This window comes from Scylla paramamosain, chromosome 32, assembly GCF_035594125.1.
Source record: "Scylla paramamosain isolate STU-SP2022 chromosome 32, ASM3559412v1, whole genome shotgun sequence".
NCBI classification, from domain to species: domain Eukaryota; kingdom Metazoa; phylum Arthropoda; class Malacostraca; order Decapoda; family Portunidae; genus Scylla; species Scylla paramamosain.
In genome coordinates, this window is record NC_087182.1 from 8,500,808 (window position 1) to 8,626,254 (window position 125,447).

Genomic DNA, 125,447 nt, shown 5'->3' on the forward strand with positions numbered 1-125,447 from the left:
CAGCACCTCGTTCCACGGGTGTTGTGTCACCCAGTGCCCAGACTCCCTCATGTCTGAGTCAGGCATAGGGCGGTGGGTCCTGGTGACAGCCGACCGGGGGGTCGAGGTGGTGGGTGTGGGTGTCCACAGTATGGAGAGGTGGGTGCTCCATCTCATAGGAGGCAGCGGCTTGGTGGACGAGTACTGCTGGCTTAGGTCTGTCAATATAAGGTCGAGGATGGCTTGCTGGTGTGTGGGGAAGTCCACAACCTGGGTGGGGTGTAGCTGGTGTAGTATATCGCTGATATCTAATATGTTAAAGTCCCCACAGATGACCAGCTTGGCAACAGGATACCTCACCCTTAGGTCTTCAGCAGTGTCAATGATGTGAATGGCGAGTAAGAGTGCTGTGGTGGCTTGTGGGGGGTGGTACACTACGCACACTATGATGTAGGCTGTGTTGATGGGATGGCAGGGAGGCGTAACTCTCACCCACAGGGCCTCTACTACGGCAGGAATATTGACCGGGAGGTGTGAGGGGCTGAGGGCAGAGCTGCAGAAAACGGCCCCTCCCCCCCTCCCCTGCGTCCTGTCCTGAGGTGATGGTAGAGCTGGTAGTCCTGCATCGTGCACACCTCAGGGGGGAAGACTTTACCACACACGCGGCACTTCAAAGTGTTTGTATTCCCTCTTCACCCTTCGGTCTTCTCTGGGACTGGAAGTCACTACCTTGATGGGACGCACCACACTTTTACCTTCTCTGGATTCGCGGTTTTGAAATAGTTTCAAGGTCTTAAGGCACTGTATCATGTTGGGCGACGAGTAACTGGATCCTCGCCTATGGCGCAGGAGGTAGTTGCGTTCGTACATTTGCAGTGAAGCACACATTACTCGTATGCTTTATGTATCGACACGCACTTGCTAAATGTGTTCACAAGTACAACAATCCCACTAGGGCGAGTTTAAAACTAAAAACTAAAATTTGAAAACAGAAAAAAAATACTGAGGACACTATCAATAGGGGTCGGGGAAGGCCAACATGCTGGCCGAGGCTGCTCAAGAGCGCCAAAGGCCATACGTCATTCCCATGTGAGGTCAAGACGGTGTGTGAGGTTAAGTGTGGTTAGTCGAGTTTTGGTGAGGTTAGGTGAGGTTACTTGAGTTAAACTGTTGTTAAGTAAGGTTATGTGGTTAGGTCAGGTTAGGTAAGGTTTTATGAGGTTAGGTGAGGTTAGGTGTTGTTAGGTGAGGTTACATTTGGTTAGTTGTAGATAGGAGTGGTTACCTGAGGTTAGGTGAGGTTAGATGATTTTAGGTATGGTTAGGTGAGGTTAGGTGAGGTTAGGTAATGTTAGGTGGAATTAGATGAGGTTATATGAGGTTAGATAATATTAGGTAAGATTAGATAATGTTAGGTGAGGTTTGCTGAGGTTAGGTGTAGTTAAGTGTGATTAGGTGAGGCTAGATGAGATTAGTGTGGTTAGGTGAGGTTAAAGACCTATGTTTAGGTTAGGTGAAGTAAGGAGAGGTTAGGTGAAGTTTAGGTGTTGTTAGGTAAGGTTAGGTGAGATTAGATTTGGTTAGGTGAGGTTAGGTGAGGTTACATGTGGTTAGGTGTGGTTATGTGTGGTTAGGTGAGGATAGGTGAGTTTAGGTGAGGTTAAGTGTAATCAGGTGAGGTTTTCTGACTTAGGTGATGTTATCTGAGATTTAGTGAGATTAATTGTGCCTAGGTGAGGTTAGGTGTTGTTATGAGAGTTTGGTAAGATTACATGAGATTAGATGTGCTTAGGTGAGTTTAGGTGAGGTTAAGTATGCTTAGGTAAGGTTAGGTGAGGTTATGAATGCTTAATTAAGGTTGAATGAGGTTAGGTGTGCTTAAGTGAGTTTAGGTGAAGTTACATATGGTTACGTGTAGTTATATGTATGTATATGAGGTTAGGTGAGGTTCGTTGTGGTTAAGTGACTTAGATGAGGTTAGGTGAGGTTTAGTGAGGTTATTAATGCTTAGGTGAAGTTAGGTGTTGTTATGAGATGTTAGGTAAGGTTAGGTGAGGCAAGGTGTGGTTAGGTGAGGTTAGATGAGGTTAGATGAGATTAGGTGTGGTTAAGTGTGGTTAAGAGAGGTTAGGTAAGGTTATGTGTGATTATGTATGGTTAAGAGAGATTAGGTAAAGTTAGCTGTAGTTTAGTAAGATTAGCTGTGGTTTAGAGGTGTAAGATGATGTTAGGTGATATTAGGTGAGGCTAGGTGACATTAGTTTTGGATAGGTGTTCTTAGGTGAAGTTAGGTGAAGTTCTGTGGAGTTATGTGAAGTTTTGTGAGGTTACGTTGAGTTAAGTGCGCTAATGTGAGTTTAGTTTAGGTGAGGTTAGATGAGGTTAGATGTGCTTAGGTGAGGTTAGGTGAGGTTAGGAGTGCTTTTGTGAGGTGAGGTGAGGTTAGGTGTGCTTAAGTGAGTTTATGTGAGTTTACATGCGGATACGTGAAGTTATGTGTATGTAGGTGAGGCTAGTTAATGTTCAGTGTGGTTAGATAAGGTTACGTGAGGTTACATGAGTTTAGGTTTGCTTAAGGGAGATTAAGAGAGGTTAGATGAGGTAAGGTGTGGTTAGGAAAGGTTAAATGATTCTAAGAGAGGTTATGTGCGGTTTGGTATGGTTATATAAGGTTAGGTGAGGTTCGGTGTGGTTACGTGAGGGTAGATATGGTTAGTTTTCCTTAGGATAGGTTAGGTGAGATTATGTGAGGTTAGATAATTAGGATAGGTTAGGTGAGGCTTAGTGTGATTGAGTATATGTAGTGATAGGTGAAAAAAGGTGTGTTTAGGTGAGGCTAGGTGTGTATAGATGAGGATATGTGAGATTAGGTGAGGTTAAGTAAGGATAGGTGAGGTTAGGTTAAGTTTTTGTGATGTTACTTAAGGTTATGTGGTGTTAGATAAGATTTGGTTATCTTTGCTGAGGTTAGATAATTGTTAGCTGAGATTAGGTGAGATTACGTATAGTCAGGCGTGGTTAGGTGAGGTTATATAAGACTAGTTAAAGTCAGGTGAAGTTAGGTAAGGTTAGGTGATGCTACATGAGGTTAATTGTGGTTAAGTGAGGTTAGGTGAGATTAGGTGTGAATTGATGATGTTAGGTTAGGTTAGGTGAGGTTAGGCAAGATTGGGAGAGGTTAGCTGAGGTTAGGTGCTTATGTAAGGTTAGGTGTAGTTGGGCTCCTCCGATCACAATCTCATATCTTTATCTTGTCCTATCGCTCCAATACGTCCTCATGATTCCCCTTAGCAAAGGTGCCTCTGGCGTTTTGCCTCTGCTAGTTGGGGGACTTGAGCAAGTATTTTGCTGATTTTCCTTGGAATGACTACTGCTTCTGTGTCAGAGACCCGTCTTTGTGTGCTGAGTGCATAACAGAGGTAATAGTGTCTGGCATGGAGGCGTACATTCCTCACTCTTTTTCTCGTCCTAAACCTTCTAAACATTGGTTTAACACAGCTTGTTCTCGTGCTATACATGATAGAGAGGTGGCCCACAAAGGGTACTGAAGCCTTCCATCACCAGAATCTCATGCACTTTATATTTCTGACCGAAACTATGCCAAGTCTGTTCTCCAACTAGCCAAAAAGTCCTTCATTAACAGAAAATGTCAAAACCTTTCAAGATCTAACTCCCCTCGTGACTTCTGGCATCTAGCCCAAAATATCTCCAATAAATTTGCTTCTTCTTCTTTCCCTCCTCTATTTCAACCAGATGGCACCACTGCTATCACATCTATTTCTAAAGCTGAACTCTTCGCACAAACCTTTGCTAAAAACTCTACCTTGGACGATTCTGGGCTTGTTCCTCCCTCTCCTACACCCTCTGACTACTTCATGCCACCTATTAAAATTCTTCGCAATGATGTGTTACATACTACATTCAACCTGTTCCTAAAAAGGGTGACTGTTCTAATCCCTCAAACTACCGTCCTATTGCTTTAATTTCCTGCCTATCTAAACTTTTTGAATCTATCCTCAACAGGAAGATTCTTAAACATCTATCACTTCACAACCTTCTATCTGATCGCCAGTATGGGTTCCGCCAAGGCTGCTCTACTGGTGATCTTCTGGCTTTCCTTACTGAGTCTTGGTCATCCTCTTTTAGAGATTTTGGTGAAACTTTTGCTCTTGCCTTAGACATATCAAAAGCTTTTGATACAGTCTGGCACAAAGCTTTGATTTCCAAGCTACACTCCTACGGTTTCTATCCTTCTCTCTGTAACTTCATCTCATGTTTCCTTTCTGACCGTTATATTGTTCCTGTGGTAGATGGTCACTGTTCTTCTCCTAAATCTATTAACAGTGGTGTTCCTCAGGGTTCTGTCCTGTCACCCACTCTCTTCTTATTATTCATTAATGATCTTCTAAAGCAAACTTCTTGTCCTATCCACTCCTACGCTGATGATACCACCCTGCACTTTTCCAAGTCTTTTCATAAACGTCCAACACTTCAGGAGGTAAACATATCACGCAGGGAAGCCACAGAACGCTTGACTTCTGATCTTTCTAAAACTTCTGATTGGGGCAGAGCAAACTTGGTATTGTTCAGAGCCTCAAAAACTCAATTCCTCCATCTATCAACTCGACACAACCTTCCAGACAACTATCCCCTCTTCTTCAATAACACTGAACTGTTCCCCTCTTCTACACTGAACAACCTTGGTCTGTCCTTTACTTATAATCTGAACTGAAAACTTCACATCTCATCTCTAGCTAAAACAGCTTCGGTGAAGTTTGTGTTCTGAGACGTCTCCGCCAGTTTTTCTTACCCCCCAGATGCTAACTCTGCACAAGGGCATTATCCGTCCATGTATGGAGTATGCTTCACATGTCTCGGGGGGTTCCACTCATACTGCTCTTCTAGACAGGGTGGAATCAAAACCTTTTCATCTCATCAACTCCTCTCCTCTAACTGACTGTCTTCAGCCTTTCTCTCACCGCCGCAATATTGCATATCTAGCTGTCTTCTACCGCTATTTTCATGCTAATTGCTCTTCTGATTTTGCTATCTGCATGCCTCCCCTCCTCCAGCGGCCTCGCTGCACAGGACTTTCTTCTTTCTCTCACCCCTATTCTGTTCACCTTTCTAATGCAAGAGTTAACCAGTATTCTCAATCATTCATCTCTTTCTCTGGTAAACTCTGGAACTCCCTGCCTGCTTCTGTATTTCCACCTTCCTATGACTTGAATTCCTTCAAGAGGGAGGTTTCAAGACACTTATTCATCAATTTTTTACCACTGCTTTGACCCTTTTATGGGAGTGGCATTTCAGAAGGCATATTTCTTTATTGGATTTTTGTTACCCTTGGCCAGTCTCCTTCCTACAAAAAAAAAAAAAAGTGAGGTAATGTTAGGTTAGGTGTTGCTAGGTGTGGTTAGGTGATTTTAGAATTGTCTCAAAAAATGTTGATACCGTGTATCTCACTCAAACTTATTTCATAGGTGGTGTTATACATATTGAAAATTAGATCTTAGACCGCGAATGTTGCAGAAATTAATGAAAAAAAAGTTGAAGGGGGTGTCAAAACACTTAGGGTCGTCGACAGAAAGTTAGTTCGACCTGGAGACATTTATGATCCCCTCCCCAGATGGGGAATCCGAGGCTGGTGTAAGACTCGCCATGATTGATAATTTTGAACATTTTTGAGTGAAGGGTGTGTGTGTTATTAGGTGCTTATAGTATTCTGTGGAGGAAGAGAGTTGTCTTTAGAGGACAGAGGCAACGACTGCTCCCTTGTGTTGTGAGACTCAAAGGGAAGCGTTCAATGAGGTCACAGTTGGTTTAATGAAAAGTTCACAGCATCCCCTGAACAGTGCTTTAGACTCACTGGGAGTAATTATTGTTTCGGCAGGTGTCTACCGCCTCCTCCTGTAACCTAACCTAACCTAACCTAAGTCACCCAACCTTACCTAACCTAACTTAACATTACCTAAGCTCATGTAACCTCACCTAACCACACCTAAACTCACCTAACATCACCTAACCTTACCTAACCTTACCTACTTACTCACCTAATCACAGCTAACTTTTTTCTAAGTCAAACTAACATCACTTATTCATACCTAACAACACATAACTTCACCTATCCTCAGCTAATATCATCTAACCACACATAGCATTACCCAACCTCACATAACTTCACCTAACCTTACAAAACCTCACCTACTCTCAATTTTCCTCACTTAACTACACCAAACTTCACCTAACATCACTTAACCACACCAAACTTCATCTGACCTCACCTAACCTTCCCTATCCTCAACTAACTTCCCTTAACCACACATAACCTCACCTAATCTCCCTTATCCTCACCTTATCAAATCTAACCTTATTTAGCCTCATTTAACTTCATCTAACCACACCTAACCTTAACTAATCTCTCCTAACTACACTTAACCACGCCTAAAGTTACCTAACCACAAGTAACATCACCATTATGTATTGATGAAACCCAAAAACCGAGTTTGAATAAGAAGCACGGTATTGCCATTTTGGAAGATGTTTTGAAACCTGAAAACCGAGTTTCAACGAGAAACAGCGTATAGCAATTTTTAGCGATGTCTAATAAACCCAAAAAAACAAGTTTGAATGAGAAACAGGGTACCGTTTTTTTTTTTTTGGGGGGGGGGAGATGCTTATGAAATCCGAAAACAAAGGATGAATGAGAAACAGGTTATCGTTATTTTGGGAGATGCTTATGAAATCTGAAATCCGAGTTTGAATAAGAAACATACTATCGCCATTTTGGTAGATACTAATAAAACCCAAAAAAACAAGTTTGAATAAGAAACAGTTTCGATATTAGATGGAGTACTTGTGAAATCCGGACACTAAGTCTGAATGAGAAACAACGTATCGCAATTTTGGGAGAAACCCGAAAATCAAGATTGAATGAGAAACAGGGTATTGCCATTTTCAGAGATACTGATAAAACCCATGAACCCCCCAGATAAACAGTTTCAATGAGAAACAGGGTATAGCAAAATTTGGGAGACATTTATGAAAACTGAAAACCGAGTTTCAATAAAAAAAAAAAAAATTGGGCCACCTTTTTGGGAGATAATGATAAAAACTCGAAAACCGAGTCTCAATGAGAAACATGGTATCAATATTTTAAGTGATGCTTTTGAATCCCGAGAATCGAATTTAAATGAGAAACATGGTATCGCAATTTTGATAGATAATTATAAAAGCCGAAAACCAAGTTTGAATGAGAAACATGGTATAGCTATTTTGGGAAATACTTATCAAACCCAAAAGATGAGAGTGAATGAAAAAAGTAGTATCGCCATTTTAGGATATACAGACGAAACCTAAAAACTGACTTTGAATAAGAAACTGGGTATCGCTATTTTGTGAGATATTGATAAAACCTATGAACCCGAAAACTGAGTTAGAAAGAAAAACATAATATTGTAATTTTTGGAGATACCAATGAAATCTAAAAGCCGATTTTGAATGAGAAAAAGGGGATCGCCATTTTTAGATATTATAAAACCCGAAAACCGAGGTTGAATGAGATACAGGCTATCGCCAGTTTGGGAGATGCTTATGAAACCCAAAAATTGTGTTTGAATGAAAAACATGGTATCACCATTTTGTGAGATTCTCATGAAATACAGGGACCAAGTTTGAAAGAGAAACAGGGCATCACAATTTTGAGACAAACATATGACACCCAAAAACTGAGTTTGGATGATAAACAGGATATCACCATTTTGTGAGATACCTATGAAACCTGAAAACTGAGTTTTTTTTTTTTATGTAGGAAGGATACTGGCCAAGGGCAACACAAATCTAATAAAAAAAATGCCCACTGAAATGCCAGTCCCATAAAAGGGTCAAAGCAGTGGTCAAAAATTGGTGGATAAGTGTCTTGAAACCTCCCTCTTGAAGGAATTCAAGTCATAGAAAGGTGGAAATAAAGAAGCAGGCAGGGAGTTCCAGAGTTTACCAGAGAAAGGGATGAATGATTGAGAATACTGGTTAACTCTTGCGTTAGAGAGGCGGACAGAATAGGGGTGAGAGAAAGAAGAAAGTCTTGTGCAGCGAGGCCGCGGAAGAAGGGGAGGCATGCAGTTAGCAAGATCAGAAGAGCAGTTGGCATGAAAATAGCGGTAGAAGACAGCTAGATATGCAACATTGCGGCGGTAAGAGAGGGGCTGAAGACAGTCAGTTAGAGGAGAGGAGTTGATAAGACGAAAAGCTTTTGATTCCACCCTGTCTAGAAAAGCAGTATGAGTGGAACACCCCCAGACATGTGAAGCATACTCCATACATGGACGGATACGGCCCTTGTACAGAGTTATCAGCTGGGCGGGTGAGAAAAACTGGCGGAGACATCTCAGAACACTTAACTTCATAGAAGCTGTTTTAGCTAGAGATGAGATGTGAAGTTTCCAGTTCAGATTATAAGTAAAGGACAGACCGAGGATGTTCAGCGTAGAAGAGGAGGACAGTTGAGTGTCATTGAAGAAGAGGGGATAGTTGTCTGGAAGGTTGTGTCGAGTTGATAGATTGAGGAATTGAGTTTTTGAGGCATTGAACAATACCAAGTTTGCTCTGCCCCAATCAGAAATTTTAGAAAGATCAGAAGTCAGGCGTTCTGTGGCTTCCCTGCGTGATATGTTTACCTCCTGAAGGGTTGGACGTCTATGAAAAGACGTGGAAAAGTGCAGTGTGGTATCATCAGCATAGGAGTGGATAGGACAAGAAGCTTAATTTAGAAGATCATTAATGAATAATAAAAAAGAGAGTGGGTGACAGGACAGAACCCTGAGGAACACCACTGTTAATAGATTTAGGAGAAGAACAGTGACCATCTACCACAGCAGCAATAGAACGGTCAGAAAGGAAACTTGAGATGAAGTTACAGAGAGAAGGATAGAAACCGTAGAAGGGTAGTTTGGAAATCAAAGCTTTGTGCCAGACTCTATCAAAGGCTTTTGATATGTCCAAGGCAACAGCAAAAGTTTCACCAAAGTCTCCAAAAGAGGATGACCAAGACTCAGTAAGGAAAGCCAGAAGATCACCAGTAGAGCGGCCTTGACGGAACCCATACTGGCGATCGGATAGAAGATTGTGAAGTGATAGATGTTTAAGAATCTTCCTGTTGAGGATAGATTCAAAAACTTTAGATAAGCAGGAAATTAAAGCAATAGGACGGTAGTTTGAGGGATTAGAGCGGTCACCCTTTTTAGGAACAGGTTGAATGTAGGCAAACTTCCAGCAAGAAGGAAAGGTAGATGTTAACAGACAGAGCTGAAAGAGTTTGACTAGGCAAGGTGCAAGCACGGAGGCACAGTTTCGGAGAACAATAGGAGGGACCCCATCAGGTCCATAAGCCTTCCGAGGGTTTAGGCCAGCGAGGGCATGGAAAACATCATTGCGAAGAATTTAATACGTGGCATGAAGTAGTCAGAGGCTGGAGGAGAGGGAGGAACAAGCCCAGAATCGTCCAAGGTAGAGTTTTTAGCAAAGGTTTGAGCAAAGAGTTCAGCTTTAGAAATAGATGTGATAGCAGTGGTGCCATCTGGTTGAAGTAGAGGAGGGAAAGAAGAAGCAAAGTTATTGGAGATATTTTTGGCTAGATGCCAGAAATCACGAGGGGAGTTAGATCTTGAAAGGTTTTGACATTTTCTGTTAATGAAGGAGTTTTTGGCTAGTTGGAGAACAGACTTGGCATGGTTCCGGACAGAAATATAAAGTGTATGAGATTCTGGTGATGGAAGGCTTAAGTACCTTTTGTGGGCCACCTCTCTATCATGTATAGCACGAGAACAAGCTGTGTTAAACCAAGGTTTAGAAGGTTTAGGATGAGAAAAAGAGTGAGGAATGTACGCCTCCATGCCAGACACAATCACTTCTGTTATGCGCTCAGCACACAAAGACGGGTCTCTGACACGGAAGCAGTAGTCATTCCAAGGAAAATCAGCAAAATACCTCCTCAGGTCCCCCCAACTAGCAGAGGCAATACGCCAAAAGCACCTTCGCTTAGGGGGATCCTGAGAAGGGATTTGAGTGATAGGACAAGATAAAGATATGAGATTGTGATCGGAGGAGCCCAACGGAGAAGAAAGGGTGACAGCATAAGCAGAAGGATTAGAGGTCAGGAAAAGGTCAAGAATGTTGGGCGTATCTCCAAGACGGTCAGGAATACGAGTAGGGTGTTGCACCAATTGCTCTAGGTCATGGAGGATAGCAAAGTTGTAGTTCACCAGGATGGTCAATGAAGGGAGAGGAAAGCCAAAGCTGCTGGTGAACATTGAAGTCTCCAAGAATGGAGATCTCTGCAAAAGGGAAGAGGGTCAGAATGTGCTCCACTTTGGAAGTTAAGTAGTCAAAGAATTTCTTATAGTCAGAAGAGTTAGGAGAGAGTTATACAGCACAGATAAATTTATTATGAAAATGACTCTGTAGTCGTAGCCAGATGGTGGAAAACTCGGAAGATTCAAGAGCGTGGGCACGAGAGCAGGTTAAGTCATTGCGCACATTAACGCAGCATCCAGCTTTGGATCGAAAATGAGGATAGAGAAAGTAGGAGGGAACAGAAAAGGGGCTACTGTCAGTTGCCTCAGACACCTGAGTTTCAGTGAGGAAAAGAAGATGAGGTTTAGAAGAGGAGAGGTGGTGTTCTACAGATTGAAAATTAGATCTTAGACCGCGAATGTTGCAAAAGTTAATGAAGAAAAAGTTGATGGAGGTGTCAAGACACTTAGGGTCGTCGACGGAAAGGCAGTCCGACCTGGGGACATTTATGGTCCCCTCCCCAGATGGGGACTCCGAGGCTGGTGTAGGAGTCGCCATGAGTTTAAGATTTTTGAGTGAAGGGTGTGTGTGTTATTAGGTGCTTGTAGTTTCGTGTGGAGGAAGAGAGATGTCTTTAGAGGGCAGGCTGTGACTGCCCCCTTGTGTTGTAAGACACAAAGGGAAATGTTCAGTGAGGTCACAGCTGGGTTTAATGATAAGTTCACAGCACCCCCTGGACAGTGCTTTAGACCTCACTGGGAGTAATTATCGTTTCGGCAGGTGTCTACTTCCTCCTCCTTAAGTTTGGAGTTTGGATGAGAAACAGTGTATCACCATTTTGGGAGATACTAGTGAAACCCGAAAATTGAGTCTGAATGAGAATCAGGGTATTTCCATTTTGGGTGATACATAAACTTATGAAACTCGAGTCCCTAAAAACATTTTCTTTTATTTTTTTTTATAATGAAGAGTGTATCGCCATTTTGGGAGATACTCGTGAAATCCGAAAACTGAGTTTGAATGAGAAACAAGTTTTCGCTATTTTGGGAGTATTTGATGAAACAATGAACCTGTAAACTGAGTGTCAATTAAAAATAGTTTCGTAATTTTGAGAGGTACTTATAAAAACATGCAAAAATACCCTGTAGGAGAAACAAGATATCTCTATTTTGGGAGACAATGATAAAACACGAAAAGCAAGTTTGAATGAGAAAGTGGGTATCGTCTTTTTAGGAGATATTTATAAAACACTAAAATCCGAATTTGAATGAGAAACAGTGTATTGATATTTAGGGTGATGCTTATGAAACACATGAACCCGAAAAAACAAGTTTAAATATGAAAATGCGTATCGCCATTTATAGAAATACTTATGAAACCCCAAAAAACGAGTTTTAATGAGAAACTAGATATCGCCATTTTGAGAGATACTGATGAAACTCATGAACTCGAAAACCGAGTTTGAATGAGAAACAGTGAAACGCCATTTTAGATGAATATGAAACCCGAAAACCGAGTTTGAATGAGAAACAGGGTATTGCTACTTTAGGAAATAATGTGGAGAAAAATAAAAAAAACCGAGTTTGAATGAGAAACAGTATATCTCCATTTTGTTAAATGCTTATGACACATTAAAACCGACTTTGAATGGTGAACAGGGTATCGCCACTTAAGGAGACGCTTAAGAAAACCAAAAACCGAGTTTGAATGAGAAAAATGGTATCGCCTTATTATGAGATACTTCTAAAAAAACGAAAAACCGAGTTTGAATGCGAAACAGGTTATTGCCATTTTTGGACATAATGATCAAATTTGAAAACCGGGATTGAAAGGTGAACTACCCTACAACTTTGCTATCCTCCATGACCTAGAGCAATTGGTGCAACACCCTATTCGTATTCCTGACCGTCTTGGAGATACGCCCAACATTGTTGACCTTTTCCTGACGTCTAATCATTCTGCTTATGCTGTCACCCTTTCTTCTTCGTTGGGCTCCTCCGATCACAATCTCATATCTTTATCTTGTCCTATCACTCCAATCCCTCCTCAGGATCACCCTAAGCGAAGGTGCCTCTGGCGTTTTGCCTCTGCTAGTTGGGGGAACCTAAGAAGGTATTTTGCTGATTTTCCTTGGAATGACTACTGCTTCCGTGTCAGAGACCCGTCTTTCTGTGCTAAGCGCATAACAGAGGTGATAGTGTTTGGCATGGAGGCATACATTCCTCACTCTTTTTCTCGTCCTAAACCTTCTAAACCTTGGTTTAACACAGCTTGTTCTCGTGCTATACATGATAGAGAGGTGGCCCACAAAAGGTACTTAAGCCTTCCATCACCAGAATCTCATGCACTTTATATTTCTGCCCGGAACCATGCCAAGTCTGTTCTCCAACTAGCCAAAAACTCCTTTATTAACAGAAAATGTCAAAACTTTTCAAGATCTAACTCCCCTCGTGATTTCTGGCATCTAGACAAAAATATCTCCAATAACTTTGCTTCTTCTTTCCCTCCTCTATTTCAACCAATATGGCACCACTGCTATCACATCTATTTCTAAAACTGAACTCTTCGCTCAAACCTTTGCTAAAAACTCTACCTTGGACGATTCTGGGCTTGTTCCTCCCTCTCCTCCACCCTCTGACTACTTCATGCTAACTATTAAAATTCTTCGTAATGATGTTTTCCATGCCCTTGCTGGCTTAAACCTTCGGAAGGCTTATGGACCTGATGGGGTCCCTCCTATTCTTCTCCGAAACTGCCTCTGTGCTTGCACCTTGCCTAGTCAAACTCTTTCAGCTCTGTCTGTCAACATCTACCTTTCTTTCTTGCCGGAAGTTTACTTATATTCAGCCTGTTCCTAAAAAGGGTGACTGTTCTAATCCCTCAAACTACCTTCCTATTGCTTTAATTTGCTGCTTATCAAAAGTTTTATTTTAATCTATCCTGAACAGGAAGATTCTTAAACATCTGTCACTTCACAACCTTCTATCTGATCGCCATTATGTCTTCCATCAAGGCCGCTCTACTGGTGATCTTCTGGCTTTCTTTACTGAGTCTTGGTCATCCTCTTTTAGAGATTTTGGTGAAACTTTTGCTGTTGCCTTGGAGATATAAAATTATTTTCATAGAGTCTTGCACAAAGCTTTGATTTCCAAACTACCCACCTACGGCTTCTATCCTTCTCTCTGTAACTTCATCTCAAGTTTCCGTTCTGACCGTTGTATTGCTGCTGTTGTAGACACAGGTACAATACCAAAACACATTGAACAATACCAAACTTGGTATTGTTCAATGCGTCAAAAACTCAATTTCCCCAGCTATCAACTCAATACAACCTTCCAGACCACTATCCCCTTTTATTCAAAGACACTCAACTGACCCCCTCTTCTACAATAAAGATCCTCGGTCTGTTCTTTACTTATAATCTAAACTAACTACACCTCACCTCACTTAACCACTTCTAACCTCACATAATTTCACCTAAAAGCACCTAATCATACCTAACATCGTTTAACCTCACCCAGTCTATCCTAATATCACCTCACCACGCATAACCACTTTTCATAACCTCACATAACTTCACTTAACCATACCTAACTTCAACTAACTTCACCTAACTTAAGCTAACTTCAGCTTACCTCACCTGACATTACCTAACCTCAATCTTACCTATCCTCACATAATCATGCTTAATCTCACCTAACTTCATCTAACGAAGCCTGACCTCATGAAGCCTCACCTATCCTCACCTAACCATACCTGACCTCATATAACCTCACCAAATCTCACCTAATCTCACGTAACATCTCTTAACCTCACCTAACATCACCTAACGTAACCATTTTTTTTTTTTTTATGTAGGAAGGACAGTGGCCAAGGGCAACAAAAAAAAAAAAAGCCCACTGAAATGCCAGTCCCATAAAAGAGTCAAAGTAGTAGTCAAAAATTAATGAATAAGTGTCTTAAAACCTCCTTCTTGAAGGTATTCAAGTCATAGCAAGGTGGAAATACAGATGCAGGCAGGGAGTTCCAGATTTTACCAGAAAAAGGGATAAATGATTGTGAATACTGGTTCACTCCTGCGTTAGAGAGGTGGACAGAATAAGAGTGAGAGAAAAAAGAAAGTATTGTGCAGCGAGGCCGCGGGAGGAGGGGAGGCATGCAGTTAGCAAGATCAGAAGAACAGTTAGCATGAAAATAGCGGTAGAAGACAGCTAGAGATGCAACATTGTGGCAGTGAGAGAGAGGCTGAAGATAGTTAGAGGAGAGGAGTTGATGAGACGAAAAGCTTTTGATTCCAGCCTTTCTAGAAGAGCAGTATGAGTGGAACACCCCCAGACATGTTAAGCATGCTCTATACATGGACGGATAAGGACCTTGTACAAAGTTAACAGCTGGGGGGAGGGGCGGATGAGAAAAAAAAAAAAAAAAAACTGGCGGAGACGTCTCAGAACTCCTAACTTCATAGAAGCTGTTTTAGCTTGAGATGAGATGTGAAGTTTCCAGTTCAGATTATAAGTAAAGGACAGACCAAGGATGTTCTGTTTAGAAGAGGGGGAGAGTTGAGTGTCATTGAAGAAGAGGGGATAGTTGTCTGGAAGGTTGTGTCGAGTTGATAGATGGAGGAATTGAGTTTTTGAGGCATTGAACAATACCAAGTTTGCTTTGCCCCAATCAGAAATTTTAGAAAGATCAGAAGTCAAGCGTTCTGTGGCTTCCCTGCGTGAAATGTTGAACTCCTGAGGTTAGGTGTTATTAGCTAAGGTGAAGAGGTTATGAGAGGTTAGATGAGGTTAAGTGTGGTTAGGTGAGGTTAGGTGACGTTAAGTGAAGTTAGATTTCATTATGTGAGGTTAGATAAGATTCGGTGGGGTTAGGTGATTTTAGATGAGGTTATTTGTGTTTAGGTAAACTTATATGTGGTTAACCGAGGTTAGAAAAGTTTAGGTGATGTTAGGTGAGGTTATGTGTGGATAAGTGTAGTTAAGAGAGGTTAAGTTAGGTTAAGTGAGGTTAGTTGAGATAAAGTGTTGTTACTAGAAATTAGATTATTTTAGGTGAGCTTATGTGTGGTTATTTGAGTTTATATGAGGTTAGGTGTGGTTAGGTGAGGTTTGTTGAGATTAGGTGAGGTTAAGTGAGGCTAAGTGTGGATAGGTTTAGTGAGTTTAAGTGTGGTAAGTTTAAGTGAGATTAGGTGATTGTGGGAGATATTTGATTAGGATAAGTGACGTAAGGTGAGGTTATGTGAGGATAGATGTTTTAGGTCTGGTAAGGTAAGATTACGTAAGGATAGGTGAAATTGGTTGTGTTTATGTTAGGTTAGATGTGCTTAAGTGAGGTTAGATAAGGTTAGTTTTGATTAGTTGAGATTAAATGAGGTTGAATGCGCTTAGGTGAGATAAAGCAAAGTTAGGTGAGGTCAGGTGAGGTTAGATGAGGTTAAGTGAGGTTAGGTGTGCTTAGAGGAGATTAAATGAGGTTAGCTGAAGTCAGGTGTGTTTAGGTGAGGTTAGGTGATTTAAAGTGAGGTTAAGTTTGCTTAGGTGAGGTTATGTGAGATTACAACACTTTAAGCTAGGTTAAGTAAAGATAGGTTAGGTCAGGTGTGATTAGGTCTAAATAGGTGAGGTTATGACTTGTGAGTTTAAATGAAGTTAGGTGTGGTTAGGGAAAGACAGCTGAGTTTAGATAAGGTTAGGTGTGGTTAGATGAGATTACGTGTGGTTTGTTGTGGTTAGGAAAGGTTAGGTGAGATTAGGTGAATTTAGGCGCAGTTAGATGAGGTTAGGTGAAGTTAGGTGTGTTTAGAAGGGGAATATGTGAATTTAGGTGAGATTAGTTGAGGTTATGTCTGATTAGGTGAGGTTATGTGTGGTTAACTAATTTTAAGTGATATTAGGTATAGTATCATGAGTATGATATTTTTGAAATTATGCTTCTTGTAAGACTTGATCCCCATGCATGTAGTTCGTCATTTGCTCGTTCGCAGGCGTGGAAGCGTCCTTGTCATGGCTGTCAGGCAGACCTGAGCCAGTCCTGCCGCTCTATACCCCGTGGATGGTTCATCCTACTACTGTTTTATGTCATGTGACTACGTCTCTTGAACGCTTGGATTTGGTGGAGCAAGGTTACCAGTGTGTGGGGCCAGTGCAAGTGATCTCAGGACTGCTTTGGGCTCCATATGACCAGTGATGTATGTATCATTTATACTACTATGTTTTCACGTTGTATTTTACTGTGGGGTTACAGAGTTACGCGGTGTTGGGTGAGATAGTGTTATGATGAATATTCAGTATTGGTGTTACTTGTTTAGCTTTGATAATAGCGCAGGTTTTTATTGTTCTGTGAATTTATGACGTGATTCAGGTTACGCTGCATGGTAACTGTCCGAGTGGTGACAAGTGTGCATATTTGAGACGGCTGTCCAGCACTGCTTAGGACAAAAGTGGTGTAGACTCATTGAATTATGTATACCTTTCAGCATTATGTTTCTTTCCGTATAATGATTATTATTTACATACATGTGCATGGTGAAAATAGATCACGGATTTGGTACAACATTTTCGCTTTTTTCTCTGGTATATATTACCACTATCAGCATTGGGGCCATGTTTTGTGGTGTATTTGTATCATTAACAATGTGAGTTTATTGATTTATTGTACTGGCCAGGATTACATTGTCAGTATCAATTATCTTATTGTGATATATTTATCAGGTTGAAATTAAACATTTGACGGTGCTCAGCCAGGCTACTTTTGTCCTACAAGGAATGGTTAGGCGATAATAGGTGAGATTAGGTAAGGTTAGGTGAGCACAATACTTGAGGTTACATGACGTTATGTGAGGTTAGGTGAAGTTAGGTGAGGTTAGCTGTGATTAAGTGACGTTTTGTGAGGTTAAGTGGGGTTAAGAGAGGTTAGATGAGTTTAGTTGTTAAAAGGTGAGGTTGGTTGGGGTTAGGTCAAGTTATGGGAGTTTAGGTGAGGTTATGAAAAATTAGGTGAGGTTAGGTGAGGTTAGGTGTGGTTAGGAGAGGTTTCGTGAGGCTAGGCAAGGTGAGGTTAGGTGTGATTAAGTGATGTTAGAAGAGGTTAGGTAAGGTTAGATGTTGTTACTTGAAGTTAGGTGAGGTTAGGTTAGGTTAGGAGTGGATAGGTGAGTTAAGGTGAGGTTAGGTTTGGTTATGTGAAGTTAGATAAGTTTAGGAGAGTTTAAGTGAGATTAAATAAGATTAGGAGACATTATTTGAGGTTAGGTGTGGTCAGGTCAGGCTAGGTGAGGTTAGGTGTTATTAGGTGAGCTGAGGTAAAGTTAGGTTAAGTTAAGTTAGTTTAGGTTCGGTCAGGTTAAGTGAGGTTTAGGTGAGGTTAGCTGAGGTTAGGTGAGGTTAGGTGAGGTTACATAAGTTTAGGCAAAGTCTTACATATGGTTAGGTATGGTTAGGAGTGGTTAGGTGAGGTTAGGTAAAATTAAGTGAGGTTAAGTGAAGTTATCTGAGGTTAGGTGAGGTTAGTTGAGGTTAGGTATGGTTAGGTGAGGTTAGGTGAAGTTAAGTGTAGTTAGGTGTGATTATGTGAGTTTAGGTTTTATTAGGTGAATTTAGGCGATTTAGGTGAAGTTACATTAGGTTAGGTGACATTAAGAGAGTTAGGTTAGGTAGGTGAGATAATGTGGGGTTAAGCGAGGTTAGTTGAGGTTAGGTGAGGTTATGTGTGGTTAGGTGTTGTTAGGAAACGTTATGTAAGTTTAGGTGAGGATGTCTCTGTTTTTGGTGTAGTTAGGTGAGGTTAGGTGTGGTTTGGTGTGGTTAGGAGAGTTCAGGTGATGTTAATTAAGGTCATGTTTCGTTAAGGGAAGTTAGGTTAGGTTATGTGTGGATAGATCTCGTTAAGCGTGTTTAGGAGAGGTTAGGTAAGGTTAAGTGAGGTTAGGTGGGGTTATGATAGGTTAGGTTATGTTAGGTGTGCTTAGGTGAGGTTAAGTGAGGTTAGGTGTGCATAACTGAGGTTAGGTAAGGGTATGAGAGGTTAGATGAAGTTGGGGGTGCTTAGATGAGTTTAGGTGAGGTTAGTTAAGGTTAAGTGTGCTTAGGTGAGGTTAAATGAGGTTAGATGTGCTTAGATGAGGTTAGGTGAGGTTATATGATGTCAGATGTGGTTAGTTGGAGTTGTTTAGATGAGGTTAGGTGAAGTTAGTTAAAATTATGTGTGGTTAGGCGGGGTTAGGGGAAGTTAGGTGTGCTCTTGGAAGGTTAGGTGAATTTAGGTGTGCTTATGTGTGGTTAGGTGAGGTTAGATGAGGTTAGATAACGCTTGGTGTAGTTAGGTGTTATTACTCGTATATTAGGTTAGGTGTGTTACGAGAGGTTAAATGATATTAGGGAAGGTTAGGTGAGGTTAGATATGTTTAAATGATGGTTAGATGAGGCTATCTGTGGGTAGGTGAATTTAGCTTAGGTTAGTTTAATTTTAGGTTCGGTAATATTAAGTGAGGTTAGGAGAAATTAGCTGACATTAGGTGAGGTTACATTATGTTAGATGACATTTTGTATGGTTAGTTGATGTTAGGTGTGGCTAGTTATGCTTTTGTGTTGTTAGATTAGGTTACGTGAAGTTAGGTTAGGTTAGGTGACGGTAGGTGAAAACAAGTTAGGTTAGTTGAGGTTAGATGTAGTTAGGAGAGGTTAGATGAGATTAGCTTTTGTGAGGTCTCATTAAGTGAAGTTATGTGTGATTAAGTGCGATTAGGTGAGTTTTGTCAGGCGACGTTAGGTTAGCTGAGGTTTGCATTAGGTTAGCTGAGGTGTGGTTAGATGTTATGAGACGAGGTTTGACATGCTTATATGAGATTAGGTGACGCTAGGAGAGTTTAGGTGAGGTTTCGTGAGGTTAGGTGTGGTTAGGAGTGGTTAAGAGAGATTAGGTGAGGTTATATGAGGTTAGGTGTGTTTAGGAGTGTTTATGCGAGGTTGGTTGAGGTCAGGTTGGGTTGAGTGAGGTTAGGTGAAGTTAGGTATAGATATGTGTAGTTAGTTGTGGTTAGGAGAGGTTAGGTGAGAATTGGTGAGTTTAGGTGAGGTTAGGTGAGTTTAGGTAAAGTTAAGTGAGATAAGAAGAGGTTAGACCAGGCTTATTGAGATGTTAAGAGATGTTAGGTGAGCATAGGTGAGGTTAGGTGAAGGTTTTTATATGGATAGGTATGGTTAGGTGAGTTTAGGTGAGATTAGGTGAGGTTCGTTGATGGTATGTGTGCTTAAGAGAGGTTAAGTTAGGGTAGGTGTTGTTAGCTGAGGTTAGGTGTCCATAAATAAGGTTTTTTGAGTTTAGTTCAGATTAAGTGTTCTTAGGTGTTGTTAGATGAAGTTAGATGTGCTTAGGTAAAGTTAGGTAAGATAATATGAGGTTAGGTGGGGTTAGGTTAGTTTAGGTGTGGTTAGGTGAGGTTAAGATAGGTTTGGTGGGCTAGGAAAAATTAGGAACGATTTAGGAAGGTTAGGTGTGCTTAGCTGTGGTTAGATGAGGGTAGGTGTGCTAAGATGAAGTTAGGTTAGGTTAAAACAGGTTAGATGAGATTATGTGAGGTTATGTAATGCTATGTGTGGTTAGGTTTTGTTAGGCAAGGTTAGTTGTGGTTAGGTGTGTTTAGTAGTACTTAAGAGAGGTTAGGTGAGATTAGATGTTTTTAGGTAAGGTTAAGTAAGGTTAAGTGAGGTTAGTTGTAGTTAGGTGAGGTTATTTGTCGTTGAGAGAAGTTACATGAGAAAAAGAGAAGTTCGGCGTGGTTAGGTGAGATTACTTGAGCTTAGCTAAGTTTAGGTAAGGTTGTGTAAGGTTAACTGAGGTTAAGTGATGATAGGTGAAGTTAGGCAAGGTTAAGTTTCATTAAGAGAAGTTAAGTGAGGTTAAGCATGGTTAGGTTTAGTTAGGTGTGGTTAAGAGAGGTTAGGTGAGGTTATTTGAGCTTAGCTGTGGTTAGGTGAAGTTAAGTAAGGTAAGGTGTGGTTGAGTGAGTTTAGGTGAGATTTGTTGTGCTCACAAGACATTAGGTGAAGTTAGAAAAGATTTTAGAGGTCTTTTCTGAGGTTAGTTGAGGTTATGACAGGTTATGTTAGGTTAGGTTAGGTTAGGTTAGGTAAGGATATGTGAGGTTAATTGTGATTAGTTGAGATTTTGTGAGGTTAGGTGTTGTTAGGAAAGGTTTGTTGAGGTTCGGTGAGGTTTAATGAGGTTAAGTGTTGTTAGTTAAGGTTAGGTGATGTTAGGTTAGGTTAGGTGTGGTTATGTTAGTATAGGTAAGGATTGGTGATTTTAGGTGAGGTTAGGTGAAGATAAGTAAGATTAATTGAGGGTAGGTGATATTAGCTAGCAGTACGTAAGGTTATGTATTGTTAGGTTATGTTAGATATGGTTAGATAATATTAGCAAGAGTTACGTGAAATTATGTGAGGTAAGATCTTAGGTATGGTTAGGTGAGGTTAAGTTAGGTTATGTGAGTTTACATGTGGTTAGGTATGGTTAGATGATGTTAGTTGAGGTTAGATGCGATCAGGTGTGATTAGGTGAGGCTAGGTGACTTAAGAGAGATTATGTGAGGTTAGATGAGCTTAGGAGAGGCTAGGTAAGGTTATATTAGGTTTGGTATAGGTGAGTTATAGGTGAGGTTAGGTGGGCTTATGTGATGTTAGCTGATGTTAACTTGGATGTGGTTAGGTGTGGTTAGATGTGGTCAATTGTGGTTAGGTGAGGTTGCATGTGGTTAGGTTTGGTCAGATGATATTAGGTGAGGATAGGTTCGGTTAGTTTAGATTATGTAAGGTTAGGCCACTTAGGTGAGATTAAGTGCGGTTATGTGAGGTTAAGACAGGTTAGGCAAGGCTAGCTGTGGTTATGTAAGGTTAGGTGAGGTTAGGTGAGGTTAGGTGAAGTTAGGTATGCATAAATTAAGTGAGGTTATAGAGGTTATGAGGTGTTAAATTAGGTTAAATTGGTTAGGTGTGGTTAGGAGAGATTAGGTGAGGTTAGGTAAGATTAAGTGTGGTTTGATGTGGTTAGGTGAGGTTACATGTGGTTAGGTTTGGTTAGATGAGGGTAGGTTATGCTAGGTGACGTTATTTGTGATTATTTGAGGTTATGTGTTAAGGTGAAGGTAGGAGAGACTAGGTGAGGTTAGGTGCGGTTAGGTGTTGTTAGGTGATGTGACGTTAAGTGAGGTTACATATGGTTAGATGAGGTTATATTAAGGTTCGCTGAGGTTAGGTGAGGTTAGGTGTGGTTTTGTGTTTTTAGGTGAGATTAAGTGACGTTAACTGAGATTACAAAAGGCTATGTGGGATTAGGTATGGATAGATATAGTTGGGAAAGATTAGATGAGGTTAGGTGTGATTAAGTTAGATTAGGGAATATTAGGTGTGTTTAGGATAGTTTAGGTGAAGTTAAGTGAGGTTAGGTGTGGTAAGTAAGGTTAGATAAAAAGTAGGGGAGGTTAAATGAGATAAGGATGGAGAGGTGTGGTCATGAGAGTTTAGGAGAGGTTAGGTGTGGTTAGGTGAGGTTAGATGAGTTTTGGTGAGGTTAAGTGATGTTAGCTGAGTTTATGTGGGGTTAGGTGAGTTGGTTGTATTTAAGTGTGGTTAGATGAGGTTAAGTGTGCTAAGGTTAGTGATGTTAGGTGTTATTAAGTGAGTATATGTGAGGTTAGGAAGGTTTAGGTGAGGTTAAATAAGGTTTTGAATGTTCAGGAGAGTTTAGATTAGGTGTGGTTAGGTGTGATTATGTGAGGTTAGGTTTATTTAGGTGTAATGAAGTGAGATTAGTGGATGTTAGGTGAGGTTAGGTGAGGTTAGGTGATGTTAGGTCTGCTCAGAGATTTAAATGAGGTTAGTTGTATTTAGTTGTGCTTGGGTGAGCTTAATTAATTTTAGGAGAGGTTAGGTGTGCTTAATAAGGTTAAGACAGGTTTTGCTTGGTTAGGTGAGGTTATGTGAGGTTAGGCGTTGTAAGGTGAAGTTAGGTGAGGCCAGGTGTTGTTAGGTGTGGTTAGTTGTGCTTAGGAAAGGTTAAGTGAGCATATGTGAGTTTAGGTATTGGTAGGTGGGGTTAGGTGTGGTTATTTGTTTTTAGGAGAGGGTAAGTGAAGTTAAATGTTATTAGGTGAGGTTAAGTGAGGTTAGATGTGGTTAGTTGAACATATGTGAAGTTAGGTAAGATTAGGTGATATTAGGTGTGTTTAGGAAAGGTTACCTCAAGTTAGCTATAGTTAGTGAGGATAAGAGATGAAGAGAAGTGTGGTTAAGAGATGTTATGGAAGGTTAGTGAAGTTAGTTTAGATGAATTTAGATTAGGTGAGGTTAGGTAAAGTTAGTTGATATTAGGTGAGGTTAGGTGATGTTAGGTATAGTTATGGTTAGGTGAAGTTAGGTAAGGTTAGGTGTGGTTAGATTAGGTTAGAATAGGATATTTCATGTTAGGTGAGCTTATATGAGATTGGGTGATTTTATGTGAGGTTAGGTATATTTAGATAAGGATAGATGAGATTAGATGAGGTTAAGTGAGGTTAGCTGTGGTTAGGTGATGTTAGGTAAGGTTATGAGTGGTTAGTTGAGGATAGTTGAAGTTAGATGAAGTTTTGTAAGGTTAGATGAGGTTAAATCGGGTAAGGTTAGGTTAGGTGAACTTTAAAGATTTTAGGTAACGTTGGGGAAGGTTAGGTGAGGTTAAGTGATGTTAGGTCTGGTTAGGTAAGGTTATGTGATGTTAGATTTTGTAATATGTGTAAAGGTTAGGTGAGGTTAAGTGAGGTCAGGTGAGTTTAGGTGTTGTTAGGTGTTGTTAGATTAGGTTAGGTGTTGGTAGTTAAGGTTAAGTGAGTATAATTAAGGTTAGGTGAGGTAAGGTTAGGTTTGGTGAGGTCATTTTATGTTACATGTGGTCAGGTGAGGTTAGGTAAGGATAAGTGAGGTTATGTGATGTTAACTGTGGTTAAGTGAGGTTAGGTGATGTTAGGTGTGGATAGGTGATGTTAGATGTGGATAGGTGAGGTTAGGTAACTTTAGGTTAGGTGTGGTTAGGTGAAGTTACTTTTTCTTAGGTGTTGTTAAATTTGGTTAGCTGAAGTCAGGTGTTAGGTATGGTTAAGTGAGGCTATAATAGGTTAGGTGATGTAAGGTGAATTGGGTGAGGTTAGGGAAGGTTAGCTGAGGTTAGGAGAGGTTAGTGGAGACTGGTGTGGTTAGGCGAAATTAGGTGAGGTTAGATGTGGTCAGATGTCATTAGGTGAGGTTGAGTGTAGTGTGATTAGGTGAGATTAGGAACTTATGTGAAGTGAATTTAAGTTAGGTGAGGTCTGGAGACGATAAACGAGTGTAGGTGTGGTTAGGTGAATTTGGCTGACGTTAGTTAATGTTAGTTTATGTTAGGTGAGGCTAAGTGTGGTTAAGTAAGGTTAGGTGAGGTTTGGTGTAGTTTGGTGTAGGTGAGGTTAGGTGAGGTTAAGTTAGATTATGTAAAGGTAGGTCTTGTTAGGTGAGGATAGGTGTGGTTAGGTGAGTTTACATGTGATTAGGTGTGGTTAGATGTGGCTAGGTCAGGATAGGTGTGTTTCTGTGGGGTTTGGTGTGATCAGAGTTTAGGTGACTTAGGTGATGTTAGGTGTGGTTAGGTGAGACATTTCTACTTAGGTGAGATTAGGTGTTGTTAGAAGAGGTTAGGTAAAGTTATTTGAGGTTAGATGTAGTCAAGTGAGGTTATGTAAGGTTAGTTGTCCTTAGGTATGTTTAAGTGATGTTAGGTAAGGTTATTTGTGAGTGTGTGTTGTCAGGAGAGGTTATATAAGCTTAGCTGTGGTTAAGTGAGATTAGCTTAGGTTAGGAAACATAAGGTGATGTCAGATGAGGTTAAGTGAGGCTAGGTGAGGTTAGCTGTGGAAAGGTGTGGTTAGGTGAGGTTATTTGAAGGTCAGTGAGGTTAGGTGATCTTACTTGAGGTTACATTAGGTTAGATGTGCTAATGTGAGGTTAGATGAGGTTAAGTGTGCTTAAGTTAGTTTAGGTGATGTTAGGTGAAGTTAGGTGAGGTTAGGTGTGCTAAAGTGTGGTTTGGTGAGGTTAGGTGATATGAGGTGTGCTTAAGTGAGACTAGTTGATATTCGGTGATGATCGGTGGGTTTAGGCAAGGTTAGGTGATGTTAGTTTGTTTAAGGAAGGTTAGGGAAGGCTAGATGAGGTTTGGTGTCATTAAGAAAGATTACATAAGGCTATGTGAGGTTATGTGTGGTTAGGATTGGTATGTGAGGCTAGGTGTGGCTACTTGAGGAAAGTTTTTTTTTAGTTGTGGTTAGCAGAGGTTAGATGAGATTATGTGAGGTTACATAATTTTTTTGGTTTGGTGAGGTAAGGTGTCAGTATATAAGGATAGTTGAGGTTAGGTGGGATTAAATTAGGTTAGCTGAGGTTACCTGAGTTTAGTTGATTTTAGGTGAGGTTAGGTGATGTTAGGTATGCTTAAGTGAGGTCAGGTGTTGATAGGTCAAGTTATAATATGTTAGGTAAAGTTAGGTGAGGGAAAGTAAGGTTTTGTGAGGCTATGTGATGTTAAATGTCGTTAAATGAGATTAGGTGTAGATAGGTGAGGTTAGACAAGGTTAGTTGAAGTTAGGTGATGTTATGGGAGGTAAGGTATTTTTAGGTGATGTTAAGTGTGGTTAGGTGTGGTTATTTGTGATTAGATGAGGTTAGATGAGTTTAGGTGTCATTAGGTGAAGTTAGGGACTTAGGTGATGCCAGGTTAAGTTAAGTGAGGTTAGTATATTTTATATGAGGTTAAATGTGGTTACGTGACATTAATCGAGGTTATTTGTGTCTAGTTGATGTTAGGTGTGCTTAGGTTGAAATTGGGTGATGTTAAGTGAGGTTAGAAGAGGTTAGGTGAGGTTAGGTGTGGTTAGCTATGTATAAGAGAGGTTAAGTGGGGTTATAGGAGGTTAGGTGTGGTTAGGTTTGGTTAGTTGATGTTAGGTGTGGTTTGGAGTAGTTAGCTGAGGTTAGGTGAGGTTAGACGTGGTTAGGAGATGTTGGGTGAGGTTAGGTGATGTTAGGTGAGCTTAGTAGTTCTTAGGTTAAGTGAGGTTAGTTGTGTTTAGGTGAGGTTAGGTGAGGTTCAGTGTGGTTAGGTAAGATTATGTGACACATAATTATGTATGTTTAGTTGGTGATAGGTAAAGTTAGGTGAGGTTCAGTGTGGTTAGGCAAGGTTATGTGACCTTATGTATGGTTAGTTGATGATAGGTGAGGTTAGGTGTTGTTAGATAAGGTTAGGTGAGTAAGTTAATTAAGTTAGGTTAAGTAAAGGTTAGATGAGGATAGCTGAGGTGAGGTCAGGTTTGGTGGTGTTGGCTATAGTTAGGTGAGGTTTTCCGGGGTTAAAGTAAGGTTAGGTGTGGTTAGGGTAGGTTACATTAGTTTAGGTGAGGTTATGTGAAGTTAGGTGAGGTTAGGTATGGTTAGGTAAGGTTAGTTGAGGTTATGTGAGGTTAGATGTGATTAAATGAAGTTATTATGAATATGTGAGGTTAGGAGAGGTTATGTGAGGTTAGATGAGGTTGTGTGAGGTTAGGTGTGATTAGGTGAGGATATGTTAGATTAGGTAAGGTTAGGTGATGTTCCATGTGCTTAGGTGAGATTAAGTTAGATTATGAGTGGTTAGTTGTGGATAGTTGAAGTTAGATGAGGTTAGGTATGGTTAGGTAAAGTTAAGAGAGGTTAAGTAAGGGAAGATGAGGTTAAGTGAGGTTAGATGATATTACCTGATGTTAGGGTAGGTAAGGTGAGGGTAGGTCATGTTATGTCAGGTTACTTAGGTTAGAAGAGGTTAGGTGAGGTTAAGTGTGGTTTCGTGATATTAGATGATGTTAGGTGTGGTTAGTAAGGTTAGGTAAAGTTAGGTGAATTAGGTGATGTTACATGAGGTTAGGAGAGGGTAAGAAAGGTTAGGTAAGGTTAGGTGTTGTTAAGTGAGGTTAGAGTTATGTGAATTTAGGTGAGGTTAGGTGAAATAAGATGTGCTTAGGTGAGATTTGGTGAGGTTAGGAGAGGCTTGGTAAGGTTAGGTGAGGTTAGATGTGGTTAATAGAGGTTAGGTGAGGTTAGGTGAGGTTAAGTGTATTTAGGTGTTGTTAGTTGAGAATATGTGTGTTTAGTTGAGGTTAGGTGAGGTTACATGTAGTTAGGTGAAGATAGGTGAAGTTAAATGATGTAAGGGAAAGTTAGGAGAGGTTATGTGAGATTAGGTGTAGTTAGGAGAGTTTAGGTGAGGTTAAGTAAGTTTAGTTGAGGTTAGGTGAGATTAAGTTTGATTAATTGAAGTTAGGTGAGGTTAGGTGTGGTTAGGTGTTGTTAACATAGATTAGGTGAGGTTAGGTAAAGTTAAGTGAGGCTAGGAGAGGTTAGGTGTGGTTAGGTGTGATTAAATTTGGTTAAGTTTGGTTATGTGAGGATTGTTGAGGAGGTAAACATTTCACGCAGGGAAGCCACAGAACGCTTGACTTCTGGTCTTTCTAAAATTTCTGATTGGGGCAGAGCAATCTTGGTATTGTTCAATGCCTCAAAAACTCAATTCCTCCATCTATACACTCGACATAACCTTCCAGACAACTATCTCCTCTTCTTCAATGACACTCAACTGTCCCCATCTTCTACAATGAACATCCTCGGTCTGTCCTTTACTTATAATCTGAACTGCACATCTCATCTCTACCTAAAACAGCTTCTATGAAGTTAGGTGTTCTGAGACGTCTCCGCCAGTTTTTCTCACCCACCCCCCAGCTGCTAACTCTGTACAAGGGCCTTATCCGTCCATGTATTGAGTATGCTTCACATGTCTGGTGGGGGTTCCACTCATACTGCTCTTCTAGACGGGGTGAATCAAAAGCTTTTCGTCTCATCGACTCCTCTCCTCTAACTGACTGTATTCAGCCTCTCTCTCACCGCCGCAATATTGCATCTCTAGCTGTCTTCCACTGGTATTTTCATGCTAACTGCTCTTCTGATCTCGCTAACTGCATACCTCTCCTTCTCCCGCGGCCTCGCTGCACAAGACTTTCTTCTTTCTCTCACCCCTATTCTGTCCACCTCTGTAACGCAAGAGTTAACCAGTATTCTCAATCATTTATCCCTTTCTCTGGTAAACTCTGGAACTCCCTGCCTGCTTCTGTATTTCCACCTTCCTATGACTTGAATTCCTTCAAGAGGGAGGTTTCAAGACACTTATTCATCAATTTTTGAGTACTGCTTTGACCCTTTTATGGGACTGGCATTTCAGTGGGCATTTTTTTTTTATTGATTTTTGTTGCCCTTGGCCAGTGTTCTTCCTACATAAAAAAAAAAGATGTTGAATTAACTAATGTTACGTGAATTAGGTGAGGTTAGTGGAGGTTAGGTGTTCTTAGGAGAGGTTAAGTAAGGTTAGGAGACGTTTGGTAAGGTTTTATGACGTTTTGTGTGGTTAAGTGTGGTTAGGAGAGGCTAGGTGAAGTTTGAGAATGTTATTTATGGATAGTTGTGGTTAGTTGATGTTGGGTAATGTTAGGTGTGATTATGTGTTGTTAGGAGAGGTTAGGTGAGATTAGGTGTGAAGTTAGCTGAGGTTAAGGGATGGTAGGTAATGGTAATTGAAGTTGGGTTAGGTTACGTGTTGTGAGGTTAAAAAATATTATCTGAGGTTAGGAGACGTTAGGAGAGGTTAGGTTAGGCTAATTGAGGTTAGGTGTGGATTGGTGTTTTTTAGGTAAGGTTAGGTTATGTTCAGTAGGTTTGGTTATGTGAGGTTAGGTTACTGGTGCCTCACCTGACTCAAGTGGTTTCCAAAAGACAGAAATTAATGGCTCACTAATAACCTCTTTGCATTTCTTAAGTACTCTAGAACACATTTCACCTGGTTCTGGTGTATTGAACTTTTTTATCCAATCTATCTCCTGTTCCACTATCTCTTTAATTATGGTAATATATGTCAGCTTCTTATTCTCATCTGCTCTAAACATCTGTTCACTATTCGGCATATCCTGTATGTTTTCCGGGTTAAAGACAGTTAAAAAATACTCATTCCAAATTTTACTAATCTCTCTCAGAACTAACCACCTCGTCATCTGCTGCCTTTAATGGACCTATAGTATTCTTATTCATCGTCCTGTATACCTGATAAAATCTCTTGGAGTCTGTTTCCGCCAGGAGGCTATCTTTAATTCATATTTGCCCTTAGCTTTCCCCATTAACCTCTTGACTGTTCTACGTTAGGTTAGGTTACGTGAGGTATGGTGAGGTTAAGTGTGGATAGGTGTTTGTTGTGGAAAGGTTAGGTTATGTGAGGTTAGGTGAGGTGAGTCTATGTGTAGTTAGGAGACATTAGGTGAGGTTGGATGAGGTTAGGTTTGGTTAGGTGTGATTAGGTGATGTTAGGAGAATTATGTGTGTTTAGGTGAGGTTAAGTGAGGTCAGGTGTAATTATGTGAGGTTACATGAGGTTACGTTATGTTATGAGAGGTTAGGTGAAGTTCGTGAGGTTATGTAAGGTTAAGAGCGTTAGGCGACTTTACTTCAGGTTATGTAGATTAGGTGATTGTTAGAGGTTAGGTTGTTGTTAGAAGAAGTTATGAAAAGTTAGGTGACGTTAGGTGAGGTTCGGTGATGTTATGTGAGGTTAGGTATTGTTAGGTGAGGATATATGAGATTAGGTGAGGTTAGGAGAGGTTAGGTGTGGTTAGGTGAGGTTATGTAATATTATTGTGGTTAGTTGAGGATAGTTGAAGTTAGTTGAGGTTAGGTAAGGTTGAGTGAGGTTAGATAAGGTTAAGTAATGTTAGGTGATATTTGTTGAGGTTAGAAGAGGTTAGGTGAGGTTCAGAGTGTTTAGGTGAGGTTAAACGAGACATTGTTTCTAATTCAAACTTATTTTTCGGATTTCATCTGTATCTCCCAAAATGGTGATACCCTGTTTCTTATCCAAACTAAGTTTTAGGGGTTCATAAGTATCTCCCAAAATGATGATACCTTGTTTCTCATTCAAACTCAGTTCACGAGTTTCATATGTATTTCCCAAAATGGTTAAACCCTGGGTTTTTCATTCAAACCTGCTTTTTGGGTTTCATCATTATCTCCCAAAGTGGCGATACCCTGTTTATTATTCAAACTCGGTTTTCGAGTTTCATCAATATCTCCCAAAATTATTTTATTATTTATTGACGTGTCATATCCCGTAGGACGTCGGCAACCATGGTTTGCCACTGCTCCCTGTCTCTAGTTGCTAGTATCAGCTGAGCTGCAGACATTCCTCCTCCAGTCACTCGCACCAGTCCATCCATGTACTTCTGTCTTGGTCTTCCTAGTGGTCTCTTGCCTTCTATTTTACAAGTTAGAAATAGATGTTCCAGTCCCTCTCTTCTCATAACATGGCCCAGGAAGTGCATCTGTCTACTCCTAACTGTACTCATCAACTCTCTTCCAACACCCACCCCTTGCAACACTTCTTCATTTGTTCTTCTTTCTGTCCAAGATATCTTAAGCATCCTCCTCCAGAACCACATCTCAGCTGCTTGCAGTCTTGTTCATCTGCCTTTCTCATTGTCCAGGACTCACAGCCATACAACAAAACCGACCATATAAAACATTTCACAAACCTTTTACTTAAGAACATAAGAACATAAGAAATAAGGAAGCTGCAAGAAGCGACCAGGCTTACACATGGCAGTCCCTGTATGAAACACACCTACCTGTTTCCATCTGTTATCCCCATCCATAAACTTGTCTAATCTTCTCTTAAAGCTCTCTAGTGTCCTAGCACTAACTACATGATTACTGAGTCCGTTCCACTCATCTACCACTCTATTTGAGAACCAATTTTTTCCTATCTCCTTCCTAAACCTAAATTTTTCAAGCTTGAACCCGTTATTTCTTGTTCTACCCTGGTTGCTGATCCTAAGAATTTTGCTTACATCTCCCTTGTTATAACCCTTATACCACTTAAAGACTTCTATCAGGTCCCCTCTTAACCTACGTCTCTCTAGAGAATGTAAATTTAACCGCTTCAACCTCGCTTCGTAAGGAATACTCCTCATCCCCTGTATCCTTTTAGTCATCCTCCTCTTTACTGATTCTAATAGACCTATATCTTTCCTGTAATGTGGGGACCAGAACTGCACAGCGTAGTCTAGATGAGGTCTGACCAGCGCCAAGTATAACTTTAATATTACTTCCGGCCTTCTACTTTTAACACTCCTAAAAATGAATCCTAGTACCCTATTTGCCTTGTTTCTGGCTTCTATGCATTGTTTCCCTAGACGGAGTTCAGAGCTAACTATAACTCCTAAATCTTTCTCGTACCCTGTACCTACCAGAGTTTGGGTGTTTAATGTGTACCTATTGTGTGGGTTTCCTCTACCTACGCTAAGCACTTTGCATTTATTGATATTAAATTGCATTTGCCATCTATCCGTCCATTCATTCATTCTATCTAAGTCTGTCTGCAAGGCGATGGCATCCGCTTCTGACCTAATTAATCTACCTATCTTTGTGTCATCCGCAAATTTACTAATATCGTTACTAATTCCACTATCCAAGTCATTGATATATATTAGAAATAATAATGGCCCTAATACTGATCTCTGTGGCACCCCACTAATGACATGACCCCACTCGGATTTCGAGCCGTTTATTAGCACTCTCTGTCGCCTGTTACCAAGCCATGACCCTATCCAACCTAACACCTTCCCATCTATCCCGTGCGCCCTAACCTTTCTCAGGAGCCTTTGATGGGGCACCTTCTCGAATGCTTTACTAAAGTCCAGATATAAGATATCATAACTATCACCATTATCTACTGCCTCGTACACCTTATTGTAAAAAACAAGTTTGTCAGGCAAGACTTCCCCTTCGTGAAGGCATGCTGTGACTGATTTATCAAGTTATGTTTGTCTAAATGTTCCCTAATGTTCCTCGCTATTATTGACTCTAACATTTTACCTACAACTGAAGTTAAACTGACAGGTCTATAATTAGACGCTAAAGTTTTATCTCCTTTCTTAAAGATGGGTACTACATTAGCCTCCCTCCACATTACTGCTACCTCACCCGACTCCAGTGATTTCCTAAAGACAGAAACTAACGGCTCACTAATAATCTTTTTACATTCCTTAAGTACTCTGGGATATATTTCATCAGGTACTGGTGACTTGAACTGTTTTTGCCTATCTATCTCCTGTTCCACTATCTCCCTAGTTATGGAAATATCTGTCAGCTTCTCATTCTCATCTGCTCTAAACATCTGTTCACTATCTGGCATATCCTGCATGTTTTCCTGGGTGAAGACAGTAAAAAAATAATCATTCAGAAGTTTACTTATCTCCTCCCCAGAACTAACCAGCTCCCCATCTGCTGCCTTTAATTGGCCTACAGTATCCTTATTCTTCGTCCTGTATACCTGATAAAATCCCTTAGGGTCCGTCTTCGCCTGGCTGGCTACCTTTAATTCATAATTGTCCTTAGCTTTTCTCGTTAACTTCCTGACTGTTCTAACTAATTCATTATATTGTGTCCTTAAAACTTCTTCACCTGCCCTTAATCTCTTATATATACTTCTCTTACGCCCTATATAATGCTTTAACCTAGCAGTCATCTAATTAGGGTCATTTTTTTTGTGATCTTATTGTTCTATATGGGATATTTGCTAACTGACCTGTACAGGCAGGCAGCCAGGCGGGCCGAGGATGTACTGAACATTTACTAACACTTAGATTGTTGATGGATGTTGCCAGAAGAAAGAAATTTAAATTATTTATAACGTTTGTCGATTTTAGACGAGCCTATGATTGTGTCCCTAGGATTGATTTATTTACATGTCTGAAGCAAATGGGATGTGGGGTGATAATGCTGTTAGCGTTAGCTGGTATGTACAAGTATACTAACAGTATTATAGGAACTGCATTAATTGCCACTAGTGTGGGTGTGTGGCAGGGTTCCCCTACATCCTGTGTGCTTTTTAGTATATATGTCAATGTAATGATTCAAATGATCAAACAAAGATGTCCTTTAGACGGCTTTCTGTCATGGTTGCACATATTAGTGATGATGGACGACACTATATTATTGTCAACAACTAGAGAAGGAATGATAAGGAAAATAGAGATTCTACATGATTTTTGTAGCTCACACGGTATGGTGGTTAATAATGACAAAACAAAATTTATGGTGGTAAATGGTAATACTGAAGATAAAGAAATGATATTGTGTCAGGATATGCGAGTAAGTTACTGTACTAGCTATATATATTTAGGTAGTCCCTTCACTGATGACGGATTAGCCTCAACAGCTGTGAAGCTTCATGTAAACAAAAAGATGTGTCATGTTTTAAAATTTATATCTTTTATCAATAGAAATAATGGTGTACCATTTTATATTAAGAGAAAAGTTTTTGATGCTTGTGTTACTACTTCGGTGCTATATGGATGCGAATCGTGGCTCAGCTGTGACTTAAAACCTATAGAGATACTATACAAATGGTGCATAAAGGAATTATTAGGTGTGAAAATAACTACTAATAATGACATTTGTATGGTGGAATTAGGTTTACCCTCACTTAAAGCGCTTGTTAAGGAAAAAACAAAGGAAATATTTTCATAAAGTGTGGACAGAAAGAAACGATATAGTTGATGACCCGTTGATGCACGTACTGAGGTTAGTGTTAAATTACAACGATCAAGTGTCTAGGTATATCACAGATATGACTATAAATGATTTTAACGATGTGGAAGATGCCAAGCACAGAATGAGACTTAATATTAGGAATTCGTTGTCAAATAGGTTTACCTTTTATAAGCAAATTAACCCGAATCTAATAGTACATGATATATACACAAGAAGTACTAGAGTGAACGAGATAGAGCGTGTGTCATGGACAAGACTTCGTCTCAGTGCTCATTCCCTGGCGGTAGAAACAGGTCGCTGGAACCGTCGGGGACGTGGTCGCCTTCCCATGGAGGAGAGGCTGTGTCCCTGCGGCCTCGTGCAGACCGAGACACATGTCATCGAGACTTGTCCCTTGTCTTTGACCTTTAGATTAACATATAATGTCACAACTGTTCATCAATTGTTGGTAGACAGAACTGATTATGATAATGTGTTTTATAGTGCATAAATTATTAGCGTTGTTTAAGTGATAAAGTTATGTATGCATCTCCAAGTCTTAAGATGTTACCCCCGTAGTGTGATGTTTGCTGGATTCCTGCCCCATCTTTAAGGATTATTTTATGTGTTTTACTTATTTTTACTATTGCATTTGTGTTTTAAATGTGTTATAAAAGTTTTAATGTATATCATTCGCATAGTGCTATTAAGAGAAGTTACTGTATTTTGGACCAGAACTGTATGTATTTTAAATTGTATAATTTATTTATTTTTTTTCCTGTGGTCAATAAACTATCTGAATCTGAATCTGAATCTGAATCTATGAACTTTATCTACGAAATATTTATACAATTCATCTACATTTACTTCACCTAATCCCCTCATCTCGTCCCCTACCATCCTCTCCACTCCCTCATCTACTCGCCCATCTACTTGTACCCATTGATACTTTAACATTCGTCACCAAGTTTTTAATCTTGCCAAATGCCTTCTTTGCAAGTACTATTCTCTTCTTTATATTCATCTCACATTTCCCATCACATGTGATCGTGCCTCCCAGATAATTAAAGTTGTCTGTTTGTTTGAGGGGTTCTGCATCAAGTAATATATTTATTTGTTGCGGTTGCTCCTCTTTCGATACTACCATCACTTCCGTTTTCTTTTTGTTAATTGTTAGGCCTCTCTCTCTCTTTGCTTGATCTATTTAGTGTGTTAACCAAGTCTTGCAGTTTGTCTTCGGATTCCACCAGCAGCACCGTATCGTCTGCATATCTTATGTTGTTGATGTTGGTGCCTCCCACTTTTACTCCCTCCATATCTCTTAAATCCCTCATTATAATTTCACTGTAGTAGTTGAAGAGATCAGGGGACATGGCATCACATGCATGGCGCACATGATGCATGGCATCACAGCATGGCTTCACGAAGGGGAAGTCTTGCCTGACAAACTTGTTAAGTTTTTACAGAAAGGTGTACGAGGCAGTAGATAATGGTGATAGTTATGATATCTTATATCTGGACTTTAGTAAAGCATTCGACAAGGTGCCCCATCAAAGCTCCTGAGAAAGGTTAGGGCGCACGGGATAGATGGGAAGGTGTTAGGTTGGATAGGGTCATGGCTTGGTAACAGGCGACAGAGAGTGCTAATAAACGGCTCGAAATCCGAGTGGGGTCATGTCATTAGTGGGGTGCCACAGGGATCAGTATTAGGGCCATTATTATTTCTAATATATATCAATGACTTGGATAGTGGAATTAGCAGCGATGTTAGTAAATTTGCGGATGACACAAAGATAGGTAGATTAATTAGGTCAGAAGCGGATGCCATCGCCTTGCAGACAGACTTAGATAGAATGAATGAATGGACGGATAGATGGCAAATGCAATTTAATATCAATAAATGCAAAGTGCTTAGCGTAGGTAGAGGAAACCCACACAATAGGTATACATTAAACACCCAAACTCTGGTAGGTACAGGGTACGAGAAAGATTTAGGAGTTATAGTTAGCTCTGAACTCCGTCTAGGGAAACAATGCATAGAAGCCAGAAACAAGGCAAATAGGGTACTAGGATTCATTTTTAGGAGTGTTAAAAGTAGAAGGCCGGAAGTAATATTAAAGTTATACTTGGCGCTGGTCAGACCTCATCTAGACTACGCTGTGCAGTTCTGGTCCCCACATTACAGGAAAGATATAGGTCTATTAGAATCAGTACAGAGGAGAATGACTAAAAGGATACAGGGGATGAGGAGTATTCCTTACGAAGCGAGGTTGAAGCGGTTAAATTTACATTCTCTAGAGAGACGTAGGTTAAGAGGGGACCTGATAGAAGTCTTTAAGTGGTATAAGGGTTATAACAAGGGAGATGTAAGCAAAATTCTTAGGATCAGCAACCAGGGTAGAACAAGAAATAACGGATTCAAGCTTGAAAAATTTAGGTTTAGGAAGGAGATAGGAAAAAATTGGTTCTCAAATAGAGTGGTAGATGAGTGGAACGGACTCAGTAATCATGTAGTTAGTGCTAGGACACTAGAGAGCTTTAAGAGAAGATTAGACAAGTTTATGGATGGGGATAACAGATGGAAATAGGTAGGAGTGTTTCATACAGGGACTGCCACGTGTAAGCCTGGTCGCTTCTTGCAGCTTCCCTTATTTCTTATGTTCATGTTCTTATGACATCACACATCCCTGCCTCACGCCTCTCTTTATGCTCTGCGTCTCCGACTCTTTATCCCCTACTCGCACTGCTGCTTCTTGGTTCCAATATAAGTTATGTATTACTCGAAGATCTTTACCATCTATTTCCAACTCTTCCACCATTCTCATAAGGTCTACATGTTTAACACGGTCGAACGCTTTCTCATAATCTACAAAAAACAAACATAAAGATCTTTCTTCACTTCTATTAATCTTTCCATCAACATCCTCAGAATGAAGATCGCATTCCTCGTACCTTTCTCTTTGATGAAACCACACTGTTCATTTCCAATCTGAGGGAGTATTTTATTCCTCATTCTAACTAGAACCACTCGTAAAATTATTTTTGTTACCTGACTCATGATACTAATTGTGCGATGTTTATTGCACTCCAGAGTTCCCGGTATCTTGGGCAAAGTATTAAAAGTTGATTTATACATCTGTGCTACTCTCTCCCTCTCCTCATATATTTTCCTAGAAATATCAGTTAACAGGTCTAACCCATATTCATCCAATGCTTCCAACATCTCCCCCGCTATCCCATCATCTCCTGTTGCCTTTCCTTTTTCCTTTTCTTTAAGGCTTCCCGCACTTCTGCCTTCATTATCGGTGAACCCTCCCCATTGTTGTTCACATCAAGGGTTCCTGACCTATCGCCATTGAATAATTCACCAATGTACATAAGAACATAAGAAATAAGGGAAGCTGCAAGAAACGACCAGGCTTACACGTGGCAGTCCCTGTATGAAATATACCTACCTATTTCCATCTATTATCCCCATCCATAAACTTGTCTAATCTTCTCTTAAAGCTCTCTAGTGTCCTAGCACTAACAACATGATTACTGAGTCCGTTCCACTCATCTACCACTCTATTTGAGAACCAATTTTTTCCTATCTCCTTCCTAAACCTAAATTTTTCAAGCTTGAATCCGTTATTTCTTGTTCTACCCTGGTTGCTGATCCTAAGAATTTTGCTTACATCCCCCTTGTTATAACCCTTATACCACTTAAGGACTTCTATCAGATCCCCTCTTAATCTACGTCTCTCCAAAGAATGTAAATGTACTCTGTCCACCTTTCCAAAATTTCATCTGATTCCATCAAAACTGTTCCATCCCTCTTTTTTTTTTTTTATTCCAGTGCTAGTTGTTGTTTTCTTTTTGTATGTTATCTCCTTCACTTTTCATACATCAGCTGTTGGTCCCTTTTACCCAGTTCTTCTATCTCTTCGCAGTTGTCGTTCATCCACATTTCCTTTACCTCAATATATTTTCGATGAATTTGTCTGTTTAGTACATTATACTGTTCCTCATTTCGTCCTTTAAGCTGTCTTCTTTCATCCATCATGTCAAAAATCTCCTCTGTCATCCAAGGTTTCCTTGCTCTTCTCTCTCTCTCTCTCTCTCTGGGATTAAATTGTTTCCCTCTTTGATAGCATTTTCTAAATTATTCCATTTTTGTTCTGCCGTCTGTTCTCCTGTGCATTTATGTTTCAGCTGTTCATACTTGTTTCGTACTTTTAATGGATACTGATTCCTTACTGCCTCCGTTTTTAACAGTTGCAGGTGTCGTCTTGGTTTCCTTTCATTAATCCTTATCTTCTTAGGTTTTACCTGTACAGTAGCCACCACTGGTACGTAGTCACTATTGCAATCAGCTCCTAGGTACGTCTTAATTTGTTGGATTGAATTTTTAAATCTCTCGTTTATTGTTATATAATCTATCTGGTTTCTAACTCTGTCACTAGGACTTTTCCATGTCCAGAGATATCTTGGATGATGCCTGAACCACGTGTATGCAATTACTTGTTCATTCTCTAAACACCAGTCGACAAACCTATCACCTCTCTAATTTCTTTGTTCCAATCCATGTAGACCTACAATGTTCCCCGTTCTTCCTAGTCCAACTTTACCATTAAGGTCACCCATCATTATTATAACCTCATGTTCTTTGCATTGTTCTCTTGCTTGATTTACTTCGGAATAGAATTGGTCTACTTCCTCCTCGTCATGTTCAGATGTGGGTGCATATACTTGTATAATGCAAATGTTGAAAGGGACACCTTTTAAGCGCACCACAATAACTCTGTCTGAGCCCAGTATCCAATTAGACATTTTTTCATCATTTTATCTAGCATCACCCCTACCCCTCTCTCAGCTGTCTGACCTCCAAAGTAAATAAAACTTCCTCCTGTCCGTGTCTCAACACATCCAACTCTTGGCCATCTCACTTCACTGAGACCCAATACATTCACATTCAACCTCCCCATCTCATTCTCCAGATTCTCTTTTCTTCCTGTTTTATACATTGTTCTAATGTTCCAAGTAGCGATCCTCATTTTACTTCTTTTCGGCTTCTTTGGTACAGTAGCTTGATGACGCTCGACTGTCGCCTGTACCGCGTGGCTGTTTCAAGCAGGCGAGATATCCACACCATTCTCAATAGCTTGGGTTCCATTAACGCCGTTGTGGTGTATTCTTCTTTTTGACATATCCATGGTTTTTCTTGGAAATTATACATGGTGAAGTCTCCAGTTTTCTTCCATGCCATGGGTAATAAGCCATGGACCTAGCTTTTGCCTCAAAAGTCTTACCTTACTAGGCAGCAGGTGGTTTGGAGTCAGAGTTTACCTTCTCCTAGCCTTTGCCTTAAGAGGCACACCCTACAAGGCAGCAGGGACAGGGGCTACCACTCCGGGTCAGAGTGGACTTGGGAGTAATGACGATTAAAGGGTAGCTCCATTTTCCCTACAACTCTGAGAGTCCCCAATCAGAGCCTCACCACCGGATGCAGTTTATAGTCTCCCAAACTGTCGATGCCTTATTTCTTATTCAAATTTTTATTTTTATTTTTTTTTGGGGGGGGAGGGATTTCATTTGTATATCCCAAAATGGCGATACCATTTATTTATTTATTTATTTTTTCTACTCAAACTCGGTTTTCGGGTTTCATAAACATCTCCTAAAAGAGCGATATCATGTTTCTCCTTCAAACTCACTTTTCGGGTTTTATCAATATTTCCCAAAATTGCAATACCCTGTTTCTAATTCAAACTCTTTTTTTTTTCAGGTTTCATCAGTATCTCCCAAAATGTTGATATCCTGTTTGTCATTCAGTCTCGGTTTTCGGGTTTCATCAGTATCTTCTGATAAGGCGATTCTCTGTTTCTCATTGAAACTCAGATTTCGGGATTCATCAGTACCTCCGAAAATGGTGATACTCTGTTTCTCTTTCAAATTCGGCTTTCGGGTTACATAAGCATCTCAAAAAATTGTGATACCCTGCTTGTCATTTCATCTCGGCCTTAGACTTTCATAAGCATCTCTCAGAAAGTCGATACCTTGTTTTTAATTCAAACTCGGTTTTCAGATTCATGAGATTCATCAGTATCTCCTAAAATGGCGATACCTAATTTCACATTCGAATTTGGTTTTGGGTTTCATCAGTATCTCTATCCATCAGTATCTTATTCAAACTCGGTTATCAGGCTTCTTTAGGATCTACCAAAATGACTATACCCTGTTTCTCATTTTAACTCAGTTTTCAGGTTTCATAAGTATCTCCCAGAATGGCTATACCAAGTTTCTCATTCAAACTCGTTTTTCGAGTTTTATAATTATATCCCAGAATAGCGATACCATGTTTCTTTTTCAAACTCGGTTTTCAGGCTTCAGAAGTATAACTAAAAATCGTGATACATTTTTTCTTATTTAATCTCGGTTTTAAGATTTCATCAGTATCTACCAAAATGGCGATACCCTCTTTTTCACTGAAACTCGGTTTTTAGGTTTCATAAGTATCTCCCATAAAGGTGATAATCTATTTCTCATTCAAACTCGGTTTTCAGGTTCATGGGTATCAAAAGTATCTCCCAAAAAGTCGATTTCCTATTTATCATTTAAACTCGGTTTTCGTGTTTAATAAGCATCTCCCAAAATGGTGATACCGCTTCTTATTCAAACTCTCTTCATGGGGTTCATAAGTATCTCTTAAAATGGCGATACCCTGTTTTTCATTCAAACTCGTTTTTAGGGTTTATGGGTTTCATTAGTATCTCCAAAAATGGCGATACCCTGTTTCTCATTTAAATTCGGTTATCGGATTTCATAAGTATCTCTTAAAATGGCAATACCCTGTTTCTCATTCTAATTCGGTTTTCGGGTTTATGGGTTTCATCAGTATCTTCATAAGCATCTCCCAGAATGGCATACACAATAACACAATAACACATAACACAGACACCACTCTATAAAGTATTGACACAACAACAAATTAAAAAAAAAATATCGGCACCCAAAAACAGGCAAATCTGTACAGACATTCGCACCAAAGAACAAAACAAAACAATCAACAAATATCAAATAACAGAATAATCAACATAAAATCCAAAAAATAATGAAAATAAGGAATAAGGAGTCTGCAAAAAAAATCGACATTCAAAAGCCAAAAACAAGACCAAAACTCACAAAACTGGCATAAAAAAAAATCAATTAAAAATAGAATGACCCCCCCAAAAAAAAGACCTAAACAAAACGCAAACAACAACAAATAAGGAAAATAGCAAAATGACAATACAGCGGCGACCAAGATGAAGATCCTGGTCTTTCCCAAACAAACAAAGTATGTATGTGGACACAAGAGCTAGATAGAGACTAGGAGATATAGAAACAGACTGGGTAAAGAGTCAGAGGGGGATGTTGGGCAAGGCTGTTTTTTGTCACCAACCCTTTTTAGCTTGTACACAGAGGAGTTAGCACCCAGAATGAGAAGAATAAATGTGGGGGTGAGTGTGGGGAATGTTAAGATGTGTGTGCTTTTTTTATCCAGATGATGTAGTGGTTATGACTGAATCGGCAGATGAGCTTCAAAGTTTGTTTGATGTTGTAGATGGGTATGGAAGGGACTTTGGTGTGAGATTTAGCAGTGAGAGAAGCAAGGACATGATTGTGAATAAGTTACAGGATGAGAGAAATTAAGTTTGGAGACCGACAGGGAATGAGCTGCAACAGACAGATGATTACAAGTAGCTGTGTGCGTGGATGAGTCCGAATGGCTGTATGAAGGTAAGTAATGAAAAGATGAGCATTCTGGACGGGTGGATGGGTCGTCTAGGAAGTGCAGCAAGGATGAGAGCGAGTAAAAATGACGCGCTACGAGAAGTTAGGAAGAGCGTGGCTGTTCCGAGCATTGTGTATGTTATGGATGTGATTGTGTGGAATGAGAATGTACTGATAAATTTAAAAGTAAGACAGAGTACAGTAGCAAGAATGGCACTGAATGCACCAAGGTATGCTGCGGTAGAGGCTTTGAGATAGAAAATGGGAAGGAGTACTTTTAGAGAGAGTCATGCAAAAGCAGCCTTGAGGTACAAAGGTAGATTAGAGCGAATGGATGATGAGAGACTAGTGAGAAAAGGTGTTTCTGTGGAATGTTAGGAACACCAGGTGGAGGAAGAAGTGTGTTAAGATGTTAGTAAAGAGTAGCATGGAAACTAGCTGGGCTTTTCAGCGGTTTGAAGGGAGGCATGTTGAGATTGACTGGAGTATGATTGTCAGAAATGAGAGGGCTTAGTATGGGATGTAAGAAAGTGGAAAAGTGAGAGTAGTGAAGTATATGGGATTGAGTGAAATGAAGAGTAAGATGGAACAAAAGAGTACTTAGGAGTGGTATAGAGAGAAAGAGGCCACAATGTATGAAAAGTGGTATGAGGGAAGCCTGAGTGGTGATCATCTCATCCGAGCGAGGGCGCAGTGTATGGTTGTGAACGTAAGGAGTTACAGATGGTCCGAGTCCCATAGCAAAGTGTGCCATGGGAGAGGATGTGACAGTGGAGAAGATGGTGCTGAACTGTGTAAAGTATGCCACAGACAGATATGAGATGATGCAAGTGGTGCTGAGTGAAATGGGGCATGCTAGAGTAGAGAAGACAAGAAGGGAATAGATGGTGTTGCTGCTGGGACTGTGTGGGAGACAATGAAAGGATGATTGAGGCTGTGGAAGAGTTCCTGGAGAACAAGTAACGCTCTAGATATGGGAACCAGTGTTGTGATTGATGCTGTATGACTCTACATGCCGTTTTATGTTTATCGTTCATTGTTTTACCCACAGGAGTGCCGATGTAAAGGACTGGCTTGTAAGAAATCCTGAGCCTCCTGTAAGATCAAGACCAAGATCAAGATAGGGCCTTCCGTAGGTCCGCTTTCTGAAGCACAGAGTCAACATGTCTCCTCTAATTTAAAACGTAAGCTCTGTGTGGCGTACTTCCTAGAACTGCACAAGGGACTTTTCATCTCTTTTAGGGTCCCTTCTATTTCTTCATTGCCATGATACACTGGCAGCACTGCCAGAGTCCATCTCTGTCTAAGCACCTCCTCCCTTGTCTGGTGTGGTCTGCCACCACCACGCTAGTTCACCTGTGACTCCCACAACTGCCTCTCTAAGAGTGTGCCTCTGTGTCGCTCACATCTACAGCACCTCACGCTGAAGCATTCCCTCGCCTCTCCCCTCTACACAAGCTAGTACTGTGCAGCCTTTCTGCACCGCACTTCCACTACATTCACAAGGATCTGCTTCAAGTAAGACGGGTTTTCAAGGAGGTTTTGACGCTTCTAGTGACAGATTAACTTTTTTTTTTTTTACATTATTTACAGGAGAAACACTGTAAAAATCCAGCCAATCGCTAACAGAGTTGGTGAGGGCAGAGGCTTTCACAATACTGGCACTGTCATTGCTTCAACTAACTGTCTACTGCCCCAGTCATATTCTCCTCTGCTGTCTTCCTCACCATCTTGCTGCCTCACCTATGTCATTCTTCATCAAGTCTAGTTTCTCCTTTCTTTTGCACCGTTCCTTATCTTTCCTGCAAGGCAAATTTCCGTCAATACTAAGTGTCTTTTTTAACCCAGCTCTGCTATCCTGCGGTGCTTCTATCACTTATGTACTTAATACACAGAGGGGTAGCTCAAACATTGCTACGACGTAAATCCCTTTGCTCCTCCTCTCACAAAATTTTACGTTTGACTAATTTCATTATGTTGTTATTCATCAGCCACCTAAACAAGCGGTGCAACCATTACATTTGTCACTCCTATGGCTTTGCAATTATCTAGATCCTCCCTGCTTTTTTTTTTTTCCAGTTCTGAAGCACATCCCTTTTTTTCTGTTCCCTCAACAATGACACTAATGCCTGACAGTTTTAAGCGCAGTGCATCCCATCAGTGGCATTGGTGCAGTCACCCCTTCCATCAACGCAGTCTTCGAGGAGATCGACGCAGAGTGACGGTAACTAAAGCAAACTTACAAAGTCTTGTTCACATTTTTTTTTTTAATATTGCATTTTTCTATTGCATTTAATCGTGGCACGCCTCAGGATGGAGTGCACCCTCCCTGCACATATGCTGCCATGCATAGCCGGCTCCTCCTCTCCATGAAGCACCTCCTGCACCGCTGGCCTCTCCATCGACGACTTCTTCCATACATTAGGTTAACAATAACAATTTTAGTTATAATTATAATATTATTGACAATAATATTATTATTAATATAAATATTGATGGAAATAAAGAAAGTAATGATTATAGGTAATAAGAATGATAATTAAAATGACATTAATGAAAATTAAATCAATTATTATGTTGGTAATAATAATAATAATAATAATAATAATAATAATAATAATAATAATAATAATAATAATAATAATATGTTGGCGTGGTATCCGGGAGGGTGGTGAAGCCTAGTGGAGCAAGGGTGGAGGTGATGTGTGATGAGTGGAGTTTGCTTACTTTGTGCATCCGTGTTTTTTTTTTTTTTTTTTCTTTCTTTCTTTTTTTTTGTTTTTTTTTGTTCTGGAGTTTGCATCAAGTTTAGGTATACAGAACTACCAGTGCTAATATATATATATATATATATATATATATATATATATATATATATATATATATATATATATATATATATATATATATATATATATATATATATATATATATATATATATATATATATATATATATATATATATATATATATATATATATATATATATATATATATATATATATATATATATATATATATATATATATATATATATATATATATATATATATATATATATATATATATATATATATATATATATACTCGTATATATATATATATATATATATATATATATATATATATATATATATATATATATATATATATATATATATATATATATATATATATATATATATATATATATATATATATATATATATATATATATATATATATATATATATATATATATATATATATATATCTGGTTTACTACTGCACTTAGTGAGGAATGGTGACATGGGCTTGCGAGGGTTATATATGCAAATGCATGCTTTCACTATATTTAAACATAAGTGCATATTTGTCACTTTCTTTTCTTTAACACGACATATTTTTTGAGTTCTTATGTGTTTATGATGGGTATTCTACACACGTAATAGTATTCTTAATCATAATTTCTTGTAATTGTCATAGTGAGCAATTTAAAACAGGTTTTGAGCAGGATTAGGGTGCACACTTCGTAAGTGTTAGTTGTACACTCAGTTTATACGGTGTAAGGAAGTGTATTGGTACCTTATACACCAAAAAAATTGTCTGCCTGTTTTCTTTCCATGTTCTATAAATAGCACATTACCACTTACAGTTAATGTAAGGAATGTACCGGTGGTTTTCTGTCTTGTTAAGGATTATGTTGGTACAGTGCTTCATAGAAAAGTGCCACTCAGCCACAACTTTTATGTAAAAGCAAGTCTTTGTACGAGTAGTTATTACACCACTGTGCAAAACTTATGTCATTTCCCTGTAGATTTTCTTCGTATTTTATTCCAGTATACTCAACCCCACGGGTGATTTCTTTAATTGATTTACAGGCCTCACGTACACTTTCTTTTTTTTTCTTTCTCCCATGTCACACATCTGGTACACTTTGCTGCGGGACTCAGACCAACTGTAATTCCTTGCCTTCACATTCATACACTGTGCACTCACTCGGAAAAGAAGATCACCAATCAGGCTTCCCTCATACCTCTTTTCATACACTGGGGCCTCTTTCTCTCTATACCACTCCAAAATACTCTTTTGTTGCATCTCATTCTTTCATTCATTCAATCCCACCTGCTTCACCACTCTATCTCACTTCCACTTTATCTCATTCCATTCTAAACCCGTCCTATTCCTGACAATCATATTCCAGTCATTCTCAACATGCCTCCCCTCAAACCACTAAAAAGCCCAACAAGTTTTCTCTTTTTCTTTTCAACGTTTTACATTTCTACCATTCACATTGTTCATTTATGTATGTGATTCGTCCACAGGCGTGGTGCTTGATACAGAAACCAGTCAGAGGGTAGGGGCACTTTGAAGGCAAAGCACAAGTGGTAAGCAATTTCAAAGGTAAATAGTCAATTAGTAGTATTACCTAGTTATGTGAGCCAATGTCCATAACTTTGTGTGAGTTCGTGCGTACGTGCGTCCGTGCGTAATAATAGTAGTAATAGTAATAATACTATTGTTACGAAGGCATATCGAGTGATCTCTGAAGCCCTGGGGTCATGAGGAAGCCCGTGTGAGTGTAATAATAATAATAATATTAATAATAATAATGATAATAATAATAATAATAATAATAATAAACGGATTATAATTTAGGCAGTTAACAAACTGACAATGTACAGTGTGTGTGTGTGTGTGTGTGTGTGTGTGTGTGTGTGTGTGGAATAATACAGTAATTGTTGTACGGTACCGTCTGATTGTAGTTCTATGAGTGTGTGAAGGAGAAATTGAGTTGGTTACTTGGGAGTAAAGTTCGAGGTGCGAGTGCCTGTCGCTTGTGCCTACCTGTGTGTGTAGTGACTGTATTGCACGGGAACTTTTGCCTTTGCCGTATGATACATGGACACACGGAAAGGAGTGTTTCCCTCTCTCTGCTCTGTGTGATTGTTCTGAGAGTGACTGGGTGAAGCAGCGCCGCAGCAGCCGTGCGAGTGCCTGTCGCTTGTGCCTGCCTGTGTGTGTAGTGACTGTATTGCACGGGAACTTTTGCCTTTGCCGTATGATACATGGACACACGGAAAGGAGTGTTTCCCTCTCTCTGCTCTGTGTGATTGTTCTGAGAGTGACTGGGTGAAGCAGCGCCGCAGCAGCCGTGCCCAGCTGCCCGGGTGAAGTCCTCCTCCCCGACGCTCGTGTTTCCCATCTTGCAGCGTGTGAGGCGCCCCATGCCTGCTGTGAGGGTTCGTTTCAATATACGAGTAATTTGTTTTTTCCTGTAAGCGCGTCTTTGCTCATTGCAAACATTTCCCTGTGGCAGATAGTGAGAGAGTCCCAGTGTGTACCAGCCTTGTGTTTGTGCGTCTTTTATTGCTTTGTTGAAGCTTGCAGTACGTGTTTGCATTGCCTTCACGTGTAGTCAGGTGAAGAATCTTGCTGTACTTACCAGGCTTGTGTTTCTGCAGCAGAGATTTCAGGAAGTCTATGTTTTTCGCTTTATTGTTAAAATTTTATAAGATTTGTTATATCAATAATAAAGAATTGATAAGGGAATCTTTATTTTCACTTGTTTACTGTGGTGAAATTGTTTATCAACACGAATTTTTTTTTTTTTCCAGGATGGATATAAACCAGCCTCCAGCCATTCAGCCTCCAGCCACTCAGCCAGCCAGCCAGCCTCTATCCAGTCAGCCAGCCAGCCAGCCAGCCTCGAGCCAACCAGCCAGCCATCAACCCAGCCAGCCACCTATCCAGCCTCAAAGTGTCACGTAGCCTCACGTGACATGAAGACACTATTTGGAATTGCTGTTGGGGAAAGTAGCTGGAGCAGAGATGCGTATGCTTGTCTGATGTGTGCGTGTGTGTGTGTGTGTGTGTGTGTGTGTGTGTGTGTGTGTGTGTGTGTGTGTGTGTGTGTGTGTGTGTGTGTGTGTGTGTGTGTGTAATTATAATAATAATAATAATAATAAACGGTTTATTCTTTAGGCAGTCAACAAACTGAAAATGTACATTGGGGGTGGGGAAATACTTGACATTAATCCTAAAGGTAAGTCAAATCTAGAAGGGACTATTGATTGATGGCTCGCACCATGGTGGGAATCGCACTGAGTCTGTACCGGTCCATACGTGGCGCCTTTAGGGGCGTTATCTTATTGTGGTGTCTGGTGGCACGGGTAGGGCGAGGCGCGTCAGGCGGCAGCATGTTTCTGAGACGTGGATGATTCAGAAGTCCCCTTCCAAACTTCTCCAGAGCCTCACGGTACCTGGTGGATAGTCTGGACAGCCTCAGGGTGTTCAGGGCTTCTTCATAGGTGGTGTTTGCAGGGCCAAGGATGACCCTGCACGCCCTTTTCTGCACACTCTCCAACTGTAGCTGTTGAGTTTGTGTGAGGGAGGAGGACCACGCTGGGGAGGCGTACATGAGTTTGTGGAGGATGAAAGTAAGATACACCCCCCTTAACTCATCTGTCGGCGTCCCCAGCGACCTGAGTCTGCGCAGCATGTACAGCCTGTAGGTAGCTGATCTTATGGTGCTGGCGACATGCTGCTTCCAGGTCAGCTGGTCGTCCACCGTGACTCCGAGGAGCTTGGCACATCGGACCACCTGGAGGGGGTGAGGGCCCACTGAGAGCTGGGGAGGGGGCACTGGTACAGAGGAGGTACAGAAATGCATCACCACAGTTTTGTTGTGGTTGATGGTCATCCTGCTCTCCTCCGTCCACGTCTGCAGCCGCTCCAGGATCGCTTGCAGTGGCGAGTAGTCCGGGTTCTTGGTGGAAACTGGGACGCCCACGGTGCAGTCGTCCACATACTTCCAGCGATGGGGGGTGTCAGTGAGGGCGTCGTTAATGAGGAGGAGGAAGCATAAAGGACCCATCTTGGTCCCCTGGTGGACCCCACAAGTCAGCTGTTGGAAAGTAGAGACAGAGCCCTGATAGCGAACGGCCTGACGCCTCCCTGTGAGGAAGTCGACTAGCCACGCTATCAGGTTAGGAGGGAGACCCAGACTCACTGCCTTGCTGATGACAACAGTGTGATCAACAAGATCAAAAGCCTTTTTGAAGTCCACAAAAGCAACAGCTAGAGAGGTGTTTCGCTTGTCCAGGTGGCTGTGGATGAATTCAAGGAAGCTGGTCAGGTAATGGGAGGTGGAGGTGGCTTTAATATTTCCAAACTGTCTGATATCCACGGTATTACAGATTTTGGTGTAGGCCCAGTCATATACAAAATCTTCACAAATAAGGCTAGGGATGGGGGTGATAGAGACTGGCCTGAGGTCATTGAGTGACTGTGGACTGGAGGTTTTGGGGATGGGGGTGACGTAAGATGTCTTCCAGTCCTCGGGGCAAGAGTGTTGGGAGAGTGAAGTGTTTATTATTGAGCATAGCGGTGTTGCTAGCTCTACAGCAAATTCCTTGTAAATTTTTATAGGAAGGTCAGTGGGTGTGGTGGATCTTGGTTTGAATTTGAGTACTCTCTTAAAAACATCCACCGCCTGGACACTGGGGGGATGAGAGGGGGCCGGAAGATAGGCAGGAAGCAGAGTGGTGTGGAGGGGAGGAAAGGTTTGACAGATAGCAGCAAAGTGATCGTTCATCTCCTGAGCCGCGAGAGTAGCAGGAAGGTGTGAGGTGCAAGGAAGAGACGAAGTGTGCTTTTGTAGGCCACACAAAGCTTTGATCTAAGCGTACCACTGTCTGTTGTTGGTCAGCTTGAGGTGGTGTATCTTGTCTGGTGTGTGTGTGTGTGTGTGTGTGTGTGCGTGAGTGACTCGCTCTCCTCATGTTTGTCACACATCCGAGGATCACACACTTGTTCAGCGATGCCACGCATTTTGTTGTCTGAAGTGTTAAAACATAACTAATGATTCATACAGCTGATAAGTAACTTGCTGGTGATATATAAGCTCTTTCATTGTGAACACAGATTCCACGTGACTGCCGCGTGAGGAGACGAGTCTGGTACGCACGCCCACGCCCACCGCTCTCCTCTCTGCCGCCTGACCGGCGCAGGAACGAGCCACTCAGCCCCTCTTGCCGGCTCCCACATGCATTATCATTATTAAGACTCGGAATATTTTTGTATTCGTGACATAAAAGACCATGTTTTTTTTTTTTTTTTGTACTTACGCTCAATAAATGACTAAGATTGCTTGTAATTCGCAAGTATTTATTTTATCTAATTCCTTCTAAGACAGCGCCATCAAAATGTGACTGATTGTAAAATCATTGCACAAGATGTACAGAGTCGGTGAGGTGAGAGAGGAGTGTGTTGAAAGACAATGGAAATATAAATGAAATAAAAAAAATGATAAGTGAATAAATTAAAAGAAATAGAAACAGAGAAAACTAAAATTTTCATTTTTACTTTGTCATAATTAAACAAACAAATATAAAAGCACAAAACAGAAAAATAAGATACATAGGTAGATTTAAGCAATCTTCAATAAACTTAATGAGACACACACAGCGATAAATGCAAAGAAATCCACGGAATCTGAAGATAAGGGACCAAAGGGAAAAGGGATAAGGGAAAAAAAATGATATGGTGATGAATAAGTAAATAAACGTAACAGACGAAGTAATGAGGAGATGTAACAGAATAATGTGTATTAAACAAGATAAATACATGAATATCACACAGGGAATAACGAATGACTTCATACAAGGGAAATAAACAACAAAACAGATAAACAGAATAACAGGGTGCACGTATAGAATAAGATGAATAGATGAATAACACACAGGAAATAATGAATAACTTCATACAAGGATAGAAAAAAAAAAAAGTCACCCGGGAGAAAGGAACATCCATTAATATCTCTGCTGCTCAGCCTGGCTGGTGAGGAACTCATCAAAAACCCTGAACATATCTAGAATGCGTGGGATAACAAACATCAACTCACAAACGACTCATACCAACACGAGGAATAAGAGATAAATGAAAAACAAACCCACAAACAACAAAATAATTGGCTTCATCGCAAAGCTACGAAACATCAAAAAATTCAAGTTAAGCACAAAATTCTAGCCAACAGCAGGCCATAAGTGCGGGTGTTCCTCGTGCTAGGGAGGGGAGGGACACAGGGCTGGAATGGGAGGGGCGGCTACTACATTATAGGGGGGGGGGTGTTACTCTCCCGTTCATAGATACAATGGTGTCCATTCCTAACTTTCACGGTGTTGAAATGAATTATTTCCGCTTGTTTTTCGTTAATGTTTCTTGAGACGAATTGAACTAATTTGTTTGTAAATTAGGTAAATATTTTAAGCTTAATCCCTTAAAATTTTATGTTTAAAATCGAGCTTGAAATGCGTAATTACTCTTAAAACTTCGGCAATATTGGCTTATAAGTGAGAATAAGACGCGTGGCAATCTTGATTGGTTGGCGAAGGGTTCAAATGCCTGAACTCTGGCCAATAGCAAGCCAACAGTAGCTCATAAGATAGGGTGTTGTGTTCGTTATCAGTAGGCGTGTCTGGGGGGTGAGAAGCAAGACTATTGTACTATCTATTTAAGTAATTAGACTATTAATGACGAGTGTGGAGTTTTTGTTTTTAGCATTTGTTGGCAAATTAGGCGGTTTTAGAGGAAAATGTTTAGGTTTTGAATGTTTTTTTTTCTCATGTCTTATGGTTAAATATTATTATTTTTTTTTCTAGAAGTATTGTTATAGATTAATTAGTTTTATTTTGGAGCATGTGTTTGCTTACGTATTTCCGCTTCTATTAGATAACTATCGTACATCTGTTGAATTAAGCCTTTTTCTCGTATATTTTCACAAGTCTTAATTTAGTTATTTTTATCTACTGTTTCCTATGTGTTTAGTTAAGTATTATTGCTTCTTTATCTCAAATATCGTACACTATCTAATAATTATCGTGCATCTGTTGACTTGTCTCGTATATTTTTCGCTAGCATTGTTTTAGTTTAATTCTTTGCTATATGTGTTTCGTTAAGTATTGTGAATGGGGAATAAAATAAGTGTAGGGTATAATGAAAGCTTTATTTCCTTTACAAATACGATAAAGATAGCGAAAATGTATAATAAGGCACAAATAAAGGCGGTAACGCTTTCATGCCCACCGTAACACCTAGCTTCTTTCATGAACAGACCCAATTGCTACATTTCAGGCTTAAGGCTCCATTTTGTAAAGTGACAACACAAGGTAAATGAACAAGAAACACGTTATTGCCTTTACAATAAAAGTAAAAAAAGGAGTAGGTCATAAATAAAGCCTTAATTATGTCTTCCTCGTCACTCGTAATTCCCTTTAATCTCATATGCCATGTCTTGTTACAGGTAGCAGGCGGATTAGTGCAAGAGGAGTAGAAGAAACTTTTTATTGCCTTTAGAATGAAGGTGTAAGCTTGAATGAAGGATAAATGAAGTCTTGTGTGTTCCTTGTCACTAATCTAGTGATTCCCTTTTATCTCATCTGTTTGCTCGTATGCTGTTACAAATAACTTCTTCTTCTTCTTCTTCTTCTTCTTCTTCTTCTTCTTCTTCTTGTTCTTCTTCTTGTGTTGTTACGGCTACCCTTTGTTCTGTTTTAACTATGAATGGTTCTCGTGTCTCTCTCTGTGTGTGTGTGTGTGTGTGTGTGTGTGTGTGTGTGTTCGTATGTTAGTTTGGTGAACGAGCTATTTACGTACTAACTGACTGAAGGTAACATATCGTTAATGTTATTTTCCTTAGCATTCCAGTATTTCTGGAGCGATGGTTTACAGAGGCAGGGCTGTGGTCTGGCGTGATGTCAGGCTGGAGGAGAAATGGCAAAGATGCGTGAGGTAGCGACGTTGGGACAGAACGATGAGAGCACTCACCACGTCTGTCTGACCTTACCAAAGCAAAAACAGCCACTCCACCGGGGAGTCGTGCAGCTCTGTATGCTAAATCCTCTTTAGTATACTTATATAAGAAGACTGCGTTTTATTACCGCCTTCTCCTTTCCCATACCTGCCTCAACTGGACTAGTTCCCCAATAGTCACCACCTACGCGATTGGGTGCAATGCCTAGTATAGTTTATAAGATCCTTTTGAAATTCTTGCTCTCTTTACGAAACAGTCATAACACCAGTTACATACACTTAAGGGTCATCAGTCTGTATCTCTCATCCACAGACAAGGATATATTACAACAACTATTTCCAGAAGCTGGGAAAGAATCGCCAGCTTCGTTCCCGGGAAGAACAGTTGCAATAAGCGGCAAACACCAGGAGAGTGGAGGACCTCTCACTGCCACACAAAGTACTTGCCTCCGGAAAAGGCGAGGAGTCACGTCTAAATATATACACTAAGTGCCTTGCAGGGAAGTACACTCACAGGCAGATTAATGGAGACCCCTGAAAGCTATATGTATAGACATGGGCGTACTGCGGTAAGTGACTCAAATAACCCTTGAAGCAACTGGCCCACTAGCTGTAAACCCCTTCCCCGTCTCCTCCAGGTAGTACGGGCTTGTCTGTACGTCTGCCTTTAGTAAAGCGTGGACTGTGACCGAATAGAACGTGAGAACACTGCTTAGAGCCACGTCTCAGGCGATGACACACGCCAGAGGCGAGGGGGAAGAACAGGGAGACACCCCACCCAACCCTACCGACTCACTCACTCACTTCTAGTTGCCAAAATAAAAAGAAAAAAATACTCTAAGGAAAATTATTCTGCTACGACCACAATTTTCGGCCGCTTCTCACAGCTGCTGCAATTCGACTACCTCGCCTGAACTGCCTCCCAAGTGATTCAGTGCAGGGCTCAAATTCGGGTGTCCAGGGATCCTCGTAACTCCTGCACTCTTTTCACAACTGGTTTTAATGCCAAGTCACACTAATGAGATCACCAATCTCTTTTACCAACCCACATACAAGGAAGTAATACAACATCTACAACAAACTCCACCCGCTGGGTAAGAATCGCCATCCACGTCTAGGGAAAAAAAAAAAAAAAAACACCATAACGAGCAACGACACATATATGGTCGAGGTACAAAACCCCGCTGCACTGTCCCCCTCGTATCGAGTCCTCCCACTGTCTAACGGCGTATTATAGCAGCCCATTCGCCCGTAATAGCTAAGTATTGTCTATCGTCTGTGGTGAAGCAACACGCACAAAACAAATGATGTCATGTATTGAAATTAGCCTCCTTTATACGAAACTATAAAAATGTGCCATTCATTATGAAGCGCAGTCTTTCCGGCGCGGCACTTTTGTCTTCACTGGTACGGCTGCGAAGCGTGGGTGGGTGCTGATGTCAAGCCGTTGATTAAAGTTTATAACTGGGCTATGAAAGAGGTGCAAGGGATGAGAAAAAACAACTTCTAATTTTGTGTGTTACGCTGAGCTGGTGTACCCTTCCTCACCTCATCCACACACCACATTACCCACACTCTCCACTCACTCACCCACCCATTCAACTACCCATTTACCCATCCATCTTCCCATTCACTCAACCATCCACACAAACTTCCACACACAAACTATCCACTTATCCATGCACCTACACATCCACAAACACATCCACATCCCGATTACCAACCTACCCATCCACCTACCCAATCACTCACCCATCCACACGCATCCGCACACCAATTCACCCAGCCACACATCCAAATACCCACTCACTCATCTACCTACCCAGTGTGTGTGTGTGTGTGTGTGTGTGTGTGTGTGTACCGCTACCTACCCTGCTGACGTTTGTGTATTTTCAAGGTGTTTTGGGGAGGATAGGGATGTTGTTATTGCTGTTGTTGCTGTTGTCTGAGGGTGTTTTTGCCATGTTGTTCTGTTTTCTGGGTGTTTATGGGACGGTGTTTCTGATTTTTTGGGCTATGTTTTGTCACAAATTATATAGATGCCCAAGCTGGCTTCACTGCAAATTTAGGCGTTGCAGAAATCGTCTATCTGGCGCTGTAATGTTTCATCAGTGACCAACAAATCAAAGCTATATGTATTATCTTTGCCGCTAATCATTGGTTTTAGTCATCAGTGGCTGAAATGGATAAGGCCAGCCTTTAAAAAGTGGTGACTGAAAAACCGTGTCGGCAGCATCTTGAAGCTTTTGTTTCGATGTCATGTAATCTTATTTAATTTATGGATGTGTGGGTGCGTGTTTACATATGTGTGGGCGTGTGTATAGGTATATGTATACGTACAGGAATGTGCGAATGTTTGCGTGCACGTGTAGTTTTAATTGGGTGTGTGTGGGCGTGTATTTCCTTACGTAGGCGAGTGTGGAAGCAGGTATGGTTTTATGTGGGCGTGTGTTTGGATGTATCGATACGTATATGCGTGTATGAATGCCTGTGAGTGCGTGTGGGTGTGTGGACTTGGGTGGACGTGCATTTCCTTGTGTGGCTGTCTGCTGAAGTATGTATGGCTTTATGTAGGCGTGTGTATGGATGTATGGTTCCGTACGGGCGTATAAGAATGGCTGTGGATACTGCATGCGTGCGTATATGGACGTGTGTTGGCGTGTGGTGAAACATGCATGGTGTGTGGGCGAATAAGGCTGAGATAAATATAAGGGTACCTGCGACCAGTGATGGTCGTCATGGCAATGCGGGACGCCAAGGACGCCATGACGGGAAACACACCATCTCCGAAAACATTTCGTGGGAATTTGTATCAAAAAGGATCGCCAGCCTGGAATCCAGGCAAAGTAAAAATGTGTAGAAGAAGCTGAAGAAAGAGAAAAACAGGGATCATAAAACTGAGGATGTGAAATAAGAGGTATGGACACTCAGGGAAGAAACGACATCGCCACAACGTTGTCATGGATGCGTGGCGAGCGCAGTTTTCCCAGGAGGACCACGTAAGGAAAAGAGCTGAAAACCTTGTCAAAAAACATCTGCGGTTTCAAGACTAAACTGGAGAAGAGCTAATTTCAGAGTCTGCTCCCAAAATATGACGCCATCAATATCAATGAGGTTCAAGACCGGCCACAGCATGTCCTTCCCTGGGAGCGTGAGTCACCGCAGCGAGGCAGCAGGCAGGTCACCGCAGTGAAGAGGTGCCGTGCTGCTGTGCTGCTCATCACAAACCCTCTTGCAGAATTCATGGAGTGTGTTGACATGAGGTTGCGCATGGCCATGAAGCAGGGAAGAGTGTATCCGCGGTAACCCGCGGCTCACGAACATATGCCTGGCCCCCTACATTATCGCCAACATCATGTGTGACTGTGCTGCATGTTATCCTGCATCATGTGTGAGGTGCATTGTTGTGTAATAACCGATAATATGCAGAGGTTAAGACACTGACAGTACTCGTAATGCACAGGTTGTAGGTGAAGTAATGGTGCTGTACGTTATACTGAATCAGGAATGTTAATAGTGGGATTTCAGTGAGTAGTAGATGATATAAACTACGTGACAAATTAGTATTACTCTTGATATCAACCCTTTCACTACTACATAACTATTTTCCCGTATCCAACCATCAGTTTTTAGACACTTATGTGCTACAGACTCAACTTGTCCTGTAGCTAAATTAATTCTCTCTCTCTCTCTCTCTCTCTCTCTCTCTCTCTCTCTCTCTCTCTCTCTCTCTCTCTCTCTCTCTCTCTCTCTCTCTCTCTCTCTCTCTCTCTCTTCTGTATCCATGCAAACATTTTTTTCACACCGGTTTCAAAGTTAACAAAGGAAGATTGTAGCAGTGAAAGGATTAGGTAATGTACTCGTACTGTAATACGCTATCCAGAAGCAAGAATACGTATGGTGCAGCTATGTAAGCATTAGTCCATCAAAACAGTTATAGTATGTGATGCAATGATGCTGGAGGTTATCGTGAATATATTGTATGTATCATCATTAGTATTTCATCTGAGTACAGTGCATCTATTGTTGTACTGTAAAGGACTGTTTCATGCTTATGTGAGTGTCCTTATATTGAATAAAATCGTTTTCTGGTATGAATGTAATCTCCAGCCTACCTACCTTCTCTATACCACTTACTCAACCAGTTCCTCCCTTAATGCCTCGTGTAACAGTCCTCTCATAACCATATTACACCCTCAGCATCCCAAATAGCCATCACTTTACTGAGAGTTTCCTCGTTTACATGCATGAGTGAGAAGCAAAGTTCCTGCGTGGTTTTGTTGCTTGCAAACGTCACTATAGTTAGTTAGTGTGTGTGTGTGTGTGTGTGTGTGTGTGTGTGTGTGTGTGTGTGTGTGTGTGTGTGTGTGTGTGTGTGTGTGTGTGTGTGTGTGTGTGTGTGTGTGTGTGTGTGTGTGTGTGTGTGTGTGTGTGTGTGTGTGTGTGTCAGTGTGTGTGTATGCCTCTAGGATCTATTTATAAAACCAAAAGAGGGATTGGATCTGAGAGCGAGTCATCATCAGCCTCTCCAGTTTCCTCGTCGTGTCCCTTCCTGACTTAGGCGGCGAAAGTCTTTGGTAGCCTCGCCCCTGGGTCTTATCACCGAACGAATGGGGGACTAATTCTCAGAGGGCGGCATCATTAGCCTCTCCACTTTCCTGCCTTTCTGTTGTTTCTTTTTAGTGAGTTTGCCCGTGGGTCTCATTAAACCCTCACTGTGCTGCACTCCCTGTTAACATTCACAGCACTGAAAGACTGTCTGCATGGACACATAGATACGAAATGAGAGACTAAGAGGTCAAGTTTTGTATTTTCAAGCTATAGAGTTATTTAATACACTAGCATAAGTATGAGCGTCAAAACGTAAATAATTGGGGAGAAGATGCTCTGAAGGAAAAGGATTAAGAAAATGGTGAAGAAAGGAAGGAAATTTCGAGATCATTATCACTGGCCAGTCTAACTACCTCTCTGCCTTTCACTGCTCCCATTCTGTCCTCACGTGTAGTCCTTGCCGAGCTTCCCACTGGCCTTCATTAACAAACTGGTGGCGAGAATACCTATTCAGAGGATGATCCTCATTACCCAGCCTCACCCCTTCTCTCTCTCTCCCTCTCTCTCTCTCTCTCTCTCTCTCTCTCTCTCCATCTCTCTCTCTCTCTCTCTCTCTCTCTCTCTCTCTCTCTCTCTCTCTCTCTCTCTCTCTCTCTCTCTCTCTCTCTCTCTCTCTCTTTCTCCATGCCTTTCTCCCTTCGTCTTGTGTTTTGCGTCTTCTCTCCCTCTCCTTTGTCCACTAAACGACTAAAGCCAAGAAAACTTTGTCAGGAAAGCTACATTGCTGGTTTTTGTCCCTTCAATGTTAGTAACAGTTCACTGCGTGCCTGCGGCGTAAGTAGGATGGTTCTTGAGTGTGTGTGTTGCCTGTGTTCCCAGTGGATGGTAGGGTACGTTCTTGTGTGTATTGTACTGCTAAATCTCCCAATGGTCTATCAATAATTGTTCAGCTATGAAAGTTGCTGCAATGCTCATTCATCAGATACACTAATGACAAGTCCACACGCGGGAGTATTAGTGTATGTTTAAATTTCGCCATCATATCTGTAAATTTGATCACAGAGCACTGTCCGTACACTTGTATATCTGAAAGCCCTTTGGATTCCTATTTGCGTTTTTTTTTTTTTACACTATCAGCTCGTAATGCTGCGTCCTGAGGCGTGGTGGCGTGAAGGGCGGCGGCGGCACGAGGTAATTTCACGGCAGGTATTGGCTGTTATCGAGTTTCCACTGAGCGTCCCTTGCTGGTGGCTTGTTTTCGATGTGACTGTTTGCCTTTGCTTGTGTTTCAGCCTGAAGTGAACCAGTGATGTGATGAAAACCTTCCACTCTTTAACTAACGCTGCTTTCATTCTTCTATACTTTTTTTTATACGTGTCTTTGTTGTATCAACTTTCAGAGCTCTCTCCATGGAGTGAAGACACCAACACTGACCAGCCGCCAGTCACCAGCCTCGACAAACTCCTTATCTTTCTTCCATCACGGAAACTACCCATAATTTTTTCCACCTTTAAAAATTTTCCATCTGACCTGCATCGCCAAAAAAAAATTCCCAATTAATCTTCTACCGTCAACAGTTTACCATCACCGATTTTCTCCGGCATCCAAAACCCCGGCATTTCTTGGCACTGGTCTTCACACTGTCCACACACTTCAGGCGCCCTTCCCTCCATGCCCGCCTGACTACTCTGTCACATGTAAATATAAGGTGCATTGATAAACAAGTTACATTTAAGGTCGTAATCTCGAATCGTGATGAATAACCATGAAAGGTCGCTTGTTGCTCGCCGTTTCCTATTAGCAAGAGATTAAGAGATTCGGTAAAAATAATGCAGAACTTTTCCAATCTGAAACAGGTGTCCCAGGGGAGGCGGAGAACAGACTCTCGTTTTCTTTACCTGCCGTGCTGGAGCGGGAGGCAGGCGGGCATCACTCCTCGAGGGATGAAAGGACACGTCTCTGTTAACATGTCAAATTCTAGAGTGTAAGTGACGTGAGGAAATGAAACGACTTGAGTTAACGTTTACACACACACACACACACACACACACACACACACACGCACACACACACACACACACACACCTGAAACGTAAACCAGGTAAAATCTGTAGGAGGCGGTCACCACACCACGCGTCACCTCAGCGCCAACCATTGCACCGAGGCAAGTGGCCCCGCATCCCTCACTCTCTGCTGCCTTTAACTTGCCTCTGCCGAAAGCGTTCTTTGCTTTGTGAAACTTTATCGTTCGCACACTCCTTCATGTTCCTGTCGCAAAAACGTAGAACTGGTGATACAAAAATATTGAGAATGAGAAGCAGAAATTACAGTCACTAGAAGTACTGTGCGCGTCTCCCATGATTTCTATCTCAACACGTTGCATTCTTTCAATAATATTTTCAGAAGCTTTCCTTATTTCATGATGATGATGATGATGATGATGATGATGATGATGATGATGATGATGATGATGATGATGATGACGCAGTTTTCATCAGCTTTACTCCCGATCTTCCACAACAGAAAGTTTCATTATACAATAGTTCTTCTATATTTCTCGGTATTTTGACTTCCTGCAACACTGTGTTCTCTAGCCACACGTCTACTAATATTTTCCATCTTAGTTTTTCACATTGTTCTCCCGACCTTCCATTGCTAATCAAGAACACAGTGTCTAATGTTCATCAGTCCTGCATCAGTACACTCCCCACTTCTCTCTTCTCTTGCTCATTTACACGTATTTTTGGCACCCTAGTTTTGTCCAGTCAACTTTGCCTTTGTCTTCTGTTCATCGAGCCTGAGCCGAGACCCATCATCCTGTAGGCAACATCCATGATCTTCTAAAACCCAATCATTCTAGTTACCCCGCCAGGAACTTTTCTTTACTGTGTTTCTCTGACGTAGCTTCATCCTTCTTAATGCTGCTGTTCCTCTTTTCCTCTGAACCATTATTGATTCCACGCGTGAGACCTTCCTGTCTGTACCTAACACAATAAACTTTGGACGATAACAACATATAACACTACTATATGATCCTCACACGTTCAAGACAGAAAACTAGTACCGCTTTTTCTCCCCACTGAAAATATTCCTTTTATCAACAATAATCAATAATCGTCCATCTTTCAGTCTTTAAAAAATAGTCAGTTTTTTTTTTTTTTCATGTCAGTTTATATTATTCTGGTGGGTTGTGCCCAAAAGCTAATAAAATAATCCCAAATTATTTCTCTCTCTCTCTCTCTCTCTCTCTCTCTCTCTCTCTCTCTCTCTCTCTCTCTCTCTCTCTCTCTCTCTCTCTCTCTCTCTCTCTCTCTTTGCAGTGTCAACATCTGTTAAGAAAGCTATTTTAGTTGAGTCTTTTCGCAATACTTCACCATTAATATATTACAAATTTTCTATCGTGTCCTATCCTTCTGATTTAACACATTAATTTTTTTTTATTGCTAGCAAAATATTCTTTCTTGTCATTTATCCTTCAACGGCAGCTGACTTGGATGGAATTTCATAATATGTCGCTAGAATAATAACAAGGCATTGACAACCTGCCAAGCCAAATCAAGGCAACTTTATCCTCGACTCTTGCTTCACTTGCATGGCTGAGGCACGATCGCTGCGATGTCTGAAGGTGAAGTCACGCCTTCCCGATTCTCTCACATCAGGCGCTGGAATCTATTCTGGAGTGTGAAGTTCTCGCCCACCTTTCATCTCATAACCGCCTTAGTCCCCGTGACTCTCTCAGGGATGTAGCGCCACTACTCGGCCTCTGTGTGTGTTGTGATGCTGCCTCGCACGCAAACACACACACACACACACACACATGTAACTGTATGTATCGCGCTTGGATCTCTCGCAACAAATAAATAGATACAGTTCAGTCCCCCTATTGAAACAATCATCCGTGCGAAGAGAATAAAACAGAGACAAGCTCTTCCTCCAAGCTAAGTCCCTTTTCTTCCTCCCTCTCTCCCTCCCTCCCTGGCCTCGGTCTCAGCAGTGACCAGGACAACAAGGCGGCAGCCAGCTCGAGCGGCTCATCCCTAGAAATCCCCCAGACATTGTCCTTAGGCGGGGCTCGGGACGCCTCTTCTTGCTGTTGTGCCGCCGTGAGCGTGGAATTACAACGCGCAGCCAGAAATGATCTCTCTCTCTCTCTCTCTCAACTTACTGAAAGTGACGCCGCGGTCCCTGAAGTTCTGCGCGATGGTTTTGAGGGAGACCTTGAGTGAGTCCTTGTCCCTCCGGAAGCAGGAGTGGCAGGCGAGGCAGAGCGGGCAGAAGAGCCCCATCCAGGCCGTGCAGAACCAGGTGGTGAAGAAGGGCGCGTGGAACACCTCCCTCTGCTGCAGGAACCAAGGGGAGGCAAGTGTTAGCGTTGGGTTATGGGCTTACGTGAGGGGTGGCGACTGTTCAGGGGACTGGTGGTACTGTAAAGGGGATGTGGGTGGTGGTGGTGGTGGTGGTGGTGGTGGTGAAGACGGAAAAGGAGGAGGAGGAGGAGGAGGAGGAGGAGGAGAACAACAACAAAAACAACAACAACAACAACAAAAACAAAAGCAAGGGGGAGGAGGAGGAGGAGGAGAAGGAGGTCAAGGACGACGACGGTGACAAGGACAAGAATGGAAATGAAGGGACGAAGAAAACGGAGGCAAGGTGGTGATCTTAGTATACGTTGTGGGTTTAGTAATTTTTTAGATGACAAGAGGGACACTGAAGGAGCAGACCTGTTGAAAAGCTACGCAATGAAGGCACACAGGAGCGAGATGTAGACATGCAATAATTTTCGATCGGTTCATTACACATTCGCGTTCAAAAGCAGAATCTCGAATCCCAAACATTTGCTTTATCAAGCACACCAGCGCCAGAAACTCCTCGCCTTGTTGTATCATCAAAATAGTCTAATATAGCAATTGCATTTTTTTTTCTATGTGGTTAAGCTCATCACTGCGAAGGCACAAGTCATTTTTCCCCAGCAAGCAAAGTGTAGTGGTGACGAGATCACTTTGCTGAATGAAGCGTTCCAGCACATAGAAAGTAGAGTTCCACCTAGTCTCTTCGTCTTAAATTAGTTTCTTGACAGGAACACCGTGCTGTAGGTGAAGCTGGCTCAGTTTGTCAGAGGTTTTGACACTATGGTGGAAAAAGACAACAATTTGTTTTACTTTATCTTTTGTTATTTGCATTTCTCTTACATTTTTCAATAAATCCTGTACAACTAAATTTAGTGCATAAGCAAAGCATGGAAGATGACGCAAATTCATGATGTTCTTTATTGCTGAACTCATACTGGCAGCATTGTCAGTAACAACACAATTCTTGTCTAGAATTTCCCATTTACTGCATACATGTGTCAGTTCCTCTGCTATATTCTGTGCTTCATGAATTTTTGTCATTCTGACTGTTTCCAATACAACAGATCTAAGATTAAAATCATGAGAAATGAAGTGTGCTGTGACAGTGACAAAACCTTTTGTTTGCCTGCATGTCCAGATGTCTGTGGTCAATGCAATCAATGTCTTTAGCTTTTTCAAGTTCTTTACGGACTTTCTGTACTTCTTGTTCATAAAGAAATGGTAAATTAGTTCTCGTCAACACTCTGCGACTGACTAGGCATCTCATGCCAAGGATTTAGACCATGAACGAAACTTTTAAATCCTTTTATCTTCAGTTATAGATAGTGGCTGAAGATCTTGAACAATCGTTTTCATTAAAAGGTGATCAAGTTCCTTCTTCTTAGCAGAGTAATTTTTGTAGAACAGAGTCCTGTCAATCGTTCGATATAAAGTAGGCTGCACCGTGGCTGATGATGCTCCTGCTGGTCTCTGACTCCCAGCCATATCTGGCACAGACTCTTCCCGCATCTCCACGTATTCTAATGGATGTTTCGTGGGGAAATGCTTAATCATACTTTAAATATTTCCATCATACTTAAGTGTGTCCTTGCACACTAAGCACACAGTAGCGTCAGGCATTATTTAGTCCATGTAGGTCCAGACTGGAGCTTTCCAGGCTCGTTTTGAGGCCATGTCTGGTGTCGCACTGTTACAGTACAATGGTAAATAGCTATTTCTGCGAGACACACTCGTCTTTCCTCCTATTTCTTAAAAACTGTATGAATATTTTTGGAACGCCCTTATACTTTTTCTATGACACGAAAAGTTACTCTTCTATAAGGAAAAATTTGTAATTTAAATTAATATATAAACATGGTCCAGTGCGTCACATCTTCCTTCTCTGAAGCAGTGGTGCCGTTTTCCCGTAGCTGGTAGTGACGTAAAATTTCCGCCGTTTTCTATTGATGTGAAAACTGAAGAGAACGGGATCAAGTACGACAGGTAGCCAGACACTTCTGTAATTTGACTATGCATGCAGAAACATTTTGTATAATTACATAAAATGAATTGTTTCAGCCTTCCTTGCATTTCAGAAATTTCAAAATATACACTGTGGCATATTTACCTTGGCAGTTGCAGTCGGAATGATGTAGTGAACAACTAGCTGTCATCTAACTGACTGTCTTCAACCTTCGTGTCCGCCACGATGTAGCTTCTGTTGCGGTCTTTTATCGCTCTTTTCACTCTGCTCTTAGGAATGAGCTAACTGCATGTCTCTCCCTCGCCTTGCAGCAGATTGCTCACTTGTGTGGAATGAACGGTTAGCAGTTACTCTTTAAACGCGTTTCCGGCCACAGTTTTCGATAATATTTTCTACTGAGTTTCATTACCTTAATTTTCTTCATCACTGCCTTCTAAACCTGATGCAAAAAAGAGATGACGAAGATAATGATGTAGTCCGTCACTGTGTGATTAATTGTCACCATCATTTTGTTCGTTTTCATCGCCATCATGTATGGACACATCATGGGTTTGCACGTAAGTGTTAGCATTATCATTTTCTTTATTTTCTTCAGAATCACTTTCTTCATGACTTACTTCGCTTTCACTATCACTGGTGAGTACAACGTCGCTTTCCATATCATCACTTTCACTTGTTTCATTTTCTTCAGGAAAGTCACCTCAACCTAATGCATAAGAAAGGTAAGGATACTGAGTATTACTTGCTTCTGCCAATACTTGTGAATAATTTCCTTCATTACTTCCTTTATTTTCATCGTCACTAGCAAATAGATCCTCGCCTTCATTATCCACATTTGCATTCTCACTGTATTCGATTTCTTCATCACTGTCTAATAAACGTAATGCCCAAAAAAGATGACGAGGATAATAATTGTTGTCGTCACTCATTTTTTTTTCCTTGGTCTTTTACAAAAGCAGTAGATCTTTTAGAATTATATCATATGACAGTCAGTTCAGCAGAAGACCATTTTTTTTTGGTTCAGGATACGTTCCCCATCCCGTGCACAAACGTCCTCGCTAGATAAAGTAAGAAGAACTGCTAGAAGTGTTAATCAACTCCCGCGATGAGGCCATAACATGAGCCCTGATACAACAAGTGTTAATTAATTCCCGTGATGAGGCCATGGTATCAGCGCTGATATAATATGTCACCAGGCACATTAAAAACATGTTGGCAAAGGCTTTTCAGCACATTTCCCACAGCGTAACTACACTCTTGTTCTTCTTGTTTTTGCCCTAAGTAATTCATTTCATACCCACTTTGTGTATTCATGGAATGTTATAGTGCAGGATCATCTGTTACCAGCACGAAAAAAAAAAAAAGAGGTACGATATTTGTCGTTTGTCTCCGACTTCCGTTCCCAGGCCTTATCTCTGATGACATCACTATCGCTTCTAGACATGGCGCATTTTCTACATATGGTACAGAGAGAGAGAGAGAGAGAGAGAGAGAGAGAGAGAGAGAGAGAGAGAGAGAGAGAGAGAGAGAGAGAGAGAGAGAGAGAGAGAGAGAGAGAGAGAGAGAGAGAAACCGCCACTTGTGCACTTTTAACTAAAGGTGTGATACAACGTCTCTGTCCATCTATCCATGTGATGCTGAGAGCTTGTAAGTCAACGACAATGTGTTTCCAATACTTCTGGTCTAAATGTAGAATAAAGTAGCAATTATACGCAGATTTAAGAAAAAAGGCATATGTAAAACAAAGTTTTGAGGAAATTTTGCCATATGGGAAAAAAAAACATTATATATATAATATATATATATATATATATATATATATATATATATATATATATATATATATATATATATATATATATATATATATATATATATATATATATATATATATATATATATTCATTATCAAAACGAAATAAATTAGTTTACCAAAAAAAACATGATTAGTGTGGAGAAAGGTATAAGTACAGTAAATAAAGTGATCACCCGCCAACATGAACAATACTGCATGATTAGTGTGTACAAAGCTATATGTACAGTAAATAAAGTGATCACCCGCCAACATGAACAATACTGCATGATTAGTGTGTAGAAAGCTATATGTACAGTAAATAAAGTGATCACCCACCAACATGAACAATACTGCATGATCAGATTTAGTTGCAGACACACAATAACATTTCTAAACTAGGTTCAGATGTTCTACAGTCACCTTGCTGAAGTGAAATCTCACTCAAAGCCATTAATGATTAACAGTATTCATATGGAGGCAACTTCTCTGTTTTCGCTTTATGATTAGTTTAGAGAATAGCCGTTCAACATCAGCATTGGAAGTTGGAAGCGACAGGACATTAAGCGCAAATGTAACAAAGGTCCGGTACTGGATATTTCCCATGGCGTCTGTAATTGTCATAAGATGAACATAGAGTAGGCAAATATCATACTTTGGTCTTTAAGATGGTATGGGAATTTATAAAACTGAACAGTTCTCCACTCGTTATGAACAGCCTGTTTATCATACATATTGGTGATCCTTGGCAGTTCATCCATTAAGTCGCTGAGGGATGACATGTTTGCTCTGGCGGTGGGATCCATTACTTTCCTAGGATGCAAATATCGTGTCAGCATCCATAACTTATTATTTAAGTCGTCTTTTCTTGATTTCATGATATAGTACAATAAGAAAAGTCCTACATCTTAACCTGATGTCAGTCATCATATCTACATTATTCACATATTCTGGTGCCTGAAACAACGAGTGTAATTTTGCCCCAAGGTAAATTTGATGAACAGGTTTGTGTAGGCTGCCGTTTGCTGGGTTGATATCATATAAGGGAACTTTACAAAGTAAATGCTCCTGACAAATGGAATGTACCAAAAACCGATACAGGCTAGACATTTTGTCATGAATCAAATGAAGTGTTGGGCCTTTATTCTGGAACACTAAGTTAAAATTATTTACATGTGGCAAAATGTAATTCAAGAAATGTAGATAGCAGACAATTGCTTGATCCTCTAGTGCCTTCCTAATGTTTTCAACAGCCAGCAACCTACAATCATAAACCTCACTCTGAAAATACAACCTTGGGGCGCTCCACTGCTCCAAAACCCTTGCCACAGCCTCATGTAATGATAACCACCTTGTTGCACTACCATGTAGTATTTTATGCGGATTTAAATTGCAGAAACCCTGGAATTCCAGAAACTCAGATTTCCTCTTTCCGCTATGTGCAAAATAATTATATATGTTTCGTGGCAATTCCTCGCATGCACGAGGCAAGGTTTTAGCTGCTTCACTAGCACACAAATGGATGCTGTGGAAGACACATCTAAAGACAGTAATGCCAGGACATTCTTCTCTCAGTCTGCTGGTGACGCTGTTGTAGTTACCCATCACATTTGATGCACCGTCTGATGCGAAACCAGTCAGATTGTCTAATGGGATATTATCAAGTAGCAGACACTGTTTTGTTATGTTAAACAGACCTTGACCAGTTGAACCGTTGGCACCATTATATACATCCACAAGGTCCAACATAGCAATTTTGATACCACTTTCTTCTTCATCAAAATATTTTGTCATAATTGCCAAAGATTTTGTTTCACTACAGTCTGTGCTTTCATCAACAATAATACTGAATTTACACTTCCTAAGTTTCTCAGCCAAACATTCATTGGAGAATTTACCTAACTTGTTTACAATATTTGTGCACTTCATTCTTTTCATGGACATTTCAGCAGCAATTTTTGAGTCTGGGAACATTCGTTTGTTTAAGTCTATGAGGTGATCACAAATGATGAACGGTAGATTATGTTCTGCTAGGAATACTGACAAAAGTATTGTTGCGTAAGTAACACCACCTGTCACACCACCTGTCACAAGGGAAGGTGCATGATAGTCGTGATCTTCAATGTGGAAGTTCTGTTGGTCATTTTGAGATGTGCCTGGTTGGGGAGACTGACCGTTATTTCTTGGTATGGTCTGCCGCCTTTCTTCTAAGTTTGTATGCTGTCTTGATTTACAGTGACGCTTGAGGCAAGTAATTTCTGCTGTCAAATATTTGTGACACGCTCGACAGTACGCCCGTTTCTTGTCTCCTTCAACTCTCGCCAGCCATGCTTTGAACAAATCGTTTGACAACCACTTTTCTTGGAAACTATGACGTGTAGCCATGGTGATAACTGTTGTAAAAATACTTTCAGTTACATCAAAGTACGTTTACTGGATAGCATACAAGATAAATACATTTCAGATAAGTGTACGTTTGCATCCTCACTTCGTTTTCTATCTTGAGAGAAAGTAACAAACAAAATTAAGGGTAACTTAATAATACGTATTTGCACTGTCAGAAGAGTGAAACAACGACAATGTTAATATATTAGCTGTAATACAGAGTAACACTCACATGATATAAGATGCAGTACGTGTTGGTAATAGATGTGGCACCTCAAAATGCTTCACGCTGCAGGAATTCCACGTAAACCCAAAGAAGTCTGGGTCTCTTCTGACAGTTTCAGCAGGCAAATATCACTGACAGCCTCTGGTTGTCTAACAGTGACAGATAATGCGTTAAGTCCGCAACCAAAAAAAGGGTACGGATTGAATTGTTAAGTTTCATAATATTATTCTTAATACAGTATTTGTTTCATTCATAAAATTGGTGAAAACAGCATTCCGGAAATATTTCCGCTGGTCACGTGACTTCCGTAGGGTGACGTGTCTGTATGTTTAGCAGACGAATTTCCGTCAAACAGCAGCACTACTCTGAAGACCTTTACTCAACTGAGGTCAGAATGAGCTTTCATATATATATATATATATATATATATATATATATATATATATATATATATATATATATATATACATAATGTATATTATGTAGGAAGGACACTGGCCAAGGGCAACAAAATCCAATAAAAAAAAAGTCATTCAAATGCCAGTCCCATAAAAGGGTCAAAACAGTGGTAAAAAATTCATGAGTAAGTGTCTTGAAACCTCCCTCTTGAAGGAATTCAAGTCATAGGGTGGAAATACAGAAGCAGGCAGGGAGTTCCAGAGTTTACCAGAGAAAGGGATGAATGACTGAGAGTACTGGTTAACTCTTGCGTTAGAGAGGTGGACAGAATAGGGGTGAGAGAAAGAAGAAAGTCTTGTGCAGCGAGGCCGCGGGAGGAGGGGAGGCATGTAGTTAGCAAGATCAGAAGAGCAGTTGGGATGAAAATAGCGGTAGAAGACAGCTAGATATGCAACATTGCGGCGGTGAGAGAGAGGCTGAAGACAGTCAGTTATAGAGGAGTTGATGAGACGAGAAGCTTTTGATTCCACCCTGTCTAGAAGAGCAGTATGAGTGGAACCCCCCCCCCCCAGACATGTGAAGCATACTCCATACATGGACGGATAAGGCCCTTGTACAGAATTAGCAGCTGGGGGGTGAGAAAAACTGGCGGAGACGTCTCAGAACACCTAACTTCATAGAAGCTGTTTTACCTAGAGATGAGATGTGAAGTTTCCAGTTCAGATTATAAGTAAAGGACAGACCGAGGATGTTCAGTGTTTTTTTTTTCTCTCTCTCTTTCTCTCTCCTCGAGCTTCTCATTGGAGGTTCGCTTCCCTCAAATTTTCCTCCGGCAGAAGTTTCCCTCCGAGGCTGGTGAAGTATGCGTTCTGAGTGACTTCCAGTTCTTTATTCAGTTTCGGGCTTCCTCATGACGGCACACCAAGCCGAGCCTGCTGAGTGACTCTGACAACACCCTGTCCAGGCGTGGTAATGGTCTGCACATGAACCTTAAAAACACTCTAAATCATCACCTTCACTCGCCCTTAAACACACACACACACACAAACACACACACACACACACACACACACACACACACACACACGCACACGCACACGTACACGCACACGCACACACACACACACACATTTTTTATACAATATTTTTATTTGAGTGCCTTCTTGGCGTGCAGGTGTGGACGTGGAGGGGTGATGAAGGAGGAGGAGGAGAAGGGAGGAGAGCAATAACAACAACAACAACAACAACAAAAACAACAACAAAGAAAATGACTACATTACTTACAAAATCCTGTCTTTACAAACTTACAAACCAGTACACTGCTTCTCCATCTTATCCTGTGTTCCTGTGTGTGTGTGCGCTTACATAAGCGCGAAAAACAAAAACGTAGCACCCTCATTACAACATTAACCTTCACACGCCTCAACATCACCTAATCACCAACCCGTGTGACCCTCGTGGACTGGAGGTGCTGGCGGCGCGTGAGTGTGGCCAGCAGTAGTATTTACCTTAGTCCTTGAGCGCCCTGCGGAGATGTCACGGACTCTCGGTTGTGGTTCCTGGAGGACAACCTACACACCGTGGGGTTTGGGTACGAAGGGGTTGACCAGGGGGACGAAGAGGTGAGATCGCATGGTGGCGTGGGGATGTAAACACAGCGATGCGCACTGGCCAGGGATCATTCACGGCATTTAAAGCTTCCACATGCCGCAAAATTTCTCGTCAACTTAATTTTCTTTCGTTTGCCTTCGATGTGTTCAGGTTTTCTTAGGTGTTTACTATGTCGTGTTTCAGAAAAAAAAAACTTTAGTTTAGTCAGGAAGCAACAGCCACACCTACGCTGGCAGCAGTGCCCACGTCCACGGTGCTCACAACAGAGTGGCTGGCGGCGGGAGTGTAAAGGGCAGTGGGGCAGCTGAATCTCTCCCAGCCGGGGCTTATTAATAATGAAGACTCAAGGTTATTCTGGAAAGAGAACACCTTGACGCGAGCTGCACCCATCCCCAGAGTACACAGCGAACCATTCATCTTGGCGTGTGAGGATGTGTGCTTAATTCTTCACCTTGTATGAGTGCGCCTTCAATGTTTTCATCCCCAGAATACACAGCCAGCTTTTGAAGGTAGCTTTGGAGGTTTTCAGAGGGCGCACGTGAGGATAAGCGCTCATTCCTTCACACAAGACAATGTACGAGTGCACCTCCCGGAAGTCAGTGATTTATGTAATATCTCAAGGCTTCAGAATATACGGACAGCGATTTACGTTAGCTTTTGAGGTTTTCAGAGAGGACTGGCACTTAATACTTCACAACAGACGAGACTTTCCGAAGGCCAGTGATTTATGTAGTGTTTCAAGGCTTCAGAACAGACCGAGAGCCATTCATGTAAGCTTTTCACGTTTACAGGAAGTATATGATATGATAAGCGCTCAGTCCTTCACATAAGACAGTTTATTAAGGCATCTCCCAAAAGCCAAAGATTCATGTAATGCTTCAAGGCTTCAGAAGGAACACTCGCTTCACAAAGGTATCGGTGCATATTCTATAATAAACATTTCGAGACCAGTGACGATACGTATTGGGAAAGGAGTGCTGAGATGCCAGCCATCATGTATAGGTAGAGATGTATTTCGACAGTCTCATTCCACACGTTTCGAATCACTATATAGAAGTACCCATACACTGATCCTTTCCATCTTGGCTGCGTAATCTAAATACTATACTACGGTCAATTTAAAAGTGTCGATCATGCCGTGCACCGATAGTCTTTGGAGCGAGTGTGTGAGTGATTTGTCCCCCATTCCTTTATACTACAATTTATGAGGAGGACATCAGGAAGCAGAACGCTCATGCAATATTTTGAGGTTTTTAGAAGGTACGATGCAATTCTCCTTACCATAATATTTTACAAACACTCCTGGAGAGACTGAGAACAAAAAGGATAAATTGATGAACGCAAATGATACTGTTGCTTCTTCTCAGAAAGTACAAAGCGTGTTTTGATGTTTTTGTAATCCTGCTTCCTATAATACAGTTTACACTCCTGGAAAGAGAAATCATAAAGAGGATAATATGATGGACGGGAATGTTACTGATGACTGACTGCACCCGAGTTTTAGATCCATAACTGTAAGATCCTGATAACGCCACTTCTAGGTCAAGACACACACACACACACACCAAACACCACACACCACATGTGTAAGACAACGACGAGCTGCTGTGAATTAATAAAGAAATTTTACTGTTAAAGGTAAAAATCAGGCTATTTGTCAGGTGTGCAATTTTACTACAGCTCTCACTTTCGTGTCACCAACCCATGATTTGAAACGGCCTAAGCTTCTACACGAGCTGTTTTCTAAGGCCGCACAGATGATCAATTGGGCTCCCAAGGATGTTTTTCCTATTGATGGTACAGAATACTGGTTGAACTATCATTAGAATTACGACAACTCTCTTGAAAACCTCAATAACTTCCACTAGGGCCTCATAGAAACTAATCAGGAAATGTCTGAATCAGGAAATGTTTGAAAATGTGACCCCTGTGTTGCTGCAAATGCTAAAATGCTTCCAACTGTGTTTCGCATTAGTTAAGATCGAAGCTTCAAACCGACGCTCCAAGTTTACGTTAGACTTTCCCGTTGAAGCAGTGACAGTTCTCTCCTACAGTCCACTCTGGTTACTTGCCAAGTGAAGCCTTAACTCTGACTGCTACAACTTTTTCTCAGCTTATTACAGTCTGGCATAAGTTTAGACACCGATTTTAAAGACAAGACTCGCATGAAAAAGGTACCATTGAATATCTAGTAAGGCTTTCTAGTATCTGTAGCTTAATTTTTGATGAGTAAAACTTCCTAGTGAAAATAAATGTACAACTCCTACAGATGTCAGAGGATTAAGACGATAAGGGCTTCCTGAATTGTACACTACAAGCCCTTTACATTTGAAAGCATGTGGCAGGAACAAACTCATTCGGGCTTCACCGTCACATCCTGAATATCCTCGTATTAATTCATCTTTACGAAACTTCTCCACGTACTCATTAAAACTTGATCAGGTAATTAGCAGAAGAGGGTGTGCGCTACGTGGCCTTGAATTGGAAACAACGTCCAAGGTTTTGTTACGACACGCAATGGAAACGATACACGCCACATATAGAGATAGATATAGATAAACAAATAGAAAGACAGATAGATAGAAAGACATAGGTAGACATAGATAGATAGATAGGCTGATATAGATAGATAGATAGATCTCGATAAACAGACCAACACATACGCAGAAAAAAAAGATAGATAAGCAGAATAATTATATAAAATAAATAGAAAGTGATAGAAAAATACTTACTAATATTCTCTTGACAAAGACGTGAAAGCTTTAACATCACATAACCTTTTAAAACGTGATAAATATTACATTCATGACCAAACACAATATACACTTCACCTCCATTAATCCGAGAGAGAGAGAGAGAGAGAGAGAGAGAGAGAGAGAGAGAGAGAGAGAGAGAGAGAGAGAGAGAGAGAGAGAGAGAGACCAAACTGGCAATGGTGTTGAAAGCAAATATGGGATACGGTAACCATGAAACAGTGAGCCGCGGCCCTCAGGACCAGCCGTGACCCGCCCCTACACCACTCAGTAAATCGATAAGCCTCATTAAGACGACGAGGAGGAGGCGGAGTCAGTACCCGTCGTCCCCTTTCAATCGTCCTCTCCATTGTCAATTCCGAGATCTCTTATCTTGGAGTTAGTGAGACTCGGAAGTGTTTTATCCCCGTAATAAGAACGTAAGGGAAGGTGCAAGGGGTCGCTAACTGGAAAGTCAACACGTGGCGGTCTCTTATTTTCACCCTCCGTCACAAGAACGTAAGAGAAGTTGCAAAAAGCCAGTGAGCCAACACGTGGTAGTTCAGGTGTAATGCATGTGTCCACTCAAACTAGGTGCACATATACATCACCGTGCCAGCAGCCATTCATACCCACCGCTACCAGCAACAGTAGTTATGGTCACCTGACTTGTTGCATTTCCCCGTAATGTGTATCCTGAACCGTAAGTCTTTTGATATGCTGACAAGTTCAAAAGAAGGGCTAGTCTACAAAATCAAGCCGTGTACCAAAGTAAGTCAGTATGTACTTGTAAATTTATGTGAGAAATATATAAATCTGATAACTGATTGATTCTTACTAGATCAGTGGACTTGGGATTGAAGGAAAACACTACGGAAAGAAATGCGGTGTGCTACTCGACTTCTGATCAAGGCTATACCATTAGATCACGCCTTTCTTTTCCTTTATTCTGTAGCTAGTTTCCTCTAATACTGCGGCTGTAAGTGTTGTACAGGTAAGGCAGGTGAATGGGATCAACCTAACTCTCTCCATGAAAGGCAACAGCAGAACGTTGGCGTAATACGTACTCTTGTTTCATCTTGTGTCTCCTTTCATTATCATATTCCACTTATTTTAGGAAAAGTAATGTAGCTAAAGAATCTCGTTAGGGCTTAAACATATATTCCTACTCGAAATTAAGTAATATTAACTTGAATACTTGAATACCCATCATTCCCATTCATAAATCTGTCTAATCTTCTCTTATTTACTTTTTTTTATTGTTCTAACTAATAACCTCGTAACAAAATGTATTCCAGCCTTGCCATCCAATTTAAGAACCAATATCCTCCTATCTCATTTTCAAATCTAGCTTAATCAGAGTTGAACCTGTTACTTCTCATCCAATCTGATATCTAGGCCAGTCATGTATGAAAAAAGTATTAATGCGATGGTACAGATTGATAAGGAAGTGTAAGTACAGTGCGGAGTGACAGGCTGAGAGGCGAGATGGGTTTGATGAAGGAGAGGAACAGACGGTAGGGGGTGATGGACGTGTTGTAAATCGTGAGGAGTGGAGGGTGGCAGGTGAGTGGCAGGCAGTGGGTGGTGAGGGTGGTGAGGGACGGGCATGAGTGTGTGTGTGTGGAGACGTGGGGACAGAGACGTGAGCTGCAAGTGGTTTGGAGTATCTGTGAAAGAGAAGGTGGTGGTTGGTAATGAGATGCACTGATGTATATTAGGGAGTTGTGAGTGAGGAGCAGGTGTTTGAATGGTAGAGGCGCTGCGGCTAAGAAGGAAGTGTTACGAGTGATGACTGGGAAGTGTGGCGGAGATGAGGTGGTTGTGTGTGATGTTTAAGTTCTTATATAAAATTCCGGGAACATTGCATCAACAAGATTTCCCTTCAAGTAACTCTTCCCAAAAATACGAGTCACTACCGTGTTAAGTTACGATCTCATGATAAACTAGGCAAGGAAAAGGTAAGATGAGGTGAAGTGAGGTAAGGTAAGGTAAGGTAAGGTAAGGTAAACTAAGGCGAGGTTAGATTTAGGTCAGGTTAGATTAGGTTACGTTAGATCGTTGGGCTAGGTTGACACATTAGGTGTTATTACATTAGGGGAACTTTATGATGTAGGGAATGATTTCAATTTACGTTTGCAGAGAGGAATCTTCATGTGTGGAATTTACTCAGAAGCGAGGTGGCTGTTAGAGAAGTGTTGAGTGACGAGGAGGGGGTGGAGCAGGTGGTGAGGAAAAATGGTGGATCATTATGAAGGAGAGAAGTGGTGAAGTGGCGGGTGAGTGGAGTGTGGGGTGGCAGTGGGGGGTGGGCGAGCAGGTGTTGCTTTCAGCATGTACACACCGTTTTGGTCGTCTGGGAGAGGAAGGCCTTGCTAAGACGAGCACACTTGGAGGGCTGACCATCACGGGGCTGTCCGCGGCCGAGGCTGTGGGACAAAAAGGAAAAGAATGTTGGACAACTTACTCGTATTTCTCAGTTTCTTTTTTTTTTTTTCTCACTCTCTTACATTTCCCCTTCACATTTTTTCCAGGAAGAAGCAGCGTTGCCAAACATGCACTCGCTTCTAATACTTTACCAGGCACTTTCTAAGTTTTCCTGGAGCAGAAAGTATCTTTTGTCACTGTGCCGAGAGGTATTCAGTGCTTTCCCTCCATTCATTCCACGCCCTCACCCTGGATTACATTTACTGCGGTACAAAGAAAGGATACGAAAAGAAACAGATAGATAGATAGATAGATAGATGGATGGATGGATATATAAATAGATAGATGATTCTTCTCTCTCTCTCTCTCTCTCTCTCTCTCTCTCTCTCTCTCTCAAGACCTACTTAACACAACACAAAGGGCACAAGACAAACAGCCTGGGACTGTCGTTACAAGCGCAGTCAGGCAGATGTATTACACAGGATGATGGCGTTATGCAAACCCACTCAAGTCCCCCGGGTCAAGATGAGGGGATCTTGACCACACACACACACACACACACACACACACACACACACACACACACACACACACACACACACAGTTCTCAGTATCGTCCTTATTACCTCTCCCAATCGTCTGCTAATCAGTCAATCAGGTATATTTCACGTGAGAATAGAAGACAGGGGAATAGTTAACATGTGGTAGTAACAGTAGTGATGTAGTAGTAATAGTAGTAGTAGTAGTAGTAGTAGTAGTAGTAGTAGTAGTAGTAGTAGTAGTAGTAGTAGTAGTAGTGTAACATCTTTAAGCTCTATGCACACACCAGTGAGTTTTGTAGATAATAGGCGTGAACTGACTGTGTTAACGGACAGTTCCTTTCCTTCCAGAGCTAACAACAAGGCTCCCCATCCCTCTATAATCAACACGAGACTCACAGATTATAACTGTTAATGCCCCTCTATAACTTAACTCCTACCTTGAGGCACTGAGGTGAGACTGCGAGTTTTTGAGGTTTGTGTTGTGGGTGGTGTTCAGTGACGTGATGAAAACTTTTTTTTTAATCTAATGATCCGCTTCATCAGAAAACCTGCCAGTTATCTACCTTCTTGATCAGCGTTACTGAGCCGGCATCTCTCCAAGGCTTATTTTACTTCCTCCCCCTATTATCTACATGTATGACTTATACCTGCATTATTATTATTATTATTATTATTATTATTATTATTATTATTATTATTATTATTATTATCATTATCATTATTATTATTATTATTATTATTAGCAGTAATAGTAGTAGTGATAGTAGTAGTAGTAGTAGTAATAGTAGTAGTAGTAGTAGTAGTAGTAGTAGTAGTAGTAGTAGTAGTGGTGGTGGTTTTAGTGGCAGTAGTAGCAGCAGTAGTAGTAGTAGTAATAGTAGTAGTAGTAGTAGTAGTAGTAGTAGTAGTAGTAGTAGTAGTAGTAGTAGTAGTGGCATAGTAGTAGTAGTAGAAGTTAATGTTCTTGTTGTTGTTGCTGTAGGTGACTGAAGAGGCAGTTACTACCATTACTAAACAAATATTAACAACAAATATTACTTCAAACAAATATTACGACCACCACCACCACCACCACCACATATCACAGGCTCATGAAAGGGGAGAGTGACTGACAACCGCCAGGGAATATGAGGTCGCGTCTTTCCTTCCCCTGAGATGCTTCCTGTCACAAACTCATTAACCAATCCTGTCGCGGATGGAAGATTGCGTGGCTGTCTCGCGTGGAGGGAGGGAGGCAGGTGGATGGCACAGGTGGAGATTGACTTGGTGACATTATTCGTCACTATCACCATCAGGGAGGCGTGTGGCGGGCAGGGCGTCTGTGAAGAATTACTGCTACTTGTTTAGGTATCTGTCTTTCACGAGTGTGCGTCACGCAGTAATGAAAACGTTACTGTTGCTCGTGATGCTTGATGTAATTTCTTTCCTATGACACAAGAGCAGTCACTTGAACCAGTAATTCTAAACACTGGTCAACATTTCCATGTAGGTGATGACGTCTGACAGCTGCGCCCTTCTGCTTCACAATGCAACCACTAGCTACGTGAATGTCATTTGTATCCTACACACACACCACACGTGGATTAAAGACGCTTCCATGAAAAACACTAATGAAAACACAGGCACACACACACACACACACACACACACACACACACACACACACACACACACACACACACACACACACACACACACACACACTTATAACACCAAACGCCACACCTTCGTCTCGCCAGACACATTCTCGAGGGCCATCACCACTAATGCACCAAGACCACACTAACTGAGTTTCTTAAGTTGCATGAAGAACGACTATCGCTTACTCCCTGACAAAGCGGAGCTCTCAGACGAATGGGCTTGATGCAGGCACCTGCGACACACACTGTGCTTACTGTGTGTGTGTGTGTGTGTGTGTGTGTGTGTGTGTTTTCTATTATACGAACGTTACCTGCCACATCAATCTTCAAGCATACATTTCCTTCCTAGCGTCTTTTATTGGTAATATAGGGGAGGTTTCTTGGATGCTGAGCCGTGGTGTTGTCAAGGGCGGAGGCAGCGGCACAAAATTTCACGTTAATTAATTTTCACGTTAATTTCACGGCAGGTATTAACCATTATCGAGTTTCAGCTGCGCGTCGGGGGCTGACTGCTCATTCTCGTCATCATCATTTGCCTTTCTTGGGTTTTTTTTCCTCTTGAAGTGAATCCGTGACGTGATGAGGAACGCTCCAGTCTTTAACTAACGCCGCTTCCACTTTTCTTGATCAGTTTTCTTTTTATATGCATGTTTCCTCTGCTAACTTTCACTCCTGTTACACGCCAAACTCTCCAAAAGACCAACGCTGACCACCCGGCACTCAGCAGCTCTCAGCACTCTTCACTGTTCTCTGTCACTAAAGAACTTCCCTTCCCTCTTCCCTCACCAGCAGTTTCAAGTAACTCACAACGCTTGAAATATCCATAAAGAGAGAGAGAGAGAGAGAGAGAGAGAGAGAGAGAGAGAGAGAGAGAGAGAGAGAGAGAGAGAGAGAGAGAGAGAGAGAGAGTGTGTTGAAAAGGAAATGGATGCATGAGAAACTTCAAATATACTGCAGGAGTGAATGATAGTGTGTGTGTGTGTGTGTGTGTGTGTGTGTGTGTGTGTTACAATTTGTAGAAGGGTTTCCACGTATGTCAATGTGGCTGAGAGAGAAGGTAAGGAATGTAAAGAGGAAGAGGAGGAAGAGGAAGAGGAGGGGGAGGAGGAGAAGGAGGAAGATATAGTTAAATGGCATACCGCTGACGTAATTAATAGAGGAACAATAGGAAGGAAAGTTACGAGAAAGCACTGTGTAACATTAATGACTTATAGTATTAGTAGTAGTAGTAGTACTAGTAGTAGTAGTAGTAGTAGTAGTAGTAGTAGTAGTAGTAGTAGTAGTAGTAGTGAACATAGTAATAATAGTAGATGTACATAAATGGAAAAGAAAGTAATACCATCACCAATAAGCATTACCACTACTACCACCATCACCACCACCACCACCACCACCACCAGCAGCATCATTAAGAGGAACACACACAGACAGAACTATCAGGGAATATGAGATCACGTCTTTCCTTCCCCTGAGATGCTTCCTGTCACAAGCTCATTAATCAATCCTGGCGAGGGCGGATAGGTTGCGTGGCTGTCTCTCGCGTGGAAGGAGGGAGATGGGTGGATGGCACAGGTGGAGATTGACTTGGTGACATTATTAATCATTATCACCATCAGGGCGACGAGTGGCGAGCAGGGCGTCTGTTCATCAGAATAAGGACCATAATCTGATACACTTCTGCGCGGCACGTCCACTACTTTCAAAAGCTCCTGTTGAAGCTGTACATGTTTTTTAGTGTTTTTTTTCTTGTTATGGTTCTAGTGAAAGATTAATAAGATTTCTACATTAAGAACATAAGAACATAATAAATAAGAGAAAAAAACATGTACAGCGACCAGGTTTACACGTGGCAGTCCCTGTATGAAATATACTTACCTATTTCCATCTATCATCCCCATCCATAAACCTGTCTAATATTCACTTAAAGCTCCTTAATGTCTTAGAACTAACAACATGATTACTGAGTTCGTTCCACTCATCCACCACTCTATTCGAGAACCAGTTTCTTCCTATTTCCTTCCTAAACCTAAATTTTTCAAGCTTGAACACATTATTTCTTGTTCTATCCTGGTTGCTGATCCTAAGAATTTTGTTTACAACCCCTTTGTTATAACCCTTATACCACTTAAAGACTCCTATCAGGTCTCCTCTTAACCTACGTCTCTCTAAAGAATGTAGATTTAACAGCTTCAACCTCGCCTCGTAAGGAATACTCCTCATCCCCCTGTATTCTTTTAGTCATCCTCCTCTGTACTGATTCTAATGGACCTATATCTTTCCTGTAATGTGGGGACCAGAACTGTACAGCGTAGTCGAGATGAGATCTGACCAGTGCCAAGTATAACTTTAATATTACTTCCGGCCTCCTACTTTTAACACTCCTAAAAGTGAATCCTAGTACCCTATTTCCCCTGTTTCTGGCCTCTATGCATTGTTTTCCTAGACGGAGTTAAAAGCTAACTATAACTCCTAAATCTTTCTCGTACCATGTACCTACCAGAGTTTCGTTGTTTAATGTGTACCTACTGTGAAACTGATGCTTATGGCACCCCGCTGGTTACGTCAGTCCAGTTGGATGATTTTTCATTTATTACTACTCATTGTTTACGGTTGTCTCGTCACTTTTCTACCCATCTCAGCACGCCGCCTTGACACAAAGCATTTTAGATTTATAAAGGTATTGTCAGGAGTGGGATATGAACCCACGCCCGGAAGACCGGACTGCGACCTGAACGCAGCGCCTTGGACCGCTCGGCCATCCTGACTGCGGGAGATAAATGTTGGAATGCCAACAATATCTGGTGTCCCCAGGCGGTCACCCATCCAAGTACTAGCCGGATCCAACGTTGCTTAACTTCGCTGATCGGACGAGAAGCGGTGTGGTCGTTTAAAAGGAGAAACAGTCTGGAGATCCTGGCTGCTCAGATTTGTAGGCTTTGAAAATAGTCGTGGTGAGAGAACACAGGCCTATTGAGTCACGCTATAAGTCTTGTGTCACTGGCTCGTATTGAAAACATTTCCACTTCTGATCTCAACAACCCCTAACACTCTCTGTTGGAAGTTACTGTGGATTTCAAGGGAGTTTTTAATGAAATAGTACATTATAATGCTTATATATATATATATATATATATATATATATATATATATATATATATATATATATATATATATATATATATATATATATATATATATATATATATATATATATATATATATATATATATATATATATATATATATATATATATATATATATATATATATATATATATATATTAAATGGCGTTTTTTTTTTATTTGTTAATATGTTAGTGTGGCTAGTGTTGCTGGTTTTGTTGGTGGTGGTGATGACGATGTGGATGATGATGATGATGATGATGATGTGACTATCCGTGAATTGCTGCTACATATTATTATTATTATTATTATAATCACCCTAAACACTACCTTCCCTCCAGTGCAAGAAGCCTGGAAATACAACACTCCTCATGGTAACAGAATCAATACTTCGACCTTGACTTGAAAACACTTGAACAAGGGAAGCATCGCCGCGAAGACATGGGGCTCACTCAAGGTCACCAGAAGGATCATAACAAAATACACGATGGAAAAATGCCTTCCACTTATAAAGAACATCCACGCACGTCCTCCCCATACAGGGGATTCTCCAGACGCTATTCATTCAGCCAGTCACTTCATTAATCTCTCCATTAGTGTTGCAGGCCGGTCAACACAGGGACGTATGGACGAATGACACACACACACACACACACACACACACACACACATATACACACAGCCTTACTTTAGATTTCTTTATTCATTTTGTTAAGTTCTCCAATCTATATGTAAATGTTCACTACTGCCTCCGTAATAAGCAGTTTATCGTTTTTATTATTGCTATTATTACACACACACACACACCCCACACACACCCCACACACACCACACACACACACAGAGAGAGAGAGAGAGAGAGAGAGAGAGAGAGAGAGAGAGAGAGAGAGAGAGAGAGAGAGAGAGAAAAAAAAAAAAAGTTTACTACATATTCATGACTTATGCGTCTCTTTTTGTTATCGAAAATCACCCGATAACTGTTGCATATTTGTGTGTATTCGTGTGTGTGTGTGTGTGTGTGTGTGTGTGTGTGTGTGTGTGTGTGTGTGTTCAATAGTTTCATTTGTGGAATCGGTTTTATCCACTCCTGATGTTTGCAAGCAAGACATAATAGAGGCGAGGTTCACATGACACACGGCGCCCCTGAGCCCATTGAGCCAGCGAGGAACACCCGCAACACACTCCACCAGCTGGGTCTTGAGCTGACGCGCCACGACTCCCTGTTTGCAATGTTTTACTCGGGACGGCCAATGCAACTCACGGCATATTGTTCCAGGTGTGGTTCAGATCAAGAAATAAGTAAATAAATAAAATAAATGATAAAAAAAAAAGAGGAAAAAAAAATCTGTCAGAATCCGACTAATCATCTCTGTGGTTTCTGAAAATAACCCTTGTGGGAACTTAGTGTTTAGTAATATGCGCATTCTTTTGATTACATTCTAGGAGCTAGGAGGCTGAGAGCGCACACCTCCGTCATCGCCGTTCAATAACACGGAATGTGACAAACATTCTCCGCAGGAGAGGAGGAGGCAGTAGACACCTGCCGAAACGATAATTACTCCCAGTGAGGTGTGCAGCAGTGTTCAGGGGGTGCTGTGAACTTATCATTAAACCCAGCTGTGACCTCACTGAACGTTTCCCTTTGTGTCTCGCAACACAAGGGGGCAGTCACAGCCTGCCCTCTAAAGACAACTCTCTTCCTTCACACAAAACTACAAGTACCTAAAAACACACACACCCTTCACTCAAAAAATTTTAAAATCATCATGGCGACTCCTACACCAGCCTCGGAGTCCCCATCTGGGGAGGGGACCATAAATGTCCCCAGATCGGACTGCCTTTCTGTCGACGACCCTAAGTGTCTTGACACCCCCCTCAACTTTTTCTTCATTAACTTCTGCAACATTCGCGGTCTAAGATCTAATTTTCAATCTGTAGAACACCACCTCTCCTCTTCTAAACCTCATCTTCTTTCCCTCACTGAAACTCAGGTGTCTGAGGAAACTGACAGTAGCCCCTTTTCTGTTCCCTCCTTTTTTTTTTTTTTTATGTAGGAAGGATACTGGCCAAGGGCAACAAAAATCTAAGAAAAAAAATGCCCACTGAAATGCCAGTCCCATAAAAGGGTCAAAGCAGTGGTCAAAAATTGGTGGATAAGTATCTTGAAACCTCCCTCTTGAAGGAATTCAAGTCATAGGAAGGTGGAAATACAGAAGCAGGCAGGGAGTTCCAGAGTTTACCAGAAAAAGGGATGAATGATTGAGAATACTGGTTAACTCTTGCGTTAGAGAGGTGGACAGAATAGGGGTGAGAGAAAGAAGAAAGTCTTGTGCAGCGAGGCCGCGGAAGGAGGGGAGGCATGCAGTTAGCAAGATCAAAAGAGCAGTTAGCATGAAAATAGCGGTAGAAGACAGCTAGATATGCAACATTGCGGCGGTGAGAGAGAGGCTGAAGACAGTCAGTTAGAGGAGAGGAGTTGATGAGACGAAAAGCTTTTGATTCCACCCTGTCTAGAAGAGCAGTATGAGTGGAACCCCCCCAGACATGTGAAGCATACTCCATACATGGACGGATAAGGCCCTTGTACAGAGTTAGCAGCTGGGGGGGTGAGAAAAACTGGCGGAGACGTCTCAGAACACCTAACTTCATAGAAGCTGTTTTAGCTAGAGATGAGATGTGAAGTTTCCAGTTCAGATTATAAGTAAAGGACAGACCGAGGATGTTCAGTGTATAAGAGGGGGACAGCTGAGTGTCATTGAAGAATAGGGGATAGCTGTCTGGAAGGTTGTGTCGAGTTGATAGATGGAGGAATTGAGTTTTTGAGGCATTGAACAATGCCAAGTTTGCTCTGCCCCAATCAGAAATTTTAGAAAGATCAGAAGTCAGGCGTTCTGTGGCTTCCCTGCGTGATATGTTTACCTCCTGAAGGGTTGGACGTCTATGAAAAGATGTGGAAAAGTACAGTGTGGTATCATTAGCGTAGGAATGGATAGGACAAGAAGTTCGGTTTAGAAGATCAGGACAGAACCCTGAGGAACACCACTGTTAATAGATTTAGGAGAAGAACAATGACCGTCTACCACAGCAGCAATAGAACGGTCAGAAAGGAAAGTTGAGATGAAGTTACAGAGAGAAGGATAGAAACCGTAAGAGGGTAGTTTGGAAATCAAAGCTTTGTGCCAGACTCTATCAAAGGCTTTTGATATGTCCAAGGTAACAGCAAAAGTTTCACCAAAATCTCTAAAAGAGGATGACCAAGACTCAGTAAGGAAAGCCAGAAGATCACTAGTAGAGCGGCCTTGACGGAACCCATACTGACGATCAGATAGAAGGTTGTGAAGTGATAGATGTTTCAGAATCTTCCTGTTGAGGATAGATTCAAAAACTTTAGATAAGCAGGAAATTAAAGCAATAGGACGGTAGTTTGAGGGATTAGAGCGGTCACCCTTTTTAGGAACAGGTTGAATGTAGGCAAACTTCCAGCAAGAAGGAAAGGTAGATGTTGACAGACAGATCTGAAAGAGTTTGATTAGGCAAGGTGCAAGCACGGAGGCACAGTTTCGGAGAACAATAGGAGGGACCCCATCAGGTCCATAAGCCTTCCGAGGGTTTAGGCCAGCGAGGGCATGGAAAACATCATTGCGAAGAATTTTAATAGGTGGCATGAAGTAGTCAGAGGGTGGAGGAGAGGGAGGAACAAGCCCAGAATCGTCCAAGGTAGAGTTTTTAGCAAAGGTTTGAGCAAAGAGTTCAGCTGTAGAAATAGATGTGATAGCAGTGGTGCCATCTGGTTGAAGTAGAGGAGGGAAAGAAGAAGAAGCAAAGTTATTGGAGATATTTTTGGCTAGATGCCAGAAATCACGAGGAGAGTTAGATCTTGAAAGGTTTTGACATTTTCTGTTAATGAAGGAGTTTTTGGCTAGTTGGAGAACAGACTCGGCATGGTTCCGGGCAGAAATATAAAGTGCATGAGATTCTGGTGATGGAAGGCTTAAGTACCTTTTGTGGGCCACCTCTCTATCATGTATAGCACGAGAACAAGCTGTGTTAAACCAAGGTTTAGAAGGTTTAGGACGAGAAAAAGAGTGAGGAATGTACGCCTCCATGCCAGACACTATCACCTCTGTTATGCGCTCAGCACACAAAGACGGGTCTCTGACACGGAATCAGTAGTCATTCCAAGGAAAATCAGCGAAATACCTCCTCAGGCCCCCCAACTAGCAGAGGCAAAACGCCAGAGGCACCTTCGCTTAGGGGGATCCTGAGGAGGGATTGGAGTGATAGGACAATATAAAGATATGAGATTGTGTTCGGAGGAGCCCAACGGAGAAGAAAGGGTGACAGCGTAAGCAGAAGGATTAGAGGTCAGGAAAAGGTGAAGAATGTTGGGCGTATCTCCAAGACGGTCAGGAATACGAGTAGGGTGTTGAACCAATTGCTCTAGGTCATGGAGGATAGCAAAGTTGTAGGCTAGTTCACCAGGATGGTCAGTGAAGGGAGAGGAAAGCCAAAGCTGGTGGTGAACATTGAAGTCTCCAAGAATGGAGATCTCTGCAAAAGGGAAGAGGGTCAGAATGTGCTCCACTTTGGAAGTTAAGTAGTCAAAGAATTTCTTATAGTCAGAGGAGTTAGGTGAGAGGTATACAGCACAGATAAATTTAGTATGAGAATGACTCTGTAGTCGTAGCCAGATGGTGGAAAACTCGGAAGATTCAAGAGCGTGGGCACGAGAGCAGGTTAAGTCATTGCGCACATAAACGCAGCATCCAACTTTGGGTCGAAAATGTGGATAGAGAAAGTAGGAGGGAACAGAAAAGGGGCTACTGTCAGTTGCCTCAGACACCTGAGTTTCAGTGAGGAAAAGAAGATGAGGTTTAGAAGAGGAGAGGTGGTGTTCTACAGATTGAAAATTAGATCTTAGACCGCGAATGTTGCAGAAGTTAATGAAGAAAAAGTTGAGGGGGGTGTCAAGACACTTAGGGTCGTCGACAGAAAGGCAGTCCGACCTGGGGACATTTATGGTCCCCTCCCCAGATGGGGACTCCGAGGCTGGTGTAGGAGTCGCCATGATGATTTTAAATTTTTTGAGTGAAGGGTGTGTGTGTTATTAGGTACTTGTAGTTTTGTGTGGAGGAAGAGAGTTGTCTTTAGAGGGCAGGCTGTGACTGCCCCCTTGTGTTGCGAGACACAAAGGGAAACGTTCAGTGAGTTTACAGCTGGGTTTAATGATAAGTTCACAGCACCCCCTGAACAGTGCTTTAGACCTCACTGGGAGTAATTATCGTTTCGGCAGGTGTCTACTGCTTCCTCCTACTTTCTCTATCCTCATTTTCGATCCAAAGCTGGATGCTGCGTTTATGTGCGCAATGACTTAACCTGCTCTCGTGCCCACGCTCTTGAATCTTCCGGGTTTTCCACCATCTGGCTACGACTACAGAGTCACTCTCATACTAAATTTATCTGTGCTGTATACCTCTCTCCTAACTCCTCTGACTATAAGAAATTCTTTGACTACTTAACTTCCAAAGTGGAGCACATTCTGACCCTCTTCCCTTTTGCAGAGATCTCCATTCTTGGAGATTTCAATGTTCATCACCAGCTTTGGCTTTCCTCTCCCTTCACTGACCATCCTGGTGAACTAGCCTTCAACTTTGCTATCCTCCATGACCTAGAGCAATTGGTGCAACACCCTACTCGTATTCCTGACCGTCTTGGAGATACGCCCAACATTCTTGACCTTTTCCTGACCTCTAATCCTTCTGCTTATGCTGTCACCCTTTCTTCTCCGTTGGGCTCCTCCGATCACAATCTCATATCTTTATCTTGTCCTATCACTCCATTCCCTCCTCAGGATCTCCCTAAGCGAAGGTGCCTCTGGCGTTTTGCCTCTGCTAGTTGGGGGGACCTGAGGAAGTATTTTGCTGATTTTCCTTGGAATGACTACTGCTTCCGTGTCAGAGACCCGTCTTTGTGTGTTGAGCGCATAACAGAGGTGATAGTGTCTGGCATAGAGGCGTACATTCCTCACTCTTTTTCTCGTCCTAAACCTTCTAAACCCTGCTTTAACACAGCTTGTTCTCGTGCTATACATGATACAGAGGTGGCCCACAAAAGGTACTTAAGGCTTCCATTACCAGAATCTCATGCACTTTATATTTCTGCCCGGAACCATGCCAAGTCTGTTCTCCACCTAGCCAAAAACTCCTTCATTAACAGAAAATGTCAAAACCTTTTAAGATCTAACTCCCCTCGTGATTTCTGGCATCTAGCCAAAAATATCTCCAATAACTTTGCTTCTTCTTCTTTCCCTCCTCTACTTCAACCAGATGGCACCACTGCTATCACATTTATTTCTAAAGCTGAACTCTTTGCTCAAACCTTTGCTAAAAACTCTACCTTGGACGATTATGGGCTTGTTCCTCCCTCTCCTCCACCCTCTGACTACTTCATGCCACCTATTAAAATTCTTCACAATGATGTTTTCCATACCCCTGCTGGCCTAAACCCTCGGAAGGCTTATGGACCTGAAACCGCAGAGATTACTTTTTATTAGAGTGAGAAGAACATAAGTATTATATACGAATCTTTAATTATATAAATTTTCTTAACTAATATATTTTTTAATAAATAAACTTAATTGAAATATTTTATTTTATTTTATTTTATTTATTTTTTTTATGTAGGAAGGATACTGCCCAAGGGCAACAAAAATCTAATAAAAAAATGCCCACTGAAATGGCAGTCCCATAAAAGGGTCAAAGTAGTGGTCAAAAATTGGTGGATAAGTGTCTTGAAACCTCCCTCTTGAAGGAATTCAAGTCGTAGGAAGGTGGAAATACAGAAGCAGGCAGGGAGTTCCAGAGTTTACCAGAGAAAGGGATGAATGATTGAGAATACTGGTTAACTCTTGCGTTAGAGAGGTGGACAGAATAGGGGTGAGAGAAAGAAGAAAGTCTTGTGCAGCGATGCCGCGGAAGGAGGGGAGGCATGCAGTTAGCAAGATCAGAAGAGCAGTTAGCATGAAAATAGCGGTAGAAGACAGCTAGATATGCAACATTGCGGCGGTGAGAGAGAGGCTGAAGACAGTCAGTTAGAGGGGAGGAGTTGATGAGACGAAAAGCTTTTGATTCCACCCTGTCTAGAAGAGCAGTATGAGTGGAACCCCCCCAGACATGTGGAGCATACTCCATACATGTACGGATAAGGCCCTTGTACAGAGTTAGCAGCTGGGGGGGTGAGAAAAACTGGCGGAGACGTCTCAGAACACCTAACTTCATAGAAATGCATATATATATATATATATATATATATATATATATATATATATATATATATATATATATATATATATATATATATATATATATATATATTGATAAATACTGAGAGAAATACACATTCTCTTCATATAAACTTCAAATGTCACTTTAATATTTTCGTCCTCTTATATTAATTAGTCTTTCCTATGTATCACTTTCTTTGATTTATTTTTTCTTTCGCTTTCTTATTTATACTACTTTGTTTCTTAAGCATTTTTTATTTGATTTTTAATCTGTTTTTATGTTAATATAGTGCCTGGCTTAAAAGGGTAGCTTTGATAGAGCTAATTATGTATTTCTTATACCTATATTATTTATAGCGAATTTACACCTCTTTTTTAAAGATCAAAACTTTATGTACGCTATACACCAACAAATAATATTCTCAAAGATAAGCTAACTAAGCTAATGGGCTCATACCCCGTAAATAAAAGCTTCAACCTTTCTCTTTTTAATGACATTTCCAGTTTCCTACCTATTACTTTTCTGTACTTTACTAACAGGTATCTTTTTCATTTATTTCTTCTCCTTCTTGGTTTGGGGCTTGACTCGGGCTGGAACTAAATCTTTTATCATTTATTCCTCTCATTGCAACTAAATTATGCCCGTATCTAACTGAAGCTGCAGTTAAATATTTTCTAATTCAAGCTCTAGCATCTACTATCTTAATTCTCTCTCTCTCTCTCTCTCTCTCTCTCTCTCTCTCTCTCTCTCTCTCTCTCTCTCTCTCTCTCTCTCTCTCTCTCTCTCTCTCTCTCTCTCTCTATATATATATATATACTCGAATGACTTTTCTTATTCTTTAATTAGTATATCTTTACTTTTAAAATTATGAGCAGGTCCGTTACATTTTTGGCTTCAGCTCCGTTACATTTTTGGCTTCCGCAAGTTATTGAAGGATTGTCTTGACCTCAAGCTTTTATTCTCTTAACAATCCAAAAAATAGCTCCTTTGTTTTTATTTCCCTATTTAACCTACTCTTCAAACTTAGTAACCTTAATTACTTTAGCAGCACATAATTCTTCTTTAATTGGAGCCTTAGGTGGCTTAAATGTTACAAAACTACGTAAACTTATCGCCTTCTCTTCAGTTAACCATATATCTTAATACTTATTGTTATATCAATCAGTGATATATTATGACTCATTCACTTTATCTTCTCCTTTATTTCAGGCTCTGTGAATATTTTACTCTTTATTACTCAGTGTTCATGAATTTCCGTTATAATAATTGAAAACAAAAGGAAGATTGCCCTAAAACTTTTTTTTTTACCAATAATTTTTTTTATCTTTAGGTCTTCCTCCCTTTTCAGGATTTATACCTAAATGAATTATAATTCAACTACTCTCTTCTAAAATAATAATTTTCTCTCTTTTAATTCTTCTTTTTTTAAGTCTTATTACTCTTTATTTCTATCTACGTCTCTTTGTTCCAATAATGCCATTATCATTTCCTTCATTTACCACTTCCCTTAAAATTAAACCATTGGTAACATTTTCTCCTATCTTAACCTTTGTTACTTTCATTAACATGTTTGGAATATGTTTTCCTATTCCAAATTTAGCCTTGGATTTTAAGTTATATTAAACTAAAGGCCTTCAAAGCCAAAAAAAAAAAAAAAAGAAATCTCTTTTAAAATACTAAGTGTCAGTGTTTCCACACATCTTTAGATTTGCAATCTAATATTATTTATATTTTACTATAGAACCTAATAAGAAAGTTTTTACCTTGTTTTTAGATTAGCAATGTAACGCCTGCACTTCTCAGCTATCTTATTATGCAACGATGATTCTTTTCTACAAATCATAAAGACATTGGTACGCTATTTCATTTTTGGAGCATGGTCTGGTATAGTAGGAACCTCGTTAAGTTTAATTATTCGAGCCGAATCAAGTCAGCCAGGCACATTTATCGGCAACGATCAAATTTACAATGATGTAGTTACCGCCCATGCCTTTGTTATAACCTTCTTCATAGTTATACCAATTATAACTGGAGGATTTGGTAATTGACTATTCCCTCTTATATAAGGAGCCGCTGATATAGCGTTCCCTCGCATAAATATAACATAAGATTCTGACTTTTGCCTCCTTCTTTAACTCTTCTTCTAATAAGAGGTATAGTGGAAAGAGGTGGTACAGGTTGATGAACTGTTTAGCCTCCTCTAACAGCAGCTATTGCCCATGCAGGAGCATCAGTTGATCTTGGTATTTTTTCTTTTCACCTTGCTGGTGTGTCCTCAATTCTTGGAGCAGTAAATTATAATATAACAACTGTAATTAACATACGATCCTTTGGAATAAGAATAGATCAAATACCTTTGTTTGTATTAACTGTTTTTATTACTGCCATTCTCTTACTTTCATCCTTACCTGTATTAGCAGGAGCAATCACTAAGATTTTAACTAACCGAAATCTTAATACATCTTTCTTTGACCCCGCTGGAGGTGGTGATCCTGTTTTATATCAATATTTATTTTGATTTTTTGGTCACCCTGAAGTTTATATTCTCATTCTACCAGCCTTTGGAGTAATTTCCCATATTGTAAGACAAGAATTCGGGAAAAAAAAATCATTCGGTGCATTAGGTATGATCTGTGCTATAATGGCTACTGGAATTTCAAGATTTATCCTCTGAGCTCACCACATATTTACAGTAGGTATAGTCGTTGATACACGAGCTTACTTCACATCAGCCACAACAATTATTGCTGTTCCTACAGGTATTAAAATTTTCAGATGACTTAGAACCCTACTTGGAACACAAATTAACTATAGTCCCTCTATATTATGAGCTTTAGGTTTTATTTTTTTATTTATTGTTGGAGGTTTAACAGGTGTTGTCCTGGCAAATTCATCAATTGATATTATTGTTTATGATACTTATTACGTTGTAGCTCATTTTCATTATGTTTTATCTATAGAGGCTGTACTCGGTATTTCTGCAGGTATTGCACATTGATTCCACCTTTTTAAAGGCTTATCACTTAACCCTAAATGAATAAGAATCCACTTTACTGTCATATTCATCGGTGTAAATATCACTTTCTTCCCTCAACATTTCATAGCATTTAACGGAATACCTCGACGTTACTCTTCATGGAAGAAACCTATGGAAGAAACAATATTTCATGTTGCCTACGCAACAATATCCTACGGAAGAAACAATATTTCATGTTGCCTACGCAACATGAAATATTGTTTTTTCCAAAGGATCTATAGTATATCTTGTTGCTATATTAATTTTTATAATTATCATTTGAGAAGCTTTAATTTCTAATCGTCCTGTTCTATTCTCCCCTTTCCTGCCTCTTCAGTTGAATGAAACCACTCACACCCACCCGCTGATCACTCTTATATAGAAATTCCTCTTACTACTAACTTCTAAAACGGCAGAAAGATGTATAGGATTTAAGCTCCTACTAAGAAGATTTATTTCTCTTCTTTTAGAAAATACATTTCTTAATGTCAACATGAACTTTTCTAGGCCTTCAAGACGATGCTTCCCCTTTAATGGAACAATTCATCTTTATCCATGATCACATTACAGTATAGTTGTTCTTATTATAATCATTACCTTTGTCGGATATATCTTAGCATCAGTTCTGAGAAACTCTCTTATTAATCGATTTATACTAGAACAAACTATTGAATTATTTAGATTTTCATTGCTCTCCCTTCTCTGCGACTTTTATACTCGTACCTTCTTGATGAAGTTAATAATCCTCCCATTACTCTTAAAACTGTCGGTCATCAATGATATTGAAGTTATGAATACTCTGACTTTCTTAATGTAGAATTTCATTCTTATATAACTCCTACTAACGAGCTCGACTTTTCTGGATTTCGTCTCTTACATGTAGATAATCGAACTGTTCTTCCAATAAATACAAAAATTCGTATTGTAATCACCGCAGCGGATGTCATTCACTCTTGAACTGTCCCAGCTTTAGGCGTAAAAGCAGACGCTATTCCTGGTTGACTTAATCAAACTAGATTTATAATATCTCGTCCAGGATTATTTTATAGTCAATGTTCAGAACTTTGTGGTGCTAATCATAGATTTATACCTATTGTGATTTAAAGTGTAAACACAATTTTTTCTAAATAGAATTTCTTCATATTCTGACTCACCTGATGACTGAAAGTAAATGTAGGTCTTTTAAACCTATTATAGTATTGCGCCTACTTCTGGTGACAAGAAATTACTTAAATCTTGATATTAATTTGTCATGTTAAAGTTATCTCCTAAGATATTTTTTAATGCCTAAATAGCTCCTTTGCTTCGACTTTATCTTTATTTCTCTTTTTCTGTTATCATAAATTATTTTCATATCCTTAAATTATTTTTTTCTATACCTTTTGAAAAAAAAAAAATATTCTAAGATCACTGAGCCTTATCTAATCCTACAATCTTCTTGAAAATTATAGCTAATTTATTCTCAAATTTTTTACCTTCTTCAAGAATCTTAAACTTTTCATTAAACTGAATTTCCACTTTTGTAGGGCTCCTATTTATTCCTTACCTTTATTGAGCTTCTCCTTCACGATGATCTCTATGCTGAAATGAAATTATTTTTACTTTACACAAAGAATTTAAAACCATTTTAACTTCTTATTCTTTAGGTTCAACTATAGTTTTCGTTGCTTTGTTTTCTTTAGTTCTTTATAATATTTTTAAGGTGTATTGCCTTACATTTTTACAAGATCTAGACACACAGCAATAACCTTACCACTTTCATTGCCTTCATGAGTAACTTTAATACTTAGAGGTTGAGTTAACCACACTCAACATATATTCGCTCATTTAGTTCCTCAAGGAACTCCTTCTGTCCTTGTACCATTTATAGTTTTAATTAAAATTATCAGAAACATTACTCGACCCGGGACTTTAGCTGTACGATTAGCAGCTAATATAATTGCAGGCCATCTTCTTTTAACCTTATTACCTAATACTGAACCATCTGTAACATTCTCATTTCTTTTATCTATTCTTATTTTTTTCTCAAATTTTACTATTAACCTTTGAATGAGCTGTTGCAATTATTCATTCCCATGTTTTTGCTGTCTTACGAACTCTTTGCACCAGAGAAATTAACTAATGACATCATCTCACGGTTTTTACCATTTAGAAGATATAAGACCACGGCCTTTAACTGGTTCTATTAGGGCAATAATATTAAATACAGGTTTAATGAAATGATTTCACCAGTATAACAATTTTTTTTTTGTTATTAAGACTTGTTGCTATTCTCCTTACCATATATCAAAGATGACGTGATATTACTCGAGAGGGTACATTCCAAGGACTCCATACCTCTGTAGTAGTAAAAGGCTTACGATGGGGAATAATTCTATTTATTGCCTCAGAAATATTATTCTTTTTTTTTCATTTTTCTGAGCTTTTTTTTCATAGTAGATTAGCCCCAACGATTGAAATTGGGATAAACTGACCTCCTTACTGTATTCAACCTTTCAACCCATTTCAAATTTCCTTATTAAACACTACTATTCTTTTGTCTTGAGGAGCTACCGTAACTTGAGTTCATCATGCTATTATAGAATCTAGTCATAGGCAAGCCATTCAAAGACTAGGCCTTACAATTGTTTTAGGATTTTATTTTATTCTTCTTCAAGCTTTCAAGTATTTTTGAGGCTCCTTTCACTATTGTTGACTCCGCGTTTGGCTCTACTTTTTTTTTTTTTTTTTTAGTTACAGGCTTTCATGGCCTTCATGTAATTATTGGAACCTCATTTCTACTCATTATCATTTTTTTTATGTCTATATTTTTGTCACTTTTCACGTAATCGTCATGTTGGATTCGAAGCAGCCGCATCATACTGACACTTTGCTGAGACAGTTTGATTATTCCTTTACGTCTTTATTTACTGATGAGGAGGCTATTTTTTATTTTTTTTCAATATATAAAGTATATCCAATCAGAAAGTCTAGAACGCCTAGAAAAAATCATTCTTACAATACTTTTTATTTGCTTATTTTTACTAACTTTAATTATTTGTTATATTGTTATAACCTTAGAATCCCAAATAAAAAAAAATACTAACCGAGAAAAAAATTTTCCTTATGAATGTGGATTTAATCCTAAAGGGTCACCACGATTTTCCTTTTCCCTTCGATTTTTTTTTAAATGCTGTATTTTTTTTTTATGTAGAGATTCAGCATCATTTTTTTTTTTTTTTAACATTGCTGAAGTATTTTCTTGATTGTTTACTAGAGCTCTCTTCTTATTCTTCTCTTAGGCCTTTACTACGAGTGAGTACAGGGAACTTTAGAAGGATCTGATTAATACTTTAAGACCACAGTCAAATTGTATGACATATGAGTTGCATTCATAAAATGTTTTAGTAAACTAGTTTTATTAAATTTTATCTATTAGAAAGCGAAATTATCGCATTTAATTTCGACCTAAACTTTGGCCTTTAGGCCTCTAATAAATATGATTGAAACCAAAACAGAGGTACGTTACTGTTAATGACAAGATTGAAGTAATTCTTCCAATCAAAATGGAACATTATGACAAAAAGAAAAGCTTCTAACTTTTTTTAAGCCGTTGGATTCCGTTGATGTTCCTATTTTTACAGTGTAAGTAACACGTCACATTTTCATTATAAAGCTGAAATAATTATTTTCTAAAAATACCATATTATTTATTTATTTTTTTTTTACTTTAAACTCAAAGTAAATATTACATCATAAGTGCCACAAGCTAACATTTTTTTAAACTACATGAATATACTTACAAGACTTTTCGTCTACTTTTGCAGCTTCAACGCAATATTCTTATTGAATTATATAAATTTAAATAATTAAAACTGTAAAAATAATAATTATAATTACAGATACTTTTATAAACACTTTAATTGTTTAACTGTAAATAATTAAAAACATATAAAAATATATGAAAATAAATAATATAAACCTTGTCCCCCATAAAACTCAAATCAACCTTTATCGGCTACTTTTCCTAAACCTGACCCTGTCTTCAATCTATTTTCCCTTAATTTTAAAGTACTCAGTAAAGGTACAAACCATATTGATCCTATTATTACAACTGAATTATAGTTATTTCTCTTTTTAATGTGTAATTTACTCTAGTTAAATTTAGTATATAACCTACTAAACCACCAAAAATCCTTACTGCTAATACTGTTATTTTCATTACTGTCCTTAAAGAAATTATCTAATATTCTGGAAACAATCTTCATCTTAATGGCGATCCTCCTAAGACAGCTCCTAATTCTAAAATTCTTACTGATATAGTTATTAAAAACTCCTCATCCGAAAGATTAGTGATACATCTCAAATTATATTCTCCTGAAAGAGAATAAAGAATTAAACGCAAAGTGTACATTACTGTCAATCCTGTTGCCATCACATATAAGAACAATGCAAAAAAAAAGCAACTTCTAAAATTATATCCTTTGAATAAAATCCTGCTATAAAAGGGAATCCGCATTGAGCTAAGTTGGCTACAGTTATGCATGATACTGTCAAAGGCATAAATTTAACTAAATTTCCAAAGGCATAAATTTAACTAAATTTCCCAAGTCGAATATCCTGATAACCACCCACTCTATGAATTACAACACCAGCACATATAAAACGTAAAGCTTTAAACAAAGCATGACTCAATAAATGAAAAAAAAAGCCAGATCCGTATAACGAAAAGATAATATTCTTAATATAACTCCTACTTGACTTAATGTTGATAAAGCAATCATTTTTTTGAGATCATACTTAAAATTTGCTCCTAGTCCCGCTATAAATACGAGTATTGTCAAACATGAAGTAATCAACAATACACTTTGAACGACAGATCCCTCTGAAGCAGCTCTAAATCGAATTATTAAATAAACCTCAGCAGTCACTAGTGTTGAAGAATGAACTAAAGCTGAGACAGGTGTTGGAGCCGCTACAGCAGCCGCCAGTCACGCAGAAAAAGGAATCTGAGCCCTTTTACTTATTGCTGAAATTATAAAAAAGTAAAATAAATAAATAATAACTAAATAAATAAATAATAATAATAATAATAATAATAGTCATCTCTCGTCTATATGATACCTATAAAACAAAAAATTTCACCCTCTTAATCTTCTCATTAATCCAGTTCTCAGTAAAATTGCTACATCACCTACACTGTTTCAAAGAAAAGTTAATATTCCTGCGTTTGCAGACTTTTCATTCTGATAATAAATTACTAAGGCATGAGACACTAATCCCAATCTATCTCAACCCAATAAAATTCTGATTAAATTAGGTCTTAATACTATAAACCTTATAGAAAGAACGAAAGCCAAAACAAGATATATAAATCGATTAAATGTCTTATCATCAGCTATGTAACTCTCTCTATAAAAATTAACTTTACCAGAAATTACAAACACAAATCTTATAAATAATACAGAAATCCAACCTAAAACCAAAGTAATTACACCTAGAAAATTCTCATTCAGTTACATCTATAATAACTCTTTCAGGTTTTGCCAATGCTAAAGTCCCACAAATAGCTGAATAAAACCACTATTCTAATTTCATGTAGAGAAATTTTCCAAATCATTCTTTTAATTATTGAAAAGATTTTTTAATTATTAATAAAGTTCTATTTATAATCATTTCATTTAAAGGAAATCAATATGAAAATAATCTCAGATACTCTCTAACTTTTCCTGAACAACATGAATATAAAGTTATAAAAAAACCATGCTGTCTCAATCTATATATGTATTAAGTGTAACTTGCACAAAAAAAAAAAAGAGAGAGATAATAGTCTAAGTCCTACAATATAAATCTTTCTTCAGCTCAAAACTGTTAAAATTAATATAATCTCTGGGTGCTACATTTAAGGAAGGTGGTCTGGCCATATTCCTTGCTCTTAGTAAAAATCATCATAGTCCTATTCTAGGTATAAATGCTAATAATCCTTTATTCATTATCAGTCTTCGTCTTCCAGTACGTTCATAAGCTATATTAGCTAAGCAAAGTAAACCAGAGGAACATAAACCATGTCCAACTATCAATATTACACTTCCAGGTAATCCCCATCAACTAAAAATTACAATCCCACATAACACTAACCTTATGTGTACAACAGAAGAATAAGCAATTGAACACTTTATGTCTACTTGTCGTATACTCATTAAACTAATATAAACTCCTCCTGCAATTCTTAAACTGACTCAAAGTCAACAAAATTCTTTATTTACTTCTTGAAACATTACAAATACTCGAATTAAACCATAACCTCCTAATTTTAGTAAAACTCCTGCTAACATTAATGAACCTGCAACAGGTGCTTCAACGTGAGCCTTTGGCAACCATAAATGGAATATAAAGATAGGTCATTTAACCAAAAATGCCAAAACAGTTCTTACATACCAAAATCTATATAAATAATCTACTCCTTCTATAGGAACCTTTAAGCTAATAGTTAATCTCCCTGTCATTAAATAATAAACAAAGACACCAATAAAGGTAAAGAAAATGCTAAAGTATAAAAAAGTATATAGATTCCTGCCTGTACACGCTCAGGTTTATACCCTCAACCTAGAATCAAAATTAATGTTGGAATTAAACAAGCCTCAACTCTAATATAAAATATTAAATAATCTACAGAAGAAAAAGTTAATATTAAATAAAATAATAACATAATATTTGTAATAATAAATCTTTCACTAAAATTCCCTATTTTTTTATTTTCTGACTAGAAATTAAAATTAATGAAAATTTAAATCCTTTATAGAATTATAATATATCTAATATAATCGAATCCCAATCTAAATCCTATACTAAAAAAAATATGATAACTTATACTAATTAAAAATCTAAAAATAAATAAATATATAAATAAATCCACCTGAACTGTCTTTCATTCATTATTACACTTTATCAATATAATTAAAGGAATTATAAATTTTAGCATTCCAATAAATAAAATCTCTTAAAAACATAATTTCCATGGCTTCGTACTACTAAAATCAATATAGTTAAACCTAAAGACCCCTCAAACGCAGCCAACGTAAAAAAAAAAAAAAATAAAGAAAAATAAATTTCCCTCCCCACTAAAGTCAACTGTGTTCTTATAAGCCAAAAAACTCCAAGCATTGTAAACTCAAGACTTAACAAAGAATTTAACATGTGGTTATTGTACGTAATGAACCCTCAAACCCCACAAAAATGATAACTATAGGAACAAAAATCATTATACCTCTAAAACTTACCATTACTTTTAATAGTTTAACTTAAGACCTTGGTCTTGTAAACCAATAATGAATTTATTTTTTTTTTTTTTAAACTTCAGAGAAAAAGAGAAGATTTCTTTATCTTTAATTCCCAAAACTAATATTTTATTTAACTATTCTTTGATATGACCTTTCTTTTTATTTCCTTCATTTTAGTTTTATCTGTATTATTTACACAGTTAATTCATCCTTTATCTATAGTTTTAACCTTGTTAATTTAAACCATCAAATTTCTCTTTCAGCCAGATTAACAACATACACTTACTGATTCTCATATATTCTCTTCATAATTTTCTTAGGAGGTATACTTGTATTATTCATTTATGTTACATCTTTAGCTTCTAATGAGTCATCCTCATTCTCATTCTCTTATTCGACCTTCCTTATTTCCACCTTTCTTCTCTTAATTTTTTTTTCCACTTACTCTTTTCTGAGATCCCTTGCTAAACGAAGCTGTAACCAACTCTCCTTTATCATCTCTCAATATAGAATCATGAAATGTTTTTATTATTAGATGAATTTGTAGTTCTAATTTGATAAATTTCATCATTTATCATCCTTTATCTACTCCTAACCTTAATTGTAGTGGTAAAAATTATTAATTTATTTAAAGGACTCTTACGACTCTCTCCTTAGTGACAACACCTCTCTGAAAATGTCACCTTTTATTTAAAATTGTCAACAACTCTCTAGCTGATATACCCTTACCTTCAAATATTTCGACTTTTTGAAACTATGGATCATTGCTAGGATTGTGTCTTGTCATCCAAATTGCTGCCGGTTTATTCTTAGCTATACATTACACTGCTCACTTTGATCCAGCATTCTCTAGAGTAGCCCATGTCTGCTGAGACGTACACTGTGGCTGACTCCTCCGAACTATACATGCCAATGGAACATCATTTTTCTTTATCTGTCTGTATATTCATATTGGACCAGGTATTTATTATGGATCCTATATAATCTTCCATGCTTGAATAGTTGGAGTAGTGATTTTGTTTATGGTTATAGCAACAGCTTTTTTTAGGTTATGTTCTCCCTTGACGGCAGATGTCATTCTGGGGAGCTACTGTTATTAATCATCTTTTTTTTTTTCAGCTATTCCCTACATTGGTACAGATTTAGAACAATAAATATGATGAGGATATTCAGTAGATAATGCCACACTAACTCGATTTTTCACCTTTCATTTCGTCCTTCCTTTCATTATTGCCGCTATAACTATTATTCATATTTTTTTTCTCCATCAATCAGGTGCTAATAACCCCCTAGACAGTTAGAAAGTACCTTTTCATCCTTATTTTACATTTAAAGACATTGTTGGATTCATTGTTATATTTACACTTTTACTTATTTTGTCCCTTCTTAATCCTTATTTGTTAGGAGATCCTGATAACTTTATTAGAGCTAATCCTCTAGTTACTCCCGCCCATATTCAACCACAATGATATTTCTTGTTCGCATGTGCACTCCGATCTATTCCAAATAAGCTTAAAGGGGTAATCGCTCTAGTTGCCTCAGTAGCAATCATTATAATTTTACCTATGTTCTTACAGGCAAAATTTTAACTCTCATTTTTTTTTCTTTTATTATCAATCCCCTCCTACTCATAAGATGACATAATTTATTAAAATGATCGTTTATTTTACTTAAAATAGACTTTTGAATGTAGCAAAAAAGAAAAAAATATTCTTAACGATTGTGTTAACATATTATTTTAATTATATTTATAAATTAAATACAAAACATAAAGATTTTACCCCAATAAAAAACAATAAATAACAGATAGAAACTGGAAAAAATCCTTTTCAAGCTAAATACATCAATTTATCGTATCGAGGCAGAGGTAAACTTCCTCGAACTCACAAAAATGAATGCCAAAAATATAGACTTTAAATACATATTTTCCTGCAAGGTCTTCTTCCCAAAAACACAATAACAAAAAGAACTCTTATAAAAAGAATTTTTTGAATATTCTGCTATAAAAATTAAAGCAAATCCCCCTCTCCTATATTCCGTGTTGAACCTCGAAACTGACCCTGATTCTCCTTCTGTAAAATCAAAAGGTGTCCGGTTAGTTTCCGCTAAACAAGAAGCAAACCAAATTAACCTCAAAGGTAACGATAAAAATATGAAGCAAATATAACATTGATACTTAACAAATAACTCTTCACAAAAGCCACTCCTGCCAAAACACAAATGATTAAAACTAAGTAAATTACAATCTCCACTAATAACACAAAACAATTACATTCAGTTGTTTTACTATTTATAACATGTATTATATTTAACTAGATCCTAAACCCAGCACATATTATCTGGCAAAATAGTAATTCAATTGTACAAAAAATTTTAATTACTTAATCCTTTCGTACTATTTTTTTTAATTTTTTTTTTTTTTTTATTCCAGAAGATAGAAGACTCTCGCCGGTCTGAACTCAAATCATGTAAAAAAAATAAAGGTCGCACAGACCTTCTTTTATAGCTACTGCACTATAAACACATTTTAATTCAACATCAAGGTCGCAAACTTATTTTCTGATAAGAACTCTCAAAAAAAAAAGAATGAATAAATAAATAAAATAAAATAAAATAAAATAAATAAATAAATAAAATTACGCTGTTATCCCTAAAGTAACTTGATGTTCTAATCCTTAATATAAGGATCACTTACAAACTCTAATCACATATAATTGTCCAATTACAATAGCAGTTATTTTCATTTATACCCTTAGCGCCCCAACCAAATAAACCTTTTAAGTCTATTTTTATTATTTTTAATTCATCAAACTTATTAAGTTTATAAACCTTTATAGGGTCTTATCGCCCCTCTAGAAAATCTTAGCCTTTTCACTTACAAGTTAAATTCAATTTTGATAAAAGAGGCAGACTTTTCTTTGTTCAACCATTCCTACAAATTTCCAATTAACAGACTGATGATAATGCTACCTTTGCACGGTCAACACACCGCGGCTATTGAACATTTCATGTCAGTGAGCAGGCTACACCATAAACAACCTCAGAAAGACATGTTTTTTGATAAGCAGGCAAGAAATAACCTTTGCCGAGTTCCTTTTTTATTCCATTATTTTATTATAATTCATTCTCTTTATTTCGTTTTTCTCAAATCATTCTACATATTCATTCTACTAATACACTCATTATTTTTTTAAAATTTTACGTTAAATTCAATATTCTAGTACTTTATCAAAGACATAAATAAATCATTTTCTTTCTCCTAAATCTAAATTAGAACAGTTTAATTTCATAGCTACTTTTAACCCTAAAATAACATTATTATTTTTTTTTTTGTCCTATTGATTAATTTTCTAAGTGCTAAGAAGCTCGTCCCTCCTAGTCTTAAATATATAATAAACCTTTTCAACGTAACAGAAACGCTATACTAACTTTAGGTGTACTTTGATTCTCCTGTCCAGGCTCACTTTCCAGTAAGCCTGCTGTGTTACGACTTGTCTCATCTTAATAATGAAAGCGACGGGCGATATGTACATGCTTTATACCTTACATCTAGCAAGCATGTTAAACCTACTTTACAATCAAATTCTCCTTCTAATTAACATTTAAATTCATTTTCCCTACTAAATAAAATTCATTGAGACCCATTTTAAGTTAAGCATTAGCTGCACCTTGGTCTAATACATTCAACATTATTGATGATTTATTCAGTAATTAATTCTATAAAAATGACCTAATAATGCTGGTATACGTACTAATGTACAAACTTAAGTAATATTCTTCGTGGTGTATCCATTCAAAAACAGGTTCCTCTGACAACACTACATCACCGACAAATTCTTCACATTTTAAGAACATAACTATTAATACTTTGCTTACAAAACTACTTTTTGGCATAATAGTGTGTCTAATCCTTGTTTAAATACAATTCCTTATTACTTCAACTTTAATTTTATGACATAATTTTCATGTAAGAAATAATCAGATTTCACTTCTTTATTTTTCAGGCCCACCTTAAAATTATATATATATATATATATATATATATATATATATATATATATATATATATATATATATATATATATATATATATATATATATATATATATATATATATATATATATATATATATATATATATATATATATATATATATATATATATATATATATATATATATATATATATATATATATATATATATTTAACAATAAACCAATATATTCTCATTCAACCTTAGAGTATAACTGCAACTGCTGCTACAATATTGATTAGGCTTTAACTCACTGCTAAATCTTAATTTTCTAAATTCTTTAATATTACATGCTGATAATTAAACTTGATAAAACTAAATCTCTTAACATCAATAATCTTATTATATTAATCTTAAACTACTAAGTATTACGTGCAAAAACTCTGATACAAATTCAATAAGTTCATGAGAACTTCAAGAAATAATTAAACTTTTAACAATTTGAAATTAATCATTAAATATATAAAATAGTAATATTTGCAATTAGCTACTTAATATTTTTTTATTATATATATATATATATATATATATATATATATATATATATATATATATATATATATATATATATATATATATATATATATATATATATATAGAAACATGCATATATAAATAAATGATTACATAAATTATATTATATATAAATACATATATAATTAACCTTCTCAACAAAAAAAATATCAGTCTTTTATATATAATTAAAGAATTATGTAAAATCTTCATCTTATATAATAAATATATAAAAAGTTAATCTATATAAAATTAAATGTTTATATATAACATCAACTATTACTTAAAGACTATAATACAATAAAAAAAAAATATATAAAATAATTGTATGTATTTAAAAAAATAAATAAAATAAAATAAATACCTGATTGATTAAAAAAAAATATATATACGAGTATATAACAAAATAATAATATTATTAACATAATGCCAAACTACAAATCTATAATAATTTTTAAAAAAACTTATCTCAAACTTAGCAGTATCCCATTTCTTTCCAAAGATGTCCCTCCTATTGTTCTCCGAAACTGTGCCTCCGTGCTTGCACCTTGCCTAGTCAAACTCTTTCAGCTCTGTCTGTCAACATCTACCTTTCCTTCTTGCTGGAACTTTGCCTACATTCAGCCTGTTCCTAAAAAAAGGGTGACCGTTCTAATCCCTCAAACCATCGTCCTATTGCTTTGATTTCCTGCCTATCTAAAGTTTTTTGCATCTATCCTCAACAGGAAGATTCTTAAACATCTATCACTTCACAACCTTCTATCTGATCGCCAGTATGGGTTCCGTCAATGAAAAAAAAAAAAATAATAAATAATAATGCATAATAAAAATTAATGATGAAAAAGCAATCTCTCTCTCTCTCTCTCTCTCTCTCTCTCTCTCTCTCTCTCTCTCTCTCTCTCTCTCTCTCTCTCTCTCTCTCTCTCTCTCTCTCTCTCTCTCTCTCCCCCTCTCTCTCTCCTTTGCTCGAGCCGCTCAGCTCACTCGGCACTAAATAAGATCAAACAAAATATTACAAAAAAATATAAACTTGACAAAAAGTGAAGGGTCTCCGCTGTGAGTGCCGCAGAGAGAGAGAGAGAGAGAGAGAGAGAGAGAGAGAGAGAGAATGAGGAAGAAAAGGAAACACGTGGGGAAAAACGGAGACAGGTGGAGAAAGGAGGTGCAGATGAGAAAGGAGGAGGAGGAGGAGGAGGAGGAGAAGGAGAAGGAAGAGAACAACAACAACAGCAACAACAACAACAACAACAACAACAACAAAAGCACCACCAGCACCACTGGCACCATCACCACCACCACCACCACCACCACCATCACCTCCACCACCACCAAGAGAAACAGCAAAAAGTCAAGTAAAGAAAGGGAGAAAGAACATGAGGTGCGAGGACTAGGTAATATATTGTCGCCGAGGGGCCTGGTACTAGCAGTGGCGGTGGTAGTGGTAGTGGTGGTGGTTGTGGTCGATGGCGCCGCTGCCTGCCTGGAGGAGCGGAGTGCAGGACAGAGCCATGTAACGTCCTGTCCACTTGGTTAAAAATAGCCATCACGTGCGGGGAAAAAAAAGGTAAGGAGCCGTAAGGAATCGAGGGGAAACTTGAGTGTGGTGTGGAGAACGTGGGTGTGACAAAGACGTGGTGCTGTTGCGGTCAAAAAGTCGAGTATATAATCTGCATTACTTGTTTCCCGTGTAGTTAGCGTTTTCTCTTTCTTTTTCTGAACGAGCGGTAAGGAATCGTGGGGAGACTTGGGTGTGGTGAGGAGTGTACGTGAGGCGTGCGCTGGTGTGACAAGGGCGTGGTGCAGTAGTAAGCAGAAAACAAAGTGAAGATGGAGGCAAAGAAAGCGCAAAGACTAACAGAAAAGAATGAGTTTTAGATGAAGAATGGAAAGGAAACAGGAAGACAAACGAATCGAGGGCAGAATATAAAAAAAAGTGCAAAAGAGAGAAGAGAGGAAGTGAAGAGAGAGAGGGGAGGGAAGAGGGAGTGGGAGAGGTGAGAGAGAGTGAGGAGAGGGAGAGGGGAGAGAGGGAGGCGTGCATGCAGGACACGAAAGAATTAATGCATGATTCTCTCTTGCTTAATGAACACCAACTGACACCAGGACACCAGGAGGAGGAGGAGGAAGAGGAGGAGGAGGAGGAGGAAGAGAAAAGGGAAGGAAACAGGAAAAAGAACAACAACAACAACAACAACAACAACAAAGGAGAAGAAAAGGAAGAAAACGGTGAAAATGACGATAGCGAAGAAGAAGAAAAAGAAGAAAATGAAGAATACGAGGAGTAAACAAACAAACAAACAAAACACACACACACACACACACACACACACACACACACACACACACACACACACACACACACACACACACACACACACACACAGAAAAACCTGACAACTAGGCACTGCAGCAGATAGGTCACCTAAGGAGGGCAGAAAGGGGTGGAAGAGGAGGTCAGGTCAGGTCACGCCTTCACACATGCAGGAGGAACAAGAGAAGAAGGAAGAGAAAGAGGAAGGGGAGGAGGAAGAGGAAGAGGATGACAATGATACAACTGGTCCTATATATATTAATGGTAACATTCCATTGACGGTTCATCTCTCAGCACAAGGAGAAGGAAGCACGAAGGGTAATACAGCAGAAGGCTCCTCCCCACCTACCATTCCATTTCAAAACACACTGTATTGGACACACCGAGGAACATGTACAGTGGACCATGGGGAAACTGACAACCAACTCTCAATACAAATGGAGGAGGAGGAGGAGGAGGAGGAGGAGGAGGAGGAGGAGGAGGAGGAGGAGGAAGAGGAAGAGGAAGAGGAGGAGGAGGAGGAGGAGGAGGAGGAGGAGGAGGAGGAGCGTTGCCATAAATTTTGACTAAGTATAGCAGTGTTATAGAACTGATGTGGCGATTCTCTCTCTCTCTCTCTCTCTCTCTCTCTCTCTCTCTCTCTCTCTCTCTCTCTCTCTCTCCTTCTCTCTCTCTCTCTCGTGTGTGTGTGTGTGTGTGTGTGTGTGTGTGTGTGTGTGTGTGTGTGTTAAGGAATATGTCATTATCTCACCTGGAATGGAAGTGACTGGCGCTCTTTCATCATTCTTACCCCATTATCACTATTATCGTTCTATCTCATCTCCTTCCTCCTCTTCCTCTTCCTCCTCCTCCTAATAATAATAATAATAGTAATAATAATTTTCCTTGTCACATTCGTCCCTTCCCTTGGTGCAGACTACGAGTCATTTCCTCTCCTCTCAACCATCAGGGCGCCGTTTGCAAAATTTACTTTCCGATGAAATTTCAAGTTATATTTCCCTACACTTTTTTTTTTTTTTTTCTATATACCTTAGCTAGGTTTTTTTGGAAGTGTGGTCTTGCTAATATGTGTTATTTCGTCGCCCTCTGTCTGTCTATCTGTCTGTTTGTGTGTCTGGCATCGTTGATCATTAGCCGCCATTGTTTAATATTTCACGTCCTTCTCTTCTCCAGCCAGTCAAGTGTTCTCGTGGAGTTGTTTTTGTAAATAATTGTTTTTACTCCGTTCCTTTGCTACCTGATTTATTGTTTCTTGTATCTATTTGCCGTCTGTTTTATATTTGCTAGTTTTTTTTATTCTCAGTTTCTTTCACCGTGTGTGTGTGTGTGTGTGCGTTTTTTTTTTTTTCTTTTTTTATGTAGGAAGGGTACTGGCCAAGGGCAACAAAAATCTAATAAAAAAAATGCCCACTGAAATGCCAGTCCCATAAAAGGGTCAAAGCAGTGGTCATAAATTGGTGGATAAATGTCTTGAAACCTCCCACTTGAAGGAATTGAAGTCATAGGAAGGTGGAAAAACAGAAGCAGGCAGGGAGTTCCAGAGTTTACCAGAGAAAGGAATGAATGATTGAGAATACTGGTTAACTCTTGCATTAGAGAGGTGGACAGATTAGGGGTAAGAGAAAGAAAAAAGTCTTGTGCAGCGAGGCCGCGGAAGGAGGCGAGGCATGCAGTTAGCAAGATCAGAAGAGCAGTTGGCATGAAAATAGCGGTAGAAGACAGCTAGATATGCAACATTGCGGCGGTGAGAGAGAGGCTGAAGACAGTCAGTTAGAGGAGAGGAGTTGATGAGACGAAAAGCTTTTGATTCCACCCTGTCTAGAAGAGCAGTATTAGTGGAACCCCCCCAGACATGTGAAGCATACTCCATGCATGGACGGATAAGGCCCTTGTACAGAGTTAGCAGCTGGGGGGGTGAGAAAAACTGGCGGAGACGTCTCAGAACACCTAACTTCATAGAAGCTGTTTTAGCTAGAGATGAGATGTGAAGTTTCCAGTTCAGATTATAAGTAAAGGACAGACCGAGGATGTTCAATGCAGAAGAGGGGGACAGTTGAGTGTCATTGAAGAAGAGGGGATAGCTGTCTGGAAAGTTGTGTCGAGTTGATAGATGGAGGAATTGAGTTTCTGAGGCATTGAACAATACCAAGTTTGCTCTGCCCCAATCAGAAATTTTAGAAAGATCAGAAGTCAGGCGTTCTAAGGCTTCCCTGCGTGATATGTTTACCTCCTGAAGGGTTGGACGTCTATGAAAAAACGTGGAAAAGTGCAGGGTGGTATCATCAGCGTAGGAGTGGATAGGACAAGAAGTTTGGTTTAGAAGATCGTTAATGAATAATAAGAAGAGAGTCGGTGACAGGACAGAACCCTGAGGAACACCACTGTTAATAGATTTAGAAGAACAGTGACAGTCTACCACAGCAGCAATAGAACGGTCAGAAAGGAAACTTGAGATGAAGTTACAGAGAGAAGGAGAGAAGCCATAGGAGGGTAGTTTGGAAATCAAAGCTTTGTGCCAGACTCTATCAAAAAAAAAAAAAAAGAGGCAAAACGCCAGAGGCACTTTCGCTTAGGGGGATCCTGAGGAGGGATTGGAGCGATAGGACAAGATAAAGATATGAGATTGTGATCGGAGGAGCCCAACGGAGAAGAAAGGGTGACAGCGTAAGCAGGATCAGAGGTCAGGAAAAGGTCAAGAATGTTGGGCGTATCTCCAAGACAGTCAGGAATACGAGTAGGGTGTTGCACCAATTGCTCTAGGTCATGGAGGATAGCTAGTTCACCAGGATGGTCAGTGAAGGGAGAGGAAAGCCAAAGCTGGTGGTGAACATTGAAGTCTCCAAGAATGGAGATCTCTGCAAAGGGAAGAGTGTCAGAATGTGCTCCACTTTGGAAGTTAAGTAGTCTAAGAATTTCTTATTGTCAAAGGAGTTAGGTGAGAGGTATACAGCACAGATAAATTTAGTATGAGAGTGACTCTGTAGTCATAGCCAGATGGTAGAAAACTCGGAAGATTCAAGAGCGTGGGCACGAGAGCAGGTTAAGTCATTGCGCACATAAACGCAGCATCCAGCTTTGGATCGAAAATGAGGATAGAGAAAGTAGGAGGGAACAGAAAAGGGGCTACTGTCAGTTGCCTCAGACACCTGAGTTTCAGTGAGGAAAAGAAGATGAGGTTTAGAAGGGGAGAGGTGGTGTTCTACAGATTGAAAATTAGATCTTAGACCACGAATGTTGCAGAAGTTAACGAAGAAAAAGTTGAGGGGTGGGGGTGTCAAGACACTTAGGGTCGTCGACAGAAAGGCAGTCCGACCTGGGGACATTTATGATCCCCTCCCCAGATGGGGAGGATAAATTAAGAAAATTAAGAATAATAATCGTATATAAACAACAAAAAAATAATAATTTGGATTAAGGATATTCGTTAAGAAAATACCATGGATAAAAAATATTACACTAAGAAATTAAAAATAAGGATACTAGATTAAGTAAATTAAGATTAAGGATATTAGATGAATAAAATATTCTGGATTAAAGATAGTAGATTAAAGAAATAGTCTGGATTAAGGATAGTAAATAAAAAATTTAGTCTGAATTAAAAACAGTACATTAATTAAATAGTCTAAATTTAGGATAGTAGATTAAGACAGTAGTCTAGATTAAGGATAATAGATTAAGAAAATAGTATGGATTAAGGATAACAGATTAAGGAAATTGAGATTAAGGATGTTAGATTAAGAAAGCATTGTGGATTAAGAATGACAGATTAAGAAAATAATCTGGATTAAGGACTGTACAGTGTTCTGAAAAAATGCTGGAAAAGAATCTGTTTCAGAGTCTATGTATGTGTGTGTGTGTGTGTGTGTGTGTGTGTGTGTGTGTGTGTGTGCTTTCTATTATACAGTCAATAATAGACAATCAACTTCATTTACAAAAATGTTGCTAGTCTTCAGATATGAGAGACATTTATCAACACACAACGGTTACTTATTTTCTTGAACTTCTTTCCTTTTTTTCTTCTTCATCTCATTTTTCTTCAACGTATTTTTTTTTCAACTTCTCTTTTTCAACTTGTTTTTGTGTCCAATCATCACAACAACGAAGTCAAGCCACGCCATATCATCACTTCCTTCATTATTTCTACTAATAGCAGTTTACAGACAGAAAGAGTTGAAGTGCTGTAGATAAACAAATAAGAGACAGAGACGGGGAGGAGGGGGCGTATGGGGGGATTACAGAGGGGTTGGGAGGAGAGGGGAGGAGAAATAAAGGCGGCAGGATAAAACAAGTGAATATCGCCTGGTGCTTGAGCGAAGATTGATGATAATTCTGTGTTATCATTTACGTGCAAAGGAGATAAGGAGGGGGGAAGGGGAGGTGGGGAGGGAAGGAGGAGCAGAGAGGATTGGGGGGTAGGGGAGTAAAGGAGACACCCATCTTCTCTGCAATGGCAGCGATAACTCCCCGCCTCGCTTTTCCTATCTACTCCCATTTCCCACTATCACCCACTCCCCTTCCCTCCCCACTAACGCCCACTCCTAACTCCCCTTCCTCTCCCCACTCACTCTCACTCCTCTTCTGTGTCCATTTCCTTTCACTCTTCTCTTTACCACTCTTACTACTCCTCTTTTCCCTCCCGACTCACCCATCCCGCCTTTTTCTTCCTCTTTATCCCCTTCTCCCTCCCCTTAACAGTTTCTCTTCTCCCCTTCTCTCCTCTCACATTCCATCCACATATCTTTTCACTTCCACCACTCCATATGCTTCCCAATCACCTACATCCACTTTCTTCCTTCCTTCCCTATCTCTTGGCTTTTTCCTGACCTTCTCTTCGCCCCATCACTCCCTTAACCTTCACAATTAATTCCTCTCTCTCTCTCTCTCTCTCTCTCTCTCTCTCTCTCTCTCTCTCTCTCTCTCTCTCTCTCTCTCTCTCTCTCTCTCTCTCTCTCTCTCTCTCTCTCTCTCTAAAAATCCGAGAACATTCACAGCCACATCTACCTCCACTACTACTACTACTACTACTACTACTACTCCTTATCACAAACAGCCACGGAAGGGACACAAAATCTGCTGTTGTTTGTTCTTCCTTTGCATTAATTTTTGCTCTCGTGTATACAGACTAGTCCTTTAAAATGTTTCGCACCATCCCTCCTCCCTCTCCCTCTCCCTTTCCCTATCCCTAACAAAACAATCTATGAAAACAATCTTTATGATAAGCCACGCAATATCATCATTTCCTTATTTTTTTTCTTCGTATAGTTAAAAGAAAAAATAGAAATAGATAAAGTGTTGTCCCCAAAAATTGGTAACCATTCAGAGACATCTTTTCCTTCCCCGTCTTTCTGTACATATTGTATATAAAGAACAAAGCTCTGAAGACTGTTACTCCCCTCATCAACACAAGCCAAAGTCGCCATCTTACACTGTGAACGCTTATCAACACTCTATGGACTCTATCAAGAGGGAAGCTTCAAGACACTCCTCCCACAATTTTTGACGATCGTTTCCGACTCTGTTTAGGGACCGGCACTTCAAGGCACCTTTTTCTTCGTAATTTTGTTGCCTTTGTCAGGTGCCCCTCCTGGAAAATGAGAGAGAGAGAGAGAGAGAGAGAGAGAGAGAGAGAGAGAGAGAGAGAGAGAGAGAGAGAGAGAGAGAGAGAGAGAGAGAGAGAGAGAGAGAGAGAGAGAGAGAGAGAGAGAGAGAGAGAGAGAGAGAGAGAGAGAGAGAGAGAGAGAGAGAGAGAGAGAGAGAGAGAGTGAGCCGTCTGCAGTTTTTCGGCCTCCCGGAGCCATCATTCTGCCCCAGTAGTCAAATTTTCGCGTGTTTTTGAGCGCGCCAAATTAACGTCTGTGTCTCAAAAATACTGCACAACAAAGAATGATTCAAGCACATCCGACACTTGTGGAAACTAGCTTACAGTATTACTCCTTTCATCAAACGTCTTCCCCCCCTCTCCAGTTCAATGACCTCCCATTAACATGCGTCTGCTCACGCCACAACAACGTTAAGTTGCACAGACAATGAAAGGAATGTTCTCTTGGGCGCGAGGTACTGCCCGCCAGGTAGGAGACACCACTTGCACCAACTCATTTGTTAAGAAAATCTTATAACTTAGATAATAATGGCTTAAAACGCACACAAGCCAAGCATACTGTGTCCTCAACTCATAATGATCCCCCTCCTGCTCTTCCTGCTTCCTCACTGATGCACGTAAGGGTCACGGCTCGAGTTCTACCCTTGGCATTGTAAGCGCGGGACTGAACTTGCTCTCCTCGGCACAGTGACACGAGAATGTGGCAGTGGAAGTCATTTTAGCTGAGCCAAAACTACACGTCAGTTACGTTGTACGAATGGGCATTGTTGGCGAGGTTTTCCACGGCTCTAAATGGCTGACAGACCGTGGTGGCGCCAAATGTTAGTGCGATATTAGTGCACAGCTGCCGATGTATGAATTGTGAGCCAAATAACACAGATAAGTGACTGATAGAATTAATATTTAGAGAATTAAATATACTAAATCAAATAAATGTATTACTTCTATGCTTTTGAAAGGAGTCTTCATTGCAGTGATTCAGCATAATTCATTGAAAAGTGCATCACTGCCGCTAATGAAAAATAATCATAATTTTATATTTTGTTTCATTCTTGTATCTGATTGGCTAAAGACCTTATCACATTCTAGAATCGAGGCCTCTGATTGGTGCGCCTGGTGGGTGCCGAAGTCTTTAGCTCCAAGCTGCTCAGCGCTCCAAGAAGGGGGCGCAAAGGTATACCATACCCTCTGACGAACAGGTTCCCAGTAAGACTGTGCAATGCCTGGATTTTCTACTGAAGATTTTGGCACAACACTCCATAATACGAGATTCAACAACAGCAAGAGGAAACAACAAGCAATGGACGCCCAAGAGACCCTCGGTGAGAAGGGGAACGGGAAGGAGAAACTGACCACGAACAAGAAGAAGAGGCAGCTGGAGAGCCTCGAAGACTGCACCAGCCACGAGAAGACGGTCACTGAAGGCTGTGCAGAGATGAAACATCGCGCGAGCCGGCGAGAACACAAAAATCAGAGGGACGGGAATGATATCAAAGGCAAGAAAACGATGAGCGTGGAGTGTTTTCATCCGATTATGAACCGCACCAAGAAGAGAAAGAGGCAGAACAAGGACGACGACGAGAAACAGAAGAAGAGGAAGAAACAGGACACGGAGGAAACGGAAAACCGGGACAAGAAAAGGAAGAGGCAGGTTAATGACGACGACGAGAAGCAGAACAAGAAGAGGCAGAGGCAGGTTACGGACGATGACGAAAAGCAGGACAAGAAGAGGAAGAGGCTAGACACGGAAGACGACGAGAAGCAGGACAAGAAGAGGAAGAGGCAGGTTAAGGACGACGACGCGAAGCAGGACAAGAAGAGGAAGAGGCAGGACGCGGAGGACGACGAGAAGCAGGCAAAGAAAAGCAGGGGGGAGGGCAGGAGAGAACGAAAGAAGGGGGGGAAGATGGAGTGCTGTCAATGCGTTAAGCACGGCATCAAGAGATGGAAGATGAGAGGGTGGTACAAAGACGACGTGGTGAGGCTGATGGTGGATGCCAAGAGAGTCAGCAAGGAGAGGAACGTGAGCAGGTGGTGCCGTCTTAATATTGGGAAAGAAAACCTGGTGTCCGCGACCGTGCACGGCCACGCGTGCCTTGTCCAGTTTGACAGCGGCTCCTCATGCAGCCTCATGAGGCTAACACTGGCCCGGAGGCTGGGAATCGTCACGGGAAAGCAAGAGACGGTAAAGAAATACTTGTTTACCTGGGCTGGCATGCTGGAGTTGGACGTGATCGAGCTGGACGAGGTGGTGGTGATGCTGCGTCGCTACGTGGCGGTCAACACGCGCATGACGGTCATTGTACGCGGGGATGTGAGGAAGCACTCCTTGGACCTAATAGTTATGTCCATGAGCCGCCTGCAGGAGGCCGAGGTGCGGCAGGAGTTCCATCCCGACGACAGCAGCATCCTGTTCCTGCGTCACCCAAAACGTCTGCGGCGGAGACAACCTTCGGACACACAACGCAAAACGTTCATGTTTGCCGCATGAGCGTTAGTCATCGAGGAGCCGCTGACGGTAATGGTGAACACTGGTAACGCGTCAACATTCTCTATCACTAAGACTGGTCAGGACAAGATGCTGTGCAGGACAGGCAAATCGACTGTGCTGCCGAAACGAGTCCTGCTGCACTTTGGCAGCGGCACAGACACTCTGCGAAAGATGGACACGATATACATGCGCCACTGGTTTGATTTCGTGTTTGGACGAACGCTGCTGTGTAAATTACAAGCAGCGATAGATTATGATGATTTGTCCATGACCTTGACGCTCAACGGAAAACGATACCGCTTCGACATCCTCACTCACGTCCTCCGTCTGTGTACGCCCAGAGGTGCCGCGTCCTCTCAGCCTCCGCCTTGATTTTATTGACAGACTGATTTTTTTGTTTTGTTTCGATTTGTTATCCATCAGGGAGGTCAGCAGAGGCAAGAAATAGATGAATAAAAATCCCGCTCAAAGAAGATCCCAAAACGAAAATAGGAGCAGTGAATAGAGTAGAAAAAATAGTCTGGATTAAGGATATAAAACTGTGTTCTTCATTAAGGATATTAGACTAAGAAAATGAAGATTATGGACAGTAAATCAGGGTTATTAAGATAAAGGACAGTAGATTAAGAAAATAGTCTAAATTAAGGATACTAGTTAAGAAAATAGTCTGCATAAGAAAATATTACACTAAGAAATGAAGATTAAGGATAACAAAATAAGGAAAATAAAATAAAAATATCAAATTAATAAAATGGCCTGGATTAAGAATAGTAGACTAAGAAAATAGTCTGGATTGAGGATAGTAGATTAAAAAAGTCTGAATCAAAAATAGTCTAAATTAAGACTAATGCATTAACAAAAAAAATCTGGAATAAGGATGGTAGATTAAGGAAAGAGTCTGAATTAAGAAAAGTAGATTAAGAAAATAAACTGGATTAGAGATAATAAATCAAGAAAATAGTCTGAATTAAGGATAACAAATTAAGAAAATGGTCTGAATTAAGGAAATTAAGATCAAGGTTGATAGACTAAGAAAACAATCTGGAATAAGGATAGTAGATCAAGTAAATAATTTGTATTAAGGATAGTAAATTAAGAAAGAGGTCTAGATTAAGAATATTACATTAAGAAAATAGACTGGATGAAGGATATTACTTCAAGAAAGTAGTCTACATTAAGAAAAGTAGATGAAGAAAAGTGTCTACATTAAGGATAGTAAATAAAAAAAATAGTCTGGATTAACGACAGTAGATGAAGTAGATGATCTACTTTGTCTACCGTCTTAAGGATGGCAGATAAAGAAAATAGTACAGATTTAGGAGAGTAAATTAAGAAAATAGACTGGATTGAGGATTATACACTGATTAAGAAAATGTTGTCGTTAAGGATATTATAATTAAGGAATCTACAATTAAGGAGAGTAGATTAAGGACCATTTGAATTAAGGACACTAGATTAAGGAAATAGTCTGGATTAAGGACACTAGATTAAGGAAATAGTCTGGATTAAGGACACTAGATTAAGGAAATAGTTTGAATTAAGGACACTAGATTAAGGAAATAGTCTGGATTAATTACACTAGATTAAGGAAATAGTCTGAATTAAGGACACTATATTAAGAAAATAGTCTGGATTAAGGACACTAGATTTAGGAAATAGTCTGGATTAAGGACACTAGATTAAGGAAATAGTCTGGATTAAGGACACTAGATTAAGGAAATAGTCTGGATTAAGGACACTAGATTAAGGAAATAGTCTGGATTAAGGACACTAGATTAAGGAAATAGTCTGGATTAAGGACACTAGATTAAAGAAATAATCTGGATTAAGGACACTAAATTAAGGAAATAGTCTGGATTAAGGACACTAGATTAAGGAAATAGTCTGGATTAAGGACACTAGATTAAGGAAATAGTCTGGATTAAGGACACAAGATTACGGACACTAGATTAAGGACACTATATTAAGGAAATAGTCTGGATTAAGGACACTAGATTAAGGAAATAGTTTGCATTAAGGACACTAGATTAAGGAAATAGTCTGGATTAAGGACACTAAATTAAGGACACTATATTAAGAAAATAGTCTGGATTAAGGACACTAGATTAAGGACACTAGATTAAGGAAATAGTCTGGATTAAGGACACAAGATTAAGGACACTAGATTAAGGACACTAGATTAAGAAAATAATCTGGATTAAGGACAGAAGATTAAGTGCATAGTCTGGATTAAGGACAGAAGAATAAGGGCATAATCTGGATTAAGGACATAATTTGGATTAAGGACACTAGATTAAGGAAATAGCCTTGGATTAAGGACACTAGATTAAAGAAATAGCCTGGATTAAGGACACTACATTAAGGACACTAGATTAAGAAAATAGTCTGGATTAGGGACACTATATCAAGGAAATCATCTGGATTAAGGCCAGTAGATTGAATAAATAGTCTGGATTAAGGACACTACATTAAGGAAATTGTCTGGATTAAGGACACTAGATTAAGGAAATAGTCTGGATTAAGAACAGTAAATTAAGGACACTAGGTTAAGAAAGTAGTCTGGATTAAGGACACTAGATTAAGAAAATAGTCTGGATTAAGGAGAGTAGATTTAGGACATTAGATTAAGGAAATAGTCTGGATTAAGAACAGTAAATTAAGGACACTAGATTAAGGATATAGTCTGGATTAAGGACACTAGATTAAGAAAATAGTCTGGATTAAGGACACTAGATTAAGGATATAGTCTGGATTAAGGACACTAGATTAAGGAAATAGTCTGGATTAAGAACACTAGATTAAGGAAATAGTCTGGATTAAGAACACTAGATTAAGGGCACTAGATTAAGAAAATAGTGTGGATTAAGGACAATGAATTAAGAAAATAGTGTGGATTAAGGACAATGAATTAAGGACACTTGGATGAATGTCATTAGGTTAAGAGCAGAGGTTGCAGCAATGGTTATGTACAAAGCAGTACACAGGTACATCCATGGGACTGAAAAGTTCTGTAAGGTAACAGAGGCTGTGCTTGTATATAGATATATTTATTATATTGTAATTTGATGTATTTATACACAGATATATTTATATATTGTAATTTGATGTGTGAGTTTGAGACTTGGGTCCATATTGATGTTCGCTGTGTGCTCGCGTCCTGTTGTTAAATGTGTTTATATATATATATATATATATATATATATATATATATATATATATATATATATATATATATATATATATATATATATATATATATATATATATATATATATATATATATATATATATATATATATATATATATATATATATATATATATATATATATATGGATGCGTTACATAATGACAGAAGTCTTGATAGTGTTCTAGCGAGATATTTTGAAAAAGAATATTTCAGTGCGTGTGTGTGTGTGTGTGTGTGTGTGTGTGTGTGTGTGTGTGTGTGTGTGTGTGTGTGTGTGTGTGTGTGTGTGTGTGTGTGTGTGTGTGTGTGTGTGTGTCTGTGTGTGTTCACTTTTCCTTTTCTACTATAATATAATTAATAATAATTAGACAATCAACTTCATTTAGAGTCACTTTAGTAGAGTGTTCGGAAATAAGAGACAATGACCATCACATAACGCTTAGCATTTTCTTCAACTTTTTTTTTTTTATATTCATTTTCCTCCTCTTCTTTTTTCTTCAAGTAATTCTTCTTGAACGTATTCTTTTCTTCACATTATCATCTTCTTCTACTCTTGTTTTGTGTTCAACCATCACAACAACGGAGGCAAGCCACGCAATATCATCACTTCCTTCATTGTTTCCACGTATACCTTAAAGACAGAAATAGATAAGGTGCTTTCCCCAAACACGTCAATGCTAAGCCCTTGTACAACTGTTTGGCACATCTTTCCTTAATTAGTAGCCACTCTGAGACATCTTTTCCTTCCTCTTCTTTCTGTACATATTGTTAATAAAGAACAAGGCTCCGAAGACTGTTACTCCCGTCATCAACACAAGTCAAAGTCTTCGCCTAACACTGTGGACGCTTATCAAGACTACTCTCTCAAGAGGGAAGCTTCAAGACACTCATCCTCTAATTTTTGACAATCGTTTCTGACTCAGTTTGGGGACCGGCGCCTCAGGGAACATTTTTTTCTTCCTAATTTTGTTGGCCTTGACAGGTACCCCTCTTAAATGAAAAAAAAAATAAAAATAAATAAAAATAAATAAATAAATAAAAAACAAAATGAAATAGAAAGGGAAGAGGGAGATGAAGGGAGGGAGGAAATGTAAGGATGAAGGGAAGGGGGAGAGGAGGGAAGGAATGGGGAGAGAGAGGGAATGGGGAGGGAGGGAAGGGGAAGAGAAAATGGGGAGAGGGAATAGGGAGGGAGGGAGGAAGAGAGAATGGGGAGAGAGAGAGAGAGAGAGAGAGAGAGAGAGAGAGAGAGAGAGAGAGAGAGAGAGAGAGAGAGAGAGAGAGAGAGAGAGAGAGAGAGAAGAGAGAGTGAGCGTCATCTGCAGGTTTTGGCCGGCCGAAGCCACCGTTCTCCCCGGAAAGTCAAATTTTCGCGTGTTTTTTGAGCGTGCCAAATCAACGTCTATGTCTCAAAAATACTGCACAACAAAGTATGATTCAAGCACGTCCAACACTTCTGGAAACTAGTATGCAGTATTACCAATGTCTCTTCCCATCAAACCTCTTCCCCTCTTCAGTTCAATGACCTCCCGTTAACATGCGTCTGATCACGCTTCAACAACGCTTGATTATATTAAGTTACACAGAATGAAAGGGATGAAAGGTAAAATGAATATAAATTTTTAACAAGATTATTATTATTATTATTATTATTATTATCATTATTATTATTATTATTATTATTATTATTATTACTAGTAGTAGTAGTAGTAGTAGCAATGATGATAATGATAGTAATAATAATAATGATAATAATAATAATAATATTTTATATATATATATATATATATATATATATATATATATATATATATATATATATATATATATATATATATATATATATATATATATATATATATATATATATATATATATATATATATATATATAGATCAATAGGTAGGCATAGATGGATAGATAGACAGACAGACAGACGTGGCATGCACGTCGTTACAACAGTAATGAGTCACTTTGAAATCCAGACCATGAGTGGAGAATATTGAATCCGCTTGGGAAAGGGGATTATTATTATTATTAATATTATTAATATTATTATTATTATTATTATTATTATTATTATTATTATTATTATTATTATCATTATTATTATTACTATCATTATCATCATTGCTACTACTACTACTTTTATAATATAAATTTTTAACAAGATTATTATTATTATTATTATTATTATTATTATTATTATTATTATTATTATTATTATTATTATTACTAGTAGTAGTAGTAGTAGTAGCAATGATGATAATGATAGTAATAATAATAATGATAATAATAATAATAATAATAATAATAATAATAATAATAATAATAATATTAATAATATTAATAATAATAATAATCCCCTTTCCCAAGCGGATTCAATATTCTCCACTCATGGTCTGGATTTCAAAGTGACTCATTACTGTTGTAACGACGTGCATGCCACGTCTGTCTGTCTGTCTATCTATCAGTCTGTCTATCTATCCATCTATGCCTACCTATTGATCTATATATATATATATATATATATATATATATATATATATATATATATATATATATATATATATATATATATATATATATATATATATATATATATATATATGTCTGTCTATTCATCTGTCTTTCTACCTAACTACCTTTCTATCTATCCATCTTTCTATCAAGGCATTTATTTATCTATCGCTACGTATAAATGTGTGTGTGTGTGTGTGTGTGTGTGTGTGTGTGTGTGTGTGTGTAATAATAATAATAATAATAATAATAATAAACGGTTTATTCTTTAGGCAGTCAACAAACTGAAAATGTACATTGGGGGTGGGAAAATACTTCACATTAATCCTAAAGGTAAGTCAAATCTAGAAGGGACTATTGATTGATGGCTCGCACCATGGTGGGAATCGCACTGAGTCTGTACCGGTCCGTACGTGGTGCCTTTAGGGGCGTTATCTTATTATGGTGTCTCTCTCTCCCCCCCCCCTTGGCTCCTTCGCTGGTGTGTGTGTGTGTGTGCGCAGGCTGCCAGATTTCTAGACCTAACTGCCTTACTTCCAATCCAGTGATCTGCACACACACACACACACACACACACACACACACACCAGCGAAGGAGCCAAGGGGGTGAGAGAGAGAGAGAGAGAGAGAGAGAGAGAGAGAGAGAGAGAGAGAGAGAGAGAGAGAGAGAGAGAGAGAGAGAGAGAGATGTCATACGTACATACACGTACGCACGTACGTACGTACACACACACACACACACACACACACACACACACACACACCAAGAACCCGGACTACTCGCCACTGCAAGCGATTCTGGAGTGGCTGCAGACGTGGACGGAGGAGAGCAGGATGACCATCAACCACAACAACACTGTGGTGATGCATTTCTGTACCTCCTCTGTACCAGTGCCCCCTCCCCAGCTCTCAGTGGGCCCTCACCCCCTCCATGTGGTCCGATGTGCCAAGCTCCTCGGAGTCACGGTGGACGACCAGCTGACCTGGAAGCAGCATGTCGCCAGCACCATAAGATCAGCTACCTAAAGGCTGTACATGCTGCGCAGACTCAGGTCGCTGGGGACGCCGACAGATGAGTTAAGGGGGGTGTATCTTACTTTCATCCTCCCCAAACTCATGTACGCCTCCCCAGCGTGGTCCTCCTCCCTCACACATACTCAACAGCTACAGTTGGAGAGTGTGCAGAAAAGGGCGTGCAGGGTCATCCTTGGCCCTGCATACACCACCTATGAAGAAGCCCTGAACATCCTAAGGCTGTCCAGACTATCCACCAGGTACCGTGAGGCTCTGGAGAAGTTTGGTAGGGGACTTCTGAATCATCCACGTCTCAGAAACATGCTGCCGCCTGACGCGCCTCGCCCCGCCCGTGCCACCAGACACCACAATAAGATAACGCCCCTAAAGGCGCCGCGTACGGACCGGTACAGACTCAGTGCGATTCCCACCATGGTGCGAGCCATCAATCAATAGTCCCTTCTAGAGTTGACTTCTAGATTTGACTTACCTTTAGGATTAATGTCAAGTATTTCCCCACCCCCAATGTACATTTTCAGTTTGTTGACTGCCTAAAGAATAAACCGTTTATTATTATTATTATTATTATTACACACACACACACCGTCACAAGCATGCGTGCATCTATGGTAAATTTTCACTTTTCACTTCACTCTTTCTCTCTATTATGGACGAGACTTTTTTTTTCCTTGTAGTTTTGCGTCTGTTTTGAATTGATGTACTTGTTGCGAATGATTAGTTTTTACCCCACCCCTCCACTGATCACGCGTTCCCTTCAGATCAACCCTTTCACTGCAACAGAAGCAATGTGTCAACACTTTATAAGCATCTACAAGAAACTTAGCGATGAAAAAATACATTTTGCAATTTCTTCTCAGTTCCAAGATTGAATGTGGCTGGAGGACAAGTCCAGAACGTGACTGGTAATTAAGGAGAGGAGCACCGAGTGGCAGTCAAAGGGTTAATACAAAACAGACCTAAATCTACCTGAAACAGACAAGTAACACAGCAGCAACACTCACTCGCAGTGTTTCTCCCGAGAGGACTGACCGGATACGTATAACTACCTCACCTGACAAGCTTAAACCAATTAAACCCTAACTACCTTCCCAACCAAAGACTTTCCAACCACATAACACCAAAAACTCTACGTAATCTTGTCAATGTAACGCTCCGGGGAACAAGAGGGTAGCAAGAGCGTAACAACAGTATTAACTGCCTCCAACAACCACCTAACAGCCAATTCGGTAGTTACCTTGTTAATACGTCACCAACATTCTCAGTCTTCTGTTTTCTACAGTACATGGTTGAAATGTTAAATTGTTAAATACGAATAGTATAACAAAAGTGAATACGATAGAAGAAGAAGAAGAAGAAGAAGAAGAAGAAGAAGAAGAAGAAGAAGAAGAAGAAGAAGAAGAAGAAGAAGAAGAAGAAGAAGAAGAAGAAGAAGAAGAAGAAGAAGAAGAAGAAGAAGAAGAAGAAGAAGAAGAAGAAGAAGAAGAAGAAGAAGAAGAAGACGAGGAGGAGGATGAGGAGGAGGAGGAGATATTAAAATCAAGAGAGAGAGAGAGAGAGAGAGAGAGAGAGAGAGAGAGAGAGAGAGAGAGAGAGAGAGAGAGAGAGAGAGTAAAGATGACCACGGGAGAAATCAGTATGGAGACCAACAGACAGGAAACACCTTATCTTGTCTCTATTTTCTCCTTTTATCCAGTGTTCCCTTATTACTGTTTTACAGCCTCGCCTCCCCCACGCCCTCCAGTACTCACCACACGACCCGCAGCCCTCCTGACGCACGGATGGATGGGAAATATTACGATAATCGCCACCGCGGGACTTCACAACTTACTCTGTACCTCAGGTGACGGGGGAGGGGAAGGGGGCGGGAACTCAGGGCTGGCAAATTATGCGATTCGTCAATATTATGATAAAACTCTAACTCACGCCGAGTAACTCTGTTGAAATTGACAGGAAATATAGATCAGTAAGTATTATTGCTTTGTGTATTGATATTTGTAGGTTTGTTCGGGTTTACCGTTGATTTGGTGTTTTATGAAGCGTACATTATGTTGGAACTCCTGGCTGATCACACATAGCGGGAAATAGATTTTCGCTTGATTCAGTAGGAGAGAGAGAGAGAGAGAGAGAGAGAGAGAGAGAGAGAGAGAGAGAGAGAGAGAGAGAGAGAGAGAGAGAGAGAGAGAGAGAGCAATTGAATCATTATCCTCTCGTTCGTCTTTCTTTAAGGAATGAAGACGCGGCAGTGAGGGAGCCAGACACAAAGGAAGGACAGGATGGGAGAGGGTGCCAGTGAAACAAGAAACATTAAGAGATTAAAGAAAATAAGAAGAAAAAGGAGAAAAAAATGGATGCAGGAGACGACTAAGAAGAAGAAGGAATAAAAAAAAAGTCAATTAATGGGAAGGAAAAAAATCAGAAAAGTTGAGGACAGAATATAGAAGGAGAAACAAAGGAGAAGGAAGAGGAAGAAGAAAAGTGAAAGGAGAAGGACGCGTTAGAGATAAAGGGGAGCAGAAGGCGAAGATAAAGTGTTATTATGCAGGACTTAGGAGGACGCCAAGCTTACTTTGCTCGTCCTGGAGGAGAAACTGTCAGCTGTACTGACCCTCAGATGTGATGCAATATTAGGTACAGCAGCCAACGCTGACCCTACACCCAATACACACCTAACACACCCAACACACACTTAGTACACCCAGTAAGTACTCACCCCCCGATGCGGTGCACTGCAGGGTCAGCGGGTCACCCTCAATCAGTGACCTCAACACGCCGCCGTGGACAGGACTCCATCCAGTGTCCAGGAGCACCAGGCACGACGGCATGACTGTGGAGGGAAGAGCTTGGTTACTGTTGGCGTGTGGCGGTGTGTGGGCATTGTGGGGGGCGATGGGGGGAGGAGTGAGTGGGTGCAGAGTGCTCCTGACTTTGTGTGGACGTGGTCTGCCATGTGGTGTGTGCATCATGTGTAAAGGGAGGTGGTGATGGGGATGGTGAATGTGCTGAGTGGTTTTGTGGGAACACCTTATTGTTTTATGATAGACACATTGTTTGTTATACGTAAACACACACACACACACACACACACACACACACACACACACACACACACACACACACACACACACACACACACACACACACTCACACAAATCATCGCAGTATGTTTATGAATGCTAACTACTAAAAAATCTCCCAAAAGGCAAGTAATATGCATAAACAATCTACTGGTGATTTATGCGTCCGCTGGTGGTCAGGATTGAAAGGAGGAGGAAGATCGGGGGAGCGAGGGCGGCGCTGCCATTTAGGAGTGTACTGTACCAGTGTACTGGCATTACGGTATTTCAGTGTGTCGGGTCAAGTATTGCTATTGGTACAGTTATCTTTGTTGATAATATTAATATATCTGATACATTTGATTCATTTATTTTTTCATATAACTTCTTCCAATGTCAGATAATTTTTTGTTTCCTTTTAACAGTGTTTCTGATGAAGAATTATTGAATGCTGTTGGCTTACGCGATATGTTAGGACAAGACGTCAGTGAAAGCTTTGATCCCTTCAGTGTGCAGGATAGCAGTTATAATAATGATCTTGACGTAAACCAATTTTATATTAGGTCCCGAAATATTTCCTTTCCTGATTCTAAATATGTTTATCTTGAAAATTTTTCTTCCTTAAGTACAAATAGTGATTTTAACGTATTTCTGCTTAACATTAGATCAATGTCCACCAACTTTCAGTACTTTAAAGAAACAGTTTTGACTGAAAACATAACATACGATGTACTTGGCTTCACCGAAACTATTTCAGCACTGTACACTTTGCCAGCATATACAATGTTCTCAAACGACAGGAACACATATGGTGGTGGTGTGGCACTTTATATCTCCAATAAGTACACAAGTTGTAAGATTAATGAATACAATCGGATGGAAACATATGTTGAAAGTTTGGGAGTGGAAGTAAAATGTAATAGTAAAATGTTTTTGTTCATATGTATATATAGACCTCCTCAGGGTGATTTTAATAGCTTTATTAATGCTCTCAATGAAATTCTGACTATCACAAAGAATACAAACTATAATGAAATATTTATTTTTGGAGATTTCAATTTAAATTTACTACTACATAATGACAACAAGATACAAGAATTTATTAATTTAATGTATAGTTACTCCCTGACTCCACTTACAACGTTACCGACACGAGTTACTGCCACCTCCGCCACCATTATAGATCACATTTGGTCCACTTTTATAGAAAACAATGTAGGTAATTTTGTCATCAAAACAGATATAACTGATCATTTTCCTGTTGTTTCCTTATTTAAATGTAACAACATTCCATCTCCTCCTGTTTATATAACAAAAAGAACGTTTACTGAAGAAGCTTTGGATAAATTCAGTACTACACTCTCTCAAATAGATTGGTCTGATGTTATTAATTCTACCTGTCCTGACAAATCCTATAACTTATTTTTTATCAAATTCCAGACAACCTATGATAACTGTTTCCCCAAGAAGAGAATTAAGATTAATAGCAAGAGTAGTCGCAGTCCCCATGTTACCCCAGCATTAAAGAAGAGTATCAAAGAAAAGCATCGTCTTGAAAAGCTAGCATATAAGTGGCCATTAACCTTTCGAGAGCAATACAGAACTTATAGAAATAGACTGACATCGCTCTTAAAGGAAGCTAAGAAAAGGTACTACCAAGAGCAATTGGTAGCTAATCAAGGCAATCCTAAGTCCCACTGGCAATCAATAAACAACATACTTGGTAGGTCGGCAGACGGTACAAATAGCGTTATAGAACTCAAACCAGCTTGTTCTAACATTCCAAATAAATTTAACGAACACTTTCTACAAGCAGGAGGGCAAATAACAGTAACTACTGGTAATGATTTTCTAGATAATTTACAATGTTCTCCAAATTTTTCAATGTTTTTATATCCAGCCACAAATTTTGAAATTGAACAATATATTAAGGCATTCAAAACATCCTCCTGTGGATATGATGAAATTTCCCCAGTTGTTATGAAACGGTCAGTAAGTGACATTATCCTTCCACTGACCCACATAGTGAACTTAACATTAAAAACAGGCATCTTCCCTGAGGCACTAAAAAAAGCCAAAGTTATACCTTTGCTCAAATCAGGTAATAGATCAGATATAAAAAATTACAGACCAATCTCTATACTACCTGCCTTCAGTAAAGTATTTGAAAAAGTTATTAATGCACGCCTTATTAAGTATCTTGAAGATAATAATCTACTTACAGACTCTCAACATGGGTTTAGGACACGTCGTTCTACAGAAACGGCTATTTTTCATTTCACCTCTAATGTGTATCACTTCCTAGAACAAAAACAATTTTTAATAGGAATATTCTTAGACCTATCCAAAGCATTCGATACTTTGAATCACAAGATTTTGTTAACCAAACTGAACCATTATGGCGTTAGAGGCATTCCTTTAAAACTAATTGAAAATTACTTGAGCAATAGGCTACAATCTGTATATTGCAATTTCACACATTCCTCCTTCAGAGTAATTAACAAGGGTGTACCACAAGGTTCTATATTAGGACCAACTCTTTTCCTTATTTATATAAATGATATTGTCAATGTTAGCTCTAAATTCAAATACACTATATATGCTGATGATACAAATTTACTATTAAACAACTTAAATATTAACAATCTTCACACAGATTTGGTTACAGAATTAAGAAAAATTTATCATTGGACTAAAATAAATAGTCTGAGCTTAAATATTACAAAAACAAGTTACATAATGTTTCAAAATCGCTCTGTACATCATGAGTTTCCCCCTGTTACTATTGCAGAAAACACATTGAATAGAGTAGAATACACTAAATTTTTAGGCGTCTATATAGATGAAAATATTAATTGGAGTAAACAGATATCTTTTGTTACAAATAAATTATCAAGGATGTGTGGTATTTTGTTTAGAGTTCGTAATTGTCTCACCACTGAATCACTCACTAGTATTTATTACACTCTCTGTTATCCCCACCTCACCTATTGCGTAGCAATCTGGGCGTGTACCTGGCAGTCTTTTATTAAAAAAATAACTATTGCTCAAAATAAAATATTTAGATGTATTTTCCATATGAATAAGTTTGAATCAACACGCAACATTTATAATGAACAAAATTTTCTGAAGTTTTCAAATATTCATAAACATTTCCTACTGTTAAGTATTTATAAGTATTTTACACAATATTCTGGAGCTCAACCTTTTAAATTAGTACAGACATCATACAATATTCGGGGTAATAATGTCAATCTTATGTGTCCGCAATTCAGAACGACTCTCTTTAAATATAGTGTATTATGCTCCGGTCCACAAATATGGAATTCATTACCTTCGGAAATAAAAATGCTTCTTCATAATGATAACTTGCCAACTTTTAAAAGATCTTTGAAGACATATTTGTATAACTGCCAAAATACATAATTTTAAATTTAACATTTTGAACACAAAACAAACATTTCTATCTGAAATTTCCCTTATTCTTTGCCTGTCCCATGTATAGCAAATTTTTATAGATGTATTTTCTAATGTGGTATTGCAATATGTAGTGTTTATTTCCCTTCATGATATGTTTCGTCTAATTTCCTTTTAATTTTATTATTACTATTATTATTATTATTATTATTATAATTATTATCATTATTATAATTATTATTATTATTATTATTATTATTATTATTATTATTATGATTATTATTATTGTTATTGTTATTGTTATTATTATTATTACTATTATTATTATTATTATTATTATTATTATTATTATTATTATTATTATTATTATTATTATTATTATTATTACTATTATTACTATTATTTTATTATTATTATTATTATTATTATTATTATTATTATTATTATTATTATTATTATTATTATTATTATTATTATCAATATTTGCATTTGCAGTATATTTATTGT

General features: G+C 39.4%; 1 long non-coding RNA gene, 1 other non-coding gene and 2 pseudogenes across 2 annotated transcripts; 2 read left to right on the top strand and 2 right to left on the bottom strand.

Moving 5' to 3' along the window:
- Positions 1–60,145: 60,145 nt before the first annotated feature.
- On the bottom strand, positions 60,146–120,318 carry LOC135088903 (uncharacterized). The gene is made up of 3 exons (XR_010261164.1): positions 120,219–120,318; positions 73,833–73,917; positions 60,146–60,371 (listed from the first exon to the last, which is right to left on the bottom strand). It is a non-coding gene; the product is annotated as an uncharacterized LOC135088903 (long non-coding RNA).
- Positions 78,779–78,862, bottom strand: Trnal-cag (transfer RNA leucine (anticodon CAG)). Its single transcript has one exon. It is a non-coding gene; the product is annotated as a tRNA-Leu (tRNA).
- LOC135089366 (cytochrome c oxidase subunit 1-like) lies at positions 80,348–89,021 on the top strand (annotated as a pseudogene).
- Positions 91,641–92,432, top strand: LOC135088902 (cytochrome c oxidase subunit 3-like; annotated as a pseudogene).
- Positions 120,319–125,447: the final 5,129 nt, after the last annotated feature.